This window comes from Pongo pygmaeus, chromosome 4 (genome assembly GCF_028885625.2).
Source record: "Pongo pygmaeus isolate AG05252 chromosome 4, NHGRI_mPonPyg2-v2.0_pri, whole genome shotgun sequence".
NCBI lineage: Eukaryota > Metazoa > Chordata > Mammalia > Primates > Hominidae > Pongo > Pongo pygmaeus.
In genome coordinates this window covers 44,732,288-44,876,466 of record NC_072377.2, presented here as the reverse complement: position 1 = coordinate 44,876,466, position 144,179 = coordinate 44,732,288, and the positions used below count along the sequence as shown (strand labels likewise).

The 144,179-nt window shown below is 35.5% G+C and overlaps 1 protein-coding gene across 3 annotated transcripts; it reads left to right on the top strand.

Moving 5' to 3' along the window:
* The first annotated feature begins 53,756 nt into the window (after nucleotides 1-53,756).
* On the top strand, nucleotides 53,757-142,664 carry FGF10 (fibroblast growth factor 10). 3 transcript variants are annotated; one of them, XR_008502817.2, is made up of 4 exons: nucleotides 53,757-54,078; nucleotides 132,467-132,570; nucleotides 137,810-138,558; nucleotides 141,319-142,664. XR_008502817.2 is itself a non-coding variant. In XM_054489629.2 (3 exons), exons 1-3 carry the CDS (start codon nucleotides 53,757-53,759, stop codon nucleotides 138,005-138,007), a joined length of 624 nt encoding a protein of 207 aa, XP_054345604.1. In that variant the 3' UTR covers nucleotides 138,008-140,694. The 3 variants fall into 3 exon arrangements, 1 of the variants encoding a protein (XP_054345604.1); XR_010126382.1 differs by having other exon boundaries at nucleotides 137,810-138,595; XM_054489629.2 differs by lacking the exon at nucleotides 141,319-142,664 and having other exon boundaries at nucleotides 137,810-140,694.
* Nucleotides 142,665-144,179: the final 1,515 nt, after the last annotated feature.

Below are 144,179 nucleotides of genomic sequence, written 5' to 3'. Positions count from 1 at the left end.
TCTACTCTTTGTTTAAAAGATTTCCTATGCAGGATGTTAAAGAGAGGCAAAGGCCCTGTCATCCTGCTTGAGGGCCAAGTCCTCCTGTTTAAAATCTTATGAACTCTTGGGTGATCAAACTTGTTGCAATAATAAGCCAGGCAGGGTAACAACATAAGTACTGAACATAAAAGTTTTTCAATTTTAAAAGCTTTCTTATGGTCATTAAACATTTCAGATGAACACTCATTATGAACTAATTGGTAGCAAATGTTAATTTGAAAACTTAAGCTGACTTTAAGTTATAGTCTTTTGGTTTTGTGATTTAAAAAGGGAAATATTGAGAAATCGTGTGAGCATCTTTCCGTGCTTAAAAATTCCAATCACCAAACCCTATTGTTCTTTAGATGCCGACCCTGAATAAATTGAGCCTTCTAATCCCAGAGTTAACTTCTCTAAATTCTTTATGTCATGAAAATAACTTCTGATGTCCTGACATTTTTCACTGTCATTCTCTAGATCCATTGAGACATGTTTGTGTAATTCTCATAAAGTTTTGAAATCTTGAGGATAAGAAACAGGCATTTTCTATAGAGATGTCTACCCCTTCTTAGAATTCCTTTACCTTTTTCTGTTATTCTATAACATCAAAATTTATGGAGCATCATGATAGGGACTAAGCTAAGTATCTCAGCAATTTTCTTCTCTTACTAACCCCAGATTCTCCAGGTTGCACGATTATTTTTTCTTTCATAGACTCTACATTTGTTGTTCTGGTACATAATAATGTTCTTACCTTTTATCAGTTCCAGCAGAGGGTGGGAAAGTTGAGGGTGGGTAGGGAGGCACACCAGGGCCAAATCTGTCTGATAACACATACATGTTTTTTACTCACCAAAATTCCCTTTTTGCCACTCTCAGGGTTTTCTCCAAGCCTTTTCTCTGCTACTTTATTTTTATCACCTCCTTTAAATCTTGGGTTAAAACTCACACCTAAAAGTCATTTTTATGAACTCTACTTGAGCTGATTATTGCTCTATATTCCTCAATTTAAAATGCAAGTTGTGAATTTTGATTTTTAAATCATTGTTATAAATATGTGTTGAAGAAATATATTTTACTTCTGTATATTCTTTCATAATTTAAGCTTATGCATGAGTTATACTTTCTTTTTTGTTCCCTCTTTTTTTCTTTCTTTCTCCTTCCTTTTCTTCTTCCCCTCCTTCCTTCTTTTCTTTCTTTTCTTTTCTTCTTTTCTTTCTTTCTTTCCCTTTCTTTCTTTCTTTCTTTTTCTTTCTTTCTTTCTTTCTTTCTCTTTTTCTTTCTTTCTTTCTTTCTTTTTCTTTCTTTGTTTTTCTTTCTCTCTCTCTCTCTTTCTTTCTTTCTTTCTCTTTCTTTCATCCCCATTCTTTTCCTTCCTTTCTATACTGTCTTATTTTATTCCCCAAACTGGTAGTTCTTTAAAAATACTTGACCAACTAAGAATTCATTTTTATTAGCAGATTATACTACACATGAATGTTGGTCAGAAATTATTCAGAGGCAATATAGAAAAAAGAGCTTCCACTGATCTGTTTCATGGTTTTCATTATATAGATGCGTGTGTGTTTCTATCAAGGTGAATAATATAGCATTTTGGTTATACTATGATATAGTGTAACCATACAGAGTGGTGCCATATCCACGTTGTGATCAAATCTCGACATGGATACATCCTGGATGACTCTGGTTTAGTTACTTTACTTCTCTTCTACTTAGTTTTTCAGTCTGCAAAATGGGGATGATTATAAGCACCCACTTCATAAAATTTTTGTGAAGATTAAACAGATTAACATATGTAGAGGACCCAATATAAAAACTACACACGTTTTAGTTATCACAGCTTGAGAGTCCCAACTTCAAACTCCAAAGAACTCTGAAAACAAAATTACTTCTATGATTAATTCGAAAGTGCTGAAGTTAACTATGACAAAACTATTTATGGTCTTTCTTATTTCTTTTAATGTGACTACACTTACGTTACCATACAGAAACATTAAAGTATTTTAAGGACCTTACTGGGGGGATGCAATGTTAAATACAATATATAAAACATGCTACATTTCTATGCATATATATGTGTGTGTATATATATATATAACTGAAATACATCTGGCCCCAAGAGTTTTAGATAAAGAATGCTGTATTATTTGCTCTACATTTCTGCACTGATGTAATATCAGTTCAAATTTATGAATTTGACCTTGGCATACTGCATTTGATACATGAGTTGGAAATGAGTGATTATTTCTATTTTTGAATGCATATCACTCCCGAGGACCCTTTTCACCTTCTCGTCTCATGATCTTCCTTCTCTTTTCTCTGCTCTTTATTTTGTGCTCCTCCTATCATCCTATATCAATTATAAATTGCATTCAGAGATGAGTGATGGTCAAGTGAAAACTTGACTAGAGAGTTTCAGGTATTTTTATGCTATGCTAAGAAGTCCAGTGATGGGAAGTGCAGGGCTAGTAAAAGTGGCCCTTAGTCTCATAACAGTGTCAATGTCCAAGGGAAGAGGCAACCCCTGCAGACTTCCATTTACTTCCTATTGTCTGAACTGTGCACATGCTCACTTGTAGCTGCAAAGAAGATCGGGAATTCTAGTTATGCTTTTGTTTAAAATATTTAAAACTAGAGGCAACAAAGAATAAGGAGATTGAGATGGACATTAGTCAACCAACCCACAATATCTGCCACTTTATCCACATGCAAAATGACAGGTGGTATAAGAACTGAATTAGAATATATTGTCATCAGCAATGTACCAAGATAAAGAGAAAATGTTTCAATTGTTTAGGTCCCCTATTTTATAATGTAACCATATTAGTAACCTTAGTGGCTACTTTGAATGAAGAATTGAATCTTTTAATCTCCTCCTGCAACTATATTTCCAAGCTTTTAGCCTGTAGCCTTTCTTTTACCTTCCCTATGTACAAGTTACGTTTAGAACTCTTCTTCATTTTCCCATAACTATAATTAAAGCATGTGCATATGAATACCCATGATTCTGTGAGGCTATCTACGAAGATATCTTTCACAAGCATGAAGAATGGGAGTAAGAATGTTGTTGTATGTGTAAGCATGTGTTTGTATTCACACCTTCAGTGCGTCTCAAACTTAAAAAAAAAGGTGGTATTACCAAGGAAAAATGAAAACATAACACTCTTTTCCATAATCTCTTCTTCTTCCTTTGTATAAACTTTTCTCTGAGAAACTTCAGTGCTAACCTGTTTTTCTCTGTTTCTTCCCTGATCCTTTCTTGCTGTGGATGTCTCCTCAGCAATAAGTAAAAGACTAATAGGAACAATCATTAAGTTTGTAAATTCTATGAATCAGTGAAATATTTTCTGTACATTTTTTCTTAAAGTAGGAATCAACAAATACTTTATTGGCATATTACCAAAGCCTACTCTAGCTCCTTTCACACTTGTTTTATAAACAAATATTTCATCCAATCCTCTTGTTAGCCTTCTTAATAGACTAGGTGCTTTTATTGAATTGACCACAAAAACGTATAAATGTTTGTGCTGAAAGTTTGCAGAACATTAAAAAACTATCGGCATATATAAACTTTTTAAAATAAGATTTTATTTTTGCGATTATTTTCTCCTGGCCCTTGTCTGTGTTGAAATTAGCTGCTATTGTGTTGATCAATTATAACTTTTTATAGTCCTCTGGTATTTTTTTCCTTTACTCTGTTAGGCTAGTTTGTCATGAACAAATTCTTTCCCCTTGCTACTCGTGTTTTTAATATATTTAGCTTATCTCACCCCAATTTACCATGTAGGAACACTACTAGAACATCTTTCCATACTCAGAATTAGCTATTCATTCTTACTCTTTACTCCTTATTTCATAAGAAGTACAAAGGCAATAATATGACCTCTATTTCTTGTCCCATTGCCACCAACCATCACTTCTTCTAAGGAAATAAATTCAAACCACTCTTTCAACATTATAATATATTCTGCTCATGAACATTCAGTAGTCATTACTGTTTATTCTTTTTAGAAAATTCTAACACCTCAGAAGAATAGCAAGGACATAAAGGACTCCTCTGAGATTATTAGTCCATGTTCTTACTTGGGAATTAAGCTATCCCAGAGTGATTAAGTCTCAGGTGCTTTTAATTTCAGAGAAAGAAGTAAATCTATTTTCAATTATTATTTGGTTTTCTAGTTCTAAGACTCTGGAAGAGTGTGGCAATTAGGAGTACTCTGTATCATTATACAACTTCTGGTGTTGGAGTACTGACATCAGAACACTGGACGGTATAGCCATGATTCTAACAAAATAAAGTCTTCTAGGTTTTCTAAAGATGAATGCAATTGGTGATAATAACACTTCACTTCTGTAAGTAACATTGTCAATCATAGTCAAAAGCACAGTAGTTTTAATAAGTTAATCAACCAACCAAATTGATAGATACAAACTAATCATTTTACTTGTTTTATCACATTTTCTCTTTCATTTTGTTTGTGTCTCCTCTGATGCCACCATTTGATAAATACCACCATTTGTAGATAAAATAGAGTTATATAGAGAGACTAATTTCTAAAGTCAACACAGAAGATAAAGATGTCAGAGTCAAATTTACTACAAACCTGTTATAAGAAGATTCTTCTGCTGTCTTTCCATAAACCTATCTCATCATTTTTCTCACAAAGTTGAAAGGATGGCTCATTTTGTTTTGTTCTGGCTGAACATCTGATATGTAGATGATGTATTCTTGGAGGTGAAGGGCCATTATGTACAAAAGTATAAAAATATCTTATAACACAAGAATTACATAGCATGGCAAGATTCTCAATTTTTAGAACCAATATAAAATCAAAACTGATTGGGAGATCAGCAAAGCCTTATCTCTCCTGATATTTATTACTGAAAACATATACATATTCTCATTGATTGAAATGTCAGACAGAATTGTCCACACTATTTAAATTATTGTTATTATTACTATTATTGTTTTGGCAGAGACCAAATAACTGAATTCAAGTAGGTGTGATGCACACATAATGCATCTTTGCTATACTTCACCAAATTGCTCATGCTAAAGTCACCAATGATTTCCAAAGGATAATTTTCTGTTACTAGAAATCTGTTACTGTTGACACTACTGACCACTTTTTCCTTCTTTTTATTAACACTATCCTTCGTTGGTTTCTAGAATCCCATTATCTGTTACTTCTGTCTTTACTTATTCTGAGTTACTATGGGTTTTACTTTTTCTTAAACCAACTTTTAAATATTACTATTTCCATTATTCTTTTTCCCTTTACTTCTTTTAGTTGCTCACAGTGTCATTTACCATCTTGATTTTCCTGAGTTCCAAATGTACAATCTCTAACCTGAGATTTTGATTCATGTTTTCCAGTCCCTTTACCATGTTGACTGGGATGTCTCACAGGTATATTAAAGCTAAGCACATGATCTTTGTTCAAACTTTCTTCTATAACATTCCTTTTTTTATTAATAATTCTACAACCTGTTCAGTTTTCCAGAAAACTCAGTCACTTCAGCTTCTTTTTTTGCCATAAAATCCTATGTAAAATTACTCATTATATTCTGTCAGTGCCACATCTTAAATATCTCTAAAATTTGTTCTCTCTATGGCTGCTATTGTAGTTCAAGCCAACATGTTTTTCTTTCTTAGGTTATGACAAGAGATTCTTGCTGGTCTTCCCCATAGCAGCTTTGTTTCCAGTATGTCAGCTGCAATAATATTACCAGGATAATCTTTTGAAAATGTTTACTACAATTCAATTATTATGCATTAAATTGTGTCTCTTCAAAAATCATATGTTGATGTCCTAACCCCTAGTACCTCAGAATGTGAACATATTTGGAAATAGGGTCACTGCAGATCTAATTAATTAAGATGAGGGAATATTGGAGTAGGGAGAGTCCCTAATTCATTATGACTGGTATCCTTACAAAATGGGGAAATATGGACACATACATGCACACAGGGAAAACACTATGTGAGCATGAAAGCAGAGATGGGGTGACACATCTACAGTCAAGGAACACCAAAGATTTATAGGTAACCACTAGAAACTAGCGGAAAGGCATAAAACTTATTTTTTTCTCACACCCTTTATTTTATTTTTTTATTTTTATTTTTATTATTTTTATTTTTTTATTTTTTATTTTTATTTTTTTATAATGAACAGAAATTTATTAGCTAACATTTCTGAAGGCTGGGAAGTCCAAATCAAGGTATCAGCATCTTGTGAGAGCCTTCTTGTTATGTCATAACATGGTGGAAAGAAAGAAGGCTAGAGAGAACAAGAGAGGGCCAAACTCATTCTTTTATACTGTCACCAACCACACCCATGAGCATGGAGCCCTCACGGCCTTATAACCTCATTAAGGCCCTACTTCTTAATGCTGCTACAATGGCAATTAAATTTCTTTTTATTTATTTATTTATTTATTATTTATTATTTTTTATTTTTTTTATTTTTTCTTTTTATTATGATTATTATTATTATTATTATACTTTAGGCTCTATGGTACATGTGCGCAACGTGCAGGTAAGTTACATATGTATACATGTGCCATGCTGGTGCACTGCACCCACCAACTCGTCATCTAGCATTAGGTATATCTCCCAATGCTATCCGTCCCCCCTCCCCCCACCCCACAACAGTCCCCGAAGTGTGATGTTCCCCTTCCTGTGTCCATGTGTTCTCATTGTTCAATTCCCACCTATGAGTGAGAATATGCGGTGTTTGGTTTTTTGTTCTTGCAACAGTTTACTGAGAATGATGATTTCCAATTTCATCCATGTCCCTACAAAGGACGTGAATTCATCATTTTTTATGGCTGCATAGTATTCCATGGTGTATATGTGCCACATTTTCTTAATCCAGTCTATCATTGTTGGACATTTGGGTTGGTTCCAAGTCTTTGCTATTGTGAATAATGCCGCAATAAACATACGTCTCACACCCTTTATAAATTAACCCTGCCAATACATTGACTTCATATTTCTAGCCTCCAGAACTGTAAGACAACAAATTTCTGTTGTTTAATCCACCCAGTTTGTAGTACTTTGTCATGGTAGCTTTGGCAAACTAACACAATAATTATTATATAATATTTTTGTACTCTAGATTTTTAAATTTTCCAATGGCATCCATTATTTATTGTTTCAAACACAAATGTCTTACCATAATACAGTATATAAGACTTAATATGATCTTAGCCATATTTACCTCTTCACTTTTGTTTCTCGTTGCTTTTTTCTCTATTATACTTCATTTCTCTTATTTTGTGTGTGTATTTAGTGACCTTCTACCTGAAATGGCTTTTCTGCGATCATTGACTGGGTGATTTCAACCTGTTCATTATGGTGCATCAATGGCATCTCATTCTCTGTAAATTATTTCAAGGCAGAGTTAGATTTTCATCCCTCTGTTCTCTTGGAATCCTTTTTCCACTCTTTTTCCATGTTTACCAGGACACTTTCAAGTGTCACTGACTTTCTCTGACTACCCACTAGTTTCTCATACGTTGAATTCTTTAAGGGAAAGGATTTTGACTTGTTCATCTGGCACCAATGGAAGTTAAATATTTTGAATAGATAAATGAGGCCAGACATTCTTCCACTCTCTCTTTACTCCTTCACAAACCCTTTCTCTTTTTCAGCAGGGTGCCTAGACACTGTTTGCATCCTTTTATAGTTCTACTTTATAGTTAAAAGTTTAAATTTTTTTGTTATTATTTTAATCAGATGTTAATCAGATGATATGTTTCCTTCAAAGTTGATATCTATTTCCAAGCTGGGGAAAGAACATGTTATAAACATATTTTAAAGTGCTGTTGGCCAGGATTCACAAATTTTGAACATTCAGTGCAGGAAATCATTGGGCAAGGGAATAAAGTGAAATGGTTTTAGCCTATCAAATGTCTTTCCAATTCAGACCTATGGTTTAGAGCTTAATACCAGACTGTACCTCACAGCAGTGGGCAACACTAAAGTTTAAAATGAAATTCAATAATTGCACAAGGTCCTTAGCTAGAAATGCATTGCTATAGAAGACAATATTGTCAAGTGGAAGAGGAGAGACAAATTATTCAATACAGCATTGCATTTAATATTTGTTTAGTAATATTTATTTTAGCAAATATTTGTGACAGTTAGTAGACACAATTCTGGTCATAGTTCATGATAATATTTCCTTAGAAAGAAATTTAAATACAATCTTAATTTCAGGAATTTGTGAACTCCACTTGCTGAATTTTTTACACTGTGACTCTCAACTGATTGTATTGTATTTTAATATTCCACTTAATGTTCAGTTGGGATCACAAAATTTCAAGTCAGAAAGCGCAGCATAGGTTATCTAGTTAAAATCATTTTTAGACTAAATTACTAAGGTCTGAGTAGGCTAAATAACTTGTCTAAGTTCATGCAGTTGTCTGGTAAGTGAAAAAAGACTATAACTCAGATCTTCTAACTTCTTATGAAGTGTTCTTTCCTTTTTAGTATATTTACTTCTGTTGGAAGGAAAATCCAGTAACAAAAATGTAAAGAGTAAATATACTCTATCCTTTGATTACACAAAGAACACCAGTGTATCATAAATTATTTATTTTACTTAAAAATGTAAGTCCAAGATTGCACATTTTACTAATCCAAAATTGTATTAGCCATAATAAACCGTGAGTATGAGTTTGGGAACTACGCTTTGGTTGACTCATGTCTATTTAAAATGCTACTTAGAGTAGTTTGAACTATAGTGTTTTCTTTTCAATTAACATCCTGCAGAAAGTAGAGCCCTGCCTCAAACCATTTCATTGACTACCTTTTTATAAAACAGTCATTGTAGAATACAAATATGTGAAGATATTAATGAAATTTTATGTATCAGGATTCAAAGATCTGGCATTACTGTGAGATCAAAAGTTGCTGGAATTTTCTATTTCTCTATTGTTTTTATGTATCAAATATGAAGTTCTTTACTTTCAGTATTGTGTTGAGTATAGGAACATGGAAGAGTACTTCACACACAGTCCATGTTCAATAAATAGATGTGTGTTTAAAAAGGTGTATGTATGCCGAAGAAAACACTTTAGATCCTTTTTAGACTCAGGCAAGAAACAAATTATAAACACATTATTAAATAAAAGCTTTTGGCATTACTATAGAGCTCTCTGTCGATGATTGTATGCTTTGGCTCCCTAGAGTAATAACATACACAAAATATTATAATTGGGGTTTCAGTGCTAAGAAAATTGTGTTACAGTTTTTCCCGTTGTGGCCTACCAAATAATTCACCATAGAAAGTTGAGTTGCCTTTTGTTATTGATAGAATTTCCATAGAAATTATCCTTTAAGAAATAAATGTTCAAAATAGTATTGTACTTAGAGTTAGGATTCCTAGCTTCTGTCACCAACAAGCTGTCTAACTGTAATGGGTTTACCCTGTAGGGTAAGACTGAAAAAATGCTTTAATGCTTTTTCCAACCTCTACCCGGATCTCCATTCTACACTGATCAATCATATTTTGAAGAGAACTCTTTGCTGTCTAGATTTTATATTATATGAAGAGTTTCATTTTGGTCACCAAGACTCAATTTTCTTTTACAAAGTTTAGTCCAATCCAATTCAAATGTCAATTCTTATCTCAAATCCAAATAAAATATTTCTCTGCTTTCCAGCTTCAGGCCTGGACCACCCTGCTAAAGAGAGGAGAATGGTGTGATTTTGTGCTCTTTCCACCTTTTATTCTTTGTTTCTGACTTTCTACAACTTTCATTCTTTGTTTCTGGCTCATTCCTCTGCCTCTAGATCTCTTTTTTCAGTTGCATGTTGAGGAAAGAAAACAATGTTAGAGGAAAAAGGCCAACAGTCTTATATGCCTACCTTCTTGACAGGCAGCCATGTATGACTTTTATGGGCAGGCACTCAAATATAAGCTTTTCTATGAGATACACTTGTGAATTCTTTGGAGGCCTACATGGAAAATGTCCATACTATTCACCCACCAAATGCTCTTTCTAGATGGTATCAGTTGTATTTTCCTAAATTCTGCAGTGACAACAAACAAACCCATGCCTTAGTGGCTTACGATAACAAAGGTTTAGATTTAATTTATATACATGTCCTCTGCAGGTTGGCCTTATCTTTTCTCCTACTTCTTTATTCTGGGGTTTAAAAGAAGAAACCAGCCTTTATCTGAGACCTGCTGCTGTCATTACAGAAGAAACCACAAGATGGTTACAACTTAAAGAAAATTTTAATTGAGAGTGTTATATGCCACTTCTGCTTATATCCCATTGGCAAAGCAAGTCACATAGGAAAGGCTGAAGTTGATATGGCAGAAAGTATAATTTTACCACAGGTAGGGAAATAAATGTTTTTAACAAATAAAACAATCTTCCACCATGATCGCTTGCACTCTGGCCCTATCCGTCTTTAGCTTCTACCCCTGGATGTATACTTCATACTCTCTACTTTTAATTGAGAGACATTCATACTAGCAAGCCATTCTCCTGGGTGGAGTCTTTTTAAGATGGCTCCAATATACATTATACTACATCTACTTACTGCCGATATCTGATCACAGTGTCCATGGCCCTAGAGTCATGTATGATTTTCATGTTCAATAATAGGAAGGCATACGGTTCTTCGGCTGCCATCTCTTCTCATCTTGTTATTGGGAGCTGCTTTAACCTGATTTGCATAGTTAACATTTTCCAGAATTAACAGGAACTAGGATGTATGTTCTATCTGCTCTTTAACTCAAGATAATCTATTTCTCCCAAAAGCTTCCTTATCATGATCTACTGTGATGCACCATCAGGTAGGCCAAGAAGTTGGTTATGTTCAGTAAATGTCAGACTGGGGAATGAGATGCCAGCGTTTCATTCCTGAGGAAACCCTCAGTTTCTTTGAGGAATTCCTTTTTCCTTTCTTGTTTGAGCAGAAGAGCAGGCACTTCTCCTTTCATTAGAAAGGAAAGATGATGAAATGCTAGTATACTTCTTTCTAGGCTAACAGCTCATGAAATATATAAATGCACTCTTTGTTAAGCTCTACTTTTCTGTTTATATAGTCTAGGAGTCATTATGAGGATTGAGAGTTGAAGAATCAGGTTGGCCATCTCTTCTTAAGCTCTGGCGATGATGTTTTGTATCTCCTTGAAACTCTGTAAAATACGGAAGTTCCTCATGGCTATTACCTATAACTTTGGGAATTTAGCTGACATCAAGACACACACACACACACACACACACACACACACACGTACAGTCTTCTTTGATACCCTTTTTATGTAACCATGGACAAGTCAATTAGCCTACACAGGACTCAGCCTTCTCATGTGGGAAGAAACATTATTTACTCTAGAGAACTCTAACCAAATATTACTAAAACCACTACGACAAGTGGGGAGATACTTTGAACAGGAGGTGGGAGGGACACTTTGATCCTGGACTTATTTCTACACTAATAACTAAGGGCAAAATTTGGTACTTCTTTTTTAAAAGCACAAAACATATTTTGAAACATTAAACATTTGCCTTCATTTTAGGTTGCTTTTCTGATTAAATAAAACACAATTCCAATTGTAGCAATCAAACATGTAGGTCCCCATTAGGCCAATTTTAAAATACTTCCTATTTTGTACACTTCAGAATTTTCCATCCCCAACTATTCCTTTCACGTCATAGGAAATCTATTTCATTTGAAATAAAGAAAATGTTTTAAATGAAGACACAAAAGGTCCGGAGAACTCTAAGTTCAGTCCAGTTATTCTTTGAAACTGCAACTGAGGAAAAAAAAAAAAGGCTTTTCTGGCCTCAGTTTGTTTTACATTCTTAATTTTATTCAAATGTAGACATTTCGTAATTTCCGCTTCCTTTCATTTAAAAAACATGAGCTGTCTCAGGGGATTATGGAGATAAAGCTTCATGAAGTACATGTATCCTGTGGAAGGTGGTTTGTATATCATGCATGCCCTTTGTGAACAGTCCAAGGTATACCTGATGTGCTGTGGACACTCTGGACCTATCAAGTTGTGTGTATAACACATAAGCTAAAGGAATGCATAGCTTTTCTGTTAAAAAGGCCACAGAAAACAAAAAGAAGAATCAAATTTCCACTAGACTTGCACATAAAAATTTTAGTTTCACACATTGTTAATCTTATTTCAGATTTTATAGGGGTTATTTTCTACTTTTAAAACAAAATATTACAGTAAACTGGTGTCTCAGTATTTAAAAATTTAATAATCTTGACATGTCCCATGGCACCTACTGTACTATGTGAAATTTCCTTTTAAGGTATCAGTTATCAGTTGGGAATACGTAATTTTCAATCACATAGTTATTTGTTTATAAACAGGCACCATACACTAGAAAATAGCACTTGAGAGTTGAAAGGAATTTTTAATGGTCAGCTAAAAGTTTATACAACAGGTACTAGAAAAGTAGGAAGAATAAAGTAAGAGGAAAATATTGTTTTTTTTTTAACGTTAGGTACCTCACTCTAGTTTCCAGTTGCATCTGATATCTAACTCTAGTATTTGATAATCTAAAAACTATCATACTAGGGGTAAAAAATGACCAAATTCCCATGGAGAGTCTAGAGGTGAAAAAGCACTAGTTAGGACAACCTAAAGAGAGCTCCATATCCTTCTAGCTTGCTCATACAGCTCTCCTGCAGGGGAGGGGGAGTAATTGGTATAAAAACTGTGTTACTGTTCTTTCCAGAAGTAATTACAAATTATCTTGGGAGCTGCAAGGTGATAAACCCTTCAGAGAAATTGAAAGACCAGAATTAATTGATTTTTATTCTTTGCCACATTGAAGGAGAAAATGGGTTCTTGTATAACACAGAGAAGCAGCCTAAGCAAGAAATTGAAGGGAAGAGGTTTTGAGAAGGCAGAGGGAAATCAAATCAAATCAAGTACAATTAATGGCAGAATATTACACAAACAAAAATGGAAAGAAGAAAGTTTGATCCATTGGAGGGATCTTTGGGAAGAGATGTATAGTTTCTGGAAAGGAAGCAGTATGCTCTATTTCTTTGAAAAGGTGAAAGAGTCTTCCAGAGTTCAGAAATGTGAAGAACTTAGTTACAGGAACTACAAAAATGAAATAGAGTGGAGATAGCCATTTGTAGAGCTTACATGGACAGTCAGTAGTGGTTCTCCCTTCCTGAAATGAATAGCTTAATCTTGATAGAGAGTTGTCTGGGGCTTATAAATTTACTGGCCTATTACTGTGCCTGGAACAAAATAGTCAGTCAACAAATGTAGTTTGAGATGAGCAAATAAATGAATGAATTCTCTGGCCCATCACCACTTAATAACCATGTTGAATGGGGATAAATGATATAAACGGAAGAAATCTGAATTTCTTCTAGGAATTATGAAGAAATTATGAAGCCCTAAGCAGGAAACTAAAATATTTGCTGGTAGCGTGGTCTTATCTATGTTTCTACTTTGGGATATGAGATTTTGTAGATAGAAGATTAGTAAAATAATGGCTAGTTAAAATAAATAAAGAACAGGATCTGGTTGCTGAACTAGGGATTATTCTGCTAGACTGATGAACACCTGGAGTATATTGCACAGAATCATTTGGAAGCCTGCCGAATTTATACTATAAAATCAAAATCTAGGAAGAGGGAAACACTGTCAGTTAAAACTGTAAAACTAGATATAATGAAGGGTATCAGCCACTACAATAGAACAAGTTATGTAAGTGATACAGATTTTTTTAAAAAATTCCTAATAAAAATCACTAAAAATAAAGTCAAAATTACTATTATGTACATGAAGCACAGAGTATCAGCAACATTTGGAGTATAATTCAACATAGTAAAACACCAAGATTTGTCATTGGAAATGCACAATCATAACAATGAAATATGCAGTTTGTTTAAATAAAGACATGGAAGAAGAGGTAGATGGAGTCCACATGTCATGAAGATATAAGCTTTAGTGGAACTCTTCAATTTTGCTTTCGCTATCATGAAAGAAAATACCTCCATGAAGATAAAAGAAGAGAGAATGAAGTGAAATGGTAGAAAGAATGTTCCATAACTGAGCTTCTGAAAGAAGGTCTTGTTTCTGCTCTTAGAATGGGAGTGAGCTTGGACCCTGAAACAGTGTCAACAGATGCCTCAACATAGGGGTCCAGGGCTAGGTATTATTAGAACAACATTCACCTAAGAAGGTGGTCCTTCTAGTTGGAGAGGGAACCTGGATCTTAGTTGAAAGGTAAACAGCACTGAATGAGAGATTTAAAGATCAAGACATGACAGAAAATAGGAGTGGTCAAAGCCAGAAGGATTAAGGGTGAGCTAGTATGTTATGGAAAAGTTTGTGGCAAGCAATTCTTAATTAAAGCAATTGACGGAGAGCAAGAGAGTGTTTGGATTACTTTCCTAGGGGATGTTTAGTGCATGAGAGGTGGGGGTAGAAATATTAACAGGTGACAGTAACAGCAGCCTAAAGGAATAAGAGAGCACAGACCTGAAAAGAAAGACAAATATCATGGTGTTGGAAATGTTTAGCTTCCTTGTATTCTGTTAAATTCTCTCCTGGGAAAACGCAGTTTGATATAATCATGTCAAGCACAGATATTAGAATAAAATAGGCTTAATATGAAACCTGGCTCCGGAGGGCTCTGTGACCTTGGGCAAAAAAAAAAATCTCCACATTGACCTCAAATTCTTCATCTGTAAAATGGGAATTCTAATAGTAATCACTATAATATCAGGAAGATTAAGTAAGACTTTAATAAGATGGCCAATTCAAAGAGTGTACCTTGCACATAGAAATCCCTATATAAATGTTAGTCTACTCTTATTAATATTCAGCTAAAAATAAATTATCTGATACATCCTTTTTTTTTTTTTCTCACTCTGTCACCCAGGATGAAGTGTAGTGGTGCTATCATGGCTCACTGCACCCTTGACCTCCCAGGCTCAGGTAATTCTCCCATCTCTGCCTCCTAGGTAGCTGGGACTACAGGTGCACACTACCACTGCACAGCTAATTTTTTTGTATTTTTGCAGAGATGAGTTTTCACCATGTTGCCCAAGCTGGTCTCAAACTTGGCTCAGGTGGTCCTCCTGCCTCAGCCTCTCAAAGTCTGATAGATTCTTCATTTGTCTTGAAGTAAATTGTTTTCCCCTAAAAGTCCATCAAACTGACTGTCAAGGAAGACTTTGTTGGAGGGGTGGAAATGAGAGGACCTCTTGAGAAAGTGATTCTGCTGTGTCATCTTAAAATAGGCTTCTCTGATTCAATGTGCTAACAAAGCATCTGAAGTTCTTTTAAATGTGCTCCTTCTGACTCAGTTGGACTAGCGTGGGGTCCTGAGATTCTACATTTATAACAAGAACCCAGGAGATTTCATCCTACTGGTCCATGGACTACACTTTGAGTAAAAAGGCCATAGAATACCCAAAATTGAGTAAAGAAAACATGGCAGGAAGTCAGACATGTAACATGGGTTTCAAGAAAGCAAATTTTAGAGGCCACAGAAAGATTGGTAAAATTTATTGGATCACAGCCTGAAAAGAAGATGGCTCAAATCCAAAACCAATGACATAAGTCACAGTTTTCAGAAGTAAACCTGAAGGGAATTTCCATATACCCACACCCATCAATTAAATAACATAAGAATATGTACAGAAAGTTAAATAAAAAGAAATAACTAAGGAAGAAGAAAAAAATGACCTAAGCCTGAAAGAACAATATTAGTAAGTTGATAAATCTTAAAATACATTAAGGTTTATTAAGGCACCTAAAATTGCTTTTAAAAGCAATTTTATTAGAGATGGAAATACTGTATTATAGCATATAATTTCTCTAAATGGGTTCTAATGTTTCTATTTAAATAGACTATATTTCCTACTAATTAGAGATCACTGACAGAATCTTTGTAAAATCATGATGAACCTAAAAGTTCTAAAAGACCCTAAATGACCAAACATTTTATTTAATAGTAGTTTCCATTTCCTAATGAACATTTCCATTTAGTATCATGTTCATTAGAAGCAATGTTTAATGAACATGATGTGAATTAATTCGTGATTAGTTTTCAGACATTGTTTTTAAAAGATAATTAATACAGACAAAATATTTTGCCAATATTTTTTTCTTTAACCAATGATCCTGTTGGTCTTTACAGAACATATCCAAATGTAACTTTGTTGGTAAAGTAATTAATTATTATCTTAGATAAAATCAGTTACATTTTCTATGTTCCCATTAATCTTAGAGTGAATTTCAGTCACTGTACTTACAACAATGTATTTTGGTTTCTCATTCACATATGTATTTTCTAACTTGATAGGGAGTGGCTTATTTTTATCATTATAATCTTTATGTTCAGCAAAGTACATGATGTTTAAAATCAAAATTTTAAATATAAAAATTGGAGTCTACACACATAGAGCATATGCATACATGGAACATAATTCAGTCTTCGATTACATTCATCAAAATATAGTGTCCAGAGTAAGCAGGATGTAAGTCCCAGCCAACTGAGTGGTACACAAACTATGTCAAAAGTATACATTTTAGAAAATGCAGGATAGCGCAGTCATTAAGAGCATAGGCCCTGCATTCCAGTCCAGACTACCCTGGATTCAAATGCCTGCGCTGTCATGTATTAACACTTCAGGAAGTTGTTTAACCTCTGTTGCTTACAGTTTCCATGTGAATAATAACACTACTACTGCATAAAGCCGCTGGAATGGTTACATACAATTATATACGTAAAACACTTAAAGCAGTGGCTAGCACATAACAAGCTTGTTATTGTTATTGCTACTATAATTATTAGTGATTATTAATTATTCTAGGTACTGCCCTTTAAGCACCAGTGACAAGCAGCCCAATCCAGGGAGAAGTGACCAAGAGAGCAAAGCACCTGAAATCATTTCATAAGGAAAGTTAAACTATCTCAAGCTGTTAGGCTGGAACTGAGATGGAGAAGGGTGGAAGGGACAAGAATTAGGACAGCTATCCTCAAAAATAAGGCAATGAATAACTTTGAGTTAGGACACTCAAGAGGACAAAATTGGACCAAAATTGGAAACCACATGGAGGAAGATTTAGGCTCAAATAATGGAAAACTTTTCTCATACAGAGTAAATCTAATGGAACATCTCTAGAGGTACTTAAGCAGGACTTTAAGACCTCATTGTTAGGGATGATAAACATGAGGTTGAATCATTGAATGTTAGGAGGGCTAGGCTAGCTGGTTCATCTGTGACTTGAACTCCATCCTATTCATTTTACAGATGAGGAAGTGAGGACTAGAAATACAAAATAACTTGAGGCTTACACACAGAGAGAACAAATTAGTGGCAGATCCTGGCCTAGAACCCAGTTTATCAGATTCCCACTCTAGGGCTCTTTTCTAGGAAGTCCTCTTGTTAACAAAAAGCAAGCACTTTCCAGAACCATTGGGGGTGTATTTCCAAGTAACAACGTGAAGCAAATGTACAAGTGAGGCAGAGGGAAGTATGTGAGAAAAAGTGAGTAGAGCAAGCCATGTAGAATAAAGTCATTGAGTCCTGGATATGTAATCCCTAGGGTTTCTCTGGTGACTTTTTGTATCCTATTATCAGACATGGGTTTATTTGTATGTATACATGATCACAGAGCATTATGTTTTATTTATTTAGTTAGTTAGTTAGTTATTCAGTTTTTTGAGATGGAGTTTCACTTTTGTTGCCCAGCTGGAGTGCAATGGCGTGATCTTGGCTCACCACAACCTCTGTCTCCTGGGTTGAAGTGATTCTCCTGCCTCAGCCTCCCAAGTAGCTGGGATTACAGGCATGCGCCACCACGCCTGGCTAATTTTTGTGTTTTTAGTAGAGATGGGTTTTCACCATGTTGGCCAGGCTAGTCTTGAACTCCTGACCTCAGGTGATCCACCTGCCTCAGCCTCCCAAAGTGCTGGGATTATAGGCGTGAGCCACCGCTCCTGGCCTAATGAAATGTAAAGTTTTATGAGTATAGATTATATAAACCTGATAATGTATTTTCTAATTTTGCTCCATGTGTCTCAAGTATTCATCTGGAATAAATGTATTCTAGGTTTCAGTTCAATGAACAAAATAATTAAAATCAAATCCCCTCTTTCATTTTTCTACCAAGAGGTCGGTGAGTCTATGCTCAAATATCTCATTAGACATCATCCAATTTTAAATGTCTTTAACAATAATAACAAAACTGAGTGAAAAAGGGAAGGGAAATTTCCTTTGCACAAAACCCATTTGGTTCATAGGAGAATTTATTCCCGTTTTAAAGCATTGATCATATGAAGAATAAAAGATAGATTAATGGGCTGAATGATAAAACATTAGATCATTGAAGTTTATTACAGATAAAGTAATAAACAAATCTTGACTGGGCAATAAACTATATTATATATTCCAAGTAAGTTTTATAGTCAGAAGATATTTTGTTTCACTGTGGGAAAGATAGGAATGTTTTCAAGATTATTCTTGTCCCCTAATTTCTCAAAATGTTTGAGATTATGAGTTCTCTCCTTTGTCTTTCGTTTATCAGAATATATGCCTATTACAGTGAAGTATATGTTTTGTTCACTGATACACTGTCATGTGCTTAGAATAATATTTGACATATAATTGTCACTGGATAAGTATTACTTGAATACATAAATTAAAAATTGAACAAATTGACAAGTGGTAGCTAGAACAGGGAGCTAGAACAGGGAGAAGAATAGTTCATGGAAGCCTACTTTAATTTTACCAGATTTATCAAACAAAAAGGAACTTCTTATAGTAAAAATAAAATCATTGCTTATCTAAAGTTCAAATTTAACTGAGCATTCCATATTTCATCTGGCAAGTGTACATTTAGAAAAGAAAAAAGAAAAAATCTTAGGACAAAAGTGCCATCAATATTTACATATAATAGGGAAAGAAAGAAATTTCTTCCAAGACTATTTTGATACATGTAAGGAAATCACATTATATGTGTTTAAAAAACAAAACAAAACTTAAAAAGAATCAAAAGGGATAAAACTTTCTTTAAAAACACAATTTGGTTTATAAAATCTTGCTAGACTCAGGGATGTTATGACCTGTTCCACCATGTGTGTATGTGGGTGTGTTTTGGGATAAACCCTAGAACAGCTTTTAAGTGTTTTTTATACTTTGTTATTCTCTACTTGGAGGTCATCAGGGAAGAGTTGCTGCTGCTGGTGCCAAACATGGCCTTCTACTTTGAGTTTTACAGTGTAGTCTCAAAAGAATTATTACATTAAAAGTAAAATAACACATCGATTCACAGTGCCGAAACATCAAACAGGAATTATTTTATTCACTGACAGAGAAGTAGGTACTTGACAATCCTCCTGGGCTGCCCTCTTACTGATCCTTCAGTGTTCAATTTAACAATTAGAAAAAGTGAAAGAGAAATTAATTATTTGTGAGAAGACATGTCTCCCTAATAATATCATAAACTTCAGGAATACTAAGAACCATATATGAAGCATCTATCTTTTGTGTATCTGGAGTTTAGCATGGATTCTGGTAAATAACAGGTACTCAATTATGGATTGAAGAAAATTTTAGGACAAATGAAAGAAATATAAATAGGAGTGTCAGCATCTTTTCTATCTTTTTTAGTTAACTTCTTAGTATGTTTTTCTGTTCTCATCAGTATGTTTAAATGAGTAAATGAATGAAATTCTGGTGCCTCCATTTCTTTATCTGAAATATAATAATGTACCTATCCAATGGCGTTGTTATGAAGATTAAGTAAGTTAATATGGGTAAAGTGCTTGGAATAGAGATTGGCACATAGTAAATTTTATCTATCATCATCAGCAGAAGTGACAGCATTTTTTATAGTTAGATCTTTTTTCAGTGAGAGTTTCAGACTGGACTTCTTCTGTCCTAATAGTCACCCTTCCAGTTAGAAACCTGGCCTTGGGCTGGATAGGCCCTTTTTTGAGGTTTTAAAAGAAGTGTCACCCCTTCTGGATGAACCTAGCCTCAAATGTTCCTTGAAAAGTGATGTGTCCCCTGCATGTTTACTTGATCGTTTATTTTTCTTCCCCCTCCCTGCTTCTTTATAATTCAATCCTGAACGTTGATTGTCATAGTTGAACTCTGTTTAACTGTGTTCTTGGATGCCTCAATATTTCCCTTTTATTCTAATAAGCCTATTGTGATGTCATTGTCTCAGCTGTTTTTAATTAAACTACTTCAATGGATAATGGAGAATGACCCTACAAACTGGCTTGTAAAATACAGATCTGTTCCACACAGAATAACATGTTTTATGCTAGGTTGTCTATTTACCAGTTTTATTAGAACTCCCTACCATCTATTGCTTGAATAGACTCAGATTAAGATACAGATTAAATAGGATATAGCCTGGAATATCTAGTATACTGAGCTAGTTAATGTTCTTTCCTTATATACAATCTCTCTCCAATTGTTTTAGACCAGAATTATATTAATAATTATAATGAACATAAACTATGTTTAGCAACATTAATTTGTGATTATTATATAAAGTTGTTAAAATTTCCCTCCTCCATACTGCCAAATTCACCGTCCTGAATCATCTTGCATAATGGTTGAAGATAGGCGACTATTTCCATTGGGCTTTCTTGCTTCAGCAACACAACTTTCTGATGAGATCATGTTCCAAATATGCTAGAAACCCCTGTTCCTTTCCCTCCTTGCTGTGTCGTGGAATCCAGGGATGGTGAGCCACCCTCAATTTGCAAACTGTACTTAATTCACTTCACCTTTAATCTGTTTCACAAAGTATTTTCTCTTGCAGTGAATATGTATGTATAATGAATATATATAATGAATATATATAATTAATTTTTAAAATATTTTTAGTGCTAATAAAATTATTCTTTTTACAAAAATGTGTAATTCAATGCATTTCTTACCTCTTTACTTATTCATATCCTAGATAATCTAACCCAATGGCTGTCAACCTTGGCTCTTTAGTGTGTTAAAAACACAGATGTCCCTCCTTACTTCCAGAAAAGTGAATGGAAATGTTAGGGGTGGAACCAAACATTACATTTTAAAATAAACTTTATAAGACATTCTGATGCTCAGCTGTGAGATTCTTCCAATTGCATCCTAATTGAGAAATAATTAATCACGCTAGTAATATTATTATTGCTTTATTACAGGCTGAAAATACTTCTTAAAATGTACCTGCATAGATAATAAAGAAGACATTCAATATCCGAAGATGAGAAAGAGGTGTATATTAGTCTTACTTCTTTGGATCTTGGCAAATTATTTTGTAATAGGGAACACCTCCTTCTTGGAAAGTCTTGGTCTCTAGAGAGGAACAGTGGAATGGCAATGTTAAAAAAAATTACCTGGGGTACTCTTTAAAATATGCTCTATATGAGTGACATTAGAGTCCTTCACTATTCAAATGCTTTTTTTCTTCCTTTTTTGTTTTTTGCCTATTAATTCTTCATGTTGAAAAGGGCAAACCCAAAGTACAGTCACATTATGTAAATGAAGTTGAGTTAATTATTACTAATAATTTGCAATGTGATGAAAAGATGTATTCATTTGAATTTTAATAATCAGTTTTTATTCATACACTTTTAAAATAACTTGCGGCTTAAGGAAAATAGAATATATAAGTGCACTTTAGAAACTTTTTCTTAATCCCAAACATATTGTATACATTTTAAATAATGCTAGACAGAAGATACCATATCATGGTGCTTCAATTATATATTATAATATTAATAAAATTCAGAAAATTTGCTAATCAATATGCATCATGATTAAACAGATAAATTCCCAAGTAGTTTTGTAGCCAAATTTTCATAAAACTCTCAGTTAAGGAGAAATAGCCTTTCATGGAAAGGTTGTACACCTAAGTTTAAGTAACTGTTATTTGGTCTCTGAGTCATATAATGTACATTTATTTCTATATATCATAATGATCCCTTAAAATAGAATGTGGTCTAATAATTCCTAATATCTATTCAAATATACACGAATAACTCAATTGCTCAGGTTATGAATTATTTATTTCTTTTGTTTTGAAGAGGTTATTATAGCTGTCAGGGGCAAGAGAATAGTAAAGCTCCAGAACCTGATGACAGTGTTTATAAGATATTTAAACGTGGAAAAGAGGCATTAGTTACAAAACCGAATAACTTTTAAATTAAGGAAGAGTCAAAGCAAAATGCTTCAGTATTTCTAAGACTCTTTCCATATGGATTATTGAACAACAACATAAAGTGAACCCTCCAAGAATTCCCATGAGATTTTAGTTTGTAATGAAATACAGCAGATAGGATTTTTGCCAACAGTAGATCTAGGAAAGGGGCTGACATCAAGAACTGTAGCCATGATATTTATTTGATACTACTAGCAACCCAAACCAAAGTTCTGACTGCCATTGATTGTGTTTGGCTGCCCTGAGCTCACTGAATTCCTTGATGATTTAAGTTTTTCCAAACAAAGAGTATTTTATTTGGCTTTTCCCCATGGATTAAATTGGAGTATAAGCAATAGAATAAGGCAGTGGTAAGGGTAAATGCTATTAACGACAAGTATTGATGTGACTCAGGTAAATTCTATATGCCTAAGACTTCTGTGAACAATGTTCAGTTGAAAGCTATCACTAATTCAGTTCTTTTGAGTGTCGGAAGGTTTTTGGATAGATTTTACTGCCAAAATGGCAACAGTGATCAAATGAAGAAGCTGTGAGTTTCATAACTACCCAAGATTTTACTTCTTTTTTCATTAAGCCATTTTATCTATGTTCCCTGAGTTCCATTACACATTAAGAAGGATTTGTAACCACATATGCCTATGAAAAATGTATTCTCTTTTAGACAACCGAATTGACACATTCATTATTGCAATACAATTGCATTAGACTTGACTTACATAATGAATGGGGAATAAATTAATAGCTGACACAATCCTGTTTTGGGATATTCGACACCTTTATCATCAGAAAACCAAAGCCTTTATGGCTCTGATCTATGTACACTAAAAAGTTACTTTAAACTATCTTGCAGTCTCTTATACTTTAGTTAATTTCACCCAAGATATTTACTTGTGAATGATACAATGCTATACTACCTCCTAGAAAGCATTCTTCCATGGAAACCATAGTCGAATGGCAATGACTCGCTTATGAGATGGAAGGAAAAACTCAAAAATAGGTCACTTACCAGCTAAATTTTATTGCTTGGACCAACTTAATGCTAGAAAACATCTGTGACAATTGTGCAATACGGTCTGGACTACTCCTAAAATGTTTGATTTTTAAAATACTTATTCTGGCAATTCTTCTTTTAATGTTAGTATACTGAAATTAGAGATGAGTTTTGCCTCTTTTATAGCTCTATTACCCCAACAAAAATAATACTTAAAGTCTAGAGTTAGCTATTATTTAAAAAAAGAACTTCAGCTATAAAACATCAATGACATCATTACCCAAATCAACAATTACCAAAGTTCTCTGGACGTTGTAACTAGAGCATTTAAGTGAAAACAAAAACAAAAACAAAACAACAACAACAACAACAAAAAAAAACGTTGTGACTCTAAAGCTAAAAATGTTCTTTCTCCTAGAATTTTAAAAACAGTGAACACAGACATACTTTGGGGGAAGGGAGCTGGATTACAGATCCTTATGATAACTTAGAAGCATCAAATAAAAAAATTAGGAAATTAATTAACTAATAAGATACTTAAGTATTAACAAGAAAAATCAACTAGATACACATTTCGAAACACCTAAACAATTACAGTATCATCTATCTGCTCTTCTAATGCCTGAAGACATAAAATTTATATTCATCACTCAGATTCTTCTTGAAGTCTTGCCTTTTGGAATGATCATAATCAGAATCAATGTTTTCCTAAATTCCACCCTGCCTGGATTTGAATGTTCTCCTCATGAACTGCCAAATGCATTTCCCAAATTTCATGTCCTTATTCTCAGTCCCTCTACCTAGAGTCATAATATATATTTGACAATAATACTTTACAGTCTAAAATTCAAGGATCATGCCCTTGAAAGCTGTTAGAGACATGGAAGGCAATGCTATTTTGTAAAACAGCCGGGTGAAAGGTCACAGAAAGGAGCAGGACCTACCAAGAATTGCACAGTAGGTACCTACCCCAGAGTGCTCAAATTCAAATTATTGAAAAAGCAAACATAGAAACAACAAACAAAAAAACACAAAGCTAGCCCAGCAAGACAGATTAATGAGATAGCTTCAGCCCAACAGCTGCCATGTTGCAACATTTAGCCTAGATCAGTGGTTCTCAAGACAAGCTGCACATTAGAGTCATGGCAGCAATGGAAACGAAACACAACTATACATGCCCACCACTTTCCTCCAGAAATGGTGGGCAAATGGTCTGGGGTGGGGCTCAAAGCATTGGAATCTTTTAACAAGTTCCCTAGCTGATACTAATACCAAAGTTGAGAACCATCAGTCTAAAAAAAAAAAGATTTTATTGAATTACATGAATTTCTATTTTTCTGCTTAGATATTAATCCCTATAGGACAGAAAGAGGCTGCTGACTTTCATATTTACAATGAAGCCAATTCACCAAGCTGTTTTCCAAATGCCAGTGGGAAGTTTCCCTGCACTGTCTTTGGTCACACATTTATTCATTAGAGAGTTAGTTGAGGTTAGGGATACAGTCAGACATACAGAACAACTGTAACTATGTGTATTAGAGTTATGCAGAAAAACAGAACCAAGAGGATGTATACGTGTGTCTGCATGTGTGTGTATGTGTTTGTGTGTGTGTAGAAAGAGAGGTATGGTGTATGTGTGTGTGCATGTGTGTTTGTAGATGAGGGGAGGGAGTTATTTTAAAGATTTGGCTTACATGATTATAAAGGCTGGCAAGTGCAAAATCTGCAAGGTAGGCCAGCAGGCTAGAAACCCAAGGAAAAGTTGACGTTTCAGCTTTAGTCTAAAGATAGTATGCAGGCAGAATTCTTTCTTCCCCAGGAGACTTCCTCCTTTTTACTCTTAAGGTCTTCGCTCATTATGGTTGAGTTCACCACATTATGGAGAGTAATATGCTTTACTCAAAGTCTACTGATTTAAATGTTAATCTCATCTAAAATAAAACACTCACAGCAACATTTAGACTAGTGATTGACCAAGTATTTGGATGCCAAGTTAATACATAAAATTAACCAGCATGTTATGCAAACCACCCCACAAATGAAAAATGGAACAACTTGCTTTTTATTAAACAGAATTGCATTCTCTTACTTACAAATTGAACCTCTTGGTTACCGATGTGTTCTAACCGGCCAAACTAAAGGCCTGAATAACAACCAGTTTTTCTTCTTTTCAGGCCTACGTTTCTTCATTTATAATTTTCTTCCTTTACAAGACGTGACATTATCAAGAGAATCTTCCCTAGCTAAGATCCTTAGCACTAGAAAACTTACTTGATTTTATTCTTTGCCTCATCATCTTTCTACTTACTGAGTTAATGTACACTTCAAAGTGATGAACTTGCCTTTTTCTAAGGAGCTCAGAAACTAAAAACAACTTAAATAACTATTGTACTAGAACATACAAGATTTGGAAGTGCTATAGTTTCAAGGTGTCCCAGAAAGCATGTGTTGGAAACTTAATCCCCAATGCAACAGTTTTGGGAGATGGGTCCTGATGGGAGGTGTCTAGATAAATAGATTAATGTTCATTATAAAAGGGATTGAGACTGTATGCTTGATCTCTTGCACTCTCTCTTGCCCATGATCACTTGTTCTTCCACCTTCTGCCATTGAATGATGTAGCAAGAAAGCCCTAGCCAGATGTAGCCCCTCAACCTTGGACTTCTCAGTCTCTAGAACTGTAAGAAATAAATCTGTGTTCTTTAGAAATTACCCAGTCTCACGTATTCTGTTACAGCAGCACAGAATCAAGTAAGAAATGTGTTTATAATAGTGTGTCAGTTTTTAAAAATGGTTACAATTTCTTTGTATCTTCTTGCATCTAGAAGTAGAGTCTATGTCCCTTCTTCTGAGTCTGAGAATCCTTGTGCTGTTTCACCCAGTAGAGGCAAAAGAAGTGATGTTCTATGACTTCCAAGACTAGGCTACAAAAGGTCTTGCAGTCTCTGTCAAGTTTTCTTGAGATGATCTGGGGGCGGCTAACCTCCATATAAGAAGTGTGACTATTCTGAGATTGCCATGCTAGAGTAGCTACCTGAAGGCATTGAAGGAGGCAGTCCAAGCTGAGCCCAGCCCTTCCAGCCATTCTTGCCAAGGTACCAAACAAGCAAATAAAGTTTTCTTAGACTCTACAGACCAGCCTATTAACTGAATATTATGAGTGCCCTCATTTGATACCACAAGGAACAGATTCGAGTTCTACCTAAATTCCTCAGCCACAGAATTAAGGCAATATAAAAAGATGGTTGTTGTTTTAAGCCACTCAGTATGGGGATAGTTGTAACACAGAAATAAAATTGGAGAACTAGCAGTCATGACAGAGGACTAGAAACTAAGAGCCGAGACATCCATCTATCTTGTCTCTTGAGTTAATGCAAACATGAATGAAGCTGATACACAATGCAGACTGTCAAAAAGCTAAATCTTCTCTGGAAAGGCTAGCACAAGGCTGATGATACTATTATTGTGTTCTGATGCCTACTTAATAGCTGTGATATAATGAAGGTACTTCAAAAATATGTATATTGAAGACTTCTTGAGTTTAAATCTTAAACCTGATTAATCTCCAGTAATCCTGTATTCACTCATTTGTAATGCAAGAAATACAGAGCACTCAAGATGCTGAGGAGGAAGATCACTTGAGCCTAGAAATTCTAGGCTATAGTGCACAATGACTGTGCCTGTGATTAGTCAAACTGCACCCCAACCTGGACAACATAGTGAAATCCTGTGTCTTTAAAAAAAGAAAAAAGAAAGAAAGAAATTCAGATAAATCAGCACAGTAAATCCTGTTGAGTCTACCTCCAAAATATGCCTCAAATTCATTTACTACTCTGCATCTCTACCATTGCCTTCCCAGGTCACTATTATTCCTTGCTTGGTTTCTGGTAATAGCCTCCTAACCAGTTACTTCTCTTTCAAATCATTTCACTGCTCTGCTTAAAACCTTCCTTTTGCCATGTATGGTGGCTCACGTCTGTAAGCCCAGCACTTTGGGAGGCTGAGGCAGGAGGATCACTTGAACTCAGGACTTTGAGACCAGCCTGGGTAACATAGTGAAACCTTGTCGCTACTAAAAATAAATAAATAAAACCCCAGAAAAAAAAACAAAAACTCTTCCTTTTTTCCCATTACATTTAGGTTAAAAACTCAATGTCCTCACCATGACCTATTAGGTCGTGATTGATTTAGCCTCTGTCAGCATCTGCAATCTTATATCTAGCAGCTTCACTGTTTACATACCATGTTCCAGCCACACTGGTCTTTTCCAAGTGCCTTGAACTTCCCAAACTCTTTCCTGCCAGTGTTTTTGTGCTTACTGCGCTCACTGTCTAGAACACTCCTCACATGTCTGGCTCCTTCTCATTTTCACGTTTCTTAATATTCTCTATTAAAAAACACTTTTTATTTTCCTCACAATAACAATTTCAAGATTTATCATCTTATTTATTCATTTTATGCTGTATATTTTCTCTACCACCAAATAATCCCCAGGAAGAAACAGAGACCTTGTCTGTCCTAATCCACCATTTCATCACCATTGCCTAAGTACCATGCCACAGACATAACAGATGCCCAGTGAATATTTCTGAATGTCCAAGTGATTGAACCAGTACTTCAATTTTGACATTTTAATACATCTATAAATAATTGAGTGATCTGAATGCCTAAATTTGGCTAAGAGGATAGGTTATATGGCAAAGTGCTGATCTATTTGAGTACTCTCTCAATAAATGCTTCCAGTTGTCATCAGCACAGTTCTCGTTCATCTTTGATTTAAGCATTTGTCATTGTGCCCCATGGTAGAAAAGCATAATACAATGCATACATGCCTCACCAATCTGACACATCTAAGGTCACATTATTAGTAGTACTTGAATATTGCTATTTCCAACTTCTCATTTTCTCATTCAGAAACTCCAATGCCTTAACACTTCCCACCCCTTCAGCAACAAAAAGGATCTTATATGCACTTCAATATCAGTTTGAACTATAATTACCCACCATCCTCTGCTACTCCAAGCTCTATCTTCACCATCATTCCTTGCCTCACACAGGCCTCTCATTTCATTAAGGTGCATATTCTTACCTTTTTATTTGCAGCATTAATGTTCTCAGTGCTCAAACAGTATGTCAGGAGTCTTTGCAATGTTCCATCCCACTATATTAAGCTCAATGGGTAGGGTTCCATAGCAGAAGAGCTTAAGGATCTGAACTAGAGTAGACTCACAGTACAAGTAGACTCAAAAGCATATATGGCTCTCAACAGTAGAAGTGTATTTCTTGATCATGTGACACTAAGAGGTGAGAGAACAGGTAGATGGGTCTGCCATCTCTTATACTTTCAGTCACACAGAGACCCAGATTGGCGAAGTTTCTGCTGTCTTCCGCATGAGGCTTCCAAAGTTCCCTGGGAGAAGTTTTTATTATAGGCAGCAGAAAAAAAAGAGAGATCACAGAGGAGCACTTCCATGAGCCAGATCTTGAATAGTAACATCACTTCTTACAATATTCCACTGGATAGATCTGAGTCACCATGGTAATGCTTAATGACGAGGAGAGCTGAGAAATGTAATACTTATCTGACAAGTCACTTTTCAGTAACAATTCATGAATTTTTGCTGGATAATTTTCTCTGCCTACAACAGCCCATAAATATTTCAGAATATAGTGGAACACCTTTTCCAGATCACACGCAGAGCCCTTCATGTCCTCAGGATGTCCACATGCTCTAGGGTAGGTATATTGGGACTGGTTTCAGGACTTGGCACCACACCATACCCAGAATTACCATTTCATTCCTATCTCAGTCTGTGTTGCTGAATCTGCAAACTTCTGCAAGGGTTCAAGCTTCTTTCTGTATCCTGGCTTGCAGAGGCTCCTATTGAACCATAAGTTACATCTGTAACATTTTGGATGAGTGCAGTTTTTTTTTTAACCTTCAAGGAAACTCTTCAACCCTCAACAAAAAGTCACTGGGAGAAAAATAGAGATTTTCTGGTGATAGTGTTGCTCAAAACTATCTACCAGTCATACCCATACCACAGCTCCAACCCTTCTCAGATCCTTGTAAAGAATTTGAATTAATCCTGGGTATCGGTTGAAATTTATGAAGCCATAGGGGCTAAAGAAAGAATTCCAGATAAGAGATAAGACTTCAGTAAAGACTGACAGGAATTCATTCATCATACATTCATTTATTCATTAAATATATATAGCTTTCTGAGGTTTAGAGAAAGAAAATGACTTTTTCATGTATAAACAAGTATAATATTCTTTACATTAACTATAAACTGCCTTATGGTAGGAGCTATTCGTTATTCTGTTAGTAATCTTCACAAAGTTGATTCTAAATCCTATTTCACTAAAAATTTAAGAATACATCTTAAAGTTCAAAAATAGTTCTTGGAGGTTTTTATATGTGATGTCATTGATAAAGATCTTTTTAAAATCAAGATCAGAAGTAAGATTAGAATAAATGCAGAAAGAGTATAGGTATTTTCAAGATGAAGTCAGAAAGCAACTAAAAATACAGCTGAAAATAAGGTTAATGTACTTAAGAATTGTAATTACAGGCAAGAGTCCAATGTTCATGAATCTCAGTCTTCAGAAGACTGGCTAAGTAATGACATTTGAGAAAGTCAGTAAGCGGCAACTCTCCAATCCTTCTTTGTGAAGGAAAGCTGGACAGGCCTAGCCTAGCTGGCTTGAGTTTGAGGGGCCGCCTCAGAAGGTAGAAGTGCTTCTTGCTTGCATTTGTGGTGCGTGGTGCCAGAGTCCAAATACAAAATTTTGTTCCAAGAAGAGATGCCAAGGGTCAGTTTGCAGAAATGTGTCCAAATGTTCTGTCAAACCAAAGAAGCCTGAAAGTCAAAGCCAAGACAGCCAATAATCCAGGGAAGTCAACACCAAGAAACAACGGGTCAGAACTGGGCAATAACCAGGATCAAATGACTTGGACAATCATTGTTCTAGGTGGGGTGTAAGGTAAAATAAGCCAGTATATATAAGGGATATAGAACAGGGCAGAGAGTAAGAAAAATGGTTTCTAAAAAATAGCTAGGATAGAAATTAATTCTACCACAGATTTCTAGGAATGTGAAATAAGTGGTAACAAATGTAACTTGAGTTGAAAAAAGCTGATAGATCTTGGCTCGTCCTAAACATATTCTTTATTGACTCAATTTTCAAATACAATTTTCAGTTTTGACCAATAAAGTAATTGGTGTAGAATAAGAAATTATTGCCAGAAGATTTGTATAAAATATTAGAACCCTAAAAGAATGCACTTGTTTAGTAATCTCCTCTTGAAATAATTTAATTGCTTATCTTCCAGAAAAGAAATAAAAAGCAGAGGCCTAAAGGTGAAGGTTTGATTAGACAGGAATTTAATAGCCATGTAGTTTGAGTGTAACTTAGATTGGGTGTCCCCGAGACAAATTCAGACACAAGAATCCATGTGCAAGTGATTTCTGAAGAAAGAACTCCCAGGGTAAGGGAGTGAGACAAGCAGGAAAAGGAGGGGAACAACCCAAACAAGAATGCAATTTTAGGCAAAGCCTCCTGCCTAGAGGATAGCTGCAACTTGATTCCACCAGGGTTCTCTGCAGTCTAGGATGTATGTCAGAGTTATTCTGCCCCAGCGCAAGAGATCTGGCTTTCATATTTTTGCATTGCACTAGACCTTCTTTAGTGAAGAGTTACCCTGTGTGGAGGACCTCTTTTGAGCAATCATAGGTACAGGTTGCTGGAAGCAAAAATGCAGCAAACTTAGGGTCAGAGCTCCGTGAAATAGTAAAAGGCATCAGAGGGAAGCCGGACAGAAGATTGATAACTGCGGTGGTGGTAGAAGTAATTTTAATATGCATATGTGTCTCACTCGTTTTGGGCTGCTATAACAAAATACTTTAGGCTGAGTAACTTATAAACAGCAGAAATGTATTACTCACATTTCTGGAGGCTGGGAAGTCCAAAATCAAGATGCCAATAGATCTGGTGTTTAGTAAGGGCTCACTCATTACTTAATAGATGGTGCATTGTTGCTAAGTCCTTACACAGCAGAAGGCACAGGGAGTTCCCTTGAACCTCTTTTTAGTTGGGGTACTAACCCATTCACGAAGATGAAGCCCTCAGGCCTTAGTCACTTCCTGAAGGCTCACCTTCTTACTACTATCACATTGGGTATTAAGCTCTAATATATGAATTTTGAGGGACACCAATATTCAGACCATAGCAGTATATAAACTCTGTTCCATTAAAAATACATTTTACATAATCATATGATTAAGTATTCTTTTATAGGAAAATAGCATTTTTTTAAAACTGTTATAAGAGAATATTTAAGTCAACAACAACAAAACGTGAAAATCAGTTTACTTCTCAATCATAAGCAAAATAAACCCATAAACCAAGAGATATAATAAAAACATATATAGGAAGTGTAATAAAAGTGATCTGGGATGATGGTAACCTAGTAACATAATTTTATAACGACCTAGTTAACATAATTTTATAATGGCTGAATGGAGTGTAAATTCATGCATCACCATAAGACATAATAACATGAATTACACTGAAAGGTAAATTAAAAGAAAATATATAAGGTATACTGGAATGGTAATTGCATTATGATAAAATGTATTATTAATGAAAGTATGGCATAAATATGATTCGATATTTGAAATAAAACTTTTAAAATGTGATGCAAAATCTTTAAGACATTCAGAAAGCATTTGACAGATGAGTTATAGAGTGGGAGTTAAACTCAGTTGTATCTGTTAACGGTTAAACAAAATCTAAATATGAACATAATGATATCGAATGATACTCCCAACACAAAATTATTAGATATGTAGGTAAATTTTTTTACAAATAAATTGAACATGTCTTTATTAAAAAACGAATTTTCTCTGGTAAGTATTTATTCAAAAGCAATATGTGTTTCCTACCATAACTGAAGCAATGCAAGTATACATAAAGAAAAAAAATCTAAATCTAAAGCACAAATCCTCCATTTCTATTTCCTCAATTAACCAATTTTAAATTGTTAGTTGTTTATTCTTAACATATTTACCCATAGGTGAAATGTATATAAGATTTATTTTTGTTCATTTAAAACAGTAACAGTACACACAATACTTTTTACTTTCCCTTGCCCACTTAGCAATATTACATGACTATCCATCCAGATAAATATACATATATCTACTGGATTTTCAAAGGAGAGAAAAATTTTCAATAATAGGGATGACACAAAATGTATAAAATTATTTCTCTATGAATGATGAATATTAAATATGAAGCTTTTTCTATGTCACTATAAACATTGATACATTAATAAATTTTGTACCTATGTCCTTGTATGCCAGTGTTTTATTTCCAAAGGATAGATTCCCAGAAGTGGAACGTCTGGGTCAAAGAGTATGTACATTTTTTAATGTAAAGGTAAAAATAAAATTCAGTTGATGACCAAGTATTTTTATTTCACTAAGAACATAAGAAGCAATCAAAAGGGAACTCTCACAAGCTACCTGAGACAAATTTGCCACTTGACAGGATCTATATCATATACCATGTTCTCTCACCCATGGTAAAATTAACTGTTTATTCCCCTAAATCTAATCCCTTCATCTATACACCATATTTCATTCTCTCTTGCCTACTCAGAGACAGTTTCACTCCAACACTTCTCCCCTTTTCTTCTGTCTCTTACACAAACTCAGTATTTCCACTTTATCAAGACAAAAAATCTTGGTGCTATCCTCCACTATTCTTTCTCTCATGCTGAACATACAACACATCAGCAAATCAGTTTGATTATACTCTAAGATGTAACCAGGATACAATCACATTTCACCACTTTTAATGTTATAACCTTTAGTCCAGCTAAAGTCCTGGATTACTGCTCTAGTTGTCAAAATGGTCTCTTTGCTTCTACCTTTGTTCTTTTACAATCTACTCTTAACTCAGTGGTCAGAGTAATTCTTTTCACCCTAAGACCGATGATGCCACTATTTTCCTAAAAAATCTCAATAGTTCTTTACTTCTGTCAGAATAAAAACCAAAGTCTTTACACACATGAACCCACAGGTCCACCTGCAGCTCTTTACCAGATCTTTGACCTGATCTCCTGTTATTCTACACCTTGCTCATTCTGTTCCAGCTAACTGACCTCCATGTTCTCTCTTAAATGTGCTAGATATGGTCCACCTCAGGGTCTTTGCACTTGTCACCCTTAACTATAACAAGCTTCCTCCAAATTGCTGCTTACTTAATTTCCTCACCTCCTTTAATTTTGAACTTGGGCATAATTTTCAGAGTGAAGACTGTAACAACCCTATTTAAAATTTTAGGCACCTCCCATATCCCAATCCATCTAGTCTTCTCTGTGTTATTATTATGCAGCACTTACTGCTCTTAAATAAAATGTATAATTTCCATATTCTAGATCAGTTTAGATATTTCATAATTGTAAATCATTTTTATTAGTGTTTACATATTATTGTATTCACTTGTCTTTATATTGTCCAAGATTTCCTTATGGAAAAAGTTTAACATACAACTTAGTGGAACAAATTTTGTAATAAACATCCTAATACTCATCACCTATATTTGACCATATACATTTTACTGTACTTGCTTTATTGCATACATCTCTATGTCACCATCCTCCCATTTAGCAATCCAGCCACTTCACTTTATATGCATTTCTAAATGAATTGCACACATCAGGTTTAATTCACATTTTCCTGATGCCAGATAATGCTGGACACTTTTTTACATGCTTACTGTCCTTTTATATATCTTGTGTTGTAAAATGTCTGTACAGTTTTTTGTGCATTTTAATTGGGTTATTTGTCTTTTGCTTATTGAATTATAGGGTATCTTTGTATATCCCATATACCTGCTCTTTGCCAGCGGTATGTATACAATTTTCTTCCCACCTATGGTTTGCCTATTCATTTTCTTAACTGTGTATTTTGATAAGCATATTTTAATTTTTGATAAAGTATAATTTCTCAATTGTTATAGGTATTGTTTCTGTAACCTAAGAAACCTATGCTTACATGAACATCATGAAAATTACATTTTATCTAAAAGTTTGATGATTTGAGCGTTTATATTTATGTCAACAGTCCATTTTGAGTTAATTTTTGTGTATGGTGTCAGGGAATTTTTAATTAATAAATTTTATCTATTGGAAGAGTTTTAGGTTCACGGCAAAATTAAGCAGAAAGTACAGAGAGTTCCCATACACACTTCGCCCACCGCCCCTCAACAACTACCGCCCCCACTATCAACATCCTGCACCAGAGTAGTACATTTGTTGCAATCCAAGAAGGTATATTGACACATCATTATCACTTAAAGTCCATAGTTTACATAGTGGCTCACTCTTGGAGTTGTACATTCTATAGGTTTGGATGAATGTATATTGACATGTAACCATCATTGTACTTTTTTTATTTTTTTTGAGACAGAGTCTTGCTCTGTTGCCCGGGCTGGAGTGCAGTGGCGCAGTCTCAGCTCACTGCAAGCTCCACCTCCCGGGTTTCAAGCGATTCTCCTGCCTCAGCCTCCCGAGTAACTGGGACTACAGGCGTGTGCCACCCTGCCAGGCTAATTTTTTGTATTTTTGGTAAAGACGGGGTTTCACTGTGTTAGCCAGGATGGTCTTGATCTCCTGACCTCGTGATCCGCCCGCCTCGGCCTCCCAAAGTGCTAGGATTACAGGCGCATTGTATTATTGTATAGGATAGTTTCATTGTCCTAAAAATCATCTATCCTCTGCCTATTCATCATTTCCTTCTCTTCAACCCTGAGCAACCACTAATTTTTTACTGTTCCCAGTTTTGCCTTCTCTGGAATGTCATAGAGTTGGAATCATATAGTAACTGTAGCTCTTTCAGATTGTTTTCACTTAATTAGTAATATCCATTTAAATTTCCTCCATGTTTTTTCATGGCTTGATAGCTCATTTCTTTTTAGCCCTGAAAAATATTTCTTCATCTGACTGTAGCATAGTTTATTTATCCGTTCATCTACTGAAGTATATCTTGGTTGCTTCCAAGTTTTGGCAATGATGAATAAAGCTGCTATAAACATTCATGTGGAGGCACAACTTTTCAATTCATTTGGGTAAATACCAATGAGCATGATTGCTGGATTGAATGCTAATGGTATGTTTAGTTTTGTAAAAAACTGCCAAACTGTCTTCCAAAATGACTGTACCATTTCCTTTTCCCACCAGCAAGTGAAAGACTATCTTTTCTCCACTGTACTGCCTTTACTCCTCTGTCAAAGTACAGTTGACTATATTTTTATGAGTTTATTTCTATACTCACTATTCTGTTTCATTGACATATTTGTCTATTCCTTCACCAACACCAAACTATCTTAGTTACGGTAACTTTATAGTAAGTATTGAATTTCGGTAATATCAGTCATCTATATTCTTCTACTTTAATAATTTGGTGGCTATTCTTGGTCTTTTGCTTCTCCATATAAACATGGTAATCAGTCTGTGCATATCCACAAATTAACTGCCTAAGATTTTTATTGGGATTGCCTTGAGTATATAGATCGAGTTGGAAATAACTACCATCTTTACAATATTGAGTATTCGTATCTATGAACATAGACTCTCTCTCAATTTATTTCTTATCTGCTATTTTTAATTAGTGTTGTATAGTTTTTCTCATACAGATCTTATACATATTCTGTTAAATTTACATCCAGGTATTTCATTTTTGGGGTGCTAATGTAAATAAAATTGTGTTTTAATTTCGAATTCTATTTGTTAATTGCTGGTATATTAAAAAGTGATTGACTTTTGTATATTAACTTTGTGTCCTTCAACCTTTCTATAATCACTTACTAGTTTTAGGACTATTTTTGTTTATTTTGTTCATATTGTCTACATAAATGATCATGTCATCTACAAAGACAGTTTTATATCCTCTTGCCCAATTTGTATATATTTTATCTCCTTTTCTTGTCTTTATGCATTAGTTAGGACTTTCAATATGATGTTTAAAAGCAGAAGTATCTAATCTTAGTGGGAAAACTTCAAGTTTCTCATAATTATTATGTTACTGTGGATTTGTGTGTGTATATGTGTGTGTGTGTTCTTTATCAGGTTGAAAAAGTTTATATTCCTAATTTCCTGATAGTTTTTTAATAAATAGGTGTTGAATTTGATATGATTGTGTGATTTTTGTTCTTGAGCCTGTTGATGTGATGGATTACATTGGTTTAGAATGTCATTCAGCCTTGAATACCCGAGATAAATCCCACTTGGTCATTGTTTATAATTCTTTTTATATATTGTTGGATTCTTTTTTTTAATTGAATATTTTTTGAGGATTTTTCTTTCTGTGTTCCTGAGTGATATTGGTCCGTAGTTTCCTTTTATGAATTGTCTCTTTTTTTTGAGATGGAGTCTTGCTCTGTTGCCCAGGCTTGCAGTGGCATGATCTCAGCTCACTGCAACTTCTGCCTCCCAGGTTCAAGTGATTCTCCTGACTCAGTCTCCTGAGTAGCTGGATTACAGATGCCTTCCCCCATGCCCAGCTAATTTTTGTATTTTTAGCGGAGATGGGGTTTCACTATGTTGACCAGACTGGTCTCGAACTCTTGACTTCAAGTTATCTACCCTCCTCGGCCTCCCAAATTGTTGGGATTACCGGCATAAGCCACCATGCCTGGCCATTGTAATGGCTTTATCTGGTTTTGGTTGGGTAATGCTGACCTCATATAATGAATTAGGAAGAATTTCTTGTGCCTCTATATCCTGTAAGAGATTGTAGATAATTGGTATAATTTACTGCTTAAGTGCTGTTGTTGACTTCATCAAAGAACCCATCTGAGCTCTCTATTTTGGAAGGTTGTTAATTATCGATTCAATTTCCTTAATAGACATAGGCCTAATTCCAATCATCTATTTCTTCTTGCATGATGATTGGCAGGTGGTGTCTTTCAAGAAATTGGTCCATTTTACCTAGGCTGTCAAATTTGTGAGGAGAAACTTTTCATAATATTTTTATTATCCTTTTGATATGCATGGGATCTATAGTGATGTTCCCTCTTTCATTCTCATACTAACCACTTATATTTTCTCTCTCTTCTCTTAGCCTGCCAGAGTTTTATCAATTGTATTGATCTTTCCATAGAACTAGTTGTTGGTTTCATTGACTGTTCTCTATTAATTTCCAGCTTTCAATTTCATTGAGTTATGCTCTAATTCTTATTATTTCTTTTTTTCTGCTTACTTTGGATTTCATTTGCACTTTTTAAAACTATAGTTTCCTAAGGCAGATGCTTAGAAACTTTAACTCTTTCTTTTTTAAATATCTGCACTCAGTGTCATAAATGTTCCTCTACGCACTAGTTTTATAGCATTCTACAAATTTTGATAAGGTGTGTTTTCATTTTTATTTAGTTCAAAATATTTTTTGAATTCTCTTGAGATTTCTTTTTTGACCTATGTGTTATTTAGAAGTCTGTTGTTTAATCTCTAAGTAATTTGGAATTTTCCAGCTATCTTTCTGTTATTAATTTCTGCTTTAATTCTATTGTATTCTGAAAGCAGACATTGTACAATTTTTACTTAGATTTGTGAACATGGAATTTATGGCCCAGAATGTGCTCAATATTGGTAAATGCTCCATGAGAGATTGAGAAGATTTTGTATTTTGTTGTGTTTGGATGAAGTACTCTACAGATGTGCATTACATCCAATTGACTGATGGTGTTGTTGAGTTCAACTATGTACTTAATGATTTTCTGTCTCCTAAATCTGTCCATTTCTGACAGAGGGGTGTGAAAGTCCCCAACAATAATCATGAATTAATCTATTTTTCCTAAAAGTCTATGAGTTTTTTGCCTCAGGTATTTTGATGTTCTGGTGTTAGGTGCATATACATTAAAGATTGCTATGCCGTCTTGAAGAACTATCTCTTTATCATTACGTAATGCTTGTGTTTATCCCTGATAACAAGTCTGCTCTGTCTGAAGTTAAAATAGCTACTCCAGTTTTGTTTTTTTTTTTTTGTTTTTTTTTGTTTTTTTGAGACAGAGTCTCTCTGTCACCCAGGCTGGAGTGCAATGGCATGACCTCAGCTCACTGCAACCTCCACCTCCTGGGTTCAAGCAATTCTCCTGCCTCAGCCTCCTGAGTAGCTGGGATTACAGGTGCATGCCACCACACGAGGCTAATTTTTGTATTTTTTTTTTTTTTTTAGTAGAGACCGGGTTTCACCATGTTGGCCAGGCTGGTCTCGAACTCCTGGCCTCAGGTGATCCACCCACCTTGGCCTCCCAAAGTGTTGGGATTACCAGCGTGTGCCATGACACCCAGCCTACTCCTGCTTTTTAAAAAATAGTTTTAGCATGGTGTAGCTTTCTCCATCCCTTTGCTATTAATCTGTATGTGTCTTTATATATAAAGTGAGTTTCTTCAAACAACATATAGTTGGGTCTTATTTTTTTATCTGCTCAGAAAATCTCTTTCTTTAAATTTGTTTATTTAGACCTTGATGTTTAAGATGATTATTGATATAGGTGAATACAATACTATTATTATTTTGAACAAACTATGATCTGTTAGATCAATTAAGAAAAAAGAAAATTAAAGTTTATTATTTCAATAATCAGGACCTTCAATACAATGTTGAAATGGTGGTGACTGTGTGCATCTTTGCATTATTCCCGATATGTGGGGGAAATATTAAACATTTTACCACTATAAAATATTACCTGCAAATTTTTATACATGTCCAATTTCTTTAAGACATATGGGGCAGTTATATAAGTTGGGAGTCACTGAACTTCTCTAAATCTATAAATTTGTATCTTTCACCTACTTGCGGAAATTTTGGCCACTATTTATTCTCTTTTGTTTGTGTGCCACATGCTCTCCCTTCTCTCTTTTGGGACACCATTCTGCTATAGGTCTCAGAGTTTCTTTTTGTTTTAAAAATCTTTTTCACCCTATTCTTCAGATACCTAATTGCATTGACCTATGCCCAGTTCCACTTCTCCCTTCATAGTCACAAACTCTGTCATACTTCCAGGAACTGTGTCTACATATGACAATGCCTGGCAGAATGAAAGGGATATCTCTTTTTATTTATCAGTAAGGTTGCCAGAAGCCTTCCCCTATGCCAGAACTATTTCACATGTCCATCCTAAGTCCAATTGCCAGCAAAAACAATGGTATACTACTTTTGGTTTAGTGAGTTATATGGCCTTCAGGAGGAGAGTTGGTTCAACAAATACATTAGAGACTCTGTCACAAAGGAAAAAGCTGGTTGTACTTCTTGGATAGGCAGCCAGCAGTATCTTCTACATAAAACTCTGCATTGCAAAATTCCAAAAGACAATTTTCATATAGACTAACACAAGAATCATGGGCCCCAGAATTGTACAATTTGGTACTGTTAAAATTAATTACTAGACAATTTTTTAAAAATAGAATTGGGAAATTCAAAAAATGAAAACCAGTTTTATTTTCATCTAAATGCAAAGCCACTTAAACAAGAATGAGATCAGTATTGGTTAAAATTCATGATATAGACACTCTAAGCATAGTTTAAAAGGAACAAGGAGGATATTCTAAGGTATATAGATTAGCATATAATCATTGTTGACAAAAATATGGAAAAAGAAATGATTAGACTAAGATTTTGTAAAAAGTCTACAGTAAGTTTTCTCAGGGGGAAAAAAGCAAATAAAGTTGGGTTATTCAGAGTTCTCCAGAGAAATAGCATGAATAGGATGTATATATCCTATTCATATATATATATAGCTATAAATTTATTTATTATCTTATAATACATCTATATATTGGCTCACAGAATTATGGAGGCTGAGAAGTTCCAAGATCTATAGTCAGAAAACTCAAGGCCCAGGAGAGCCAATGGTGTAGTTTCAATCAGAGTTTGAAATCCTGAGAGCTCATAGAGCTGATGGTATAAGTTTCATTCTGAATGGCCATGGCGTGACACCTAAGAAGAATTGCTTTTCCAGCTTGAGTCTGAAGGCAAGAATTTTTTTTTTTTTTTTTTTTTTTTTCAGACAGAATCTCACTTTGTCACCCAGGCTGGAGTGCAGTGGCTGTGATCTCTGCTCACTGCAGCCTCTGCCTCCTGGGTTCAAGTGATTCTCATGCCTCAGACTTCTGAGAAGCTGGAATTACAGGTGGGCACCACCACACCTGGCTAGTTTTTGTATTTTTAGTAGAGATGGGGTAGAGAGGCTGATCTCAATTTCCTGACCTCAGCCTCCCAAAGTGCTAGGATTACAGGTGTGAGCCACCATGCCTGGCCAGAAAAAGATTGATGTCCCAGTTTACCCAGTTAGGAAGGAGGACTTCCCTCTTATTTATGGGAGGGTGAGCTTTTTCATTCTATTCAGGCCTTCAACTGATTGGATGAGGCCCACCCATGTTAGAGAGGGCAATCTGCTTTACTCAGTCTACTGATTTAAATATTAATCTGACCTGCAAACACCCTGGAAGGCACACTCAGAATAATGTTTGACCAAAATATCTGGGCACTTCATAGCCTAGTCAATTTGACACTTGAAATTAACCATCACAAAAGTATTTCATTGGGAGATGATAAAAGCAATTATTTAATGATAAACTTCTCTGTTTACAGAAGTATTCCTAGAAGAAGAAAGGACCAAAATAGGCAGTAATTAGATCCGGTTAGTTCAAGAGTGTGATTCATATTAAAAATTAAGTCATCTTTTCAGATGAAGAGAAGGCCGAGGATTTTTTCCTTTGGATAAATTCCTAGAAATTATATCATTTTTCTGTTCATTAATGCAGTTTTGGATAGTTTTTTGGCAATTAATTCTTTTTTAGCTAAAACTGCCTAAAACACCAGTGCAATTAAGGACTGTCAAATATTAAAAATGTAAACAGAATAGTATCATCTCATCGCGGTTAACTCCTATTACTGAATTTCTTATCTTTATGCAAGTACCATGGGTTTGACTTCCAATCCCTTCCCATCATAAAATACCTACATTTATGCAACACCTTTTTATAGACACTTGCATAAGACAAAAAATCCATTTAGTCAGAGCTCCCTTTTATCAACATTTGCATTTTCTCACTATATTACTCATTATCTTTTTTCCAAAAAACAACAAAATTTTACTGTGTACTGTAAAATATTGCTATTGTAAAAAGAATATTAGAAAGTTGGGGCATGTGGCTCCTAAAGATTCTGTCATTAATTAACTAGATAATATCAGGAAAGTAATTTTTCCTCTATGGACCATAGTTGTTTCATGTGCAATTGTGTAAAAGAATGAAAACAGAGCTTGATTTTATACATGACTTTCAGTTCCATAATTCCATGATTCCATGAAATAACCAAGTAACTAGATTGGGTTTTCCATGTTAATGACCACCTATTTTTACTATTGCCATTAAGTGATGCTAATACAATACATACATCATTATTCTGGGTCTCATAGGTTAGAAAATTTTAGAGCCAAAAGGTCTCTATCCCTTTGCCTAAGTATTATCCCTAAGACACAAAATTATGAGTGTCAGAACCAGAGATATAATGTAGATTTCCTAATTTTTGGTTTAGCACCCTTTACCTCTTTTCCCATTCATCTGAAAACATAATAAACTATGTAAGCCTGACAAGTATTCTGAATTATTCTTTCCTCCCCATGTGACAGAAGATACTATTAATATAATTTATTAAAGCACAGGTTATCAGGCATTATTCCATATCTCATTCCATATTATATCATCATTCCCTATCTTCCTTTCATCCTCAATAGACTTGGCATTCTTCAGCAATGTGAAAGTCTACTAAGTGAAAACTAAGAAACTGTATATTTTTCTATGAGAAACAGTTCCACGAAATACACTTTGTTGAAGAATAAATCCAGAATAATATTCAACAGCACACAGCACACACATCTACTGAGGAAAACAATGATCTGTTTCAAAATATTGTCCAATTAAAAACACATTACTTCCATACTCTATGTATTTTAGGTCATTTTATCATGAAAAATCATTTAAAAATCTATTAGTTGAAGACTCATTCCCAAATAAAATCATGTTACTTGTACTAACTTTAATATCTATACAATAGTGTTAGAAATAAAACATTATTAAAAAAAGGTTAATTTAGGTAAGGGGTCTGTATTAGTCTGTTCTCACACTGCTTATAAAGACATACCTGAGACTGAGTAATTTATAAAGGAAAGAGGTTTAATGTCTCACAGTTCCACATGGCTGAGGAGGCCTCACAATCATTGCAGAAGGCAAAGGAGGAGCAAAGTCACGACTTGCATTGTGGCAGGCAAGAGAGAGCATGTGCAGGGGGTCTCCCCTTTATAAAACCATCAGATCTCATGAGACTAATTCACCATTACAAGAACAGCACAGAAAAAACCTGCCCTCATGATTCAATCACCTCCTAGCAGGTCCCTCCCATGCCAGTGGGAATTATGGTACAATTCAAGATTTGGGTGGGGACACAGGCAAACCATATCAGGGTCTTAAATAGTGTCACTTTTGGAAAATGTGCTCAAGGTACATAATCCCTTCCATCAGGCTCTTAAACATACAGCTTCTTTACAGGAACATCACACACTCCTGAAATTGAGGACAATGCCTCATCCACTTCTCTTCACCACAGAGGGAAGTGCTTGGGCCCTGGCTCTTAGTCCTGATATGCTTTGACCAAAGGCAGGGATCTGGATCAGAGCCCCTTCAGTTCGCATGCTGCAGGAGGGCTCTCTGCATCCCTCCCTTTACTAGTCCCTTGTAAGGAGCAGCACTGTGACAAAACATTCCACCTTCTCCTCCTCCTATCTGAACATAACGTTCTGTTTCCAGCTTCTGCTCTTTCCTAATGGAAATTGGAGTACACAGCTTTCTTTTTCCTTTCCACCAACATCATATCAGCCACAAATGTTTAATTTTTCCTAATGGTCATTCACCCTTCCTCAGTTGGGTAGCTTTCAAAAATTCATTTTGTAAGAAAGACAGTTCAACCAGGAGACAAGCTTTCCTCCAAATGACAGAAGCAAATATGTTTGAGACAGAAAAATGATGAAAATGAAATTGGCTCCCCAAACTTTATACAGCAATTAATTTCTTCATAAAACCTTTATATGCTGTCATGTGGATACAACTGTGTGTATTTTCAGTAGGCCTGAAAGGATAGTGTTTATCAGTAAAATGTTCCTAAGTACCAAAACGAATTATACTTTATATTGCTAAATCTAAAAGTTGCTTTATTTAAAAAAGAAAAAAAAAAAAAACTCTGAGGCTGAGTTTCTAACTTTACCAAAAATGTGGTTTCCTTGCTGTCTGTATTTCATTTCTCTTGCTTATTTACCAAAAGATAAACTAGTCACTTTTTCCCCTGGCTTTGCTTAGTTATAATTTTTTTAACCTTACAAACAATTTCATTTTGGACTTTGATAATAGGAGATCCTGTCTTTAGGTGAAGACTCATTTTACTACTTTAAAGTTTTACTTATTTTAAAAATGCAGTAGCTAAAATTCAACTGACACATTCAAAATACCAAAACAGAGGTGAGAATGGCAGCAGAGTTTGTTAGCTAAATTCTAACTTTTAAGTAATGAGTAAATAGGGATTTTTTTTTCCTCGTAGCCCCCCTTGAGGTCATTTTAAGAATCTTCACTAAAGTAAGCTTCAAATGCTCTTAGGGAACATCCTCAGCTAGCTTGAAAAGTTTTTTTCCTCCACTAATTATGTAGAATGTATATACACTATCCAGCCTTAGGTTTCAGGCAAAATAATCAATTTCTTTTTCATCTTGATGGAAAAGTAGCCTAGAAGTTAGGTATCTGCCACCAAAGGAAAGAAGAAGGGTTAACTTGACACAGAGCAGGGTCCCAAGTCAAGGAGAAGGGCTCTCTTTACTGCTACTGTTGTAGTATCAATAATCAAACAGAGCAGGTGGTTCTGCAGAACAAACTCTACATTTGGGAATGAGACAGAGAAGCAGAGGTATTGCTTTCATTTAAGTACACCTTCAGAACCCAGAATTTTCTAGAATAAAAAATAAAATCAGGCACGTGAAAGAGAAAAATATAAAAAGACATAATGTGAAGTACCACTGTCCTTACTCCTTAGGCTCTCTCAACATGGAGTCCCCCAGACTTTGCCAACTGGCATTTCTGAGGTTCAAAGTACGGAATCTGGGTGCCCAGGGCTTTTTAGGCAAAGGATTGTGTCATAAAATGGAAATAAGTGCTGGCTTTGCCACTTGGGCAAGTTACTTCACCTGCCAGGACATGGACTTACATATCTAAGGTCCATGTTCCTTTCTACTTTTTCCCCTATCTTGTCAGACTGGAGGGCAAATAACTTACATATCTAATCACATAACACTTAAATTTCTTTGATAAATCAAATGCTCTTAATTGCCTTCCAGTTACAGTAGGCTACTTTTATTGTTCTACTATGCAATTCTTTTACTAGCATTATTTCTGTCAGTCTAGAAGTTGACCTCTAAAACAGAATCTAGCAATAATTAATAGAAATAACATTTATCTGTTATAGGTAGATATTGAACTGTGCCAAAATTGTATATGTAAGTCTTTAAGCTTCTTATTATTTTTTCAATCTATTCCTAATGATCTGATAAGCTTTATTTTTCAAATTCAAAACAAGACTAGATGTCTAATAAGAGGTCCTTGAAGGGGTGTGTGTGTGCGTGTGTGTGTGTGTGTGTGTGTGTGTTCATAAAATGACAGGAATGAGTTGGGTGACGTCCCACAACTAAGTTTCAAATTGTAGAAAATACATGATTAAAATATTTCTCATATATATTTTAGGAAATTATATATTTATATATATTTTCCTATTTTTAGGGAAAAAAATATATAAAACAGCAAGTATAGGTGAAACACTGAACACATACCAGCTAAATAAATAAACATTACTATCTAGTGCTGTAAGGTAGGAAGACTCTACCTTAATTCACCCACAAATGAACATGGCTACAATGGTGTAAAGCAAAAGAATGTTTCTTTCTCACAAGTTGGCTGAAGAAATATTTCTAAGTTCTTTCTCCCTCTGCCAATATAATTCAAATGTCAAATTAAAATAGCCAAACTTCTGCTGATAACTGAATGTATTAGTCTGTTTTCATGCTGCTGATAAAGACATAACCTAGACTGGGCAATTTAGAGAAGAAAGAGGTTCAATTGTACTTACAGTTTCACATGGCTGGGGAGGCCTCACAATCATGGCAGAGGGCAAGGAGGAGCAAGTCACATCTTACATGGATGGCAGCAGGCAAAGAAAGAGAGTTTGTGCAGTCTTTTTAAGACTATCGGATCTTGTGAGACTTATTCACTACCATGAGAACAGTACAGGAAAGACTTGCCACCATGATTCAATTACTTCCCACTGGGTCCCTCCCACATGTGGGAATTCAAGATGAGATTTCTGTGGGGACACAGCCAAACCATATCACTGCAATACGAATATGAAAGTCAGAATTTAGACTTACCATATAGGAAAGAAGGAGACATTATAGATTTTTAAGGAGAAATGAATTTCGAAAGGGCCTACTGTTGAACCATTAACCTAAAAGCAGTCTCCTTCACCCCTAGCTAAGATTCAAGAGATATATCAAAATGCTGTCCTAACTTAGCGATAGCCCAGAAGTTTTCAACCACAAGGACAGAATCTTCCAAAGGCAAACATTGCAATTCACCTTGAGAATTTTCCAAACATCATGTGCCAAATGCCCCAGAGATTCTGAAATTTTCCCTCTCTTCCTTCTTGCCCCACAGCCTCAGAAGGGGCCACTGTTATTCTTGGAAGGGCATTATATCTGTAAGTATGTAAGGCTGAAGTGCTTACCATTCACTAGTTTAGTGCACAGGAAGCAGCTTGTCACTATCAGCCCTGTCACCCTAGGCAGCTCACTTCGTGATCCCAGATCTCTCTTTTTTTCTTTTCCACCTGTAAAGTAAGGGCAGTAGAACTAAGAGAGTTAAAGCATTTTCTAGCTATAAAGATACAAAATTCTATAATTTCTCAGGGTTATAAGATTAGAAGATGAAAGACTAAGCCCTGATCTGGGCTTCATAGACTCTAGGCTATATTGATTTCTATAAGAAGTTATTTGTTTATGAAATTTGTGAAACTGTCTAGACACTGAGCAATACACAAAATTATCTGCAAATGTATTTCATCTTGGGGTTTTTGGTGCTCTACCTAGCTTTAGCACCTAGCTGTACAATTGAGGGCTGCATATTTCTTCATTTTTAAAGATCTGTCTTTAGTTGAAAAGAAAATGTTCAAACAATACCTCTCAGTGGGCTAGAAAATAATATTAATTTCCCCCATTCTTTTATACACCAGACTATTAACAAACATCAGTACAACATGTTTCCTTATAAAAACATTAATGATTTTAAAAATTAGTAAAGATTAATATTAGGAAATATTTAAACTAAAAAGAAAAAAGCTGATTTTAATTTAGAACTTTACAGTTTTCCATAAGCGTATGTCATTTATGAACATAATTTCTACTTTATTGGATTCCTTTTCTGAAGTCATTTATATAAATGTATTTTATTGATCAGTCAGCAATCAAAATAAGTTACTCTTTGATTTTAGACCTCAAAATCATTAGCTAAATAAAAAACTCTGCAATGATCAATCAAAATTCAATATTAGATTATAAATTTCTAGAGGGCAAATGTCATGCAGCATTATCTTTCGTATGGTTCAAGGAATCCTGTACATCACCAAGCAAGCATTAGATGCTTCACAACCTGCTTTGTAGTAATTCGCACTTCCCTGTTATCTTAGATATCCAAAAAACCACATTTTATGAACTGGTTACTTACTGTGATGGTATATACTGCAGTTTGAAGTTAGTGTCCTGACTAGGACAGAATTCTCCCCAGTTGATTTAAGTGAAGAGACTTTAATGAAGTAACCAGTTACAAAGGTGCAGGCACTGTGAAAGAAACAAGGGATAATGATGATAGGCAAGTAGTAGACAGGAACTGCTACCAGTCCTTGAGCTTAGGAAGATGGGGAGGAAATATTATTTTAGGGTTGCCAGTGATAGCCAGAGTCCTAGAGGAGGGGTCACCCAGTGGGAAGGGATACAGACACTGCCAGAAAAGTGTCACTGAAACATAAAGGAGGAGAGGAGGAAATACCCAGAGTTATCTCGCCTTCCGTGTGCTGATCTAAGGATTCCATTCTCCCATTGACAAAACAAACTCCAAGTCTTCTATTTAAAAAGGACTGGTGATTCACAAATGTCAGCACAGAGCTGAGCAGAGAATGGGAAAGAATGGATCTGGGGGCCAATCGAAGGAAATCCAATACAGCAAATATTGCATTGCCCCCAACACAATAATTTTTCTGCTAATATAATTCATAGAAAATACATTCTTTTTGTCAAAATTTGCTTAACAGAGGCAAAATTTTTCAAATAGAACGGATATCAGGTCAAATTATATTTCATAATAAGAGGCACAGAGGACAGCAAATGGATTAGGGAACTTTTATTGGGAAGTAATTAAAATAATAAACTAGAAAGCAAGAAATATGCTTCCAGGAGTCTGGGAGCAGGAGTAAAAGAGAGGATGTCAGGTTGGGTTGTCAGAAATGATGCAACCAAAATCTCCACACTGTAGAGAAAATCTAGAAAAAAGGATTGTGCCAGGGACATAAAACAGGGAAAAATCAAGTCTTAATAATTCATGAAGCCATAAATAGAAGTCACAGTTTTCCTTAGCTCTTGTTGTAGAGAAAAGGAAAATCAAAAAGAATTTTCAGGGGCTCTTCTTTCTTTTTCAGTATCTCTCTTTCCAATATCTGGTTTCTGAGTCCTAAGATGACCATATTTTGCCCATCATTAATGATAAACTGCCTAAATTCATGCATTCAATCATGTATGCACATTCTTTATGGGGTAAGTTTCTCTGTCTAATTTATTGGAAAAACCTTGCACCATTCACAATGCCTACCTAGCACATAGTAGGCACTCAATAAACATTAATTGAATAAAAACCAGTTAAATGTTTGTTGGCATGACATTACAACTTTAAAGAAAATATTATAATCTGTCAGTTAATTCACAAACATAAATGACGAATATCAAAATGTTTACAATTTTGCCACAGATAACAGGACTAAGATGCCTAGAGAGCTTAAGTAGGAAGAGGGACAGATCTACAAAAGGACAGCTGGGAACACAGAAAACAAACAAAACTTTTCAGAGACTTCACAACTTTGTCAAGGGAAGGTTCTGTTTACCATCAGCTGGGAGGGGACAAACAGCAGCTTTGTGAAAATATGCTTGTTGTGTTTAGTGCCAAGATGCAAAGTTCAGTTTCCAGGAATTTGTGGTGATTTATTGTATGTTTTAAACAATCTTATATAGAATTCTTTTTTTGTTACAAAAGAACCTTTTTATCATCTTGGCCATATTTCCTTCCTAATAACAGATCATTGAGTCTGTTTGAAAGTGAGGGAACAGAAAATTAACCTTAGTTTCAAACTTTGAAAAAAAATTGTTTAAGCAACCGATGCTTTGAAATATCACAATACTTTATGGAAAATTAATATTAGAACACAGAAACCCGGATCAAATTATAAATCTACTTTTCTAGAAAGTCTCATCAGTTTTCTAGAGGTGAACTTATAAATTCAGATTCTATTAAAAAAATTGGCTTTCCTGAAAATATGGGGTATTCATTGTTTTTCGATTGTGTTCATCTCGGAAGCATTGATAAAATATTCCCCTTTGCCAAGCATATATCAATATTTATTTTAGCTAACCAGCTGGTACTTAATAATCACTATTTTATTACTTTTCTCTGGTTAATCTATTGCAGCAAAGATATAATTGCTTTTCCATGACTAAACCCCTAACCCTTTTTATCATTTCTACTCTGCCATCTTAGATATATTAGAATGATGAATGGTCAATGGTAAGAAAGGAAGTAGGGAGGAAGAAAAAGAATATAAACAGGACAGGTGTTGCAAAAATTAGGGTAATAGCCTAAGGTCTGTCACAGGAGTTCCAAATTCTGGTCTACCATGGAGTGACCTGGGAATCAGCTTATTCATCTATAAAATGCATGTGTTGGATTCAGTTGTAGCTAAGATTCCCACTGGCTCTGAAGCACTGCACACTACTATCTGTGGGATAACACCTCTTTTCTGTTCACTTGAAGCTCATGGTTTAAAAACAATAAGGTATCACTGCTTCATTCACCCAAATGTGAGTGATTATTAGCATCATTTCTAGCTGCAGCCTGGGAAGTGCACAAGTCCTAACAATGACTTAAAACTGGCATGTTCTGTGTCCAAAAGGGAAAAATAGGCTGCAACACTTACTCATAAGGTCTGCACCACAGGGTGAAAAAACGAGGCCTGCACATGCCTAAATTTTTGAACAGCAAGGCTGACTTTTGACCTGATTTAGCATTACTTGAAGCAGCTTACTGACACTGCCAATAACATCATACATAATAGGGCACACATCTTGTAACTGAACCACAGATAGTGCTGAGCAACATAAAGAATCCAGGCAATACATACGTAAAATGTAAACTGCTCAAACACAATAGCTACAGAAGGATCTGCTAGTATATACACTGATTGCTTCTCTGAGGTTCAAGAGCCAGGTTTTAGGATTCTTCAATGGCTGCTGCCATGGTCTTGTTTTAAAAAGCCTCAATCATTTCTCAAGACATCACATGTAACAAAAGTCTGCATCTATTTCTCTCAATACAGAGCTAGCCTAATAGTAGCAGATATGTTTAGGGCATAGAAATAAAGTATGCCTTCCAGAAGTTGGATAAAAGAGAAAAACAGCCTTTGAGAATTAGTAGGTACCACTCTAATCTGAAGCTTGTACTGTCCTTTTCAATCCTAGCAAAGAAACAATTAATAAAGGAACCCATTAAGACCTGATTATTGCAGCTAAAAAAGGAAGGTAGAATTTCAGTCCTTTGAAGTAACTGAGAATGATTCAGGCCTCATTACAGAGATATAATCTACATTCATACATTTATGTTAGTGATTCAAATCTATTGGGAGAGATTGAATTCCGTTAAATAGTGCATCTTTCCTGTGGAACTTTTCTCAGGCTTTCTCGGGCTAACCTAAGAGGTGACCTAACAATGCAAAGTAGTCGGGTATTTAGGGATTCAACTGTGCTGTAAAAGAAAGGCTGCACAGAAAAGAAAAAGAAGAATGAGATATAATCTAAAAAGCTATGTCAGCTTTTCCTTTGGGCTGTTTTGTAAATGCCCTCTTGTCATCACGCTGTACAGAAGAGCGACGAAGGGGCTCTAGAACTTTCAAACACTGCACCTGCTGCAACCAGATTTTAATATGAAAATTTAAAGACATCTTTTCCCTCATTTTAGACAGAAAGAAAAAGAAACTCCTAGCTAAAAGATCTGAATAGCTTCTTCTACTGGAACATAAAGTTGGTAGATGTGTGTTTGAGAGAGAGGGAGAAAGAGGGACTAGCTTTGGATTGGAGGGGCACATGTCTAGGGTGAGTTTAACAAAAATTGTTAAACCCCAAAGTGGCATCAATAGTGTTGGTTCCTATTGTAGAGAAACCCCAAAATAATAACTTCCTGTGTTTTGTAACTTTTCACAGCAGAATCTTTATTGTATGGTTTCATCAAACATAATTTTTAAAAAATGTAGTTTTAATTAGTTGTAAATTCAAATATTTGGATTCTTCTGGACCATTGGGCTGAAACCCAAATCCATGGGAAACACTACACTGTCTTTCAGCCCCATTTGTCCTCTCAGGTATAAAACTGTGAACTAAAACATTGAAATTAGCACTGTTGGTTCATTTTTCAGTATCCTAAAGAAAAAGACTTGTTTGATGTGTGCCCTTTATTTGCTTAACTTTCCAATTAATATCTGCAGAAATTAGAGCTAATTATATTAAACTTTAAAAACCTATTGTAACGTTCACCACATTGTTGAACTCTCCTAAATAAGCACTGCATGAGTTATAACTAATGCAATTAAAATCCTGATTCTAGTATCAAATGATTCTATTTCAAAGGATTTGAATACACAGAAAAATATAAGAACATTCATGTAAACTCATTTTTCAAGTCACTAAATACTTAATTGAGCAATCATTCCTAATGCTCATCTCTAAAGCTAATTCTTTTTTCTTTGCATTTCCTCTGGTTCACAACCAATATGGAGGTCAAACACACATTATAGGGATCCTAACTTGTGTGAACACAGACTCTTCTAATTTGTTCCCTCCAAATTACAGTTGCTGTTGTTAAACTCCCAGTTCACCTTGAAGTGTTTCTCTGTCTTACATTGGCAGCCTAATTTTAGGTTGAAACATATGAAATTACCACTTTTGTAGGTACAAAACCTTAAAATGTTGGCAATTTTGTAGGCTTCAACAAAATACAAATGTCTAACTGTCCTATGTGACATAGATAGTTCATTCCAGTACATGTTTAGGCATTCCTTCTAGTTAAACGTTCCCTAGTTTAGAGTCATTCTTAAAGAAGTGGTCCTCTAGGAGCTGTTTCTTATTCAGATTGGAATGGATTATCACAGTATTTCCTTTTTTGTGCCTCTTAACTCTTGGCAAAGGCTTCTTAGCCTTGGACTTAGTTCTGTCAATACCTGGGCTGTGAGCTAGTTTCTGAGAGCAAGGGAGGAGTTGGGGTGACTTGAAAGAGTGTGAAAAGAAGAGGAAGACTAGTAGTGCAGTGATATTGTAAAACAGAGCCCTTTAAACATTAAATGTGAAGATAGAAAAAAAAAACCTCCCCTTTATGACAAAGTGCAAAGGAAATTGCATAAAAAAGAAAACAGACAGCAGGGTATTCAGCCAAATTATATGGTAAAATCTTTGCGATCGCCATAAAGTGCGTTTGCTTTGAAGTGCACGCATGATTCAGTGAAGGGCTCATGTTAGCAATTAGAAATCGGTTATTTGGGTCCCTGATTTCATTTGCGCCGAGAAAGGCAACTTTTAAGGGTGACGATAAATCTCCCTGAGCTTAAAAGGCAGAGAGGGCCAAAGTGTGAACTTTTTACTTCAGCAACGGAAGCGAGAAATCAGTGATTCATTAAAGAGGAGACCTCCTTGGAAGCTGGCAGCAGAGGAGGAAAGGACACTAATTATGTCTTCCTTTTCTGTGCTCGCTCCGACCAGTTTATAACCTGCTGTTCTGGACGGTTTAAAATCCTCAGCATCTTCTGCTTTCTCCCAGCCCTCTCCTCTTCTGGGAGTGAGAAGGGGGGAAAAGTCAGCCAAGCACCAGGCTCCAGGTGGCTCTCAAGTACTTCACTGCCAAAAGAAATGGGGGTGGGGGGAGGAGATCCTACGCTGGAAAGCAAGTGAGAAAGGGGCTCCCCAGAAGGGATTGGTTCAGGCTGGAAGACAGCAAAATTCGGAAAGCGGGAAGATACCGTCCGCGCCTTGGCCGGCGCTGCAAGCACAGGACGCTTTAGCAGCGAATTAGCCAGAGCTAGAGGCGCCGGCGGAGGCTGCGGCCGCAACAGCCGCGGCGAGGAAGGGACCTGGCAGCCCCCGAGCTCGGTGCAAAGGCATCGCGCTCTCTCCTCGCTCCCCTGCTCCCCCACCCCCTTCTCTGCCCCTTTCACCCTCCCTCTCCCTGGCGTTCCCAGCAGCCTAGGGTTTCAGATGTCCCACCGCCGGTTGACCCCCTCCCCCCTCTTCTCCACCCCTGCAAATGAGGTTTGACCAGCAGAGGCAGAGCCCACCTCTGGCTTAGAATCACTGACATTTAGACTCCAGGCTTCAACCTGTTTACAAGCGGACTTTCCAAAGGAAGGAGGTGGGGGATAGGGCTATACAAAACACCAGCCGCCGTCCCCCAAAACAAAAAGTGACTTTCGGCAGCCTTCAAATCGGCAGGCACCACTAAAAACAGAAAGGAAGAGAGGGAAGAAAACAACGGCGACTGGGCAGCTGCCTCCACTTCTGACAACTCCAAAGGGATATACTTGTAGAAGTGGCTCTCAGGCTGGGGCTCCGCAGAGAGAGACCAGAAGGTGCCAACCGCAGAGGGGCGCAGATATCTCCCCCTATTCCCCACCCCACCTCCCTTGGGTTTTGTTCACCGTGCTGTCATCTGTTTTTCAGACCTTTTTGGCATCTAACATGGTGAAGAAAGGAGTAAAGAAGAGAACAAAGTAACTCCTGGGGGAGCGAAGAGCGCTGGTGACCAACACCACCAACGCCACCACCAGCTCCTGCTGCTGCGGCCACCCACGTCCACCATTCACCAGGAGGCTCCAGAGGCGCAGGCAGCGGATCCGAGAAAGGAGCCAGGGGAGTCAGCCGGCTTTTCCGAGGAGTTATGGATGTTGGTGCATTCACTTCTGGCCAGATCCGCGCCCAGAGGGAGCTAACCAGCAGCCACCACCTCGAGCTCTCCCCTTGCCTTGCATCGGGTCTTACCCTTCCAGTATGTTCCTTCTGATGAGACAATTTCCAGTGCCGAGAGTTTCAGTACAATGTGGAAATGGATACTGACACATTGTGCCTCAGCCTTTCCCCACCTGCCCGGCTGCTGCTGCTGCTTTTTGTTGCTGTTCTTGGTGTCTTCCGTCCCTGTCACCTGCCAAGCCCTTGGTCAGGACATGGTGTCACCAGAGGCCACCAACTCTTCTTCCTCCTCCTTCTCCTCTCCTTCCAGCGCGGGAAGGCATGTGCGGAGCTACAATCACCTTCAAGGAGATGTCCGCTGGAGAAAGCTATTCTCTTTCACCAAGTACTTTCTCAAGATTGAGAAGAACGGGAAGGTCAGCGGGACCAAGAAGGAGAACTGCCCGTACAGTAAGTAACAAATGCGTGCTCCTCTCCTTCCAATTATCCACCCCCAGCCCACACGGGGGGGGGGGTGGAAATCTGTTCCAGATGTGGCCAGCTAAATATTTACGTCCCCAACCCCTGTAAAATGATTAAGTGGAATACTTTCACACTAATTCACCCCCCAACCCCCGTGTATACATTGTGCTGCCGCATCCCCTCCCCTAAGCGCGCTCCCTTCACATCCCCCACCCCTTGCCGCCCTACCCACCCCTTCCTTCCAGCCTGTCACCGGCCGGACCACGCAAGGCGCTCAAGAGAGTTGTTGCAGTGCAAAGATGCCCCTTTCTCTCTCCACCGCCCTTCCCACCTCATCCAAAGAGCTCTTTTTCCTTCCTTCTGGAAATGGCTCAAGTAAACACATTTTGTTTCTTTTCCCTGGCAATCTTGTTAAGAGTTTTGGGACAGGCTCCTCAAGCTGAAAATAATTATCCGCTGTCAATTATAGGGGCTTTGTGGGAACTCTATTTAAGAAAGTAAAGTCAATTCCACTCTCTCCCCACCCCCATCCCTTTACCCCACTACCTCTAGATATGAGCGAAAAGCATTTTTCTGGTTTTGATTTTTGTTTTGTTTTGTTTTGGGTCCCTTATGTTAGTTTGAGTGATTGCAGTCCATGAAGTTAGCTTTTCAGGCACCACCGCTGCTATTTGTCTTCTGCCTGCCTTCCCTCTTGGTAACATGATGCTCATGTCTGCATTGTCAATAGCGTATGCACTGCTTTGTGGTGTCCTGTTGTACTGTTCCTTCTGAAACCTCTCATATTGCAGAGCCATACTACTACAGCATTGTAAACATCTGGGACTGGATTCACACAGACCTCACACAAATTTCATTGTCATTCTTTTATTTTCAAAGTAAAAGTCATAAGTCTGTTTCCATGGCTATAGTTTATCCCACAGTGTGACGTTTTTTCCTCAGCGTAAATTATGCCTGGGATCCCTACATTTTGGTCTTGCCTTTTCCCTCTCTCTTTCCTTCTTTCTCTCTTTCCCTTATTTCTTTCTTGCAGGGGTGTGGGCTGGTTGGGGGAAGAGAACTAGAAGAAGAGGGGTGGATATTGTGTCTCTTCTTGAATCAACTCAGCAAACCCAGATTACTCTGTTGACTTCCTTTCTCAGTTACTTTCAAGTGGTGAGACTTGTTCATCGCCTATTGATTGTTATGTGAAAGGAACCCAAGGCTCTGTAATGGCACACTGAAGACAGTAGACAATGATGTTTAAACATCTTTAGTGACCATTTGGCATTATCTGAATGGTAAATTCCAAGTCACCTTTAAAGGGGACATTTTTGTGTTAGTTGTTCAGGAATTCTAAGCATAGATTGTCAGCTAACTTAAATACATCAGTCAAACATTTCAAGATTCCTTGGTTTAGAAAGTACCAGGTACTAATGGGAATGACAGTTGACCAGAATTTAGCATTTTATTTTTGAATACAAATTTACAAGAATTAAGAATTTAGTTTTCTTCTGTGGGGATGCACACCCATTCAACATTAACTTCTGTTCCTCCTCAGCCACTGGTTCTATTTACTAAAATTCACAATATAAGTAATAAAAATATGTGTAGAGGTGCTTTTAAAGTGTTTCATTTTATGTTTCATACTAAAGATATTAAGTACTACATTATCTGATTCAAAGAAAGTAGCTGAAATAATGTCATAATGATGACAATTACTTTTGCTTAAAAGTCATTTGTTACCTGAATTCATTAGATCCTATGTATATAACCTTTAAGGTTTTTCGATTAAAAATTTAAAAACTTTATTTACTTCTAAAACAAAATAGTTGTGGTGTCATTCAGTTAGGAGGATGGGGAAGAAGCTATCCAAACATTGGGCTGGATGGAGTGAGCTGGGAATTAACAAAAAAAAAAAAAAAAAAAAAAAAAAAAAAAAAAAAAAAATCCGATGGACTGATTTCTTATTTTTCATGGAGAAAACTCAAAAGAATATGATAAAGTTTCAAAGTGTTATCCTTGAGCAAACTTTTTTCTTTTTAAAAAATGTTTGTGCTATGCTTTAAATGTCTTTATGATATGACTTAAGGTCAAATCTGCTCTGTTTTAGTTTACACAACTTAAATTGCTATTTTCTAGAATAATAATCACGTGTGATTAGCTGCAGAGTAAAATGATTTCCACAGTACACACTGAATTTCATCTTTACAATAAGAACTATCTGCAAAGAAGAAAAGTATACAATATATATTGTATAAAAGGGGTGTAGAAAAGTTCCATCCTAACTGTCCAAAATATACTAATATTTTATTTTCTCTGTGATAACATATATTACTTGTTATAATGACAAGCTAAATATCTTATATGGTAATGCAATCTTAATCAATGGTTAACAGTGAAAGGGGAGGGGTTCACTCTGCTAAATATTGTCAAACCATAAATAATTTAGGCTTTCCAAGAACATCTGTGTCAAAACATACATAGCAAGTGAAAATTAGAGATTGAAAAAGGCTTAATTTCACATATGGCCAGGTAATCTAAATGCTGCTACAATTTCCAGCTGGAGTGATTCAGCTGAACTACATGGTATCATTAAGATATTGTCTAAATGTTGCATAATAACATGTGAACAAACTTTTACCATGCCTACAGGGTAGCCAGCCAGCCGTCCACCAAATGGTAGCTTGTTAAATACTAGGATCTCTAACCTCTGAAGAGTGTCAGTTCCTTTTCCAAAAACTACATTTCAGTAACATTTTCCTAAACAAGTTATTAATTATTCTCAATACACAAAGCTGTTCTTTTGAGGTTTGCTTATTTGAAGATTAATTTTCTTTGTTACTTTTGACCATAGTATTATTGCTGCTAAAATACAATAACAGCTTATCTAAGAGGTTATATGTTTTTGATGTCCTGGGTAATTAAACAACTGTTTTACTGGCTTTTTGCCAACAGAATGCTAACAAAAGGGAAGTAAGACAATCATCCATAAGTATTGCAAAATCATTTTTAACTTCTACTTTCAAAGCTAGTTTCCAGAAATTCGATGGTTCTAAAAAGACCACATGTGCTAACAAACTCCTCTCTATATGGGTGATTATTATAATTTCTGAGGGTGGGGGGCTATACTTTTTGTTTGCTTCTTTGCCATGATATGAGAGTATAATAAAGAGAGCAGAGATGAATTATGTTTCTCCTGCTGGAAGTCTGAGAAAACTTGAATAATTTAGAATAGCTGTGGTGTATCTGTCACTAGATATGTGCAGGCTCATTTAGGTTTTGTTTTATCATTCTTTACATCTAGAGCTTTGCCCTTGAAACCTTACCACTCGGCTTTAGTTCTGACCTCTTAGAAAGGCTGGATACAGCTGTTAGGTATCCTTGCAACTGGGACCAGTTGACTTATTTCTGGATGTGAGTAAAACAGCTGTGAGCTTCTCCCATGGTTGTCATTTGTAGAAAAGAGGGATCTAGTGAAAGGAAAATGTACCCTAAACTTGAGACAATTAAGAATAGATATTCCAAAAAGGGAAAGTCACAAAAAAGGCTCCTGGGCCTTTCTGGGAAAGAAGTATGGGAGGCAATACAGAAATCAATATGTAAAGAGTGTGTAGTATATGCTTTATCTCTTTAAATACACACTTCATTTAATAATCATAATAGTCCTATAACTATCAACATTTTTCAAATTTGAAAACTCATGCTGAAAAAAGTAAATTGTCCAAGGTCATTCAACTAGATGTGGGCAGAACCAGGATTCAAGCCCCAGCCTATTGGTTGTATCTCTCCTTTCTTATTGTACCTTTCTGCTACTTCCAACATTAATATCAATTTATTAGAATTTGACACCTCAAATCTCTAAAAAGCAAATTATCCAAATCCTTACTTGCTTCTTGCTGTGAACACCAGCAGTTCTTTAGAATTAAATTGGAACAGAAATAAAATGACAATTGCAGAAAAACAAATACATTAAACGTGTCATTGCAGGTGGCCACATGATATCAGACAAGGTTAGTGTATTCTCTAGGTGAACTCTCTCTTTTGATATTTGGGAATATAATTGCTTATGGATGCACACAAAATACACATACATCAATCTCACTCATGTTAACAGAGGTCATTAGGAATACATGACTATTCAAGAAAAATCCATGAATGTCATTTTATATAGTAATTGTTTACAGCTGAGGGCCAAATGTTTAATTGTTCCCATGTGTAATAAAATAATTTGATTGTAAATACCTGTGATAAATTGGACTGTTGCAGAAACTTCTGATATATGACTCTAAAAAGGGCGACATCTTAGAGACTTAAGCCATACATATTAAGAAAATTTTAAAATAAACCTGCAAATCAAAAAGACACTTTACCATATAAAATGACAGATTATTATCTGGGATTATTCCTTTTTAACCAGGACTAGAGCTTATTGTAGGAAGCTAAATGAAGTGAGAAAAAAATAATTGTTGAGGAAAATAGGAACTCAAAAGTTATCTCCTAATAACGACACAAAAGTTTTCTGTGAAGAAAAACAATTTATGGCTTCCACTGGTATCTTATTTCAGTTGTGGTTGTTTCTAGAATTTGGTTGCATAATTTATAACCGGCAGCATTTAATCATGAGCATTGAGGATTTATGAAGGTGGAAGGCACTGTATTTAATGTTTACATGACATTGTCCTGTTACCTTTACTGCATTCCTATCATATGGACCCTCCACTTTGATGGCTTTACCATAAATCTATTAAAAATGCACAATTCAAGAGAGTTTCCTCTTCATAAACCTGATTTATAACCACCTACGAGGAGAAAACTAAGGAAACAGTTGTCAGGAATCAGATGCCCGTATTGGAGCATGAGAATTCAGAGACACCAAATTCTAGGTCTTGGATATTTCAGTAACCTATTACCTAAAGGTGTGAATGACTCTTTAAAAGCAGGTGTTTTCAAAATGATGTTTAGGCACAGAATTTTAACAAAAGAAAAAGAAGTAGAAGAAGCGTGTCTTATAGGATCAAATAAACTCCATTGTCTTCATAGTTTCTTCTACATTTATACTATCCAGTTTAGAGTGAAAAGCTTTATTCCAGTGCATTTCTTTAGAATTTAAAGAACTTATAGTAGAACATGAATGAACACTTTAAATTTCTATACAATTACTTTAATGTTCAGAAGCAAACCCCATTTATTATCCAAATGTCTAACTTTCCACAAGCCAAAATGTTGAAAAAAAGTTGACAGCTCATTTGAAATGGAACTAATGTTCCTCCCATTTATGAGCTGCCTGTGAATAACTACATCTTTCCTAAGCCTTAATGTCTATATGCTTATCTGACATTGTAGTGCAAATGGTATTTCTTTATTATGCTTCAGAAAGAAGAGTAATATATGTGTGTTAGTTCAAAGTGATTTTAATCTATCTTAACATTAATTCTGTGAACTTTGCAATGAAGAGTAATTCGGATGACATTTTTAGTATTACTGTTCCAACATCTGTCAACATTTATAGTTGATGTTTGCTTAATATAAGTAAAATATTAGAATTTTCCTTCCAGAAATTATAAATCTATTTTATTTTACAGTAAGATGGAATATACAATTCATGTTTATGTAATTTTAATACAGTTTTATCACAATATAGACAAGTAATCAACTTCATTTTGTCTCAAGTCATTTATGCAGATGTATTTAAATCTTTCATGGTATATTGCAATGATCTAAGATAATTTACATTTGACATTTGACCAAGGGTGTTTATTACTTTGTTTCACAGATTTAAAACATAATTTTGTAATCGGCACTCTTTCTTCTCAGTGCATGTTACCTTTATCTGTGCCAGTCAGTCAGTACAACAAAGAATAGCTTAGAAATGCACTTTTAAAATTAGCGAAAGGAAATATACCTGCATCTTGGAAAGCCACTAGTGACACTCTGATACTGAATTAATGAATACAAAATTTTGATGTTTTACAGAATCAGTTTAAAACCCAGTACTTAATTTGTATAGATTTTACACAAATAGAAAGTTTCAAGATATCTAAAAGGGAGCCAGGTCACCCACAAAATAATGACCTTAAAGGCTCCCTTGCTTTTAAATCAGATCAATTGTGTTCTTTCTTTGAACACTGTGTTCTAATTGGCACAATAAATCAAAGAAGACACTCAGAGTAGATTCCCATGTAAGGTGGACAACTGGACAGTGACTTTTTACTGCTGCTAACACGTGCATCCAATTACTATCTGATAGATTCATAGTGCTGGCAGTAAAGCATTGCCTTATTTTATAGTTCACCTAATAATTCTTCAACCTAAACCTGTCCACCTTTACCTATACCCATTCTGTCAGTATGTGCATTATTAATGAATCATTTTCAAAGTTTTGGCATGCTTCCTGCAAAGAATGATGTCATTGAGCTCTTAATGAATCATCTAACCCTAATAGAAGGCAAAGTATTGATTAACTTGATATACCCCAAATTTCAAAGAATTGTCAACTAAACCTAATAATTGCACCACAACTAGAACCTAATTCTGAATAGGGTGGGTTAAATTCCATCTAATTCTGAATAGTGTCGGATTGCTGCAAGATTTAGAACTTTTTTAAAAAGGTATTTTTAATGTTTTTCTATAATTATTATTACTTTTCTTCAGGGACCTTGTGTTAACATGCTTTACTGATAAACAGACATGTTATTTCATCCTTAACCTTTTTTGCTCCTGTGTTGAGGACAACTTGACATATTCATAGAGACTTTACAATTCAAGGCTCATTGACTTCATTCTAATAGCTTTGTTTTGAGTCAGTCTGTGACAACCCTGCTTCTGAGGCATTGTAAATCCCTAATAGTTTATCGTCCCTTCCTCGTTCCATTATTTTCACCTTCTTGGTTTTGTGTTTGTTTTTTTATTACTTTTCTCTGGTTTCTGAACTGGCTACATACCTTTAAGCCCAGGGAAAGTCATTCATTAATATTACTTGGCATCCAAGGTGACATTCAGGGCCAGAGGCCTAGACATTTTCAGATGCATAGCATCTAAAACTGATAGTTTTGTTTTTATTTTGCATAAAAATCTTCAGTGGTGTAAATTCAATGTACTCCATCAGGACCGTCTTCTCATTTCGATTCTGCAGTGAATTCCTTCTTATCCCAGCATTCCAGGTCAATTTCTTTTAAGCCCTGCTGTAAGTGAAGTGGACAAACCACATATAAGCCCTCTTCAGAGTGCTGATTATCCCATTACTAGATCATCATTCTGCATTTTTCCTCCAAGTTAAATTTTTGCTCCCAATAACTCTTCCTGCTTTTCCTATTTTCCTTTAAATTATTTGCGTACATAACACTTACTAGCTACTTTGCCATTTTTCTTACATTTTTACCTTTGTCTGGACTACCATGAAAGAAAGAAAGTGAAGATGACTTTGAAGACAGGGTCTCACTCATGATCACAGCCTACTGCAGCCTCAACCTGCTGGGCTCAGGCGATCCTCCCAAGCAGTTGGAATTGCAGGCATCACCACCCTGCCTGGATAATTTGCTGATTTTTGTTTGTTTGTTTGTTTGTTTTGTAGAGACACGGTCTTCCTATGTTGCCCAGGCTTGTCTCAAATTCCTGGGCTCAAGCCATCCTCCAGCCTCGGCCACCCAAAGGGCTGGGATTACAGGTGTGAGCCACCATACCCAGCCTGAACACTTATATTTTTCTACTTTAGTTTTCATTTATTTTAAAAAAGATGAATGATGATTTGGACGTCTTTGATATTCCCAACTTCCAGAATGACACTTAGATTATCAAGCTTCTCTGTGTACCCCTGTCAAATATACGTGGCTTTTAAAAACAAAACCTAGGTTCTCAATAAAACTTTTTAAATCACGAAACAATGTAAAATAGGTATATGTATGTCAGGTGAAACAAATATACAAATACATATGCCTTTACTAGGAATTTTTGAAACACCAACAGGATTTAGAATCTGAATTAATTCCATAAGTGTTTTCATATACTTCTTCTAAGAATTTTTTGACACTGGTTGATGAATTAGATTTAAGTTTATCATATGCAGAATCTGACTATTGACATAAGTTAAATTTATCTGTTTTAATAATAATAAAAGTCAAGCTTGTTTTTACAATTGTTTTCAAATTTTAAGTAACTTTAATTTACTGATAGAATTATTAAAAGAAGAATTAATATTCTGTAACATGGGGTAAATGGTAACATATGACACTGATTTACATACTATTGATAGTCTAAAGTAAGATACCTTTATAATGGTGTTCATAGCAGTAATTACCAGATTTTGGGTGTCATTTTTTGGGAATATCTCTGCAGAAGGATATGATTCCACAAGTATGAAAGAAAAGTGCTAGTGATGTTAATCACATTATAGTATAAAAACCTGATGAACAAAAATAGTGTTTTAGAGCTCAAATATGCTGACATCCAGGAAGCAAGAGAGACAGTAAAGATCACATAATGAAACTTTTTAGAAGCCAGAGGGAAAAGTTGAAGAAGAGAAGAGGCCCTAGAGTGTTTAGACACATACTGTGAAAGGAGGAGGAGATGCTTTGCTGGAGTGATGAAGACAAGGGTTTTGAACTCTCAGGAAAGAGATCAAGCTAATGAGTAGCACTGCAAAAGGGCTGACATGACAAGAAAGGTGTGAGGGAAATATAACCCAAGCCCTGGCATTCAACTGGATGTTTAATTAACTGAAATGAGAACCTATGATCTAAGAGAAGTCCCACAGAAGTCATCGCAGCCAGGCTATCAAAGTAAGGAAAGCTAAGTTCCAGTTCCTGCTAAAGAAGAGGTATGATAGAGTGATTAAAAGTATGGGCTTTGATTCAAAGGGATAAAAAGCATAGTCCTGGAGTGAAAGCGGGCTTTGAAGCCACAGACCTGTAGGCAAACTGTGAGGTAAGAGTTGATAACTTTGGGCAAGTTGTCATCAGTAAAACAAGGATATTAACAATACCTACCTTTTCACTATACGGTAAAGATGAAATGAGATTGTATATTCATTCATTGATTCATTCATCTGAAATTTGAGTGCTTGCTTTGTGTCAGATAGTGTGTGAGACACGAATAAATGCATTGTTGAAAAAAGTTGGTTTTTCTGCTCTCATAGAGCTTACACTCTCCACAGATAACGTCAAAAAACAAGTTAACCAAGAGGTGATATGATGAAAAATTGAAGTGAGTGTTATCAATGACATAAGTACAGTGTTTTAATAGAAAACAACTGGGAACTACTCCAAAGAGCACTGCTAGAGAGCCTTCTGAAGAGGTGAGAAGGGAACTACTCCAAAGAGCACTGCTAGAGAAGCCTTTTGAAGAGGTGAGAAGGGAACTGCAAAGGGAGAGTTTGGTGCCTCATTCAAGAAGTACAGAGAAGGCACATTGAGGCTGGATGTGGCAGAAGTTTGAAATCTGAATTGACACACATACAGCTTAATGGTGCCTGTCACATCATAAGCCTTAATCAAAAGGATACTATATAAAGAAAAAGTAAATACGATGCTTCCTCTTATTTCAGGGGGAAACATCAGGAAAGCAACAATTATATTATTCGGTGAAGTGGAAATTAACAATGTCGGAATTGAGGAAAGAGGCAGGAAGGAGAAATATACTTGGCTTTTGTTTAAAAAGGGAAATATTGGCCAGGCGCTGTGGCTGACCCTGTAATCCCAGCACTTCTGGAGGCCGAGGCGGGCGGATCATGAGGTCAGGGGATCAAGGCCATCCTGGCTAACACAGTGAAACCCCGTCTCTACTAAAAATACAAAAAATTAGCCAGGCGTGGTGGTGGGCGCCTGTGGTCCCAGCTACTGGGGAGGCTGAGGCAGGAGAATGGTGTGAACCCGGGAGGCAGAGCTTGCAGTGAGCCGAGATCGCGCCACTGCACTCCAGCCTGGGTGACAGAGCGAGACTCTGTCTCAAAATAGAACTACCTGAAATTTGATTTGGAATTGTAATATTCATAATGTTCTGAAGTTTTGGGGAAAAAGTAGAGGCCTGGTTCTTTAAGAAATTGGTAGAAGAAACAGATTGAGCACTTCTAATCCAAAAATCTCAAATCCTAAATGCTCCAAAGTCCAAAACTTTTTGAGTGCCAACATGATGCCAAAAGTAGAAAATTCCAAACCTGTCCTCATATAACAGATCACAGTCCAAACACAGGGGCACAGTTTACTCAGCATCCCCAAGGGGAAAAAAGACCCTCCCATCCCCCTTCAGCTGCTGTTACTTAACAGCTGATACAGGTATTCTGGTGATGCTACTGTGCTGCCTAGTTACCCCCAACACATGATTTTTTCACTGTAATAGTGGTATGTCATGTTGTTTACTCTTAAGTACTTATGTATGAATAAGTGTAAGAAAATGATTGCTTATCAGTAGCATTTAAATTCAGAGTCAGGAATGATGGTGATGCCAAACAACCACAGATTACCTACATCAGTGGCTAAGATAGTGACACCTTTGCTTTCTGATGGTTCAATGTGTATGGACTTTGTTTCATGCACAAAATTATTTAAAATATTTTTAAAAATTACTTCCAGGCCATGTGTATATAAACCACAAATTAGTTTTGTGTTTAGACTTGGGTCCCATCCCCAAGATATCGCATTATGTATAAGCAAATATTTCAAAAACTGAAAAAATCCAAAATCTGAAACCTTTCTGGTCCCAAGCATTTCAGATAAAGGATACTCAACCTGTATTTGAAAATGAAGGTAACTTGAGGAGAGAACAAGGTGCTTAAAATAAAGAATAGAAGATGAATATTTGCAAGGACACAAGCTGTAAAAGGTTAAAAGAAAGAAAAACAGAATAGCAAAATAGGTAACCATGGAGATTTGATGATTATAGAATAAAAGGCAACAAAGAAAAGTAATTCTTAATTTTTAAATATTTCAGAATAAGTCTTATATTTCAACTTACAGTTTCGAGCCAGCATTATCACAGATACTTAGTTCTTATTAAACTTGGTAGTTGTTTTTTGTTTCTCATCCTATTACTGTGACCTTTTAGGCTCATACCCTTAAAGCATTTGCAGTCTAGAAGTAGAAAGAGGAGATCGTCACAGGGAGTTGGAAGAGCATATAAGGCAGTTTCTACTGAATGCCAAGAAGCAGGGCAGAATTTAAGTAAACAGCAGTCTCTAACTGAGGGAGAGATGCATGACATCAGGGGGTCACACTGAGGATAAGGGACTCCAGCTAGACAGAGGTAAAACAAGAGAAGGAAGAATATTCTAAACGAAGGCACAGAAGTGTGTGGGTGCAGAGTCAAACATGAAGTTTTCAGGAAATCACAGGCAGGAAACAAAGTTTGCATGCAGGTGGGCATCTTCTGACAGACAAAGCAAAGTACAGTAGAAGGTGGTATCATGTGAGAGGGAAGTATGTAAATTTATCCTTACATTTGAGGATCTAAACTTTCTGGCAAAATATTACATTGACATGATTTTTATTTAAACTTGCCCTTTACTTTTTTTTTTCATTTTTACTTTTTGAAGTAAAAAAGAAAAGAAAGTGGAAGAATATTTCAAAGGAGTATTATCTATATTATAATTGACAATCTAAATATAGTAAGTAGCAAGAAATTGTAGCTTAATCAAAAGAAAAAAGAACTTGTTTTATACTAGGGACATGGAAAAGAAGAGTTCTTCTGCTCTTCACTAAAGTGACATTATTCTTCATATTTCTGATTTGCCAGATGATCATTATTTTAAAATTTAAAATACTTGGAACTTCGAAAGTTCTTAATATGTATATTTCACTGTGAAGAGGTTTTGTAATTTCCAGAAAATCCCCAAAAGGAACACCTGAAGCATCAGTATTTCTTGCTCTAGTTGTGGGATTTTTTTTTTTTTTTTGGCATTTGTATTCTAACTTGTCTTAGATTTACTTGGTTTAGATCATCAGAAAAAGAAACAAAGTATGCTAAACTTCTTTTTCTGCAAAAGGAGTACATGTAAGTGTTTTTTAAACAAACTAGGAGAAACATACAGACAGCATATATACAACTACACCCCCCTACTGACACTATGAGCTCTCGAGTCAGACTTCTTGGTGTAGAATCTGGGTTATTTATAAAACTTCATAGTTGTGTGATCTTGGCCAAGTTACTCCCTGGGTCTTGGTCTCTGCATCTTTTAAGTTTAGATAAACCCACCTCACCACTGTTGGAAGAATGAGTCATAAATTTACAAATGATACTATAAATGTAAAGTTGTATTAAATATAGGACCTAACACCATGTAAGAGTTCGACAATGTTAGTTCTCATTACTCTTTTATGCCATGACTGCTTGTGTTGTTACTAATTATTCCATTATGTGAAAAATTCCTTAAATCATCGAATAATAAAAAATTCGGCAGATTAATGCTTGCATCAACTGATTCTCAAAAAAATTTTGTAATATGGGTAAGATCATCATTGTTATACCCATACTATGTTTAGATGAGAAAATTAGGCCTAAAAGTTATTGTGCCAGACTGACATTATAGATTTAACATAATTGAGGATAAAACCTAGGCCAGTCTTAGTGATGGTGATCTTCTATCTTTGCTTGCCTGGGACAGTCCCAGTAAATGTCTATTGTTCTGGCATTTTATTATTAACACCTGTTCAGTCTCAGTGTACTATCACAAGACCATCCTAGTCTTAATCAGTGTGGTCTATGTAAGGCACAAATCCACACAAGCTAGTTCCCTCTTAGATACTACTACATTCCATCACATCACATGTCATATGTCATATAATATCATGTAATCTCTATATTCCTTCACATGTCATATAAGACCCTCATGATTTACTCCCTACCAACTCCCTGGCCTCGTTTGTTACTACAGTGCCCATTATAGCTATTTTATGTTGATTTCAGTTCTAGAACCTTCCTTGTCCCTTCATGTTCAGCCTTGCCAGACACTGCTAGGTTGGCCTGGAATGATGTCCCTGCCCTCTTTCCCAGCTCTTCTTCTTTTCAAATTTCACTTAGATGTCATATCTGGGAAACCTTCCTGCTGTCCTCTCAAAACCTGTGCTTCCAAAAACCATATACCTAGCATTATAATACAATACTACACTTGATTAGTTGACTGTTTACCCATCTAGTTTCCTCATAAACAGAAAACTTGTTGAGAGTGAGAACCATACCTCATTGACTTTTACATGCAAGCACTTAAGATAGTAATTTGCATATAATAAGTCCTCTTTCTATATATTATTAAGTAAATGACTGCTTTTAACCACATGATCTTGGTCAACTTACTTAGATTCTCAAAGTTCAGTCACCTGGTCTGGAAAGGTGATTAATATGCTACCTACCTGAAATGATGGTTGAAGTAAATTAGCTCTTAAAATTTCACTTAGTTCTAAGCTCTATAATTCTGAGAACTTGAAAAATAAGTTAGTAGGGCTGTCATTATTTAAGAGACTGTTAAGTACTTAAATTCATTAAAATTTCTGAATTAAAAAGTGTGTAATCATGAAGTGAATCATTTTTCATGTTTCTCTACTTTTCCTAAGGTTACTACTGATAACATTCAGTGGAGATTAAAAATTACTTTATCCCCTTTAAAATTCCTCCTGACTATGAGACAGTTATTTCTAGTTTCAGAGTTGTGTTTATGGATTCTTGGATAATTTGGTGGTTATTTAAAAATGAGCAATTCTTAGTAATTATTTTAGAGAGGAAGAATAAAGTGCTGTAAGGAGTGGGAGTAAAGGGAGTGGTCTTGTCTGTGTCAAAATATTTACTGTGGATCTTAAGCAGGTCATTTACTTTATTTTGGCCTCAGAGACTTAATCTATAATATGAGTGTATTTAACTAAATTATTATTAGAATATTGTATTGAACTAAATAATTATTAGAATATTTTAGTTTAGTATATTTATTTCACAGACTAAGGACCAGATTCCTGGAGTGTACCTATATTAGGAAATATAGCTGTATTATGCTGAATAATGACCACCCAAAGACATCAGCTTCTAATCCTGGAATCTGTGAATGTTACTGTATTTGTAAAGTTTTTGCAAATGTGATCAAGTTAAGGATCTTGAGATGAGGAGATTATCGTCATTGTCCAGGTAGGCCCTTCATGCCATCACAAGTGCCCTTATAAGAGAGATACAAGGAGATTAGACATACGTAGAAGCACAGAAGGCAGAAGGCATTTTGACAATGGAAACAGAAAGATTTAAAGATACGATGTTGTTGTCTTTGAAGATGGACAAAGGAGTCATGAGCCAAGGAGACTGGAAGAGGAAAGGAACAGATTGTCTCCCTAGAACCTACAGAGGAGTTTGGCCCTGCTGAGACCTTGCTCTAGGCCCAGAAAAATTGATATTGGATTTCTAGTCCCCAGAACATTGAGAGAATAGATTTATATTAATCTAGGACACCAACTTTGTGGTAATTTGTTGCAGAAGCCATAAGAAACCAATACAGATATGGTACTTAGAGCAGGGTCCTGCTGTAACTCAACCTAAAAATGTGAAAGTGGCTTGGGAAGTGGACAGTGGACATAAGCTGGATGGATTTTGAAGCACATGGTAAAGAAACCTGAATTTCTTTAAACAGACTTCTGTTAGAAATAGGAGGATAAAAGGTGCTAAGGTGAGGATTTAGGAGGAGGTGTGAGGCACAGTAGAGAATGCCTACCTCATTTAGAGAATACACATAACATCATAAACAGAAAGTTGGTAGACATATTAATATTAACAGTGCTTTTTTTGAGGGCTCAGAAGGAAATTAAGAATATGTTATTGAAAACTAGAAGAAAGGCAATCCTTTCAGCTACAGAAATGTAGCTGAACTGTGTTCTACGTTGCGTGAAAAACAGAACGTGTAAGTGATGAATTTGGATATTTAGCTGAGGAAATTTCCAAGCAAAGTGTTGAAGGATCAGCCTGGTTTCTTCTTCCTGTTTATAGTAAAATGCAAAAAGAAGGAGATAAAGTGAAAAAAGAACTGTTAAGCAGAATCAAAATAGCACTTGATGATTTGGGAAATTCTCAGCCTATCCAGATTGCAAAAGATGCTAAGTTAGGAGATTCACTGTTAGGAAAGCATGCTCTGAAGAGAAGGCTAAGGGTACAACTAGACAACCTTATGATAGTGTTGAAGAAATGAAACATGTGAAGGATGGATTCCCTCAGCCACCTTAGCAGAAGTCAGGAATAGAGATGAGGTTACCTAGGAAAGATTTGTAGAGAACCCTCTCATGGCATGAATCCCTGTGACATACACAGGAGGACCACAGAGTTTTTGAGAATGTTGTATCAGCAGAAACACTGCCAGCTGAAACTAAAATAGACAAAGACAAAGCAAGTTGAAGGAAGGCTGTCAGACTCCCAAAATTCTACAGGCAAGTTGATAAAACTATTCAGCTGCAAACACATGATAACTTTAAAGAAAAAGGATCACCGTGAGTGCAGAGCCTTGGGTACAAAGGAAGTGCAGAAGCATAGAAGCAGAGACTCTAGCCATGTGCCCTGAGGCAGGACCCTCAAGTCACAGAGGTTGATTCCCAGGCCTTGAAACCTAGTGGAGTTCACCCTGCTGGATTTTGAAATTGCTTGGGACCAATGACTTCTTTCTTCTTTACATTTTTCTCCTTTTGGAATAGGAATGTTTATAACTGTTATACTATGCTTGTTCTACCATTGCATTTTAGGAACTGATAACTTTTTTTCTAGTTTTATGGACTCAGTAATGGAGAATAATTTTGCCCGGGATAGATCATACCCAGAGTCTTATCCATATCTGAATTCCATTATTTACATTATACAATTTGAGATTTTTGAGCTGCTGTTACTTAAATGAGATTTTGGGCTTTAATTTAGGTGGGATATAGAAGCCTGAATAATGGCCACCCAAAAATATCAGACTGTAATCCCTGGAACCTGTGACTATTACCTTATATGGTAAAGTTTTGCAGATGTGATTAAATTAAGGATTTTGAGATGAGGAGATTATCCTGGATTATTCAAGTGGGCCCCAAATACCATGACAAATGTCCTTATAAGAGAGAAGCAGAGGGAGATTAGATGTACACACAGAAGGCAGAAGATTATTTGAGGACAGAAGCAGAGATTTGAAGATGTTACACTGTTGGCTTTGAACATGGTGGTAAGGCCATGAGCCAAGGAATGTGGCCAAGGAATGTGGCACCAGAAGCTGAAAGAGGCAGGCAATGGATGCTCCCCTGGAGAGCTTCTAGATGGAATACAACCCTGCCAACACCTTAATTTCAGCCGAGGGAAACAGATATTAGAGTTCTGGCCTCCAGAACTGTGAGAGAATAAATTTCCGTTGCTTTAAGCCATCAACTTTGTAGTAATTTGTTATATCGGCCCTAGAAAAGTAATACAGGAATCTAAGACAACTTTGTGCAGCCCAAATTAAGGATAATTTGACAAAAACAAAGCAGTATCTTGTGGTAGATAGTACTAAGCATGGACTCAAATAGATGTAAGTTCCAACCTCTTACGAATTGTGTGAGTGAGAAAAGTCTCTAAACTTTTGTTTTCTCATTCCATCTATGAGGATTAAATGAAATAATCTATGAAAAGTATCTAGCAAAGTATCAGGCTTATAATGGAACCTCAAATTTTAGTTGAATCTAAAGGGATAACAAGTTTAGTTGACTATATAGTTTTAAAACTTTATTTTAAAATATAGTTTATTTGCTTACAATACCTTGACTGCTAGGCACTACAAAAGCAAAGGGCTTTGGTTGTTTGATACAGAACCTGTCCATAAAAGTAGCCTGTTTTTCCTTGGGGCGATACATTCAATCTGACTTGATTAAAGGGTTTCCATTAACCTGGCCCAAGAGCCCCTTTTCTGAAGATGGGCGCTAAACCAATGGGAACCTTTCCTATTTAAAGAAGCCCCTTTATATTTAAAGGTGAGAGAAGACCAATTTTTAAAAATGGGTAATTAGTGTTGCTTTAGTTCATTTTCTGTTGCTTGTAACAGACTACCTGAAACTGGGCAATTAATAAGAAACAAAGTTTGTTTCTTACACTTATGAAGTCTGAGAAGTCCAAAGTCATGGAGCCACATCTGTTGAGGGTATTCTTGCTACTGTGGACTTTCTGCAGGGCACCGTGGCAGCAGAGAACATCACACATCAAAGGGGCTGAGTGTGGTAGCTCAGGTTCCTCTTTCTCTTCTTATAAAGCCACCAGTTCTACTCCCATTATAATCCATTAATCAATTAATCCATTAATGAATTAATCCAATCACGAGGGCAGAGCATTTGTGAACCAATCACCTTTTGGTTCATGGTGCCATACTGGGGATTAAATTTCAAAATGAATTTTGGAGGGGACAAATATTCAAACCATAGCAAATGTAATTAAATTAAAGTAACTGGTACATTCTGAACTATTTTTCAACATTTATGTTGACGTTACTGTGTATTTACTCTTTGAAACTAACATCTTTTATCATCTATCTTCTCTCACTATGTGTAGAATTCCTTTAACATCCTACCTTTAAGCCTCTCACATCTCAAAATGTTTCCATAATACATAGTACAACTCTCCTAAAATTTATTAACATCTTTGTTTATATCACTTGAATTTTTATGGCCTGGAAAAAAATAAGATTCTAAAACTGGCATTTCCTCTTACAGAAAATTTGTTCCTCTCATAGTAATAGGGGCTATGAAGTTAGACACAGCAGATAAATATTTTGTTGTCAAGTCTTAGGGTAATGGGGCTTTTATGGAGCTGAGGCTGACTGAAACAGCTGCTAATTTAGAGTGTTATGGAGCTCACTTCTTTTTCTCCTCAAAACTCTTTGTCTACTGAGTGCTGTGACTATAGTAATTTGAGAAGAGAGGTGATGGTTGTGATATTGGGAAAGTTGGTGCAATTAGGAATGGGGCTCCAGTGCAAGGGAACGAGATAAGAAATGTGACCTAGGATTACCTTGAGCACAGAGAGCACATGAGGATCAATTCTACCAACCCCAGTGCCATTCAAGGATTTTTACTCATATTATCTGAGAGTAGGCAAATAAATGCATATGTTCATTCCAATCCCCACGAGGTTTCTGAAACTTTCTTAGCGATAGAATGCCCACAGATAAGAGTTGTGCATTCTGATTTGAGATCCATACCCTACCTATTTCTCTTTATAAGAAGATTCCTTCTAATGAGCATTTAGAAAACAGGCTTGGAGAAGGAGAGGAAAGCCAGATTGGAAATAGGTAGTAATAACAGGCAATAATAGATATTTCTCAAACTTGGGTCTAGGGACCACATGCTCAGAATGAACTAGTGTGCTTGCTCAAAATGCAAATTATAAAAGTCTCATTCTAGATGCACTGCACAAAGTTGGCGGTGCAGGAGAGGGGGCAAATATGTTCCAACATAGAAATCTGAACTTTAACAATCTCTAAAAAACAATAAAATTAAGAGTAACACTAAATTAAGTGTAGAGATGATGGAAGAAAAGACCAAAGGTCTTTTGAGCTTGAGATAATCTGAAAAATTTGGCAGAATGAATTTCATACACATATTCCAGGTTTGCACATTTTCTGTTTTTGCACATATTCTGGAAAGGGAGAAAGTTCCAGTATATTCTATAAAAAGGAGGTAATTTTTAAAATAAGTTAAAACATATGCTTAAGTTTAAATGCTCCCTGTTTGGTGAAAGATATTTTCTGATAAATCTGAGATTAGGTCAGTTTTCAGCTCACTCCTGTAAGTGTCTGAGTGCATGTGTGCTAAAGCTGGAGGGAGGGAAGAGAAGAAATGATACTCATCAAAACTGGCTGTTTTCTCACCATGTCAGAGTGCGCCGCCACTGCTATTTATGAGGAAGAGCTGGGGATGCTACACCAAATGACAGTCGTGTAAACAAACTTTTAGGGATTGAGAGCTCTTCCCTTCTTCTTTTTTAAGACACAGGAATTTATGCATATGTGCGTCTAACCCCAAGAGTGTTGGCAGAAACCTAGCCCTCAAAGTGATCACTTGAATTTGCAGCCCAGCCTCCAAAACTGGAAACATGAAGAAGGAATATTGATGAGATTCTATAGTTTCCTCAGGAACCATCTTTTGGACTCAAACAGTTCTTTAATGTCTTATGGTTTATTGAGAAAAAAGTCCTCTATTGTGAGAAATTCTTTCCTTCAGCTGTGGAGATTGTTTGAGTTTCAGTTCCTGTAGATGACCTTTTCTCAGATGAGTGAACTGGGACTACAGTCAAAGCTGTGACTCTGTCCACCTTGGGTGTTTCATGAGTATACAAATTATAGGCTCATGTCTGTGTAAGTGACATTTCTTTATACCTACAAAATACACATAATACCAGATTCATATTCAATATAATTCATGGAATATCTCCTGTAAAGTCATAGGAAACATGAATATGAAAATATTAATAAAGAATTGACAACATGGGCTGGAAGCAGTGGCTCATACCTATAATCTCAACACTTTGGAAGACCAAAGCAGGAGGATGGCTTCAGCCCAGGAATTTGAGATCAGCCTGGACAACATAAGGAGACCTCATCTCTACAAAAAATTAAAAAAATTAACCAATCATGATGGTGCTTGCTAGTAGTCCTAGCTACTTGAGAGTCTGAGGCGGATCCCTTGCACTTAGGATGAGGCTGCAGTGAGCCCTGATGGTGCCACTGAACTCTAGCCTGGGCAAGAGTGAGACCCTGTCTCAAAAAAACAAAACAACAAAAAAATTGATAACACAATACACACTGACACATTTTTCTTCTGTACAGATTTTTAAAAATATTTTTTCTTCATATCAAAGGCTTCAAAGTCATTTAATAAGCTTGACCTATAGTTTCAGCTGAATTTAGCAATATGTAACCACTGACAATGGCCATAACTAATTAGTCTGAGAAGATTATTGTACTCAACAACCTAAAGTAGTGTGGTTGGGTTTTTCACAGTCCCAAAAGACTTCATGGGGGTGTGGAGGTTTGAAATTAGTTGTTATATGCTGTGCTATGTTGTATGAGGCACTTAGCCAAAGACATCTTTGTCCTAATGTTTTGTGCCCCAAAGAAGGCATAAAATTATTATTAAAGAATCTGAATTGCATATTTCCAATTTTACTCATTGAAAAATGCCATCCATCAATTGTCTTATTATATATTTTTCCCCTATTAGTGATTATGATTATAGATAGAATAGAAATACATTGCCTCAGTCCTATACCATCCTACCCTCTCATGTCCTTATTCAGTGACTGGCACTCTGACTGAATTAATAAAATTTTAAATTAGTAATATTGACATTTTGTGAAGAAGCAGACTGGGGACTAGAAAGGGAAAAATTAGAATTTGGAATAGGTTGTTATTAAAGTCATATTTTTATAATCTGTTACATTAACTATAAAAAAATCCTTGTTTCCCTATGTTGATCTTGGGCAAGGTTTTGAGGCAATTCAGTTTTAATCAACATATGTGTTCTTTATGTGCCACTGTGTTTTTTTAAATTACTTTGTGTATTAGCACATTACATTTAAAAAACAGATAGACTTTGTTTTTAAAAAAAAAACAGCATACAAAATTTTCTTAGGCGGCACTGAATGATTAATGCAAACTGGGTGAATGGTCTTAACTACTGATATCTAGCTCCTGGTTTTAGATATTGTTTCAGTTCTGTTTTTAGAATAGGAGAAAATAATAATAACTAATGATATTGAATGCTTAGGCCTATGTACTTTATATGTATACTCATTTAATGCTCAAAACAATCCTAGAGTGTGGATACTAGGTTATCCTATTGTACTGATGGGAAAATTTGAAGCTACTGAGAAGCCGAGTAACTTCACTGAGTAGTTAATAAGTGATGAGACTAGGATTTGAACCCAGGTAGTACGGCTTCAGTTCCTGTGCACTTAATCACTAAGCTATTGTGCCCTTTGATAAGATGCAACTAGTCTAATTTGAAATCCTTCAATTAGACAGAGGCAAATTAGTCACTATGCTACATCAGCAAATTAAACTTTATAGCTAGAGGAAACTTCCATAGAGTATTCTGTGCTTTCTTGACAAAGTTTGCCTACATAAAGAACAAAAAAAGATCGCTTCTTGCCATCTACAAATGTTTACCTGCAGTTAAAAAAGTCTAGCTCCTGACCACTTTTATTTTGAAACTCATGACGGCTAAAAAAGAAACAGATGAAAAAAAATGGATTTTTTCAGTAGTTATCTTTTCAAAGGATGATAAATGGAAACATTTAAAAAATACTTTTATAGTATGAATTCATTTTCTATCAGTTCTTTCAGTTTGAAATTTCTTATGTTATTTGTTTAATATCAAAGATTTTTAACCTTCTCACATATGAGGAACACTATTTATTTTATTTTCTTGCAGTTTGAGAAATATTTGTCTTGATGCCAAACTGCCTGAAGACATACTCTTTTACAAAGAAAGCAAAATTTTAAGAGAAGTTAACTTAGGGTTGCTGATATTTATTTTCTTCTTTATTTAATCTTCCCATAGTTCCCAAGTTCAGAACTTGAAATATTATCTTTATTAAAGAAAGTATTCATATTAAACTCCCACATCTATATGTAGCCATTTTTAAGTCTAAAGTATAAATTAAAAATTATCCAGACACTATCAAATAAAATCCCCATCTTAGCAAATGCTTTTCCCAATGAATCTCAACCAAACTAACCTAGAATCAGCTTTTGGCGTACCTTGTACTAATGGAAGATTTGCTTTTTTGCTTTTGAAGGCAAATTGATATTCACAAATCATATGTCACAAGCCACTAAAAGTGTCAGAATCCCACAGCAGGCCCTTGGTAGCTTGTTAATCTCTCCTGTTTAAAGGAAACAGACTAATTCACTTAAATATAATGAAAGCCATGCCTGCTCCAGCTTAGTCCCTTAAAGCGTCAGCCCATACAAGTCCTGCCTTCTTTCTTCACCTCCTTCTTTCCTGGCTCTGACAATTAAACATGAAACTAAGAAGCAGTGCTTTCCTTAGTGTTGCCATGTCTGAGTTATTTCAGATGTCACATATGTGAAAATTGTGAAAATGCAGGATGCCTTTTAAAAAAATTTTCATCGACAATATATGCAAGGGGGTATCCTTGCCCACCTTTCACCATTGTTCTCAACAAAGCATAAAAGATAAAGCAGGATGTTAAATGCAGGGACCAGATGTATATATAACCTTTTGCCCTCATTATTCTAATTGGTTTCCATTAGGAGGAGGGAGGGAAAAGTAAAATAGCAAAAAAAAAAAAAAAAGGAAATAATTGATATAGAGGTGAGAGAGTGAACTTTTAACATTGGATTGGCTAAAATCTGGGAATATTATAATCAGAATAATAGAAGAGCAATTTCGAAAGATCAAATCAAAGGTGATTCATATAACACTAATAAATGGGGAGGAAATAATTTATCTTAATTTTATGCACCCAGAAATTTTTCAACTGTGGTCAGTGGTGCCCCAACTATATTCTTTTCAACATTTCTCATATTTACATGTATTTTTGTACTTTGAAGGAAGAGCCAAATGTTCTCTGACTCTTATTGCCCAGATACACACAATCACACTTGTGGCCAACTATATTTGTAGTTAGTTCTCCCCCTTCTAACCATGTGCATTTTCCCCTTTTAGTAGCATTAGCTATTTGTGGTTCTCCACGCTGAAATGAACTGTAATATGCAGTAAGGTAGATCTTCCAATCAAGGACTTCAGTGGCAAAGGACCTGAGACTGGGATGACAACAGAGTCTTACTTTCAACCTAAGTCTTAATCAAAGCTTAGAGTCGTAAGATTGAAAATCTGGAGTCAGGGCATGTAGGGGAAAAAACCATTTTCATTGCAAGCATACTGTACATGTTAGTCATGGCTCAGAGTGCAATAGGAATTTTATGGAGCAATAAAGGGGAGGTGCAAGAAGAAGGTTTTGAGTTTCCTTCTAAATGTATTTTTAAATAGCATTACAGCATCAGGATTTATAAATAAACAATAACAAAAAGAGAGCTTTTTATCTCTCTCTTTTGTTTTTTTTTTTTTTTTTTTTGCAAATTATTTGAGAATGAAATTGACCACCAGAAAAGAGACATGAGGAGACCAAAAGGATCTGACTGATTAAAGAGTGAGCTCCTGAATGTGGCAAAGTCTGGAATCCTACAAGACAACCTGCCAAAGCCTGTTGACAGCTAATCTTGGGGTATAAAGTCTGAGTGGAGGTCTTAGGTATGGAAGGAGCTTTCAGAGGTCATTTAGGTCACTTCAATCTCTCTCCACAAATCACACTCTTTGTTATTTTAGACAGCTCCCGCCCATGCCGACATTTTACAGTAATAACTATAATTGGAAACTTGACAGTATCCATTAATTTCCAATTCTAGTGTTTGGCTCTACCTATTTTTAGCTATATATTTTTTAACTCGTATCTCTTATTCTCTCATTTTAGCTCATTTTGCCTTGGTTTCTCCTCAGTAAGCATGAGAAATAATTGGGTTTAAATAACTTACTTAAACTCTTTACATAGTCTATGTAAAAACCACCTACACAGATAATATTATCAGATTTCTACCTTGGTTTCCTTAAATTCAAAGGATTCACACTGTGTTTCAATTCATTTTGATACTTTATTTGGTTTATAGGATCATTTTACGTGTATGATGTTACTTAGTTTTCACAATAACACTATCAATTATGTAGCATATATGGTAGTATCTTCATTATGTATGTGAGAAACCTCATCATATTTCACTTAAACTAGAATTCTCTTTCTTTGATTTCTAATTAGTAATCTTTCCACTGCACTATCATGTTAACCTTAAATAAAGATTTGTTAGCCACAGCACTATTTTGAACCAGGTAATTCTTTGTGGTAGGAGCCTGCCCTGGGTTTTGTAGGATATTTAGCAGCATCCCTGGTCTCCACCTACTGAATGCCAGTAACACCTCCCTCCCAGTTGTGACAGTCAAAAACTGTTGTAGGCTGAGGAATGGAAAATCTGACTATATTTGGAGAATAATTGCATTCAATTAATATTAAGTATCATGAGATTCTCTAAATATAAGATGTGCATCTTCCTATTAATATATGTGAGATTGCTGAGTTATCATTTTTTTGATTATGACAATGCCTGTCACCTCAAAGAAGATATAATTCAATACGTTTTCTTAATACGTCTAAGGGCTTTGGATCTCCGTCAAAAAGTAATTTTCCACTTTTGCTTTAAAAAGAGTCACAGTAAGAAATGCTATTTCTTTTTTTCTTAGAAATTTAATTTTCAAAAGAAGAAAATGTAACTCAGATGAGTTTTGAAAGTCTCAGCCACCTCAGCCTTGGTGGATAGCCAGGGTCTCAGCCCTGATGTTTTCTTTCTTTTTTTATGGTGCTCCCTGAGGTTGTGAGTTTCTGAAATATATAGTGAATTCTACAGTGCAATTCAAATATAAGGAAGTCTTGTTTATTACCAGGTGAAAACTTGTTGCTTCATTACCACGTGATCCAGGGCTATCTTATTTGTGTAATTGAGGTTATAGGTGAGATATAAACTATGAAGGAAAATGTATGTGGAGACCGAAAGTGTATATGAAATAATGAATGATTTCACGTGAATATGTAGTCAGTGATTGCCCACCTTCTAAGTTAAAAATAGATTTCTTAATGACATAGGACAAATACCAGGTTGCTAAAAGTTACTTTTTCCATATTGTAAAGAGGCTGTTTCAACGAAGAAAGATATTATCAATGACCTTATTGGAAAGTCACATTTAAAGTGGATGAATCCTTCATGCTCAATTTTTGCTCTTCAACAAACATATCTTTTTTGGTGCTTCTTGAGTGTATAAGACATTTCATGGGAAGTTTCAAACTCTGTGAAATTTGCTTGTACAAATAACAGAAAATTTAGAGCATAAAGCTTTGAAATGTCTTTAAATTTTCCAATCTATGTTTTTAAAATTACTGTTGAGTTCAAGAATGCCTAATGGCTGAGTCCTGTTGCTTCACTGTAAGTATAATTGTATTTCCTTATGAAGGTTAAAATTCCCATTTCATTCCTTCCATTTATCTAAGTTTCCAGGTGACATTCACAATTAGCCATTAAAAATGACTGTGTTTAATTGAGATTTATCAGTGGCTTTAATACAAGTTTTCACTTAAAAAGCAATTATGTTTTATATTGCAAGTTGAAAACTGTATTAACAGTGAATTCAGTGAAGGAAATTTAGATCTGAAGCTAATGAAAACTTTTTAATGACATGTAATACCTAGGAAATCATATTCATCTGTTGTTTTTCACAAAAATTAACTCCAGGAAAACTGATATTGTTGTAGAATATTGGAAAAGTTACAGAGGACACTATTTAGAAGTACATTCATTATTCAACAACTACTTTCAGTACTTACTACATACCAGGCCCCGTGAAATATTTTGGGGACAACATAATTAATAATTGCTGTCTCCCACTAAAACCAGAGACAGACGCATAAACACATAATCATACAGTACAGTAAGTGCTGGAATAACAGGGCAGTGGAGGCACAAAAAGAGAGGGGAAGAGACAACCCTGCCTAGGTCTGAGTGTTTGGGGTAGGAACACTCAGAGCTGAATAGTGTCAATTCAAGTTTCTCCAAGAGGGAATTTCTTTAGCAGAGGGTAAAGGATATATAGGCTATCTCCAAGACATTAGGGACATTGTGAGTAGAGGAGGGAAGCAGCATCTATAAGGGCAGAAAAGATTACAACAATTTGTCCTTGCGATAGTTTACTGAGAATGATGATTTCCAATTTCATCCATGTCCCTACAAAGGACATGAACTCATCATTTTTCATGGCTGCATAGTATTCCATGGTGTATATGTGCCACATTTTCTTAATCCAGTCTATCATTGTTGGACATTTGGGTTGGTTCCAAGTCTTTCCTATTTGTTCTCACTCATAGGCGGGAACTGAACAATGAGAACACATGGACACAGGAAGGGGAACATCACACTCTGGGGACTGTTGTGGGGTGGGGCGGGGGAGGGATAGCATTAGGAGATATACCTAATGCTAAATGACGAGTTAATGGATGTAGCACACCACCATGGCACATGTATACATATGTAACTAACCTGCACATTGTGCACATGTACCCTAAAACTTAAAGTGTAATAATAATAAAATTAAAAAAAATTAAAAAAAAAAAGATTACAATTTGTCATGCCGAGGGAGTATTTGTTCTCTAACATATAGTATCCACTGATACTCTATGATATCTCTATATGAGATAAGAGGACAAAAGGCATACAGGACTAGCTCCTGTGAATAACACTAGCGTTGCCAAATATGAGGAAATATAGTAAGTTGCTTTGTGCTGTTTGCTGGGTTATAGGAGTTCTCCCTATGTCCTAGTTAATTTTATCAAAAATAGTAACATTACAGTGAGTGCTAGAATAACAGGGCAGCAGAGGTACAAAAAAAGAGAGGAGAGTTAACCCTGCCTAGGTCCGAGTGTTTGGAGCAAGAACACTAGGAAAGGAATGGTGTCAATTCAAGTTTCAAGAAGGAATCTCTTTAGCAAAGGATAAAAGATATATAGACTATCTCCAAGACATTGGGGACATTGTGAATAGAGGACGGAAAGTAGCACACATCATGGAGCAGATGATGTTATTTTCATTTCTCAGAATAATTAAGGAGTAACTAGTCCAAGTTCACAAAGATGGTAAGTAGCAGAGCCATGATGCCAAGCCAGGTCTGCTTGACTCCGATTTTCATGAAATATCATCTCTCTTCTATGTGTTTTATCTGGTTTGGCATGGCTTTTTAGAGAGTATAGTCTCTTCAAGGGATCTTCAGGGAATGGAAGCAGGAGGCATAAACACATGAGATTTGTTTGGGAAAAATAAATACAGATCACCTTTCTGGTAAAGGGAGCAGTTGAGAGAGTGGTAGGAGGTGACTTTGTGTCCATATGATTTGAGAAACAGACCTTTTGCAGATGCAGATGAAAGGAAATGAGAATGGTATATAGGTGCTTAGGAAGTAGAGACTACAAAACTGCTGAGCAGACAAACCAAAATCAGGGAAAATTTTCAAGCAAACTTACAGAAAATAGCAAATGCAGATTTATTAAGTGAAATATAATAACGAGTTTGTAAGGCATAAAGAATCTGTAGAAGCCCAATGTTTCCAAATCTTGCCAGACTGTGCAAGACAGACTTCTCTCTCCTCCCTGGCTCAGCTCCTAAACAGAGCTATTATCTGCAGAGATAATTCCAGATGCTCTGACCCCTTCCAAATTCTTATTTGATGATCAGTCATCTGGAGTGGAACTCTTACTCCCCATTGAGGTTTCAGAGTGATGCACCAAACTTTGCTCTCCTAATTAACACTGTGGGTCATCCCCATGCACCCAGTAGTTCTTAGAGACTGGACTGTCAGACTCTATATATGTATGACATTGCCTCTGGGGAGAAGGATGGGTGGACCCCTTGAGTGGCCTTCAAATGCCTCAGCATTAAAATAGAAAGCTCTCATGAGTGCCTGAAAAATCTCAGCTGTTATTTCTCCAGCTTAAAAATGTTTGAACTCAGAAAGCAATAAACTACAAGCTAAGAAGACCCAAGGAGCTTCTGTGGGGCAGCAGAAGCTGCTTTTAGCTGAACTAGCAAACCCTCTGATTGTCATCATTCCAGTCAAGATTTCAGCACTAAAGAATAATCTTGAGGGTTGCTGCTGCAAGGCAACTCTTATCATATAAAATGTTTACTATTCCTTTTAAGTATATACAGTACCTTTTAACGAAGACATTTCTGGGAACTTTGGTTTGATTTCTGTATTGGGTCAATGAGATAACGAGGATGACATTCATTTGGAAAAGTTAGAAGTTGAAGTTAGGAAAATTAGAGAATTTACCTATGCTTTCTGCAGCAGCAGTCCTCTTTAAAAGATCCAGATTTTGAAATATAATTAGGACAGAATATTTGCTCGATAAAGTAGTCAGGCCATTAATATTCTTTCACAATTATTCAGTTGGTGATTGTGTTGCTAGAGGTGACTTGCTTCTTTTTAGTGGCAGTGTTAATGATTGTCATCATGCCTTGCAAATATTAATTACATCCTTGCAGGCATCATACAAAGAGACATTAAGATTTCAGCTCCCATGCTTAAAAGTCTTGCAATTAAATTTAGAAAACAAGGCAGTAGTATTCTGATAAGTACCTATAAAAATTCCTAATTGTTGATGCAAAAGAAATGACGTATAAAATTAATACAGAGGTAGGCATGAGAAGCCATGAGGTAGACAAGAGATATTCTTTGAAGGAAGCCTGTAGTCTAGAGAAGTGGCTGCAGGGAATTCAAAGTGTTGGCCTTGACTTAAATTACAAATGTGGCTGTTATGCTCAGGGATCAAGGATCAGATGCTTATGGTTGAATGAATGATTGCCCTAGGGAAGGGAGTGTTAAAGATTAGCGGGGAAAGCTAAATGGGCATATCAAAAGCCATCAGAAGATATCAAATGTCAGGATAAGTAGGAAAACTCATTAACACATTAAATGTTTTGCCCTTTAAAACTACTTTTCTTGATGGAGTATATTTTAAACAATTAAGTGAAACCTGTTTTAATTAAAGATTCTTCTGATGTGATTAAGCTGTCATTTTACAGTGGCATGATGAATTGTAACACTTGGACTTCAAAATTCTCCAAGTGCATTTTGGCAAAAGCTATTCCATGAAGTCATAATCTGTCATCAAGAACCAAAGCATTGAATGAATACTGGTCAATGCAAATTTGTTTCTGTTTTTCAGTGCTGTCAGGATTGGGATGATTTGAAGGGCAACTCTTAGGGTTCTTAAAAGGATATAGGTATTCCAAGGTGATTCAGTTCAGGAAGGTGGCATTTTCTAAACAATCACAGGACTAACCCTGGATCACACATTTTCAAGATGGAATTAGATTTTCTAGTCCAGTAGAAAGTAGAATGATAGACCATGAGACTTGGAAGGGTTAGGGGGTGAAAGTTGGAGTGGGTGATGAGAAATTACATAATGGGTATGATGTATGTTATTCGGATGATAGGTACCATCAAAGCCCTCACTTGACCATTACACATGTAACAAAATTCCACTTGTATCCCATAAATTTATATGAATTTTTCAAAAAGAGATTTTCCAGTCCAGTAAGGTCCCTACAGTAAGCCAGTGAAGAAAGTGGCTTTATCACCATTTTATAATGAGGAAAAATAAGATTTTGAGACATTAAGCCAATTTACTGAAGTTACCCCACTAATAATTTAAGACTTTAGCCCAGTCTATTAGACTGAAAAGTCCACTGTACAACACCCTCCCTCAGATTCAATCTGCAGGATAGGTCTAGAAAAGATTTATCTAATTCACATTTTCCTTCTTCCAGGTAATGTGGAAGTTTTTGTGATTCAGTGATTTTCCTGGAAAGCTATGCAATGACAAATGTCAGGAAGAGTAATTAAGAATTGCTTTCCCTATAGGATTCAGAATATCATATGTCATTATCTTTAAATATGCATGTGATTTTTGCAATGCTATCCCATTCCATGTGTGCCAATATAACTTTTTCTTCCAAAATCTTTTATGCAAAAATATGCAAGTTAATAGCATTACCTAGTAGCAATCCTCAAAACTTTACTGGCACATAAACTAAATATAAGCACCCTCCAAAGGTACTTAGATGGTGCAAAAGAAGTACAAGATGATAACTTGACTTTGCTGACTTCAGGTCTTGTTAGGAGGCTCTCACTGGGGTATAACACTGCACATAATCAACTGCTAAAAGGCTTGAGCCATTGTGTATGCCAAGGATAAGCGTATATGTATTGCATCACACAGAGAACAAATGTACCACAAAAGCAGACAGCCTTTATTGGAGAATGTTATTCTGAGATTTTTATTTTAGGAGGGTAATCCTATTAATTATCTAATTTCCATTTTTCTCTTGGCTTCTAAAGTAGATGTAACAATTTTAGATACAATGTACTGGCTTTTTGTGTTGTCATGAGTAGAGCATGTACCATTAAAACTGATGTGCGGAGATAATATGCACCACATGGCTTCTTACTGTCTATATGTCTGGCTTTAATCACAGATTCTTCATGAAATGTTGCAATCCTGGGGTGAGCTAGCTGTTAGATTCTTCTGGGGTACAGCCTGGGCTGTGCATTATTGGTGAAACTGCATTACAAAGCTACTGGGGTTAATTATGTCTGAAAGTTTTCAGTACAATCCACATCAGTTGACACTCTGTGCATACTACATAAACAGTCTGGAGGGAGATCTTTATTAGCAGAGCAAGAAAGCAGCTAGCTGTCTGTGTTCTATAATGTCCTTTGTTTTTTAGAGCTTTTGACTCATGTAGCCCTTCTGTTTTATTTAATGTATTCTTAATCAAATATGTGCTTATTAAGTCAAATAAGTCAAGAGGTTCAAATCTTGAACATAAATTCCCTATATCTAAGAACAATTCTTAATTTAAGATTATGTGCCCCAGGACAGCAGCCCACTGAATCTGGGGGAAAGGATGCCAGTGTTTACCCAGAATTTCAACATACATTGTGGCACTGGAAGCCATCCTAACCTGCAGAAGTGCTATGAAGAAATTAGCCAATGAACATACGTTAAAGATCTTCTCCCTTGTGTATGTCGTATCTTATCTGTTGGAACTTCTGCCATGTAGAATCTTCCTAATTGTCAATTAACCATAATGTTCTTATGTATAATATTCTTTCTGTTCCTAAACAAAAGAAGGGTAGAAGAACATTAGTCTAAGCTAATCCAGAAATGCCTTTGCCCCCCTCAAGACTCCTGACTTTAAAGTCACTCAGCCTCTTGGGTATACCATTTCTACTTTACCTGGCACGAACTCTGCATCATCTTATAATGTGGTGGGTTTGGTAAGTTCTGGAGGAGACAGAGGGGAATGCGTTATTCCAACAGGTCTTCCTAAGAAACTTCATGGCAGAAAAGACTAGGAAGCTTGAGGGTCCTGATGGCTTTTTAAGTGAAAAAGCACTTATTTGGCTATACTTAGCTATAAGGAGAAATCTGTATTCACCAAGATGTTGAAAAGCAGGAGAATTTTGCCCACAATTGGCATCTTTGTCTCTAAACTACCTAAGCACCTCACAAGGAGAGGCAAAATAGCACAATGGTTAAGAGCAAGGACACTGGATCAGATGCTGAGTTTGAATCCTGGCTTCACCACTTAAGAGGTATGTGACCGTAGACAAGTTATTGAGCCTCATGTGCCTATTACCTCTCAGTAAAACGTAAAACAGGGATACTAATAGTACCTCACTCAAGGCTATCATGATGGTTAAATTACTTGATATTTGTCACTTGGTAAGTGTTAAACAGTTTCAACTGTGAATTCTCAATTCCATCCATTTCTCTAATAGAAAGTTCATTATTAGTCACTTATGTATAGATCAACTTTTATATCTATAAACTAATAAGAAAAAAACCTGGCAAAACCACAGGATAACTTCTTGCTCTTAGCCCAACACTGGGAAGCTGTGACTTTGTGCAAAAACATGATCTTTCGGGGTTTAAGATTCCTCCTCTGTAAAAGAAAGGTTGAAGTTGATCACTGGTATGGCCCCTTTCAGGTCTAACATTCAGTTTTTCCAACTTTGGGGTTTCGTTGTTGCTAAGCAAAAATAACTCATCATGTCTCCAAATTGCATTAGAATGTTGGGGTTTTTTTTAATGAAAATCTTAGGAAATTGGAGGTAGTGTCGGTGATCTAAATGGCATCTCTTACCTACACATACATATATTTTTTTGTAATAATCTTTTTTTCAAACAGTTTTGGCAGTTAAAGCAGAAAGAAGTGAAATATTAGATTTTTGAAAGCCAAGTGTACTGGGGGAAAGGGATGTAAGGTCACCTGGTTAGTTTGAAGTGTGTAATTCTTTTCTCTCTCACCTCATTCTGGCTTCTTCAGAATGGCAGTTGGGTAATACTGAATCATTTTGATAAGGCTGCCTTGCCCTTCCTAACAACTAAAACCATCCTAGACACCTTTTCATGGACACTCCCTCCATTAAAGCACCAGAACTTTAGAACTGCTTTTAAAAATAGCAGATAAATTAATGATGTTCTTGAGTAACACTTTTCACTAGAAGAGTCTGACTGAGAAACACAGTTGATAATGCTGTACAATATTCTTACATTGAATAAAGGCATGGAGTCTTTCTGCCTCGAGAAACATAGTCAGAAAATAGCCCCGGGACACCGATATTAGAAAAGGAACAGACACAAACTCCATTGCATTTGGCTGCCAGTAAAGAGCTCATTTTGTTTACATTATTACTCTCCAAAGAAGACAAGATGAAATTGTCATTATCCAAATGTTGTCTAGTGTTTTCCAACTAAGTTCCTGAGCTAAAGTAAGAGATTGCCAAAAACCATGTTTACAACATTGAATGCATTGTGTAATAAAGTGTTAGGTAGATCAGCTAATAAAATTACTTATTTTAGACTTAGATAAGTTGAATTTAGGTTTAATTGACTACCCAGTGGGGACAGAGTGAGTTGACTTTCTGATAAACTGAAACATAACCAACTTTTTGTTGATAACAGAGTGTAAGAGCCTTTAGATATTACCCATGGGAACCACTCCCTTTCAGTGGGAAAAGCCTGCCAATCTCAACTGAATTGCTAATGGTCATCTATTTAATTGATTTTGATTCTCAAATTTGTTAAAATGCAGTTGGCAAAGAATATTTTTTATTGTCCCTGTTGGCTGACCTATGGACTATGAGCTGGAATAGAGTTGGTGAAAGTTTAGGAATGGAGCTGGAATTAAATGCTTAGATTCCCATCATTTATTTCCTAAGGGAAATTGTAACAATTTCACCTCCCTCTTTTTCCTGACACTAAGAATTGTATGACCAGCACTCTCTTGTTAAAGTATTAGTGCATCAAGTCTTTTGGGAAAAGCTGCAATGTACTTTGAACATTTGGCCCACAGTACCACTTAGGATAATTTATCTGAATTTATTTTATTTATAAGACGCAGAATAGGAAACTGAATCATGACGCTTTAAATATAAATACACTCTGTTCTCAGCATATTCCTGCAGAGTCATGTGAAAGAGGTCCTCTCTTCCACGCTGCATTGTACTTTACTTTTATCATTTTAGTTTTGTTTAAGTATTGCAGAAAAATATGGACCATTATATTCTCCCTGTTTTTATTTTACCTTCTGTACACTAACAATTAGTCTTCCTTTGTTTTGCACTATGAGTCTGAAATGTTTGTTAGTTCTCTACTTTCTTAGTAAATGGTACCATTTAAAATAGATTGTAAATATATATTGCATAGATATTTAAATATATATTATAAATATATAGAAATATATATGCATACTCAGAGTCTTCTCTAAGCTCTCTGTTCTACTTGAGACTTTTCATATCAGATCCTTATACTCTGTTTTCTCTTTGTGTTTGATCTGTTCTTTTATCATGTCTACAACAAAGATGCTTAACCTATGTACAAAGGGAATATAATTTGACTTTATATACCCCCTTTTGAAGATCATTTTTAATACTAGTTTGAAGCCACATACATCAGAGTGGTTTGGTAAGATGAGATTTTACACGTCTTGAGAAGTCCAGGAGGCAATGGTTACACTTGGTGAATCAAATTGTCTTCTTTCCTACCCCATTCTTCCAACTCTAAATATGAGTAAAATGAATGTTCTTGTCAATTTTACTTTCTTTTTATGCCTTTTAGACCATAGTTCTATACACTATGTGCACACATAATTTAGAGACTAGGTACATGAAAAGAGGATAAAGTCATTGCCTTTTAAAGCTCTGTGTTTACATCAACACTGTCTAGCTAGATAGCCTAATGAATGAAAAAGGGAACTGGTATTATAATGGTAGTTAATTAGGACAGCTAATAAAACCAAGATCTGATCAAAGCTGCATCTGGGAGTGAGGTTTTAAGAAGCAAGCAGGACTGTGCACTAATTGTTGGATTGTTATTATATTACATGTGTCTTGGAGAGGAGATAGTGTGACTCAGGGTAGGCAGTAGCTGAATCAGTAGCACTGGGTTTTATCCATCACAAATTTAGTATTAAAACTTCCACTGCATTATAACTTTCCTAATGGAGCAAATTCCAACACATGACTTACTGCAACAGCCAAACACACCTACCACTGCTTTTAGAGATTTTAACCCTGATATGAGGACAGGTTCTATTTGGATACTTTCTGAGCAGGATAGAAAGTTTACTTATATCTGCGGGGTGGTGCTTATGGCTCTGCTGTAACAATGAACAAAATTAGTGGCTCTGAAGATTTTCAGATGCAATTAGATGTAAGAGTAAATTGATTATTTGACCTAAAAAAGCCCACATAACTGTCCTTTAGTATGAGATAGTTGTAGAGACAGGGAAGATATAACAGGGTATTAACTATAATATACTAACGATTATATTATTTTAATGATTTAATAAGCACTTTTAATTAAAAATATGCCTTCCTCTTAGTCCATGTGAAAAATGCCATTAATTATAATATTAAGGCAACATATATGCTAGACAAAAGCATTTTAGTAAGAACACATGAGTGTTCAACATGCCATCCACTCTCTACTTTCTATTTAAGAGTTTTACTTACAAAGGTGTTACTAGAGATGCAACTTAAGGATCTAGTATATTCTTTGTTGAGGAGTCTGTTTGTATACTCTTAAGAAAAGGGAACATTTTAATATTCAAAGGCAAGGTAGATCCATTGTATTTTAATTTACCTAAACTAAGAACTCCAGAGAGTTATAGCTTATTATTCACTATCTTACTCTATGTTTATATTATTACTTGGTTGTATTGCCACCAATATGAAAGAAAAAAATAGAGGAAAAAATCCTCAAATTACTTATGACACAATAAGTGCACTTTTTGCAAATTTATTTTATTTCAGAAATGGAAGCATGTTAGCTGGCTGGATAAACCAGAAGTACTCTTTCAAGTCTGGCTGTATTCCAGCCGAGAAAAGAAGAGCCCCTCCCCCGCCTTTTTTCATATTAAATTATTGAGTTTTCTCTTCCCATTGATGGCTTAGTAGATAGTGCACTTAATCTTAAAGCAAATAGGGAGAGATGGTAGAACTTCTACCACTTTCCTTACTTACCAGCTATTTTTGCTGAGGAAAAAGTTTCTAGATACGTTCTAATTTTGTTAAGAGAATCTTTTCAATTAGAAGGTACCTGAGCTCTCATAATATTTGAAATGTACCCTCAGGATTTACTTTTTAAAATTTATTATTTCTAAACAATTACCAAGGGGCTTGACGCAATTTAAAAATACAAACGCAAAACAAAACTAATGAAGTGAGAAAATGAGAATAAAAGCTAAATAATGAGGGTTTAGTTACAATAGTTTTATTGGAAACTGTACTGGAGATTGCTATAAATCATAACATTTAGCCCAAGCTTATTGAAATGTAAAGAAAAAAGAAAAAGCAGAACAAACCATATAGTTCTCAACAAAAAAACAAAGCACAGCAAGCAAAGCATGAAAACTAACAACAACAATAACAAACAGGTCATTTAGACGATAAACAAATATATCCTGGCACTGGATTCTTATACGGATATTGAAGAGAGACTATGGACTATGCATTGGGAAGCTAATATTAACTAAGAAGAAAGTGTTCACAAGACACTGTTCTAGGAAATTTACCTGCATAATCTCATTCATAATCATCATAAGATCGCTATGAAATCAATTGCGTCTCTGTAAGAAAAATGAGAACACAGAGACTATTTGGTTTCATTGCACCTACAGATGGCATTGTGTCATATTAAGAAATCTTTTTTAAATTACAAAACATTTTCTCTAAGAAAGTATCTCAACAATTCTTGTGACAAGCCTAGCATATAATATTAGGAAGACTGAAAGTTTTTATTTTTAATAGTGTCAAAAACAACTTCTGTTAGCATTTATTGAGGACATACTATAATTAACTCATTCAAATCTCAGAAAAATCCTTGTGTTAGGTACAAATAATATTTTACTGATGAGGAAAAACAGTCACAGAGGGAATCCTGGGGGCACTTTCAAATACCGTATGAGAGCTTCTCAGATATCTTCTAAATTGGAAGGTTCTCTTGGTAGAATCAAATGTACCTGGAAAATGTTTTCTCAGCATAAGAAGCCTGGGTAAACATAATTATAGAACTTAGACATTTCCCCAGGAGGGTGTCCAAATCATGTGCTCCTGCCAATCTAAACTAGCACAGGGGTGGGTTTTAAGATACTTTCATGGATGTTTTTGAGCTTTAGACTGTTGATCTCAAAAATTAGCTGTCTCAATCAGAGTTATGTCAGCAGCTGAGTAGGAGTCAGGTGGAGTTCTCGAAATGCACAAGTTGATATTTTGTTCCTAAAATGTAAGAGCTAGACTTGTACCCTGGCCCTGGTAAGGGTCATGCTACCTCTGTATTGGTGTCCCCTTTTAGAGGTATGAAGGGCCAGGCAGGAGTTCCCTCTGTGGCAGCTTTTGCATTGTGTACAAGCAACTCTTTGACTAAACCATTGAAATCTACTGTCAGAGCACAAGAGTTCAGTCAAAGAATTGCATCGAAAGTCCCTCAAATCCTCACCCTGCTAACCGCGTAAGTGGCATGGCGGTATCTTTATCAGTCCCAATGTTGTGCCCAGTGCTGAATGATGGTCACCCATGCAGTGCATCCCCAAATGTGCTCCTCTTTCATGGACTATGCTTCTAATTAATTTTTGGCCCTACTTAGCCTGAGATGGAATCACTGATAATGGCATAACTGATTGATTCTATAAATATTTATTAGTTTCGTTTACTACTGAAATTAGTAGTATTAGAATTAGTAGTAGTAGTATTAGTAGTATTAGAATTTCACACTTGGAAAATCCAGAACTTAAATGTAAAAATCAAGACATAAATCAGTAAATATTTAACTCTAGATGTGTGTGCGCATGTGTGTGTGTAATTTAAAAAAGGAATGTAACTGTTGTTTATCTTTTGGCAAAAATTATTACACTGAATCATAAACTATTGACTCCATCTCTCCAAATTTATCCTGCAAGAATGGAAATTCATAGGGTTCAACTAATAATGGTAATAAAATATTAATAGAAATGTTAGTATAGAAAGTAGTCACAGGTAATCTGGAAGTCTTCTTCCTTACAGATAAGAGTCCAATGATGGGACTGACTTGGAAAGCATTGATTTCTGGTTTTCGGAGGAAAAGTTTACAGAGTAGCATCTTTCTTTGTTTAATTAAACAATATTTTTGATCTAACCTTTAACTTTAGTTTTACTTATAGTTCTCAAATTGTCAGAGATATTTCTATTTTTAAATCTTTGGAAAACCACTTAACTGTTAAAAAAAGATTCTATCCAATGGGATAAATCAGAGAAGGTGACATCTGTTATTGATATAGGACATCTCAATATAATCTCTTATTATCAAAAATATGAGAATGAACTGCTGACTCATTTTGCCAATTATGTGTCTATCTATCTTATTATCTGTTCATTGTTGGGTGAGAAATCAAACCACGTATTTATATAAGAAAATTGATACATACTGTCACGTGTTTAAAGCATGTCTTTTGTATCTGATTAGTGTATTTTGAATGAGATAAATAAGAAATTCTACCATAGATTAGCATCTTCTTCCTAAAGAAAAAGGATAAGATAATAAGAGTATTTTTAGACGCAATAAAATTCAAATTTTAATGTGGGCTAAACTTAATTAGCTCACTTTTCTTCATTTAACAATGCCAGAGTAAGCAATCTTATCCAAGAAGGTTAATTTTAATTAATAGATATTTACCTACTTTAAGTACTTTTAAAATTCTTAGCCATGTGAAATATAATATATATAATTATTTTCAGTGGGCATTATTAACTAAGCTACCAAATGATACAAATAAAAACAAGTTTTCTGAACTTGGAAACTTTCAACCTGGAAGTTACCAAAATCACATTCTTTTAAAGAAATAACCAAAGTGCTATCTAATACATGGAATAAAACCAAGAATGAGCCATAGTAATTTAATAAGCTCTTTGCTAAACCTAGATACTGATTTTTTTTTTCATGAAATGAATCATGGATAGAATAAAACACTTTTATTTTAAAAAATTTTATACATCATTTTAAATTGGATACATTTCTTTAAAATAATACACAGGAATAATATATAAAACTTAAGGACATATATGTATATTATATATATATATACACACATATGTGTTGTATGTATGTATATGTTATGCATACATATGTTTATACATGTAAACATTACTTTTTTATTGCTAATAGCATTGCATGCCCATTGTTAGAAATATGTAGATAAAGAGGTATTAAAATAACTACTCATAATTCTACTACCTAGAAGTACCTGTTGTTCTATTTTGGTGAATTTCTTTTTATTTTTTTCCCTATATCTATGATTATACAATTATACATTAAATGGATAATCTGAGGAAACATCATACTGTATACAGTACATTTTATCCTGGGTTTAGGCTTTTCTCATGGATACTTTTTCATATCATTAAAATATTCATATGTATTAGTTTAAGATTCTTATATTCTGACTTCTAGTTATATCTTAGTTTACTTAACCATTTACGTATATAATAGATAATATACATTTATTATATATTTAGAAGATATACATATCAATAGTTAAAATATTCACAATAATCCTGTTTGATTGATCTTATTATCTCAGTTTTTGAGGTGGATAATTTCAACTCTAGATGTGTATGTGTGTGTGCGTGTGTGTGTGTGTTCAATTTTAAAAAAGGAATGAACCTGTTGTTCATCTTTTGTCATAAATTATTACACTGAGCCATACACTATTGAGTATACTTTTCCAAATATATTCTAGAAAATTAGTAACTTACATGATTCAATACAGTACATCCAAACAACAAACTACTAAACAAATGAGACTTAGACTTTTCATAGCTTTCGATGGCAAAACTAGGATTTGAACCCAGGTCTGTAGGAATCCAAAGACTATGACCTTAACTACTCAACTTTATTGCTTTTAAATATTTGTCTAGAAGCCAACTGTTTAGGTCTAAGAGTATTCAAAATTTTTAAGTTACTGATAGATATTCCCAAAGAGCTTTTTAGTTTTCTATAAAGATATTTAGCCTTAGCAAAAGTAGAATATCAAGCTATTTTCAAAATGAAGTATGAGTCAAACTGATATGTCATATACACTTTGGCCAAATCTAACTTACTGATTTCAAAATAAGAGACTAAAGCCTAGCAGAGCAAATAAAATGGCATATATAGAGATATATACACACACACATATATATATTCTGATATATATATATATAAAGAAAATGCTTTCCCATTTTCTTAGGCAAGAATTATCATTCTTAAAAGTATTAAGACCACAAAGACCTTAATTTGTAAAGTGGTGGTAAAAAAGAAAAGATAGCTAAATTGCTTTCCATATGAACTTAATAATGATCTGGCTGCTGGGGTAAGCAGCAAGACAGATGAGATGGCTGAAGAAATAGGAGGTGAAACAAAACAGAATGAGGCAAAAGATTATAGAGACAAGTGCCTATGAGAAATTTGCTCAAAGTAGAAAGTGGGAGAGGGGCAGGGAGTGTAACCAAAGTATCCTAGAAAATAAGCACATCTTTAATTTAATCTTAAATTATTTAAACTGGACAGATCTATAGTCCCTTTTTAGCTGCAAATGTTAAGCAAAGTCTGCTGTGTTCATAAATTTCTTGAATGAGTTTTGGAAGGAAACATTACAGAAGAGAAACCCTGGTTCACCATGCAACTAGTGCAGAGCATAAGGAAGAAGAGTCATAGAAAATGAAATCAGAATTGTAGTGGACACATAAGATTAAGCATTTAGGGTAAGCCAGAATTTAGAATCAGAGGTGATGAGGGGAAACATGAATCACCACTTCCCAGAATTCTCCCCATGTAGAGTTTCCAGATAAAAATTAAATATGGATTTCTATTAAATGGCTTCCAATTAAATATGGACTTCAGATAAATAACAGATTTTCTTTTTATAAATATGTCCAAAATATTGCATGTAATATACATATACTTAAAATAAAAAGCCATTCTTTATATATCTTAAATTCAAATTTAATTGGGAATTCTGTATTTTTATTTGCTAAGTCTGGGGACCTGCTCTTAAGAACCTCTAGAGATAATGGGAAAGCTGGAAGTTCCACCTTATCTGGGATGGGAGTGATAGAAACTTGCACTGAACTTTCTTTACAACTCAGAAGGTCTGGTGAACACAAATATGCACAATTAGTGTCAGAATGATTATAAAATCCAGATCCCATGTTAAGTGCCCTTTCTTCTGTCCCTAGTTCTGTTTTCAGAACTAGGTAAGACTACTCCATTAGTAAGTTGTGTTACTATGGCAAGGAAGTATGGCAAGACTATTCCATTAGTAAGTTTTATTAGTGTTAACTTTGTTTAATACTTATGGAATATTTCATCCTACTATTGCCAGTGGTTTCATAAAAGCAAATTATATTTTTAATAACTCAATGTTAACCCACCTTTATATGTACAACTTTTCAGAACATATGAGACATTTCTTTTTTAAAAAGTTGCAAGTCTACTTGTGCCTTATTAACTACTTCATTCATGGTATAGAGAGATGGCAGGTAGAATCCTCAGGAGCTACTGTTAACCATCCACATATTTGTCAAACATTTTTGCCCAGACACATTCTATTTACATTTTGTACCAAATCGTGGCAGTCTTAGAAAAAGACATATTCCAGAAGGATTGTGTGGAAGACTCCTATACTGACCTTCTAAATTAAATAAAAATATAGCATGTTCCCAACATAAAGAAAATCAGATTATACAGACACTAAAAACAGTTGTTCTATGTAAGAAAAATGGTAGAAAAGAAAATAATAGTTTTTCTATAAGAACAATAAAAACCTTGAGACAGAGCCATTGGGTCCCCTCCACCAGCACAATGGAATCCTACTATAAGGGCGTGAGATGAGTTTCATTAGCAAGTATTGATTGAGCACTTATTTTGTGCTATAGCTAGACCTTTTGCTCTGTGCTAAAATTGCAAAGTGTGTCAGTCCATGCTGTCCTGTATGATTTATTCATGTGGCAATCAATATTGGGGCAAAATATAAAAGGTGCCCCCCAAAAAAAGAGTGATTCTTAGCAAGAGAAGAAAGATTTGCCAGGGACGAAGCATCACAAAGAGCAGCCCTCAGAGTTTTTGAAGGATGGATATAGTTTTGCTAAACAAAAGGAAGTCCTATTCATACTGCCCTAAGATGTGTGAAAAGCGGCAAGTACATCAGTATTGCTTGAGTAAAATATGAGGTGGACAGAGCCAGACTAGGCAAAAGTTACCATATTATAAAGGGTTGCTCGCATTTCTTCATGATGGTGACATAAAAACCAAAGTGTTTTAGGCAGGAGAGTGTGACTTGATCCCATATGTAACTCAGAGTGATCACTTTGACAGTGACGTGAAGGAGAGAGTCGAGTGAGGCAGGAGTCATCCCAGGGAGCATAGGGAGGATGCAGTTATACTAGTCTGAACGGGAGATATTATGACTCATGCTTAACTTCACGAGGGATAGATTCATCCATTCATTCAATTATCTATTTTTTTTCTACAAATATTTATTGAGTATTTACTATGTTCTGGGCCTTCCTCTAGGTACTGATTATATGAAAGCAAACCAACAAAGACAACCCCACCCTCATGGTGATTATGCTGTAGAGAAGAGAAATAAATTTTTCAAAAGTATATTAATTCATTTTTTGAAATTTATAACTTTAAATTTTATTTTTTAAGAAATAAAATAAGATGCTGTGCTAGAACTGCATTATTCAATTCAGTAGTCACTAGCCAACCATAGCTATTTTAATTTAAATTAGTTGACACAGTAAAAGAAAACTAAATAAAATTATTCTGTTTCTCAATATTATTAGTCATATTTTAAATGCTCAACACTTACATATTGGATAGCATAAATTATCAAACATTTCTATTATTGCAAAAAGTTCAAGATGGAGCTACTTTGAGACCGATTATTTGTATCAGATTATTAACTTATGAGGAGATGTACTGAGACCTGAATGACAAAGTGTAGAGTAAGCTATACAAAAATCAAGGAAGTAAAGCTCAGGCAGAGCGCATGAGTTCTGAAGAATGAAATCAATGTGTGAAAAAGAAAGAAGGCCAAGTGGGCTGGAGAATGTTGTGTGAAGTAGAGAGTAGTGGGAGAAGTCTGGAAAGTAGATTGTGGTCATGTAGGCCATGCTAGGAAATCTGACATTTATTCTAACTAAATAGTGATCTTATCTCCAAAATTAATTGACAGGTTAATTTGGGAAGCTAGTGAATGGATTGATGTAAGTGAAAAACATGATATAATTTTATATTTGTTTTTTTTAATTCACTAACTATTTTGGGGACTGGGAAAAATGAAGGAAATATACAAATGAGAAAAAAATGATGGCTTTGGATAGCACTGACAGTGGAGCTGTAGAGAAGTGAAAGAGTCAAGACATTTTGGAGGCAGAACAAGTAAGTGTTCATGTTTGACTGTAAATGGGGGTGGGAGGTACGTAGGTAAGAGGAAAAGAGTAAGTGGTGTTGCTTTGTGCTGAGATTAAGGCTGTGGGACAAGGAACAGCTTCAGGAGGACAAATCAGTTAATTTTGGAGATAAGATTACTATTAGAATTTCAAGGGCAGCCATTAAGTGATTAGAGGTTTATGAGGTTAGAGAATAGGTCAGGGCTGGAGATGTATGTTTGGGCATCATCAACGTATGTATTGAATTTAAAGTCATGAAACAGAAGTGCCTGTGGAGGCAGCATAGAACACTTAGGCCTGAGTCCAACGTCAACCCAATAAAACAGAAGTGCCTGTGAAGGCAGCATAGAACACTTAGGCCTGAGTCCAAAGTCAACCCAATATTTTCATATTGAGTAGAGCAAGAGAAGAAAATAGAAAAATGACTTAGAAGTACTAAAGGGATGGGAGAAAAATCAAGAGAGTGATATCTCAGAAGATGGATGAGAAAATTTTCCAAGTATAGAAGGTCAGCTATGTTGAATGCCATGCAAGGAGGGGTAAGATGAGAAAAGACGTTTGAAATTGAGCAGCATTGTTGGTGCCTGATGAAAGGCAAGTAGAAGTTGGATTTTTTTTTTTTTGAGCTGAGAAAGGGAATGAACAGTGAAACAATGGGGAAAAACTTTCTATTTCTGAGAAGGGAAGCAAAGAAAAAAAAGGAGAGAAATTTTGAGGAAAGCTTGAGGTCAAAATAAGGTTGTTTTTGTGAAGAGATCCCCAAGCACGTTGCAGAGAATGATCCTGTACATTGTCAGATATTGATGATGGTAATGGTCATTCACTTTGGTTAAGATGAATGGAAGTTCAGTAATAATGGAAAATTGTAATGCATTAATAGTCTTGTAAACAGAAAATATAAAACCTAGCTGAAATATTATATTCTTGGTTAAATTCTATTTGTTCAGTTTTATTTTACTGATTTTTTTCCTCAAGGTATCTTCAAATCAAGTCTTCCCGTTTTCTCATTCTATTATTCATTATTTTCCAGCAGTATATTGTTTGTTTTGGAATTTGAAGACTATTTTTAAGGTCAAGGTATTTTGCAGACTCCCACATGGAGTCATTATACCTACATTATGATGAAAAGCTAGTGTGGATGCTTTAAAATAAATTTTATTATTTTGTCACTAAAAATATCCAAATATATTTGAAAATAGTGTATATACATAATATATGCAGATTTAAGTTATAGACAATCTCTAATGTGACTCTCAATTGTAATAACCAAAGTTTTTTAGGCACCCAAGGCCACAGATGGGTGATCCATATCAACATGAAAAGAAGGGAGCTAACAAGTAATTGTATATTCTGCTTGTTGCCTGAATCAGGGAAATTACAAGGAATATACAAGTGCTATTATCCAAATTCAAAAAGTTATTTTTTCAAATGAAATCCTTTGAAAGTTCCAAAACTTCCTTTCTTTTACTGACCCCTAGAAACCACTGACCCAGTACATACCATAAAATCAGAACAATGCTGAAACTTAGTTATTATTAGCAAAAGTTCCACAGAAAATCATCATGAAGGAAAACTTGTACTCTCTCAATCCTAAGTATTGGAAATGCAAAATATTTGACCCTGGAAGCAGAAGTGGGTCAGTGTTGGTTTAACACACACACACACACACACACACACAGAGAGAGAAAACAAAACAGTAAAACCCTAATTTTGGTAAAAGAAAAAAAAAAGGTTAACTTTTGCTCCAACTATAACTCATCTCAAATCTGATATTTTTACTGTTTGAAATTTTGTAATTAAAAAATTCATTTAATCTTTTTAACAACTTTCAAATGACACATCTTGTGGTTTTTTATAGTACCCTAGTAACAAATACAATTGCCTAAAATGCTATTTTCCTAACAGTTTGTCTTTATTCAGACATGGTATCATCATCTGCCTGAATTTATCCCCATTCAAGCATGAAGCCATAAAATTGGACTGTGCCAATGGGATGCATTAAAGTACTTGGGCTGGACTAGCAGCTTGCCTCAGACTTGGAGCTGACAGCTTTTCTGTGTTTTCAGTCTCACCTGTCTCTCTGTTCTCTATGGACGTCTCTTTGCTTGCACTCTGACCAGATCTCTGACCATCCAACCTGGCTTGTTCTGTTGGCCCTATGTCTGTATTCACATTTGTTCACCTCTAGTTCTTTAATCAGAGTTGTGCTTTGATCTGTCTGCATTCAGCAAGAGCTTTTACTTTCTTGGGTTGTTAAACCATCATTAGCAGTATTTTCTCAACACCAGTCATTCACATACCACTACTACAAATGTTGCCATATTTGTCAGGCCCTATCCTATTATTTCCTTAATCCTTTTCCTGCAAATTGACTCACTTTGTATACTAAAATTAATTTATTTTTAAAGACAAATTATTATATCACTCTAATAAAGGGAAAGCCAATATCTGTTGCCATAAATAGAAGGTGACCACATAATTAAATATAATAAAAACAAGATACCATGGTTAAATTATGGCTATATGCTATGTTTTGGCAAAAGAATCTAAGTCTGAGGCCTCAGATTTCATTTGTTGGAAAGGGAGATAAGCAAGCTTTCCAGAGGTGTTAAGGACATATTAGTAATAAACTGAGATTTTCCTTGACATAACCAGAAGGATTGAAAAACAGGAAGTGTTTCATTTTATGATTTAATGTTATTTCATACTACTTGTATGTGCCACCTCAGAAGCATCTCATATACCCTCAACATAGCATGAAACATCTAGAATGTTACGTATCCCACATTTTAGAAGATAGAATTTTAATGTAAAATTAGCTATGAGAGAGTTTGTGCTAAACATGAATAAAACTGTATAATACAATCAGGTAATGCACGATCTTCAGTCGTATTTCCTATGGTTGAGCTATAATATTAGCAATAGGCTTTAAGGATCTTTAGACTTAAGGGATCCAAGATAAGTTATGATTGTAATGACTCTTCGTTTTCTTGTCATTTGATAAGACTTTAGGATTCATAGCATAGATTTCAGTGGGGAATAAGTACTTGTACCTAACTTGTATATAAAGTGGAAATTTAAATTCAAAAAAATTTTTAAGTAGAGCTTTTAAATGAAAAATTATTTTTGAAAACAAAATGCCTGTCATGAACTATAAACTCTAGACAAGTTATTTTTATTTGTTCATGTAAGGGAACCACACACCCACCCACCTCTATTTGAATCTGCACCCATCTCTGGAAATGCTTCTTTCCTGAAGTTCGGAACTTTGATGGAATGGTGAGGAAATTATTATAAAACTAATGAGATCCTACCAAACTATGTGATGCATCTGGGGAAGAGGATTAATGCTTTGGAACTAGTAGACAATGCAATAAAAGCTAGAGACTCACTTTACTCCACTAGAATTGGCTTACTGTTCTAGATTCTGTTTACTCATGTAAAACAGAGAGACTGACATCCCCAAATTTGGAGATATCATGGATTTCCTTTAGACGGCAACATTCTCCAACTTAAATTACTGAAATATCTCAAAGCAAGCAACTTATTTTTTTAATGTAGATGAACTTTAGTGTGGGCAAGGTAATGAACTTCCTAAATATTTTCATTCCCTTTATGTAAGGGTACTCTGGCTTCCTCCTGCCTGTGGTTTACTAGAGTGCTTAACCTATAGGTGGCAGTCAGTAAACACAGCACTTTGAAAAATGAATTCTAGTTAGTTTTTTTTTTCCTAAAACTTTCTATAAATTTCTTAATCCAAAATCCTTGTTCCCTTGAACTCCAATTGAAGTTATTTTTGATACAATTTATTCAGAAACATATTATAAAAGAATTTGTGACTTCTATATCTAATATTTATTAACTTTCACAAATTGTTTTGTCCTTTGACAGAATGTGCCTAACACAATGTACACTGAATTTCAATGACTGAAGTAAAAGTAAGGTCTAGATGCTGGAGTGTGACTTCTACTGCTTTGTATCCTATAGTTAATCATTCATAAGGGCTACTTCATAAGTGTGCATTGATTTGTCTGTGATACTCATGAAGATCAAATTTAAGACTAAAATAATATAATCTTATAAAGGAGACAGCTAATTAAGGAATACGTGATAGCATGGACTGAGAATATAAATTTACTAACTTCCAGATAGTTTTAAATTCACAAATGTTATTGCTAGAGTGAGGTTATTAAGATATGCATACATTCTTTTTAAAGAATATTATAGAAAAGACAATACTGCTTTCCCCTCTCTACCTTCAATTATCACCAAATGGTATTTCTGCAAAGCATACAGGATTAGTTGGAATTTAGAAATAAAATAACCACTATTTGTTGAATACTTTCCATACCTTAAATAATGTATTACTTACATAAATTATATGAAGTAGGGTTGTTCAATATCAATCAAAAGAGTATAAGGCAGACCTGGTTCAGCTCTCTCTGATTTTAAATTCTGTGATGAACCCACTGTCCCATGATTTCTCCCCAGTCACTTTGGATCTTATTCAGAAATGTTTCTGTTCTTACATTTAGGTCCTATAGCAGTGCTGAGCAACCATAACAGTTCCCTAGAGGTTTTAGGTCTTCAGATAATGGGTGTTAAATCTCTTCCAAGATTATTACATTACAGTAAGTTGGTCTATTATGTGGACATTATAGAGCTTCCATTGCTCTGCTTCAAAGAATAGTCTAAAATAACTTACCTACTTGAAAACACTCATCAGGTTTATGGTTTTTTTTAATAATAAGGCAGTGAATTATGGAAATAGCTCAGACTATCTATTATCTATCTGAATATATAAAATAATAAACCATATTATATTTCTTCTTCATTGTATTCAGTAAACCAGATACATGACCTAATGAAGTAGAACTGAGTGGTGTAGTTTTTTTTACATTCTTGCTCCTAAGTATTCCCTACAAGTGAAATTTTACCAACTTTTATCCAATGCAGCATTCCTTACGTATACAACATTTTCAAGAAGACATGTTCAATGAATCTGCATAATATCTGTAGGAAGAAGCAAGCATAATGTTTTCCATTGTAAAACATTATGCTATAATTTATTAGATTAACAAGAATTTACTGCCATTTATTTCACCTAGAACTCGTATGCCAACTTTTACTCTAGAACTGAGAAATCAGATAGACTCTAGAAATGCTAAAAAATAAGAACAAAAGAAGACTTGATTAGAATATATTTTTCTCATATTAAATGGAAAGTATATTTCAAGGCATCATGTAAACCAATCCTTAACTTGGGGGTGGTTCTCATGTTAATTTCTAAGGTTTATACATGGACATGGTTTTTCTTTCTTTCTTTGTTTTGTTTTGTCTCTCCCCTTCCACCTTGGATTGATTCTTTCTTTGACTGTCATTTCTTTTTTCTTTTTTTTTCTTTTGGGCAAAGGACAACACATACATTCCTAATTCTCTTTTCTTCTCAACATTTCTGAGTTTACCAAAGGTGGTAGATTTTAAATTCCTAGAAAAAAAGGTTAGCTATGTATCAAGAAAGTTATTCCACCAGAGTCTAAATTCTCAAAAGCATTTTCTTTCGGAATTTCATGTTTAGTAACACTCTGCTGTCCTACAGTGAGAACCAACAACTATCAATCATTTATGTCAGTATTGTCAGAATAATGAAAATTAAAATTACACTGATAAAAGACAATACCTGTAGCCATCACAACAAAGAAACATTTATCTGTGACCTATTATTAAACACTTCTTTTCATGCTGCATATAATGTCACTGAACTTTCAAATTTTTATTGTATCTCATAATATTTTGCTATTAGGTTGGTGCTGTATGTTTTTTAAAAAGCTAAAGAAAGTACACCAAGAAGCTAAAACGTTGGCACTTTATGGATACAAGGGTAGATTTCAAAGGCTTACAACCCTAACTAAAGTGTATAACTTTTGGGCAATTCTTGAAGGGACAGGGAAAGAAGCAAGCCCAAGGAATGTTATTCCTATTCTTTGGGCTACTTTCATTTCATTCACCTTCCAAATTCTGTGTTGATGCCAACTCCTGCTTTTCCCCTCCACTGCTATTTCAGTCTCATCTGCTCCTGTCATTTTTATACACTCCTTTCTTCTTTAACTCCATTTCTCCTTAATTGTCCAAACTGGTAGATGTGTGCGAAATGGAAAATTTCATGGCCACTTTGGCTTAGTAGTGGCAAGTGGTCACTGGGACAAAGATGAGGCTACTTTCTAAAGTTCTTCACTCCCAGCCTTTCATAAATCTTGATTTCTTACCTTTTTCTGTCCTATTAACTAACCAAATAGTGGAGAAAGAAAGTTCAAGTCAAGAGAAATGAGCAAAGCTCTACCTTAATTTAAAGCAATGTATAAGAATGAAGACCTGAGTCTTCAGATGCAAGAGATGGACGTTGATAGGAACATGAAAAGAATGGGGGCGTATAGCCTGAAGTGCCAGTCCTTTGTCTGAGATAATAAGGACTCTGAAAGAAGGGAAGAATTTAACCAAAAGTGGGAAGGTGAGGAGCTGAACAGCACAGAACAGAAAGCATGACATTAAAGATAGGGGTCAAATGGCCAGAGGAAACCTTGAAGATAAGAAGACATCATTCAAAGAATCACAAAGTGGAAAAAGAAGTGGAAATTTCTCAGTATGGGCCTCATAGGTTACTGTTTCACAAATCGAGTATTGATAGAAGGTTATCACTGCATTTTAGATAATTTGCAAATACGCAAGGAAAATTGTCTTGCTATACCAGAACAAAGCCCGCTTATATAAAGAAAGCTCATATCCCCAATAGAACGCCTTATGCTAAAGTTTTTTTAATTTGTGGGGGTTTTCTCTTGTCCTAACTCTAAATATCTTTAATACACTGTGAGTACAATTATCATAATTTCTACATTCAAAAGTTAAAAGCCAATTAAATTATAATATGTGTAACATTTTTTGAGTAGTGGGTTAGTTTATACTTACTGGTACTACTGAACTCTAAAGTAATTTAACTATTCTGGTCATATCTGTACAACATTTAGAACCTGAGATGTAAAGACTTCAAATAAAAATAATTAAATAAAGCTTAAAATGTTCTTTGTGTTTGGATTTTAGTCTCTATTTAAAGACAGATTAGATATTTTGGAAATTTTCATAAAATACCCTCTTTAAATCATATTCATTGTGTGCTTTGATCACTTTTAGAGAAAAATAGTAAAAGGAAAGAAGCTGTTTAAAATTAAATATAGTTGGTCTTAAATGAACAGGAAATTAGATTCATTGATTTGGCTTTACATGACCATTTATCCACATTCTAACTGACGTTCTTAACATGACTTAAATTCATTACTAAGTAGCTAGTTAGACAATCTCAATCTAGATATAGTTTGCTTTTCTACATTAATTCTCTGTTATCTTCTTACATTCCTCGCTCAATAACAATAACATGTCTCATTCTTTTGACTTTGATACTTAAAACAGAACAAATTAATCACAAACAGCTAATGAAAATTAATAGAGTACTTTAACTCAGCTGTTGTGGAAATTCTGATAAAGTTATAGAGAAACTTTAAATTGTAATTTAAATCTGGGGAGATACATTTGTTAGAATTTAGCCTTTTCATAATAAATGTTTCTTTGAACTTGTGTTGTGATGAGGGAAGACAAGGGAAAAGCTTTGCTGATCTTTTAAACACATCAAAGCCTTAGGAAGCTAAACATGCTGGGCAGATGCTTTTGTCAACCTGAATAGTATCTGTGCCGCATCTTTCAATGTAGATATGGCATTTATCTCCTCTAAATGGCAGAAGACCTCCGGTCACTGCAGGGACTCTAAACCAGGAGGTCTACACAGAGCTTCATAATTTCTTTTGGTATCCCTCAAATTTGATTATCGTCATAGTTTCTGAAAATCAATTTTGCACTCTGAAAAACAAGTACTAAATACTGGTTGTAGAAAATACAGAAGAGTACAAAGAAAATAAAAATAACCAATGATGTCATCACATAGAAGCAATCATTGTTATTTTAGATTTTCTTCCTTCTTTCTGATATGTAAAAACTATATGTGTTATTTAAGATAATATATTAAATGGTAGCTTTTATAGAATTGTGAGCATAAAATATCAAATTTAAAGCTTACATTATTAGCAATTCCTCAACTCATTAATGCTATTTTTAAACTTTTTCTAAAGTGTTATATGATTGTTGGTGGAAACATAATAATTACATGTTAGAATAATAATTTATTTAATACATACATTTATTTGGACATTTAGATTGTTTTCACTTTGTCATTATTACACATAATAATTGTAATATGCATTTTTTTTTTTTCTGAGACAGAGTCTCGCTCTGTCACTCAGGCTGGAGTGCAGTGGCACAGTTCAACTCACTGCAACCTCCACCTCCCAGGTTCAAGTGATTCTCCTGCCTCAGCCTCCCATGTATCTGGGACTACAGGCGCATGCCACCATGCCTGGCTAATTTTTTGTATTTTTAGTAGAGATGGGTTTTCACTGTGTTACCCAGGATAGTCTCGATCTCCTGACCTCGTGATCCACCTGTCTCAGCCTCCCAAAGTGCTGGGATTACAGGTGTGAGCCACCACGCTGGGCCCTAATATGCTTTTTAATATCCAAATCTGTTTTTGGCATCTCTGACCATTTTATTTTCTAATAGTGCTTCGCACGTAGAAAAATATTGATTTAAAGTACTTTTAATTCAACAAACTGAAATAAAGGTTTTCAGTAGATTATTTTTGTGTTTTAGCTAGGCAGTTCTATCATCATAAAGGTAATGATGGTGTGCTTTCCTCTTTTTAATACTTATCTTCCTAATTTTTGTTTAATGTTACATTGCATCAACCTGGACTAGTGAGTTAATGTTAAATACTAGTTGTGTCAGTCGGTGTAGTTTACTAAGAGTGAACTTCATTTGAATTCCTGGGATATATCTCAATTGATCATAATGAGATCTTCTATAATAGACTGTGGAATTCGATTAATTAATGTTTTATCTAGGATTCAATAGTATTTTTCTTTTTGTGTCATCTTAATATTTCAGTATCAGAGTTATGCTACTTTTTTGCAAAATAAATTGGGATCACTGATATAACATAAGCTTACCTATTTTAGAAGAATGTAATAACAGTCACAGGTGAAACCACTAGATGTTAAAGCCTATTTTGGGGATTAAAATTTGTTATAATAGTAGTGGCAGAAATAGTGGTACTCTATCTTATTTAAGATAGCCTCTTTCTCAGTTTGAGTCAGCTGTCAGGGAATATAGGATCTAAGAAAATCTGAGGCTCATCTTTGGTTATTTTCAGGTTTACCATTCTGCCTTGCCACTTCTCCAAATTGGTTAGTAAGCGCTCTTTGTCTTCCGTGTCACTTCCTCTATCTAGACTTCACCTTAGATGGAACATAACTAAGATGAAAAGTTGCTGACTTCTGAAATATGCAAAACAAGGAGATTAATAATAGTAACTGTCATTTTACCACATTCTTTTATCATTCTTCTATATACTTTTAAGGCATCGTCTCATTTAATTCTCACCACAGTTCTAAATTCTATTTTTATCTCATATTACAGATGAAAAAACTGGGCTTAGCAAGTTTAAATAATTTGTGGACCCAGGATTTGAACTCCAGCTTTCCAAAGTCCAAATGTATAAGCATTGCTCTATATGGTCTTTCTGTCACTTATGGTACTCATTAGAGAAATCTTTCCATGAGACAGTTCTCCTCCACCTCTCCCCTGAGGAGGAAGGTGTGGGGAAATGAAGTGATATGATTACAACAAAACAAAGAAGACAAACATAGAATCTGACAATCAGTAATTTTGATCACAGTAAGTATTTGAAACTGATTATCTCTGAATATTATGAAACCAAACCACAAAAAGATGAGAATAAAATATATAAACTAGCACAAAATTATGTATTTGAATACCAAGAAAGAAATTTTGAAAAACACCAGTATTTCTTAGACTATTTAAATCATTTTCAGACAAAAATTATATATTTTAAGTAACTCTCATTAAAGAGATAAAATTAATTAGAAAAAAAAGAAAGAGAACCAAACTCACATACAAAGAACTTAATTAGCAGTTATAAAAACCACAGCTCTCCAAAAATATTAATGAAATGCTGATGAAAATTTGGTTTTAAAATATGATGAAAAACATGCTAGTTCATTAATATACAATGATAAAGATAAAACAATTCTATCTTATTCATCTACAAATTTGTGGTTCAAATGGTACATATTTTATGTTATCTTATTTCAGTTTTCTTCCCTTTTACTTTCTAGTCGGTCAAACATTTGAATCCAAAGAATTGTCCTATTTGTTAGACCTCTGTTGAAGTTATTACTGTTATTAATATTTACCAATTATATTCTGATATTTTAAATATTCAATAATATGAATGGTTATATGAGTTACTAAAATGGGTATGCCTAGGTAATGTAGCATATTCTATAACATTTGTTTACAGATTGTCTTACATTTTCAATATGTACTTTCCCAACCTGTATAGTCAATAGAGTGGAAAGCAGTATATGAAAGCTAGACAGGCAACTCTAATCATGGCTTGACTCCTATATGAATTGGTACAAAGGATGTGTTTTCCATAATTAGCTTCCATGTGCTAAAAAATAATTTAACCTAAATAAATAGAATGTAATTGGCCTTTCTTAATAACATTCAGGTTGTAAATCAATGAATACGTTTAACATGACAAAATTATATTTGTCACAAAGAATTGGGAACATAAAATCTAAATGATTGTTACCAGTAGAGTTCCCAAGAGAACTTTTGCTTAAATTTTATTTTGATAAAGTACCCTTAATATGAAAGTATGTTTTTTGTTATATACTAAGATACATACTAAGTAGAACACTAGCTACAAATAGAATGGAAAATACAGCCACTAGAGTTTAACTTGATACAAAAAGGAAAATCTGAAGATCTCCAGTCTACCTGGGCATGCTTAAGGGAAGGGAAGGGAGAGTAGGTCATTTCTTCTCACCATTAAGAAAAGATGCATGAATGCCTCTTGGTGAGTGATCATTGTTATGAGTGATTATTGTTATGTTTATGAGCCACATATTCCTACCTGTAAACCTAGTTTTAAAACCAAATTTCATTTATAACTGATGATTAGAAAAAGACTATTGAGATTTATATGTTCCTATCTTGCTGTTATAAATATTATATCTTTTTAAAATCCTAACATTAGTAGGGGAAAATGTTCAAGTGAGAATGATTAAGGGAGACAAAGAAAGGGAAAAGTTCTTCTGTGATACAGGGATTTATCTTATGCTTACTCATGATTTCCTCCCAACATTCATGATCAATTTCCACTGAGCCTTTCCTGGGCTTGTTTATGCAAGTATCTTTATTTATCAGCCGACTAAACAATGTCAGGCACCAGCTTTCATGTTTGCCAGGCATTACCATATCAGGAGGTAACTACTCTGCAATAGTATCAATTTTTTAGAGCTAGTGAAAAGAGCATTTGGCTGGTATTGAAAAAAATATGAGTTTGAATTTCAGCTGGCTTAACCACCAGTTGTGTTAAGCTAGGTAATTCATTCAACCATTAGGACATTCATTGTGTCCAATCCAAATTACTGACATTCTTTAATATGACCTCTAAAGACATTTCCATTGGTAAGCTTCTAACGTTGTGCACATGTACCCTAGAACTTAAAGTATAATAATAATAAAAAAAACTTCCCTGTGGGAAGTAACCATATTCCCCCATGTGGTTGGGATAAGAAGGTGGCTTGCATTTCTTTTTTTAAGTGACCTGGGAGAGCCTTTATGTTGGTTTTGGATTTCAAGATTTCTTTGTAGACAATGCCTGAGACTATTCCAGAAACAAACTTAGAATATTCTGTGAAAGAACGAGAAGAAGCAGTATTTTAAAATGGATTCTTACTCTGGAGTACAGAGATGATATGGCAAAACAGGAATGGATACAAGGCCTAAGGTTGTGGACATAAGGATAGGGCACTATATCCTCATTCAAAATAAAAAAATGGGGCATAACAAAGTTTCAAGACAAGTAACTGAGGCTTGCCTGGAAGCAGAAAACTGGGAAGGTAAATTTGAAGTAATATTTACCACTATTATAAGGAAATGATGCCCCTCCTGGTTGAAGCAGCAAAAGAAAATCACCTTTTGCCCCACATGACCATTTGTTTCTGAAAAGAAAGAGGGTGTGGGCCAGAAGATTTCATCTACTGAAGAGGGGTAGAGTAGGGAACCAAACTTAAAACAGAGATACAAGTCTCAGGTTCTGCTTTCCCTCCACCTGCCTCTTCCTACAGCCACACTCCTCACAGATCGAATAAAAATGAAGAGATACTGAGACACCAACACACATTATTTATTACTCAAACTGGCAGCCTCACATCATCTCCTTCCATTGCACTAAAGAGGCAGCTGTTGAAAATATGGAACACAGAGGGGAAGGATTCCCCTTCATCTGTTGATTAGCTGGAGTTAACATTTTGAAAATCAACAAAATGCAACACAATCTAGTGGTTAAGGTTTGATGTCATACATGAGTTTGGACCTTGACTCTAACCTCTTTTAGTTTCAGCTTCCTTATGTATATAATGGAGAATATAATGGGGCCATCAAAATAATGGCCGATGTTTGCTTAGCATAGGGTCAAGGACATAGTGATGCTCCATAAATGGGATGATTATTAATCTTCTATAAATTGTGTTATACTTTAACATAGTTGTTTATTCTCCTCTTCTCTGTGGAATTAACTCATGACAAAATGCCACTGCTCAGTACTCAGAACAGTGCTTTGAACATACAGGTTTTTGTTGTTAAACTTTGACTATTCTACTGTCTGGGAAGAAATCTCACTATGCAAGAGTTAAGTGCATCTAGCTATATATACTCAGTGTTCCACCAACACAGCTTACTTCTGTAATAAAATACACAAAAGTAGTGAGTATCTTCTCTCTAGACTGATTTTAATATGTATGTTTACATAATTATAGAATTGTAAAATCTTAACTTTGATTCAACAAGTTGTAATTTTTTTTTGGGGGGGGTCAGGACTTCTTTTTAATTAAAATTTACTAAAATATAATAAAAGATAAGAGGAACACAATGTAAGTCCTAATGCATATACTGTCCTATTAAGCCTAGATGTAGAAACTTTCTAGAGATTGCCAGTGATCAAGAACTATGTGGTTTTGCCACATGAGCCCTTTCAATCTGGTGGATTTAATTCCTTCTTCATATTCTTCCCCGTCTCCTTCTCATTCTCTTGCCCTTTTCTCTCCTCCTCCTCCTTCCCTTCCTTCTGTTTCTTTTTCTTCCTCTGCATCTTCTGCTAACTAGAAACTTCTTTCGTATCATGAGCCAAATATGTTTCCTTCCTTACTTAAAGTAATTATGTACCAAAGAAAATCACTTAAACTCATGCTACTCAAAGTGTGGTCCTAGGACCAGCAGCACTGAAATCACCTGGGAGTTTGTAATGCAGAAGCCAAGGCGTCACCCCAGGTGGTGTGTATAGTTTGAGAAGCGCTATTTTAACCAAACTTGTTAACTACTCTAGGGAAGATATGGTTTTATCCACTAGAGGGCAGTAGGACATATGTGCCACTGGCATTGCATTTATTTCCCAATTAAAAGCTCTTTTAAGAACCACTCTCAGTTGCCAAATGGATAGTATGCTTGGTTCCTTTAAAGGAAGAAACAACAAAGTCAAACCAGGTTACATAGAGAAATTCAACATGTGAGATTAATGAGATAAGCAGTTCCATGGCACTAGCATAGTATAAAATCAGGTGCCAAATCCTAAATTGTGATTTTGGCTCTTGTTCATAAATCATAGAATTATAAAGCTGGAAAAGTCTTTGATAATCACTGGGGCAACCGACTTATTTTACAGATGAGGAAGGAAACTCCTAGACATTAACTGACTGTTTCAAATTCATACAGCTTCCAACTTGCCAATCCAAAGCTGGAACTTCTACCAACAAAATCCCTACCCAAAGATTAAGAGAGAGAGAGACTTTAATACGATGCTAAACACCTCTTTGTATTATTTAAATGGAAAACTGGGGTTCATACTTGTGCTTTACACATCTATTGGGTTTAATAGTATTAGTTGTTTCTGAAGAGGTGGGGAGATAGGGAGGAATTGGTAGGTTTTTTTTCCCCTTCAAGTTATTTATATTCAGCTGCACTGCCATCAGGACACAGCTTGCATGTCTCCATCTCAAGCCCAAAAGTGTCCACATGTAAATATCAACCAATCACTAAGTATTGAGTCACCACAATATTCATGGCACTGTTAGACATTCTTTTTAGCATGATGCTGGCATGATTTCTGCTCTCGATGATCTTTGGTTATGTGTTATTAACAGCCGGGCTGGTAACTGCTTTTAATTTTCAATCCCACATGTATTTTGCATGCAAAATGGGATCAACAACATTGTGTCAGACTCAGAGACACAAAAGGTGATGAAAACTGAGCTGGTGGATTCTCATTCATCTAAGGAATTGGCAAGGCTTTACAGAGAAAAGAACCCTAATTGCACATACAACACCCTCAGTACAACTTGCTCACATGTCTTTAAAATGACCTTTTAAAGAATGTTTTAAATGTCAATGCTTTTTTAGAAAACATTGAATCAAACATGAAACTTGCTTGAGAAAAATTTTGCAATCTCCAATTAAAGGCACAGTCACATTTCCAGTTTCCTTTTCCTCTTTCTCTTATTGTCAATGGAATTAGTTAATAAAGCCTAAAATCACATGAAGTTTATGGACATAAGAATTTGGATACTGATAGATGTTTACAAACAGTTTCTAAGAAAGAGACTGAATTGTTAAGCAAAGCTCCAAAGTGAAAAATATAATAAGCAAAGTCTTGGTGGAGTGGCCCCAGAAACAAAGGAGCTCCTAAAATAAGTGCACAAAAATTTTAAGCACTATCTAGTCTGGCTTAACTTGTATCTGGACAAAAGGAAGAGGCTTGTCAGAAATTTAAATTTAGCTCCCAAAGAAATTTTTCAGAACTATGTCTTCAAACCACAGAAAAGCACTTCTCATTTGTCTATCTCTCCTTTTACCATTAGCTTTAGTATATAAATGAAGTCATAACCAGCTGTCATAATTTTACCAGGAATCATTATTTATGATGTCTTTTCCCCATGATCTCACCATTAATTATTAAGAATATGAATGCAAAATACTGTTTGTGAGACAAAGTCTGAAGAAAATGTCCATTTTTTTAAATTTTAAGCGAACAGTCAATAATCTCACAAAAAATGACGTCTGATCAACGAAGTTGATAATTCTTAGTTTATATTTTGAACAGTTTAAATAGTAATTTTGACATTTTTCTAAGAGGCAGATGAGGCTTTATATTGCTTATATAAGCTATGTATGCTCTCTATCCTAACAAATAGTGCAATAGCCATGAAAGAAAACAGTAGCATTTAATATGCTTTATCTTCAGCATTCATTACATACACAGTTATTTTAGGAGAGTAATGTTACCATTTGGACTTACTCTACCTATTTCATCTGAGAATATCCTCTGTTTTCCCCTCATGATAATAAAAGAATAGCTCTCAATTATTGCCGGTAATATTAGTGGCACACTCATGTTTATATCTCAAATATGCTTTTAATTTTCTGAAACAGAGGCAAATTGCTGGTGATATCTTAATGTTTTAAGGTAGTTAATGCCAAAAGGCTTGGATCTGATCTTAAACTGAATATTTCCCAGATGTTTGGTAGGGTGAAAGGTGGAACTGCTAACAGAAACCAACTTCCTATCCCTGTTATACTTACTTAGGTGAATTTTAAGTAAGGATTAATTAGACATTGAGACCTTATGAGCAGTCAACTTCACAGCTCCCACAGATAAAAGCTGGGGGCTTGCTCAGTTGTAACATAAGCCATATGTTGAGAAAGAGAAGTCTCGACTGCCACTGTCTCCTTGCACCTTGTTTATAATGCTCCTTTAACTTTCTTGAAAATGTTGAAAAACTATTAAAGGATTAGACAACTTACAGTTTTTGAGTAAGTATTGGGTAAATATTAAAGTTGCAGAAATACAGCCAAAATATTTAACTCACAAGAATGAGCTCATAAATATAAAAGGACAGCTTATGAATGAAAAGAGGAAACTGCTATTAATGTGGCTTATCCTAGACCAGCTTTGTACTGGCAGATACCCTGAGGACACTAAGGCTCTGAAAACTCTGTGTCTCCATGGGAAGCCAGGCTGCCTATTATAGGAAGAGGAATTTAGCGCAAATTCACAGTTGTTTGCCCAGATTCAGTAGAGACTAAAGATGAACTGGAACAAGGTCTTGCCAATTACCCAGGCTTAAGGGTTGGGAGCTTTGGCTTGACAAGATTTTGCCACCTAAAACAGCTGTTTTGTGTTGGAGACTAGATGGTAATTTTGCCAAAACCACTTAAAAAGTCCAAGCCATCAATTTCAAAGCAAATGTTTCTTATATTGGGTACATGCTCTTTTTTGTGATTTTTTTTTCATTTAAATTTTCATGTGAATATGAGTTCTAGTTTAGGTTGGAGGTGTTGATGAAGTAGCAGATAGTGATGCCAAGTTAAGAAACTATCACCAATCTATGCTAGCCAATGAGAAAGATCTACTTCTACAAATATAGAAAAGACTAGGCCAGGCACGGTGGCTCACACCTGTAATCCCAGCACTTTGGGAGGCCGAGGCGGGAGGATCAAGAGGTCAGAAGTTTGAGACCAGCCTGACAAACATGGTGAAACACAGTCTCTACTAAAAATACAAAAATTAGCCAAGTGTGGTGGCATGTACCTGTAATCCTAGCTTCTCAGGAGGCTGAGGCAGAAGAATCGCTTGAACTCGGGAGGCAGAGGTTGCAGTGAGCTGAGATTTCACCAGTGCACTCCAGCCAGGCCAGCCTGGGAGACAGAGTGAGACTCCATTTCAAACCAAAACAAAAGACTGTACTTGGTAAAACCAAAAGGAATCAATGAAATGCACCTCTTTACTAACAGTAAGAGCACAATCTACATTATTAATTCTTCAAATACGTCAACTAGTTATTCTGGGTTGGAATCCACTTGAAATAATTTTTCTTATAAGGTTTTCTTCTTCTTAGGCTATTTATTTATTCAGAGACAGAGTCTCACTCTGTCACCTAGGCTGGATTGTAATGGCGCAATCATGGCTCACTGCAGCTTCAAACTCCTGGGCTCAAACATCCTCCCAACTCAGCCTCCTGAGTAGCTGCAACTACTGGTGTGCGCTGCCATGCCCAGATAATTTTGTATCGTCTCCACTTATGAGTGAGAATACATATTTGTCTTTTTGTGTCTGACTTGTTTCACTTAAAATAACAGCTTCCTGTTCCATCCATGTTGCTGCAAAAGACACTCAGACTGGAGTGCAGTAGTGCAATCACAGCTCACTGCAGCCTCTACCTCCTTGGCTCAAGTGATTTTCCTACCTCAGCCTTCTGAGCATCTGGGACCACAGGCATGCACCACCATGCCCAGCTAATTTTTCTGTGTGTGTTTTGTAGTGACGAGGTCTCACTATGGTGCCCAGGCTGGTCTCAAATTCCTAGGCTCAAACAATCCTCCTGCATTGGCTTCCCAAAGTGCTGGGATTACAAGAGTGAGCCACCATGCCCAACCATTAGACTTTTAAAACGTATTTTATGAATATACATGAGATTGTCAGTATGGGTTAAGATCTCATAGACAAGATAATTGTAAGGGTTAAGGGAAATGTACAGAATCTGATAAATAAGTATCTTGTAAAGAAAATAACTGGTTATATGTTTTCCTGTCTGTAATAAATTTGCCAGCAAATTTGCTACCTAAAGAATTTGTGTGTCACCATTTTGCTTCAGTTTCAAAGGCAAAAATATCTCTGACTTTCCAATGCGATTACCTTGTTTAGTAGTCAGCCAGCAAGGGCAACTGAAAAAAAGAAAACTGTTGATTCTAATGAGCAGTACTCTCCTCACTCAACATCTACGCCAGGATTTTTGGAGGGATTACATAAAGGTGAAAGGAAAAAAACAAAACAAAACATGAAAACAATTTTCAAGTGCAGCCATTTAACAGTATAGTATGAATGTCCCTTGAAGTTTGTGAGTGGGAAGGCATCTAAGGAAATGTCTCTGTAGCTCTCCTTTTGGAAATCAATCTTAACTGGACAAGACCCCTGGCCACAAGCCTATGCAATTAGATTGCGTATCCTAGTACCGCAAATGCAATTGTTAGCAGCTGTCTTTGTCAACAGGCAAGTTGGAGAAACAATAAAAAGAGGAGCTGGTGATGATGAAAGAGGAAGGGTGTGAAATGGCTGTGTGCTTCCTAGTAGTCTTTAAGTCTCCACATACAGAAAAGAATTTGTGCTCCTCCCTGTAGTTAAAGTGTTGAATGACTGAGAAGCCAAAGAGGGATTAGAAAGCTGTTTGTTGTCTAGAGGAAGAAAGATAGGATATCCTACCATGTCAGAAAGCTGTTAAACACTCAAGATGAAAACACTCATCAGGGTTTTAGAGTCAACAAGCACTTGTTTATATTTGGATGTTTGCAGTGGACCTTATTACCTTAACATACTTGACCAAGTTTCTGAGACAAAGAATATCCAGGGTGTGGACTGAGATATTGGACTTAGTGGTTAAGGGACTCTTTTTAAAAACCTTTTTAAAAAGGTTATTATGACTGCAAACTTGGGTAAGAAAAGAGAGCCAAAGTGGTCCTTGGCTTTTGTTGTGGTTGAAGCAAGTGAATTTAGAAGAAAAAGACTGAGCAGAATAATTCTGGTTTAGGCTTGGGACTCTTTTATTAGTTCTCTTCCTATAGCATACAAGTCACAAGAAATCCTTTTTATGTTTCGTAGGTGGCTTTTATACCCAGTAAACATCAAATATTGTCAGTGTGATTTTTCACAGGGATACATGTAGCAATCAGTCCCTCGTGACATTTAGCAATCAGTCCCTCGTGGTACACGTTTATTATTTTGAGTTGAATATGCATATGTTAAATAATGGGAGGATTCAGCCTCAGGCTGGAAACCACGTTGAAGACTGAAGAAAACTTGGGGCAGTGGGGTGGGGAGTGCTGCTCTGTAGTCCTGCCTACCCTGGAAGGGCTTCTGATTTTACCCCACTGAGTACCCTGGGCAGAGTTGAGACAAAATTAAATAGGGAATACCTGCCAACAGAGGAACAGCTTCCCTTTTCTTGTAGTGTCCCCTTTCAACTTGAGAATTGAACAGAAAGAACACCCAGCACTTCTTTCTTCTTTCCTTTTTCTAGGAAAAAATGAGTTTGCCAAGTTGAAACAAGTACTTTTCACATGAGTTTCTTCAGATAAATTTATTAATTTGTTTATATATACATACATATGAAATATGATCCCGGTGCTAGTAGTACAGCATCAGGTAAGAGAGGCAGATGAGGCCTATATGAAGAAAGAAGAAGTATGCTTTCAATAAACTAAGGGCGGTCTCAACACTCTGGGAGGCTGAGGTCCCTAGGAGGATTGCTTGATCCTGGGAGATTGAGAACAGCTTAGGCAACATAGTGAGACCTCTGTCTCTACAAACAATATTAAAAAAAAAAAATTAGCTAGGCATGGTGGTTTGTGCCCGTAGTCCCAGCTACTTGGGAGGCAGAGTTGGGAGGATCGCCTGAGCCTGGCAGTTTGAAGCTGTAATGAGCCATGATCATGGCACCGCACTCCAGCATGGGTGACAGAGTGAGACCCTATCTCAACAATAAATACGTAATAAACTAAGGGCAAGTTGGATCTCTTTTAACTTCAAGCCAAATTTGCCATCCTCTTCATCATACTTCTCAATTGTACTACATGATCAGAGATCAGAATTTTGAAAGAGCTTGAAATCTGCACACTAAACATTTCTCCTCTAAACTAAAAGATACCTAGTTCTTGTATCAGTGCATTAAGAAATAGGCTCAGCTACACAGTAGCTGTAATCTATACCTAAGAAAAAATTGCTTAATAGAGTTCTATTCCTCAGTTCCATTTCCATGGTTTGCCAGAGTTTAATTAAGTTTCTCAAGCTTTTTAAGGGTATGTCTATTTTTATTTATTTCTGTTTTGGTTAAGTTTTATTTTTATTTTTAAATGTTTTCTGTACCTGTTTTTGTATAAGATAGATGTGTGTGTATCTATTCATATACATACCTATTGAATAATAGTGACTATGAAATATATGCTGTATGATGGGTACTGAATTTGAGTCTATTTTGTTAAAATATAGAGACTTCAAATATATCTTTTCTGTTTTCTAAATTTTTTTATTATACTTTAAGTTTTAGGGTACATGTGCACAACGTGAAGGTTTGTTACATATGTATACATGTGCCATGTTGGTGTGCTGCACCCATTAACTCATCATTTAACATTAGGTATATCTCCTAATGCTATCCCTCCCCACTCCCCAGGCCCCGGTGTGTGATGTTCCCCTTCTTGTGTCCATGTGTTCTCATTGTTCAATTCCCACCTATGAGTGAGAACATGCGGTGTTTGGTTTTTTGTCCTTGTGATAGTTTACTGAGAATGATGATTTCCAGCTTCATCCATGTCCCCACAAAGGACATGAACTCATCATTTTTTATGGCTGCATAGTATTCCATGGTGTATATGTGCCACATTTTCTTAATCCAGTCTATCATTGTTGGACATTTGGCTTGGTTCCAAGACTTTGCTATTGTGAATAGTGCCTCAATAAATATATGTGTGCATATGTCTTTATAGCAGCATGATTTATAATCCTTTGGGTATATACCCAGTAATCGGATGGCTGGGTCAAATGGCATTTCTAGTTCTAGATCCCTGAGGAATCGCCACACTGAATTCCACAGTGGTTGAACTAGTTTACAGTCCCACCAACAGTGTATAAGTGTTCCTATTTCTCCACATCCTCTCCAGCACCTGTTGTTTCCTGACTTTTTAATGACTGCCACTCTAACTAGTATGAGATGGTATCTCATGGTGGTTTTGATTTGCATTTCTCGAATGGCCAGTGATGGTGAGCATTTTTTCACGTGTCTTTTGGCTGCATAAATGTCTTCTTTTGAGAAATGTCTGTTCATATCCTTCACCCACTTATGACACTAAATTTGACATCTATTTGGATATCATTTATAAGATCCTTATATAAAAACAAATAAACAGGGTTTACTTTGAATTTTACCAAAGAATAATCTACATTGAAATTAAGTTATGTTACACACAGTTTTTTTCCTGATCTTTAAGAATTAGCAAAAAAAGAGGAAACATTTGCAAGAGAAATTGAATAGTATGAAACTGTTGGATGTTGCTTATTCCTTATAGATGTTTACATTAATTTATTAATCTGACTTGAAAAAGTCAACCACTTTACCTAGAATTAGGTTTTGCCATTTTGGTGGCAAGTTGAAAAGTTGTTTTCAAATTTGTCCAGTCTTTTCCAGCTTTTGTTTTTCCCTGTCTCATATTTATGTACCAACATTTTAATCATCATGCATTATTATAAATTATTTTATTTCAGTTGAATTTAATAATTATCTGACAACACTTTATAAGCTAGTCAGATTTGAGAAAATCAATTTAAAGTCCTTCTTGCAATTCATTATATGCAATAAATAATATTAAGAGAGTCTTTCTTCTGGAAGGAATGCCTTCAGATTTTGATGAATAAATGTAAATAAAAACATTTCTTTAAGATATGATATTGTGCGGTTTTATATAGCTGAACCCAGGTACATTAAAAAGAAGTTTAAGATAATGTTTTTCTCAATATTCTTCTTCTAAGTTTTAAAAGTTTTAACAGTTTCAGATAAAATTTGACGAGGAAAGTTAGACATTTACAGTTAACATGGCTTGGATATATATTTTAATAATGCATTTAATAATGCAATATATACAAAGTCAAGTCAGTTCAATAATTTTCATTTTTTTCAATGTTTCTTCTCTTTTAACTTTTAGCTTTTGCCTTCCCCTTTATGTCCCTTGTCCTTTAATCTGGATCCCAGCAATATTTTATGTGCATGAGAACTCAAGTAGATAGTAGTTTTAATCTATCATCTATTCTTAAATAATGAATTTCAACATATTCCATTTAGAATCATTTACTAAGACACCAAGAGGAGTATGAAATAACACTTGTTTGTGTGTAGATAGATAGGTAGATAAATAGGGATACACATTATTTTTCTCCACTTACTATTCTCTTTGCATTTTTAAAACTCTCTTAATTTTTCCTGTTGATTACGTAGCACCAATTCCCACATAAAATGTTTCCCTTACCCAGCAGTTTTCATTTTCAAATTGGATCAGATAGATCATGTTTTTTCTTAAAGGGCATGAGCACTTTCTCAAGAACATACTACTTTAAAACAATGTAAGCATTTTTAAAAAGTAAAATGGGATAATGGGATAATTTCTGGTCTTTTCTATCAAGAGGAAACAGATCATAATGTGTCAGATTGTATTCATCCTCTCTAGGAATTTCTTTATAGATAGTTTGTTAACTAAAGACTTAATAAAACTGTTTCATGAGCTTTAGAAAAACATGTTACCTAACAATCCATTTCCCACATTTAATTACAAAAAACAATAATGCATATATGTTGGATTCTAACACCAATCCTTAGTTGCATCTCACTAAAGAATGAGTAATGCTCCCTCCCCACATGTGGTTAAGGTAATAGTATCTGTTCTTAGACCATCTCTAGCCCAATGTTGCTTTTCCCTTGTACTAGATAGATTTACTATCTAGTACAGATAGTAAATATCTGTACTAGAATGTCAGATTTTTATGCTGAGTTCTAACATTTGTTTAATTACTTCCTTAAAATACAATTTTTAAGCACCAGGAAAACCCTTTAAACTAATTTCTATGAAAGTATTTTCTCTAACATGCTCTGCAAAATACTGGCTGCATGCTTTACTAGTAGTCAGATTGTATTTAGTAGTCAGAAATGATGTGTGATGCTGTCTTCTTGTATTTCCAACCTATGGGTTCTGTTTTCTTTGCCAAGTGTGTGTTGTGGCAAAAATAGGACATTTCCACGGACTTTGGGGATAAAGAAGCACTTCAGTCTTGGTAATCAGCCCAAAGGGGGTAATCTGTAGTCCCGAAAGCCAGGACCTTCCAGAACATCTTGATTAAACATCTCCTTTACAGCAGAAGCCAAAAATCTTTATTGCCAATATTATAAGTTATAGCAGTGGTCCCCAACTTTTTTGGCACCAGGGACTGATTTTGTGGAAGACAATGTTTCCACGGACCAGTGAAGGAGATGGTGTCGGAGGATTCAGTCACATTACTTTTATTGCGTACTTTATTTCTATTATTATTATTACATTGTAATATATAATAACATAATTACACAACTCACCATAATATAGAATCAGTGGGAGCCCTGAGTTGTTTTCCTGCAACTAGATAGTCCCATCTACTCCATAATCTCATTTTGGTTGCTGTCACTGCAGAAAACCCTGCTTCACAAAGATAGAATGTTGGAAATTGAAGAAGGCTCTTTGGTGCTTTTGTGGCAATTGCAAGATATTCTGCCTTGACTTTAATCCAGAACATATGGAGATTTGAAGTTGTCTCAAATATATTTTAAAGTCCACTGTCATTTGTGATCTCAAGCAGTTGATCCTCTTCTAATATGGACAAAGTCCATTCACCTGGCTTATTCATTTCTTCCCAGTTTGGGGGTCTTTTGAGCAATACTCAAATGCTTTTGAAAGCTGAGGTAAGTGATCATGCACCAGCTGTGAGAAAGAAGGCCCCGGCTCAGTCTCTTTATAAATCACAGCTAATGTTTAAAACATATCAGAAATCCCAATGTTCACTCATCACCCCCATAATTCTAGTTTGGCTTTTAATGCAGACCCTTTTGCTGACTTGAACACAGTTCTCATTCTCCCCTGAAGTGACAGATGGAGTTTGTTGACTAGATTGAATATGTCACACAAATAGGCAAGTTTTGGGACCCATTCTGTGTCACTGAAATGTGCTGCCAGTGGTGATTGTTGTTCTGAAAGAAATCTCTGGAGTAGTTCTCGTAACTCAAAAACTCTGGCCAGTGATCTACCTTTAAAAAGCCATCTCACTTCTATGTATAAGGGAAGATGTAGCTGGGCACGGTGGCTCACGCCTGTAATCCCAGCACTTTGAGAGGCTAAGGCGGGCAGATCACTTGAGGTCAAGAGTTCAATACCAGCCTGGCCAACATGGAGAAACCCTGTCTCTACCAAAACCACAAAAATTAGCCAGGCATGGTGACAGGCACCCTATAATCTCAGCTACTTGGGAGGCTGAGGCAGGAGAATTGCTGGAACCCAGGAGGCAGAGGTTGTGGTGAACTGAGATCATGCCACTGCACTCCGGTCTGGGCAACAGAGCGAGATTCTGTCTCAAAAAGAGAAGATGTGTGTGCTCTCTGTCTATCTCCTCACAGAACTGTGCAAACAGACATGAGTTAAGAGCATGTACTTTAATGTGGTTGATAATTTTAATCACATCCTGCAAAATGTTGTTAAGTTCAAGTGACATTTTTTGGCTAGTCAGCATTTCTCTGTAGATGACACAGCACATAGACTCACATTCAGAAGTGACCACTTTGACCCGAGTAGTGAAATCAGAAAGCCATTTTAGTCATGTCAGCTACTCTGTCTATGCATATACTGACACAAAATGACCAATTCAGTTTTCTTGATATGTATTCATTCAAAGACTTGAATATTTATGCAGCTGTGGTGTTGATCGGCAACAAAAGTGCACATAACAAATCCTCATGTACATCCTCCTGTAAAATATATTGCACTAAAACAAGCATTGTTGCCTTGTCAACATCAATAGACGCATCAACCTAGACTACATACCATGGTGACTCATTAGTCCTCTCTAACAATTGTGCCCTGATATCCCCTGCTATTTCATTAATTGGTCTAGTTATGGTGCTAGCTGAAAGAGGAACATGTGCCACCTTTTGAACTGCAGCCTCTTCTGTAAGTTCATGACAAATGTCCTTAGCAGCAGGAAGGATCAACTCTTCACCAATAGTAAAGGGTCTCTTAGCTGTAGCAATGTGGTTAGCCACTAAGAATGATGCTCTCAGTTTAGATACATTTGATGAAGTGGTGTCCTTCAACGTTTGCTTCTGTTCCTCATGTTCATCTTTTTTTTTCCTTTGAAAAACTTCAAAAGGGACTGGCACTTTGGGAGGCCTAGGTGGGTGGATTGCTTGAGCCCAGGAGTTTGAGACCAGCCTGAGCAACATGGCGAAACCCCATATATACAAAAAATACAAAAATCAGGCATGGCGGCACATGCCTGTGGTTCCAGCTACTAAGGATACTGAGATAGAAGGATCACTTGAGTCTGGGAGGCAGAGGTGGCAGTAAGCCAAGGTTGTGCCACTGCACTCCAACCTGGGTAACAGAGTGAGACCCTACCTCAAAAAAAAAAAAAAAAAAGTAGAGAAAAAGAAAAAAAAAACCTCCAAAGACTTGAACTTGACTTTTGATGCAGGGTGCTTAATCTGCATGTGGTGAAGCAGTTTTAAAGGTTTTATGGCTTTGTTGGATAGCCAGTCATCACGTATTATATAAAACAGGCTTGCAGAATGAATGTGAATCACCTGTTGCAATGAACCCATAATTTAAGTAGGACTCTTGTTATTTTCTTTTAAATGCTGATATTTTTGTAGGCACTCTTAGAGTCTTCTGCTATTTCATCACTGGGTCTTTACCTCCTTCAAAGAAGCTCTCCAGTGATGTTTGTTTTTTACTCATTTTGGCTGGGTTAGCTTGTGGGCTTACCAAACCAGTGACTGAAACAAGTGCACAGTGCAGGAAAGAAGCATGGGTGGAAGTGGTAAACACAATAATGGATGGGCCATACATGGACTAAATTAAGTGCTAGATTCCAACTTAAAGCCTGACACCAGATGCAGCTGTACAATCAAAGTACGTCAACTCACTTGCTACTATAAAGCCTTCCACCAGGTGCAGCTTAATTGTCACTTGTCACTCACAGATAGGGTTTTGATATGAGTCTGTAAGCAACTGATTTATGATGGTCTCTGTGCAGTCAAATCTCTCTGCTAACGTTCATCTATATTTGCAACTGCTCCTCAGTGCTAGCATCGCCACCTCAGCTTCACCTCAGATCATCAGGCATTAGATTCTCATAAGAAGCGTGCAACCCAGATCCCTCACATATGCAGTTCACTATAGTGTTTGAGCTCCTATGAGAATCTAATGCTGCTGCTGATCTGACAGGAGGCAGAGCTCATGCAGTAACGACTGATGGGCGTAGCTGGGGAGTGGCTGTAAATACAGATGGAGCTTCACTCACTCACCACCGGCCACTTCCTGCTGTGCGGCCTGGTTCCTACCAGGCCATGGACCAGTACCAGTCCATGGCCCAGTGGTTGGAGACCCCTGAGTTACATAAATATACAGCTATGGCAAATGAATCAATGTTGCCATTTGTCAAGTATACATAAATAGATCAATTGTCTTTCTGCACAATCAAATCAAAATTCACATAACACAGAGTGGAATATATATTTCTTATAAGTATTATGATTACCCACTAAGTAATCATGGAAATAATCTTTGAAGGAGTTAAGAGGCCAATTATGTATTATTCTATACCATGTTGGAAGCTTGTCAAATTTACAATACACATGTTCAAAGTGAGCCTACAGCTTGAACCCCTCAAACTTATTCCATATTAAGTATTTTAAACTACTTAGGGCTGTTCATGATTAGCCAATTTGTGAACACTTTAATGCATCAAGTAAGACTTTTTCTTACAGGAAACCCAATATCAAGATGTGCTCTACTGACCCATTTTATTATTTTCCTTAAATAGAGGAGAAAAGATACTCTATATTATAATTAGTTGTATTAAACAGATTCATAAAAACCTGAGTAAATGTGGTAGACAGTTTATAGCAATGTCTTTAGGGTAAATGTCTATATTAACATGTTGATCATTTATTAAAATATGCCATGCAGTAATTCTTCTAACCCTTTATGTTGGCTTAAATTTTTTTCTCTCTTTATAAATAAAATGCAGTGGCCAAGCCCAAATAGAATGAATTGTTTCTGTGTAATGAACAAGATATAAAATCTTTGCCTGGCTGCCAATTGTTTGTAAATGTTAGCAGGAGCCTCATGGTGTGGTAGACTAAGTATTTACTTAAGGCTCTAAGTAACCTTTACAGATAAGTCCCTCAATCTCTCTGGATTTCCCAATGTCATCTATTACGAAAGAGAATTGGATATGAAACAGACAATCTCTAGATTTCTTCGAAATCTTCTCTGACTCTACAATTTGCTAAGACCAAGCCTTAAATGACCTGAACTTTTCTCACTAAAATAACAAGTATTTTTTAAATTTAGTAATTTTAGCTCCAATTAGATTGATCAGAGGTTTTGACTGAACATAGAAGATATCTCAAAATAATGTATAATAACCTAGTACTTTGGGGAAAAGTACGACAGTTGACATGCTTGCCAAAGCTTCTGTATCATAATATCTAATCTAGGTAGTAAGTTGGCTTCTACTGATGCATAACATGTTTCTAATATTATTTTGCATTCTGGATATATTTTCCCAGAAGTGATAACATTGCAGTGATTGTCCCTTATTTTTGCATGGTCAGTATATGAAACTCTTTCTATACAGACTGGCAGACTTTCTGTCCTTCCAATGTTCAGTGAGAATACACAAACCACACACAGTTCCCTTGGGATTTTCCTTAAAATGTGAAATGCATTAGACAAGAATAGGGACAAAAGTGGGATGCGGCCATGATGCCCTGGCAAAAAGCCAGGATTTCTAACTTTTCAGAATTTTTGAAGGGTTGATTTATCTACTAAAGGAAATGAGGGGAAAGCAAAACCAATAAATTGCTACGTAAAACTTTATATAGAAATATATTTTCTGATACAGAAATGTTTACCTATCGGGAAGAATCACTCTCTGCCTTGCTCATGGCTTTGTTACCATTCAAATGAATTGTACTGGGCTTTTCCAAGGTAATCGTTCAGGCTTCCTTTCTTAACTTTTCTGTCTTGTACCATTTCCCGCAATTTATCCCATTGCAAAATGGGATCAAAAGTCAGTTATCTTGGGTCACAGCAACTGACTCAGACATGTAAGTGTTTCCAGTAGTTGTTGTTTTTTTGTTTGTTTGCTGGATTGCTGGTAGTTGGGAATAAGGGTAGAGTTTCTATCTCCAGGGGAACACAAGCTTTTCTAGATCTTTATTTCACCCAAAACTAGCGATAGAATCATTTCACACTTTGTGAATTAAATTTATATCAGCACTTATTATGAACAGTTCTCAAGAATTACAAATCCATTTCTGTCCTAGACACATGTCATTTGTGTCTCACTGCGAATGTATCCTAAGAACAGAGAAGATAATGTTTGAAAACATGACATTATTACAATATTGATAAGTAATTATTTCCTGAAATATTTCCATAATGTTAAATACATTTTAAAAATCTCTACCAGTGAGGAAAAAATTAGAAAAAAAAAAAGTCAAGTTTACCAAATCTATTGATCTAGCACAGTGTTGTGAAGAAACCTATTAGATGGTCATCTGCAAATATTTATTCGCTTATGGTCAGTGTGAAAGATCTGGAGTCACATTTCATTTGTAATAAAAATGCAGTAAGAAATTGATCTTTAACACACTTTAACAATTAATTTACCACTTGAGAATATTGTCCCTATATTGCATTGTAAGTTCCTGATACTTTTAATGTTAGATCAATGACAATGGTTCAATGACAATACTGGTTAAATATAGTCTTAAATTGACAAGTGTTTTGGGATCTGCCACTGTACTCATCAATAAGGCCAAGCTAGGCACTGTATTTATCCTATGACTTGAATTATCAGGTGAGAATGTAAAATGTCATTTTGGTATTTAGCATACTGAGAAAGATATATCATCTTATCCAGAGATGGAAAGGATTTTCTGCAAATTCAGATCTCATTTCTATCTGTAATTCCAAATGCATGTCAAGTGTATTGACAGAACTGTGGAAGATAGAGAAACTAAATAACTCAAATATGTTATACTAAAAAGGCAGCCAGAGTATATAATGGTAGAAGATGGACTAGACCTGGATTACTGATTAGCCCAGTCTGGTACCCTCCTTTTAATGGCAATGAGATCATTCTAGAGCAAGTATTAATATATGCTTTCAACACTGTGTGTAGGGTGAGGGATAAAGTGGAGCCCTGTTGCTTTGAGACAATTTCTTGACCATGTGCATATATTTAAGGGGGCCATACAGTCCTTTAATTCTTGGTGTTAACACAATTAGCCCTTTGAAAAAGCCCATACAATTCTTATGAGTAGTTGAAGGCACTTAAGTTCCCACCAACATTTCCACACTTTTAAAATGGAGAAGAAAATGACGATTCTGATGACTATCAACAACAATGCAGTATATCTGTACACAAATCCCAAATTCAGAATACCATAGTTACGTAGATGTTAAAAATCCCATACCTGTTCAAAAATGAGGTTACTAATTTTCCACATTGTTTAAAATTTTTCTTGTTGTTAAGCTGCCGCTATTACTTGTGTGTATTCCTGTCTGTGGTTCTGCTTCTATGCACATGTTCTGTCAACGCTTTTTTGCATCAAAGCTGTGCTCTGTCTCTGAATCGTATTGTATAGAACAGTGTGTGGTCCTTGGACAAGCAGAATCAGCACTGTTTGGAAATATGCTAGGAATTCTAATTCTCTACTCCAATCTAGAATTACTGAGTCAAAAATCCCAGCAATCTGTCTTTAAGCAAGTCTTCCAGGTGATTCTGATGCAGGTTCATATTTGAGAACTATTGGTATAGAAGGTTGGTTAACTTGCCACTATTCTGATTGAGCAGACAGTAAATATATATTTAGCACCCACTATCTGAGATTCTTTGCAACCCTATGAGCTATAGGCCAGCGGTCCCCAACCTTTTTGGCTGCAAAGACTGGTTTCGTGGAAGACAGTTTTTTCCATGAAGGAGAATGGGGGGATGGTTTGTGGATGAAACTGTTCCACCCCAGATTATCAGGTATTAGTTAGATTCTTATGAGAATCTAACTTATGAGGAGTGTGCAACCTAGATCCCTTGCTTGCATTGTTCACAGTAGGGTTCACACTCCTATGAGAATCTAATGCCGTCACTGATGTGATAAGAGGCAGTGCTCAGGCAGTAATGCTAGTGATGGAGAGTGGCTAAATACAGTTGAAACCTCGCTCTCACTTGCCTATGGCTTGCCTCCTGCTGTGTGGCCCAGTTCCAGTACTGGTTCATGGAACATTACAGTTCCCATAATGTTTTGAGGCTTCACTTCATTTAACTTTGTTTCATTTTTAAAGAGAGGTAAAACCACATTTAGAGCCATTTAGACTCACACTATGGTATGGCCACATAATCCCAGAGGTATTAGTGAAAATGTGATAACAACCCCAAGGAGCTCCCTAGGTCCTTCTATGCTAGGATATAATAGATGAACTTAGGACACTGACAACAATTCTTGGGAGAGAGAGAGATTTCATTTAGAAAGGTTAGCATTTGTGTCTTACATTGTGCTAACTATGATATGTTTCAGCACCTTGATTAAAACTATGAAACTATATAGCATTATAATCAATTTTGAGTTAAAATGTTTAGAGAAAAATAGATGTGACTGATTCTGAATTAATAAGACTTTCCACGTTTCACAATAATTTTTTTTTGGAAAATACATTCCTCACCCAGAAAAGCACCACTACCACTCAATGAAGCAGAACCTTTAGTTTTAGCTAGTGGCCACCTCAAAGTGCCGTTGGGGGAGGTGGGGAGAAATGTGGCTCAAGCACTTGAACTCTTTCTCTCTCCAAGCCTGTTTTCATGCATGCACTTTCTCTCCCTGGAATGTTCTTTCTCAACTTCCCAAATCCCCCCTATTAAAACCCTACTCTTGAAAAGTCACCTCAAACACCAGCTGTCTTCTTCAGAATGGCTTCACTATTTAAAGTAATGTATAACATATTTTGTCTCTCATATCACACTCACTATATTTTCTTTCTGTTTTTTTTTATATTGTCATTACTTATTTGTGTCTTTATCTTATTGAGCTTTAAAACTCCTTGAGGCAAAGACCACATCTTGTTTACCTTTGTAACCTTCAGAATGAGAGCTAACACCTACCCTGCACACTGGTACTTAATACACATTAGCCAAATTAATTTACTCGGTCTATAGAATCCCATTGTATATTTGTGTTCTATTTATCTAGGAGTGGATAGAAGGATTTTGCATTTGTTTTTCACATCTAGTTTTCCTTGTCTATATCCATTCTATTAAATACAAGTTTTATTTGCCATATACTTTCTCCTTTTGTGTTTATGGAAAAATATTTAATGAGAAACTTACCCTCCAGACCAATAGCTTTTTCATTCTAATAGCACCAAAACAGAAGTAGCCTTTGTCCAACATGATTGCTAGGGGGACAATAGGTCAGATGCTCCTCTTCTGGAGAAGAATGAGAAGCAGCAGCTGGGAAAGATGCTTGTGAATGGCCACCTTCTCAGATTAACTATTTAGTCACTCATCAAAACATTACCAGCCCAAACAATTATATATATATGAGTATTAAAAGAAAAAAATGCATTTACATGAAAATTGTGACTTCTAAGTTATTTCCACTCAGAGATTATCAAGTCACAAAATTTTCTCCATTACTAAGGTGATGATGCATCATGAGGGAACATTTGCAAAGTAATATGAACTTATTTTTGTCATAATCGCTTTTGTAATGTTGACTATCAAACTTTATTTTTTAAGATTTTAAATATAATCTAAAATAAGCTTTATAGATTGCTACTATTTACTGAAGAAATTTGCTAAATATTACTTTATTTCTAATGTATTCTTTAAACAATTTTATATTTGTAGACAAAATCCTTCCTAGTTGCCAAAATTCTTAGAATCTGCACAAGATGTTTACTAAACTGAGTCTCATTATCTCCCAACTTCACTTTTCCCAACTTCCTGACTTGTTCCTTGTACTCCAGTTGGTAAATCAAACCTCTTATGATATTTGAAAACACCATACTGTTTTACCTTAATAATTTGCTCTTGCCTTCCCACCCTTCCCAGCCTTCCCCTGGATGCTTCTCAATCTTCATGACTCAGTTCAGGTCTCATCTCCAACAATAATTTGATCGTGGAACCCCAGCCAGTATGACCTGCCTTTACCTTTGCCCCATAGTCCCCTTGTCATCATCTTAAGTCATCACTCACTGTCATGTAACATGTTTTATTGTAATTATCTGTGTGTTTGTCTTTTATTCCCAGTAGTACATAGACTTATCAATAGAAAAGCCATTATGTATTTGACTTTATATTTTCATTTTCTAAAAGTGTACCCTTCTCCTCCTAGGTCTTCCTAAGTGATTGAACTAAATTGTGCAAAGACCCTTAAATAGATTCACAATACTACCTGGGCTATTCATGTTTTAAGGGACATAAAAATTAAAATAGTTACAACTTAATATAAATAATAGAATTTCACTACAAGAATATGCCTATAAATTTGCGAAATATCTGATTTACATGAATGGGAAATATAATTCATGTGTCCTTTCATTAATAATATAATTTTCAGGTGTTTCTCTGAGTAAAAAAAAAGCTTTTTTTATAGCTTTTAATGTTAAGATAATTGTAGAGTCATAAACTTGTAAGAAACACGGGGAGATCCAGTATGCCCTTAACTCACTTTCCTCCAGGAGGCTCTTTTAACTGGCATGTAGTTTTGCTTCAAAATATGCACATATAGAACTATAAGCTACTGATCCAACAATCCTCAAACAAAATTCTGGAGCTCCTTTCCAAAAATAATTTGATAGGCAAACTTGATCATCCTCACCAAAGAACAGAAAAAACTGGAATGATTCCTTACGAAAAGTAAAGAAGTCCTCTAGGCTTCAGTCCTTCAGAACTCCCCTTTCACATTCACAGATGTTTATAATAGGTGCAGTCATTGTCCATTACTCACAAGATGATCAAATTATAACTTACCTGACCATACACTGCATCCAAAAATTATTTTCAAAATTCGAAAGGATTTTAAATCAGCTATGTCTTCCCTCTATTTTGAAACAATAACTAAATAATAATATAAAAATAATAGTTAAACCTTTTTAAGCTTGCCTAAACTAGTCGCAAAGTGGAAAAAAAAAATGGTTGATTGAGTCTTTGAATATTGCACTCCCATTTCAGGTAAAGCAGAAAGAAACAAAGGGGTATCTAAGCTAAATATAATCTACAATACCACTTGCAGTTCATCCTCAGAAATAACGGGTCAAAAATTCAGTTATATCTTATATATTACTATAGCTCAGTCTGTTAGTATAGTTTAATCCCACGACGTTGCATGCACCTTCAAAAATATTGGTTTATTTTTTGCTTAAAATCATCCTTCATTCCTCTTTGTTCTATTAATTTTCAGTTTCAAAAGTATACATAAGAGAATATCTTGCAGTTTACTGACAGTACTTTCTTGTCTTTTGTCCAGACCATGTAAGCAGCTGCCTTATCTTTTGCCCCTGAATTCTACCTCCTGCTCTGCTTTGTATCTTCTGCGTATGACATAAATAAAATATGTTAGATTTTGTTCTCTAAGATTCAGACGTTATCCTCTATGGTATGCCATCATCCTTGGGAGGAACAGCACATTAAGTCATTAAAGAAAATTATCTTGATGAGTCATTTTGTCAGATAGTTTGCAACAGGATTCCCTTGTAGGAATGGGAAAGAGGAGGAAGATGTGATGGAGAGGCAAAGTAGTCAGAGATGGGGAGCAATAGCGTCTAAAAGTCAGAGGCTTAAGTGTTAACATCAATTATTACTGACCTTTATCACCTTACCACCTGTGTGTGTGTGAGTTAAATAACCTAAGTATCTTCCGTTTTTATATTTGTAATCGAGACTAACAACAGTATCCTTAGAGGGCTATTACGTGAATTAAGAAAATATTTTTCAGAACATGCAAATAAATGTGTGTGTGTGTGTGTGTATGTGTGTGTACCTTAGGGACACTACCAGCATAAGGGAAATGGATGTAAAAAAACACAAATAATGTCTCCCTTCATCCTTCACAATCTTTCCTTGGTTTTGGCTTGCAAATAGAGTGAGATATATCTTTTTTGATGAAAAGGAGTGCTGCGTTAGGTCAGAGACTTCCTACAGATACATGGACAGAAGGGTCTCTGACATGTAGTCTTGGCAAAGTCTCTGGTTATGACAACTTCGCAACAGGGGAAACTCAAGCATTTCTATTAGCCTCCATAAGGCTAACCTGTGAAGGAATAGGAAAGAAGGTATTCATCTCTCGAGAATAAGCTAAGCCACTCTATCTCTATGGGAAGAGTGAAAACATATAATCTGTAGACTACATTGGGGATGGTGTTTCTCATGATACATGACAAATGATAATATGCTCAACTTTCAGATTTTATGTATTAAGCCAATAGGAATTTGTATGTATTGCTCAGGATTTACATAGCCCATTGAATAATTTCCAAAATCTAGAACTGTTGGAGAAAAACTCCCCTCTAATGATAATTAAGAAGATACTAAGCTCCAGGCAAATTCTAATAATTTTATAGGTACTATCTCATTTAATATTCACAACAAAATTATGAGGGAGGTACTATTATGTTGCCCATTTTGCAAATAAAATTGAGTCATGGGACACTTCAGTGACTTCTCCTGTGGTAATTCACTAATAAATGTAGAGCCAGGAGTTGAACCCAGACATTTTGGCTCCAGAGGCCACATGCTAATCACGATGCTACTTCTCTACCCTGAACAAACTGCTGAGAGTTATGAAATAAGTAGTTTTAGCTCCTTAGGTCTTCTTAAACTAAAATGGGTGGGCACTTTGAGTAGATGATAAACTGCCTTCCCTACTGTGATCTACAAACTTTTCCAAGAAAATTATCTTTAGATGCAGCAATGGAAACTTGTGTATAAGAGGAAAAGGAGCTCTTGTCTACCTCTTACTACTTCCCTCAATTTTCCATGTTTCCTAGGAAAAAAAAAAACCTTAAAAATCCATGTTTATGGATTTTCCCCCAACACAGAGCAGTGATTCTGCTATTTCAGGGACAGTGTAGATGTTGGGATTAGTCTCCCTGTATCTCAGAATGTCAACACATTTGCCAAAAATGAATCTATCAGTTAAATGTAGCCAAGAGATTTAGATTATCTATATCCTACAAAGAAGAAATAGTTTATCACTGTTTTTAGAGATTGAGGTAATCTGACATATTACTGACATGTGCTACGGATTTAATTTAATACCATAGTACAGATATGGGCTCTGATAAGTTATTTTGAAATCTAGGCTACGATGAGTGGAGTTGTTTCAATATTTATAGGGTTGAAAATGCAGAGTTAGCAAAGGAAGCATTTTAATTAAAACAATATTTTTCTATGTATGCTCAGAGTAAAATGAAGGTGAATTCTTTTAAAGCCTTATTACTTTTTTCTATATATTTGCTGGAAATACTTGCCAGGTTTTAAGACACACTGAAAAAGATTTGCTTGTTGGTTGTTTGTTTACCAATGTTTTGTGCCTTTTGTTTTTAGAACCACACACACACACAAAAAAAACTCAATAGTTTCTTTTGATTTTACTTTTCTTCCAAATATATTTAGGATTCTTTATTTAGCCTTTTAAAATTGTATGTTTTAGGCATCCTGGAGATAACATCAGTAGAAATCGGAGTTGTTGCCGTCAAAGCCATTAACAGCAACTATTACTTAGCCATGAACAAGAAGGGGAAACTCTATGGCTCAGTAAGTATTCTTTTGTTTTCAAATCCACTCCAGTAAACCATTACCATAGTTTTGGAATGTTTCCTCCAGACACTGAATAGCTTTGTTATCCTTCTATTGCTAGTAAATAAGAGCCACAGTGGGTTAGTCACCACTGTTTCAAGGGCTGGCAAAGCGGCTCTTCCAATTCTGTAATCTCCTCTGTTGTTCACCCATTAGTCTACCACACAGGCTGCTGCTGGCATTTGTCTGTGAATGTTCTAAACTGCTAACCAAGTCAGGCTCTCACGGAAGCATCTGGTCAGATTGGCACGGGAAATGAAGACAACTTGGAGAAAAAACACTAAAAACAAAGATCTTGAATTGAGTAGAAACCCATGTATTATATGTGTGTTGTGGCTGAAGATGAAACAAGGGCTCAGATGTTTTGCATTTTGTTAAAATCTGAAATGGGGAAATGTATCAAGAAACACCATTTTGCTTGTTGTTCAATCAACTCTAGAATTTTATTTACCTAGACAATAACCATTAATTCAAATTATGCCTCAAAATCATATATATGTGGGAAATATTCTTTGCAATAGGGTCCTTGCGGAGCAGGTATCCCTGCAGTGTTTTGGGCACATCCATGCCTATATTCCATACCAGGTGTTAAGTATTTGGAATACCACTTCTACAATCTTGGATCAAACTCTTTTAAACCAATTTCTTAGAAATTTAAGATCTCACTTAAAATACCAAATAGTTGTTTTATAATTGCAATTGTAATAATAATTAAATTACAAGCAGTGAGACAATTTATCCTGCTCAAGTCCTTAGGAAAAAACACATCAATCAATCATATCAACATCTACTATATGCCAGATATTGTTTGACATGTCAAAGATGCATAAGAAAGAAGTATATAAATGGGCCTTGACTTCAAATAATTTATAATATATTTAGGGGAAAATGTTAACAAATATGAAATAATTACAGCATGTTTGGTTGTTACATGTATGAAAGGATCAGCTATAGCAAAGCAGCCCTATAATAAAGTTGGGAACTAAGTTTCAATCTCTTAGCTGTCATTTGAATGATGTCAGGAGTATATTAGTTTGTGCATGTGGATCCATCTTATTGTGTCCCTCCCAGAGGTAGATCAAGGGGATGCTAACTGAATTTCATTTTTTTCTCTGGATTCTACTGCAGGGGAGTATATTGAAGGCAGCTATAAAGTTGGAAAAATTTTAATTTAATTTTTTGGAGGACATGTAATATTATATATGGCCAGAAATAAAACCTGTGACACAAATCTCTTAAATAATTTTTTACTTTTGTAAACAGATCCTGTGTCATTTTTACATTTTTATGTAATCAAAAAGGAATTTCACTTTAAATTTGTAAATAAACTTACTTTGTTGATTAGCATAAGGCTGAGAGAACCATTTAGAACCATTTAGTGACCATTTAGAACCAGCAGCTCTCAAACTTGAGTATGTATCAGAATCAGTGGAAGGGCTTATTAAAAGACAGAATAATGGGACCCACAGCCATATTTTCTGATTCAATAAGTCTGTGGTGCGGTTCAATTTCCATTTCTCACATGGTCCCAGGTGTTTCTGCTGCTGCTGGTGCAGTAACCACAATTTGAGAACTGCTGGTCTAGATGTAGAGTAGCCTTGTATTTTACTAATATCAGGTCCACTTTTAACTGGGGAGTCAGGCATGCTTTGAGTTGGTCCCTGGGACTAGGGTAAATGCTTTTTTTGCATGGGGGTCGGAGGAATTTTAGTAAAATTTCTCCATTACCATTGCTCCCCTAATGAACCCAGAGGAATAACAGACCATTATAAAAAGTGGTTCCATTTAGGGGTTCACATCATAATCTCTTTTGAGGCATGTTTAATGTTTTCATTAAACATGTCCAGGTTCTTCCTTGATCTACTATATCAGAATTATTGGGGAAGAGAACCAGGTACATATTCTTTGAAGAGATAACACACACATACTTAGTCTAGACCCAACGTCCTAAAGCCAGCTAACACTAATTTAGATTAAGGAAGAAAATGTAAATAATTTTAATGAATATAAAAGATTTTAAATACTTTTAATTGATAAAATATACTTATTTAAAAACATGACATCAAGGAGAAATGGATAACTTTCAAATAAACTCTGACATAAAAATATTTAGTACTTTTCTTCACATTTCTCCTCTTTTTTTCTTCTGCCCCAACACAGCTCATGGACTGTGCTTATGCTTCATCTTGAGCTCTAAGCTCTGTGAATTATTTCATTCAAATTCTTTATCTAAAGTAGAGTCCAGTGGCTTTCTATTACCTGCAGTGGCACTTATCTGAGATTTCTCTCATTGATGTGTTTGTTGTTCACTATCTTCTCCCAATAGACTGTGACCTTGGAGACAGCGAGGTCAGTCTTGTCCCCCACTATTTGTTCAGCACTTAGAACCATACAGAGAACAGTTATACACTGCATAAACCTAACCTCTCGTAGAAGCTCAGTCAATTACAGAACATACTTTTTCCACTTCCAGCCTGTCTCAGAAAGAAACTCATTCTCTAACCATAACATTCTTTTTTGTGTAACTTTACATTTCTACTAGGAATAATGAAAAATTATGGCTTGTTCAAATTGAACAAAAAATTTATTCAAGTTCAATATTCTGCTCAGAGTGGAATAGGACTAACATCAAAATTTATGAGTGCATATCTAATATAATTCTGTATATTAGGTGACAACTCTTGTAATTCCTACCTTCATTTTTTGTTTCATACAGTATCCATCAATTCTGTAAGCCCTCCTAAAAATCTGACTTGGGCAAAGATTCAGATTGACTGATTAAACCAGTTTTATATCTATTCTCTTGAATTATCTTCCTCTATTCCTTTTTGGAAACTGTATACCTTTCTTATATTTTCATTATTCATTCTCTAAGCAATGTATCTATTGTATTTTGAGTTTTCTCCTGACTGATGGGATTCAGTAAATAAATTATAAAACTGAATTAAATAGAATAGGCCTTCATAGAGCATGATTTAAGGACCAAAGAAAATTTTCAGGTAGCTGGAAAAAATCCAAACTTCTTTTTAAAAAACTCCCCAAACCCTGTTTTTGAGGCCTTGCTCTAGCCTGAATTTTCTTTTTATACATAACTGCTTATGATTTGCTTAGATCCTGTCAACAACATATATTTCGAGGCCCCTCCACTAGAGATTTTGGTACCTTTGGCCCAAATATTTAAAACATCTGAAATAAAAAGGCTGATACATGTGCACTTCAATTTAAGAAACATTACTCTATAAATTAATTTTGGGGAGGAAAATTAACATTAAGCATATGCTCCCACTTTTCTATACATAGCTTCATCTGAAATATGAAATCACCTCAAACAATCTCAGTCCTTCATTAGTCTCTAAACTGTACCCCATTTATTGATTGAAATGAACATAAATATCCATATTTTAAAAATTACTCTGCTTTGAAAAGTATATAGTTTTAGATAGACTGAGATAAAGAGAATAAAAGTAAAACCACACTAAGGATTTATATTCCTTTCAAATACAGAATATTTTTGTTTTATTAAAATCCTTATCTTAAATAATTTATCTTTCCTTCTTACTTTCAGCCAGTTAAATCATCATTTGAATGTTATATTAAAATATTACTTTATAGAAGAGAAGCATTTAAGACTAAAAAATTTCAGGACAGTTAACTTGAGCTGGTAGCATTAACATAAAATACAACTGCTTCTTATGGTTCTGATAATGTTCCAAACTGTGATAAATCCTAGAGACACCTAGGTATATAAACATATACATTTTCAGGAATTTGGAATTTTGTAGAAATTTCAAAAAGTCTCAAGGTGAGAGAAACTGCCAAGTAGAGTCTTCAACTGAACTATGCCCAGGGGGCCCTTGCTTTGGATGAAGAAGGTAGAACCAGACAGCAAGTGCTCCAATTCCTTAGCTTCTTAACTACTTTAGTTTGAGTATAAGAAAAGAAGCTACTTCCTTTTTTCTGTTTGTTTTTGTTTTTGTTTTGTTTTGTTTTGAGACGGAGTCTCATTCTGTTGCCCAGGCTGGAGTGCAGTGGAGTGATCTCGGCTCACTGCAACCTCCGCATCCCAGCTTCAAACTACTCTCCTGCCTCAGCCTGCCGAGTAGCTGAGATTACAGGCACCTGCCAATATGCCCGGCTAATTTTTTCTATTTTTAGTAGAGACGGGGTTTCACCATGTTGGCCAGGCTGGTCTTGAACTCCTGACCTTGTGATTCGCCTGCCTCAGCCTCCCAAAGTGCGGGGATTACAGGCGTGAGCCACTGCGGAGGCCACTTCTAAAGCCAGAGTCTTGAGATCATTGAGGTACTTCCTCTTTGTTATTAACTCCAGAGTAAGAACCTGGATTTGTGGAGTGAATGAGAGCGAAGCCTTGTCCAGGAATGTCTCCTTAAATCCAGTTGGCCTCCTGAACAAAACCAAAGCTCTATGGCTATAGGATGGAACTTCCCAGGATCAAAGTCCTTAGGCTTATACAATATAGGCATTGCTATTCACCATGCTCATAATTTCTTCAACATAGTAGTTCACAAAACGAGGAATTCCATGTCCTAGTTTTCAATCCCTAGAGTTCACGAGCAAAATCTGTCAAAATTCCAAGCTATAGAATATTGCAAATAATTTCATTAAATTAAGAAATTTGATATTTGGAAGAAAGACATCCCCCCGTTTTGGTTATGTAGAACTATTGTGGTTTTGCTGTAAGCTCTGCTTTCTTATGAATGTGTGTGTGTATTTATTATGGGTTTGTAGGTAAAGTTTGCAAACTTGACAAGCCCATATCTTTCCTTTAGTTCTATTTTTTCCCATGGGGCCCCTGGTTATTACTGTAAAAGAAGCATTATAACACTATTCTTTATTACTGACTCATCACAAATATTGTTAGTGGGATGTCTACTTCTCGACAATCACTCTAGGCACTTAAACCATATAATATTCAAAGCACATCAGCTTTTTAAAAGGGCTTTCAAAAAGTGGCTATGATGATCAATTAAAATGTATCATGTGCTTTCAAACAGAATGTGTTTTGTGGTTCTGAGATTTACTTTTCTATTGTTGACATTATGTATTAAATGCACAACTTAGGTACAAATGACAACTACAAACAGAATCCTTGGACTGGAGTTCTCTGGATGGTTTGTATCAAATGAAATCAAGTACAATCACCATAGGAATAAAAGAGTCTGTTTTTCCTTTGCAGAAAGAATTTAACAATGACTGTAAGCTGAAGGAGAGGATAGAGGAAAATGGATACAATACCTATGCATCATTTAACTGGCAGCATAATGGGAGGCAAATGTATGTGGCATTGAATGGAAAAGGAGCTCCAAGGAGAGGACAGAAAACACGAAGGAAAAACACCTCTGCTCACTTTCTTCCAATGGTGGTACACTCATAGAGGAAGGCAATGTTCATGGATGCAGTAGAACCAATGGCTCTTTTGCCAAGAATAGTGGATATTCTTCATGAAGACAGTAGACTGAAAGGCAAAGACACGTTGCAGATGTCTGCTTGCTTAAAAGAAAGCCAGCCTTTGAAGGTTTTTGTATTCACTGCTGACATATGATGTTCTTTTAATTAGTTCTGTGTCATGTCTTATAATCAAGATATAGGCAGATCGAATGGGATAGAAGTTATTCCCAAGTGAAAAACAATGTGGCCGGGTTTTTTTGTTGTTGTTGCCGTTGTTAAGTTTTTGTTTTTAAACCTCTGAGATAGAACTTAAAGGACATAGAACAATCTGTTGAAAGAACGATCTTCGGGAAAGTTATTTATGGAATACGAACTCATATCAAAGACTTCATTGCTCATTCAAGCCTAATGAATCAATGAACAGTAATACATGCAAGCATTTACTGGAAAGCACTTGGGTCATATCATATGCACAACCAAAGGAGTTCTGGATGTGGTCTCATGGAATAATTGAATAGAATTTAAAAATATAAACATGTTAGTGTGAAACTGTTCTAACAATACAAATAGTATGGTATGCTTGTGCATTCTGCCTTCATCCCTTTCTATTTCTTTCTAAGTTATTTATTTAATAGGATGTTAAATATCTTTTGGGGTTTTAAAGAGTATCTCAGCAGCTGTCTTCTGATTTATCTTTTCTTTTTATTCAGCACACCACATGCATGTTCACGACAAAGTGTTTTTAAAACTTGGCGAACACTTCAAAAATAGGAGTTGGGATTAGGGAAGCAGTATGAGTGCCCGTGTGCTATCAGTTGAGTTAATTTGCACTTCTGCAGTAATAACCATCAACAATAAATATGGCAATGCTGTGCCACGGCTTGAGTGAGAGATGTCTGCTATCATTTGAAAACATATATTACTCTCGAGGCTTCCTGTCTCAAGAAATAGACCAGAAGGCCAAATTCTTCTCTTTCAATACATCAATTTGCCTCCAAGAATATACTAAAAAAAGGAAAATTAATTGCTAAATACATTTAAATAGCCTAGCCTCATTATTTACTCATGATTTTTTGCCATATGTCATGGCGGTAAAGAGGCTGTCCACATCTCTAAAAACCCTCTGTAAATTCCACATAATGCATCTTTCCCAAAGGAACTATCAAAGAATTTGGTATGAAGTGCCACTCTCCCAGGGGCTTAAACTGAGCAAATCAAATATATACTGGTATATGTGTAACCATATACAAAAACCTGTTCTAGCTGTATGATCTAGTCTTTACAAACCAAATAAAGCTTGTTTTCTGTAAATTTAAAGAGCTTTACAAGGTTCCATAATGTAACCATATCAAAATTCACTTTGTTAGAGCAGGTATAGAAAACAGTACATAAGAGTTTACCAATCATCATCACATTGTATTCCACTAAATAAATACATAAGCCTTATTTGCAGTGTCTGTAGTGATTTTAAAAATGTAGAAAAATACTATTTGTTCTAAATACTTTTAAGCAATAACTATAATAGTATATTGATGCTGCAGTTTTATCTTCATATTTCTTGTGTTGAAAAAGCGTTTTATTGTTTAGACACAGTATTTTGGTACAAAAAAAAGACTCACTAAATGTGTCTTACTAAAGTTTAACCTTTGGAAATGCTGGCGTTCTGTGATTCTCCTACAAACTTATTTGTGTCAATACTTAACCAGCACCTCCAGTTAATCTGTTATTTTTAAAAATTGCTTTATTAAGAAATTTTTTGTATAATCCCATAAAAGGTAATATTTTTCCCATTCTTCAAAAAAATTGTATTTCAGAAGAAACACATTTGAGGCACTGTCTTTTGGCTTACAGTTTAAATTGCATTTCATCATACTTTGCTTCCAGCCTGCTTTGTGGCAAATGAGATTATAAAAATGTTTAATTTTTGTGGTTGGAATCGATGTTAAAATTTAATTGGTAACTCAGTCTGTGAGCTATAATGTAATGCATTCCTATCAAAACTAGGTATCTTTTTTTTCCTTTATTTTAAAATAATAATTGCACCTGACACATAAACATAGACCACCCACAACCAAAATTAAATGTTTGGTGAGACAAATACACATTGGATGACCACAGTAACAGCAAACAGGGCACAAACTGGATTCTTATTTCACATATACATTTAGATTACTAAAGAGACTATGTGTAAACCGTCATCATTATAGTACTCAAGACACTAAAACAGCTTCTAGCAAACTGTATTAAAGCTTGCAGAGGCCAAAAATAGAAAACATCTCCCTGTCTCTCCCACATTTCCCTCACAGAAAGACAAAAAACCTGCCTGGTGCAGTAGCTCACACCTGTAATCCCAGCAGTCTGGGAGGCTGTGGGAAATGGCTTGAGTCCAGGAGTTCTAGACAGGCCTGAGAAACCTAGTGAGACATCCTTCTCTTAAACAAAACAAAACAAATGTAGCCATGCATGGTGACATATACCTGTGGTCCCAACTACTCAGGAGGCTGAAGCGGAAGGATCTCTTGGGCCCAGGAGTTTGAGGCTGCAGTGAGCTATAATCTTGCCACTGCACTCCAGCCTGGGTGAAAAAGAGCCAGAAAGAAAGGAAAGAGAGAAAAGAGAAAAGAAAGAGAGAAAAGACAGAAAGACAGGAAGGAAGGAAGGAAGGAAAGAAGGGAGGGAAGGAAAGAGGGAGAAAAATTGTTTGGTAAGGAGTAATGACATTCTCTTGCATTTAAAAGTGGCATATTTGCTTGAAATGGAAATAGAATTCTGGTCCCTTTTGCAACTACTGAAGAAAAAAAAAAGCAGTTTCAGCCCTAAATGTTGTAGATTTGAAAAAAAAAAAAAATTGGAGATATTGAGAGATCTGTCTCTGTAGGAGTATGGTCCCAGGCCCACAAAGTTGAAGTGCATCAGCCACAAATATGTGTCCATTTGAGCCTTGGTTCTGAGAATACTCCTCATAAAGATATAGAATCACTCCCTCCTCCTAACTTCCAAAAGGCTGAACAGTGTATAGTATATTACATTTAAATAAAAACAATAAAAATGTTGGGAATAGAAAATTAAAATATTGTCCTTGTTTGTTTTATTAGTCAGAAACTCTACCTGGTAATAAAGAGAGAAGTTCAAGTGTGTGCATGACAGGATGTGGTTAAATGCCCCACAGCCCCAAACAACAACAACAGAAAAAAAAAAATTACTCAAACATTTGTAAGTTTTCTTTAATGTTTCACATGTGTGAGTTAGCTATCTTTAATAACAACCAAATGCTTTCAATCTTTTCTAAATATTCAGGTCCACCTAATTTACACAGTGGATAAAGAAAAATGAATTGGAAACGAGGATGGCTTATGAAACAATGGAAGACTTTTGGAGAAAAGCCAGGTGGCTGCAGAATCTGATTTCAAGGGGATGAATGACCAATGAATTTGATTTGAAAATTAGAGAGAAAAAATACATAATAATGCAAGTTGCTTCCAGGGCCCAAGCAAGTTTATGAACCCAATTTACATAGATCATCATTAATGCTGCACAGTTCTAATAATATGGATGCTGCCAATTCAAGGTTTGTGATTATTCAGTGAAGTAAAATTTACCTTTTTCATATTAGTGAAGGGTTCAGCTGGTCCAAACTTTGTCTAAATAAAGTTATATATGTAACTTAAAATATTTAAGAGAAGATGTCTAGTACATTAGAAGTAGGACATATACATGCAAACAGATACCCTATGGATTAAGAGTTCTTGTTTATTTCATGAAGCAGGACTTTTCCAACTTAAACTGAAAAAATAAAAATAAAAAGGAAGAGGAATATCTTTGAAGGATGCTCAGGAGAAAAAGGAACTCTGAGTTCTATGAGTACTTAGAAATGAAGTAACGAAGATCTGCTTCCTCTCAGACATTCATTTTCTCTTACGCTTTATTGGTTTTATTTGGTTAGGCTAGATTGCTTCTAGTCTACTTCTTTTCTACTCCAAAACCAAAAACCCCAAACTCCTTTACTACAAGATCCAAAAAGGTAAACATCCTAGATATAACTCTTATTGGCCAGGTTTGGATAACATACCAATCAGTATAAGAGATTTGGGAATTGTGATTGACCAGTCTTCAGTGACATGACCACAGAGAGGCAAGGTGAAGATTTTGGCAGCCCACACAATTGCAACTAGTGAAGAAGAGTACACCAAGGAGACAGCAGTGCTGCAGGTGCAAAAACCAAATGGCTGTTTGCTACATCTTATTAAATGAAACTATGACATAAACACATTTTCTATTCCTATATTTTCCACCAATTCCAATTATTCTTCACCTGTTTGTCCAAATTAGAGAGGTTTCAAGATCTTTCTCTTTCATATGTTCTTTACCATTGAAAGATTATATTTGCATTGTTTTGTTTTAAGCCAAGAGTAGGGCCCTGGATATAGCTAGGCTCACTGTGGTTTTGCAAACTTTATACTGGGATGAATGCAAGTTTTCACTGAATAAAAAGCTGGTCCTTCTACTTCAACCTGTATCACAATATGATGTTATAAATGTTTCTTTCAGTTTATCCCAAGAGTATGTGCTAGTATTTTCAAGTGTATCAACATATAGAAAAAATCTGAAACCCTGATGTCATTCATGTTTTAAGTGTAAAATAAAAAAAGAAAACAGAAAAAAACCTGCTTTGTCTTTTACTACATTCAACATGTGACAAAAGAAAACTTTATCACCTAAACTTTATCTATTTATGTTTTTGCAGAATAGTAAAAAATAAAACACAAAATGCCCTTGCAAGTGAACAATCTTTGGAAAACACTTTCATAAATACCATGTATTAGTTAAAATGGAATAATCATGATCAAACTAATGAGGTCAAAGGAATCGGTCTTGTTCCTAAGTGGCTAATAATGAACATTTCCATGAGCCTGTTCCATGATAGCAACAAAGGGCAACAATTTCATACACAGAGAAAAGCCATATGCCAAACATACATGCACGTGGCATGTATTATCTTACACATTTTTATTATCCGCCACAAAAGAGTCCATGTTCATTGTTTAATACAGGCAATTGCATCCTCTAGAGATCAGCACAGCAAATGAAGGATCAAAACACCCCATGTTCCTCATTACAACTGTAAATTGAACATATGCCTTCATACAACTTAGGCAGTGACCCCAGCTATAGAATAACCAACTACATTGAGGCCTTACCCCTCTGAAAGTTTGGTTTTAATTACCTTATACACATCTTAAATGCCTAAATCATCTTACGGTTTTCTAAATTATTTAGTTATTATCTCTGTGGTCAATTTAAGCTGCTGACAATGCAAATATTCCCAGCGAGGTCTTTCAAGGAGAAGTAAATTAAAACCAGTGTTTCATGAGGTATTACAATTTTTAAAAGACTGCTTTTTATGGTTACAAGAAGTGTTAGGGTTGGGGTCACTAGTCGAATCAACTCAGCATTAAAAAGATTTTAACATCAGGTATATAAACACTAAAGGTCTTGATAGCCATTTTTTTCAGTGACATAATCAATATGTTCAGATATCAGTGGTGTTTAAGTCAATACCTATAAAATTCTACAAGAAAAATATCTGCTTTAGGGGGCTTTCCCACTGAGGAAAACAAAAGAGAAACACTGAAAGATGGTAGGCATGTAAGTAAAGATACAAACAATATCTTATTTGCTTTCCTGACAAATCAGATACTGGGCATGAAATGCATTTTATAATTGGTGTTTATTCTCACACAGCAAAACATGAAACTAAATGCTATTTTCAAGTCAGTGTAAGCAATCATTTCTCCTCATCTTATAAAGTTCTGCATTTCATCCTCCAGTATCTCCTAAGAAATAGTCAAATCAGTACATTTCAACTGCAACAATTAGCTTATCTTTCTCTTTCAATGCCAGGTTATATTAAACAGCTATGTGATATGTATTCTCTTATTAGACTCACAAGAAAATGATAGACTTTATTTAGACCAATCATCTACTTCAGCTGCTTCAAGTGAGTAAAGACTCCATAGTAATGTTCGTAGAGATTGTTGGAGGCAATTAGTATTCAGAACCTGGAACTATTGTTACATTCTCCCCATTTTTAAACATTTCTGTTTCCCTCCACACATATAAGTATTCTCTCGGGATAAAATTAATTATCCATAATCATT

What these genes read in the sequence shown, in the direction of transcription:
- FGF10 (XM_054489629.2), top strand. Translation starts at nt 53,757, where the DNA reads ATGTGGAAATGGATACTGACACATTGTGCCTCAGCCTTTCCCCACCTG. An exon ending in GAAGGAGAACTGCCCGTACA is followed by an intron (nt 54,079 to 132,466) that starts GTAAGTAACAAA and finishes TGTATGTTTTAG; the next exon opens with GCATCCTGGAGATAACATCA. An exon ending in AGGGGAAACTCTATGGCTCA is followed by an intron (nt 132,571 to 137,809) that starts GTAAGTATTCTT and finishes TTTCCTTTGCAG; the next exon opens with AAAGAATTTAACAATGACTG.